The sequence below is a fragment of the Hyperolius riggenbachi genome, chromosome 3 (assembly GCF_040937935.1).
Source record: "Hyperolius riggenbachi isolate aHypRig1 chromosome 3, aHypRig1.pri, whole genome shotgun sequence".
Lineage (NCBI taxonomy): Eukaryota > Metazoa > Chordata > Amphibia > Anura > Hyperoliidae > Hyperolius > Hyperolius riggenbachi.
In genome coordinates this window covers 127147126-127291304 of record NC_090648.1, presented here as the reverse complement: position 1 = coordinate 127291304, position 144179 = coordinate 127147126, and the positions used below count along the sequence as shown (strand labels likewise).

The following is a 144179-nucleotide window of genomic DNA, read 5'->3' as shown; positions in this document are numbered from 1 at the left end:
CTAAAGTCAGATTTTTTTGTACAACACAGTCTGCATTAATGTTTACTGTACACTCTGTACTTCCGTGTGTACAGCACTGTCCCATTCCCAAGCATTATTGAGTTCTTTACCACCATACAGGTTAGGTGACAAAGAAAAGGGGGTCCCATATTGATACTAGGGGGAACCTTGCAATAGGTGGCAAAGCACAAGACAGTTGGATCTAAAGGGTGTGTGTAACTCACCTGCACAGAAAGTACCTCATTGCTGAAAATCCAGGTGCTGATATAACAAAGCATTTGTACAATCTTGGGTCTGTTCATTTTGGCACTGGCTGGCTAATTAGGTGAGTATTTTGGCCTGTGTCATATGTTTTGAATTCATGGGGCTGAGAAGAAGTTAGATTTTGCCACTGCTGTTGTGTCTGTGTGTGTGTATGTGTGTGCGCGCGTGTGTGTGGGGGGTGTGGTGTGTGTGGTTAGGTGTGTGTATGTGTGGTGTATGTGTGTGTGTGTGTGGTGTGTGTATGTTTGGTGTGTGTGTGTGTGTGGTGTGTGTATGTTTGGTGTGTGTGTGTGTGTGGTGTGTGTATGTGTGGTGTGTGTGTATGTTTGGTGTATGTGTGGTGTGTGTGTGGTGTGCATGTATGTGTGTGGTGTGTGTGTGTATGTGTGTGGTGTGTGTAGGTGTGGTGTGGTGTGTGTGTATGTGTGGTGTGTGTGTGTGTGTATGTTTGGTGTGTGTGTATGTTTGGTGTATGTGTGTGTATGTTTGGTGTATATGTATGTGTGGTGTGTGGTGTATGTGTGTGGTGTGTGTATGTTTGGTGTGTATGTGTGTATTTTTGGTGTGTGTGTGCATGTGTGGTGTGTGTGTATGTTTGGTGTGTATGTGTGTATTTTTGGTGTGTGTGTGTGCATGTGTGGTGTGTGTGTATGTGTGGTGTGTGTGTATGTTTGGTGCGTGTGTGCATGTGTGGTGTGTGTGTATGTGTATGTTTGGTGTGTGTGTGCATGTGTGGTGTGTGTGTATGTGTGGTGTGTGTATGTTTGGTGTGTGTTTGTGTGTGTGTGTGTGTGTGTGTGTGTGTATGTGTGGTGTGTGTATGTTTGGTGTGTGTGTGTGGGTGTGTGTGTGTATGTTTGGTGTGTGTGTGTATGTTTGGTGTGTGTGTGCATGTGTGGTGTGTGTGTATGTTTGGTGTGTGTGTATGTTTGGTGTGTGTTTGTGTGTGTGTTTGGTGTGTGTGTGTGTATGTGTGGTGTGTGTATGTTTGGTATGTGTGTGTGTGTGTGTGTGTGTGTGTGTGTGTATGCGCATGTGTGGGGGGTGTGGTGTGTGTGTGTGTGTAGTGTATGTGTAGTGTGTGTGTGGTGTGTGTATGTTTGGTGTGTGTATGTGTGGTGTAGTGTGTGTGTCTATGTGTGGTGTGTGTGTGCATGTGTGTGTATGTGTGTGAAGCTAGAAGATGGTGAGTGATAGTTTCTTTGCATTATAGTATTTTGGAGGGGTCAGGTGAGGCTAATAATGGGGGGATTGCTAAAGCATAGATGAGAATATGGTGTAATTGTTTTTGGGAGGGGAGGTGTTGTTATGGCATGTGGGGTGTGTGCATGATGTCATATACGGGCCCCACATGCTTTAACACCAGCAACCATGTGGGGGCACAAATGCGGTAGTACAGACAGTAGACAGATAGAGAGGTTCATAAAACGTTAGTGGGCTGGGGGCAGCAAATATGTGCCACAAGGCTTATTCCCAAAAGATTTCATGCTGAAATTAATTGGCAATCGGCCAACAGATCTCTCTCTGATCCATAGATCAGAGATCCATCAGATCTCTTGGCTGATTGGCCGACAAAATCGTTAGATGTATGGCTAACTTTAGGAAGGGCTGGGTGCTTAGCATGCAGAAATGGGAGGTAGATCACCATGCCTGGGAATCAGGGTGGTAATTGGTAAAGACAGTGATGGGGGATGGGGTGTAAGTTGTGTGGCGGGTCATGAAAATGGTGGTGTTAGAATAAGAATTTAGATCACATTGTTGGTACAAGGGCTCTAGTTTCTTCTTTCACTTTTTGTGGTGCTTCAATCACACTCAACACACTCAAGCGGCACATAATTAAATATACATCAGCGATGCTACAGAAGCAATTTGTGATGAATGAAGAGACAAAGAAACAATTGAGACCAAGGTGAGTGTAATGTGATAGTAAAAGTAGCGTCTCCTGGAAGCCTTTAATTAGGAGTCTGGGAAGCTCGTGCAACGCATCACGTTTCTACATCTCCGGAGAAAGTGTTCTGTAATGCAGCAAACAAGGGCTGAGCCTGGGTACAAAGCCTTTATTATATCCACTGACTTTTATTAAGTTGCTAAATTCAAGATTACAAAGTGTCTTCCTGGTTATATCCCACAAAACTGCGCCTCATGTTGCAATCATCACATCTTAAAGAAAACCTGAACTGAAAATTAAAAGTCAAAATAAGCATACACAAGTCATACTTTCCTTCCATGTAGTCTACTCCTCAGTGTCTTTCTCCTGTCCCGTGTCCTGTTTGTTCACTGTGATCAAGGGAATTTTCCGTCCTCCATTTTGAAAATGGCCATTACCCATAACAGCTTTCTGGTCAGCACACAGTTAAACTGTAACATTGCCCACTTAAGCCATAGGGAAACATGGACATTACCTGGTACATCAGTTTTCCTCTCAGCTATAACTGGCAGCAACTGATATTTTACTGACAGCAACTGATATATTTCAGATCTGACAAAATGTTGTCAGAACTGGAAGGGATTATTGTCAGAAGAAAATGGTGAGTTTCTGAGAGGAACTGATGGCAAGGTAACTATGTAATGTTCATTTGAGGTTACCTCATGTGTTTATTTTAAATATTTTTACTCAGTACAGGTTCTCTTTAACCACTTGAGGACCACAGTCTTTTCGCCCCTTAAGGACCAGAGCCTTTTTTTCCATTCAGATCACTGCAGCTTTCACGGTTTATTGCTCGGTCATACAACCTACCACCTAAATGAATTTTACCTCCTTTTCTTGTCACTAATACAGCTTTCTTTTGGTGCTATTTGATTGCTGCTGCGAGTTTTACTTTTTATTATATTCATCAAAAAAGACATGAATTTTGTCAAAAAAATGACTTTTTTAACTTTCTGTGCTGACATTTTTCAAATAAAGTAAAATTTCCTATACATTTGAGCACGAAAGTTATTCTGCTACATGTCTTTGATGAAAAAAAAAAACCATTCCGTGTATATTTATTGGATTGGGTAAAAGTTATAGCGTTTACAAACTATGGTGCCAAAAGTGAATTTTCCCATTTTGAAGCATTTCTGCCTTTTCTAACCACCTGTCATGTTTCATGAGGTGCTAAAATTCCAGGATAGTATAAATACCCCCCAAATGACCCCATTTTGGAAAGAAGACATCCCAAAGTATTCAGTGAGAGGCATGGTGAGTTCATAGAAGATTTTATTTTTTGTCACAAGTTAGCGGAAAATTACACTTTGTGACAAAAAAAAAAAAAGTTTCCATTTCTTCTAACTTGCGACAAAAAAAAATGAAATCTGCCACGGACTCACTATGCTCCTCTCTGAATACCTTGAAGTGTCTACTTTCCAAAATGGGGTCATTTGTGGGGTGTGTTCACTGTCCTGGCATTTTGGGGGGGCCTAATTGTAAGCACCCCTGTAAAGCCTAAAGATGCTCATTGGACTTTGGGCCCCTTAGCGCAGTTAGGCTGCAAAAAAGTGCCACACATGTGGTATTGCCGTACTCAGGAGAAGTAGTATAATGTGTTTTGGGGTGTATTTTTACACATATCCATGCTGGGTGGGAGAAATATCTCCGTAAATGACATTTTTTTATTTTTTTTACACACAATTGTCTATTTACAGAGATATTTCTCCCACTCAGCATGGGTATGTGTAAAAATACACCCCAAAACATATTATACTACTTCTCCTGAGTACGGCGATACCACATGTGTGGCACTTTTTTGCACCCTAACTGCGCTAAGGGGCCCAAAGTCCAATGAGTACCTTTAGGATTTCCCAGGTCATTTTGCGACATTTGGTTTCAAGACTACTCCTCACGGTTTAGGGCCACTAAAATGCCAGGGCAGTATTGGAACCACACAAATGACCCCATTTTAGAAAGAAGACACCTCAAGGTATTCCGTTAGGAGTATGGTAAGTTCATAGAAGATTTTTTTTTGTCACAAGTTAGCGGAAATTGATTTTAATTGTTTTTTCACAAAGTGTCATTTTCCGCTAACTTGTGACAAAAAATAAAATCTTCTATGAACTCACCATACTCCTAACGGAATACCTTTGGGTGTCTTCTTTCTAAAATGGGGTAATTTGTGGGGTTCCTATACTGCCCTGGCATTTTAGAGGCCCTAAACCGTGAGGAGTAGTCTTGAAACCAAATGTCGCAAAATGACCTGTGAAATCCTAAAGGTACTCATTGGACTTTGGGCCCCTTAGCGCAAAAAAGTGCCACACATGTGGTACCGCCGTACTCAGAAAAAGTAGTATAATGTGTTTTGTGGTGTATTTTTACACATACAGATGCTGGGTGGGAGAAATATCTCTGTAAATGACAATTGTTTGATTTTTTTTACACGCAATTGTCCATTTACAGAGAGATTTCTCCCACCCAGCATTGGTATGTATAAAAATACACCCCAAAACACATTATACTACTTCTTCTGAGTACGGCGATACCACATGTGTGACACTTTTTTGCAACCTAGGTGCGCTAAGGGGCCTAACGTCCTATTCACAGGTCATTTTGAGGCATTTGGATTCTAGACTACTCCTCACGGTTTAGGGCCCCTAAAATGCCAGGGCAGTATAGGAACCCTACAAGTGACCCCATTTTAGAAAGAAGACACCCCAAGGTATTCTGTTAGGAGTATGGTGAGTTCATAGAAGATTTTTTTTTTGTCACAAGTTAGCGGAAAATGACACTTTGTGAAAAAGAAAAACAATACAAATCAATTTCCGCTAACTTGTGACAAAAAATAAAATCTTCTATGAACTCATCATACACCTAACAGAATACCTTGGGGTGTCTTCTTTCTAAAATGGGGTCACTTGTGGGGTTCCTATACTGCCCTGGCATTTTAGGGGCCCTAAACCGTGAGGAGTAGTCTGGAAACCAAATGCCGCAAAATGACCCTTGAAATCCTAAAGGTACTCATTGGACTTTGGGCCCCTTAGCGCAGTTAGGGTGCAAAAAAGTGTCACACATGTGGTATCACCGTACTCAGGAGAAGTAGTATAATGTGTTTTGGGGTGTATTTTTACATATAACCATGCTGGGTGGGAGAAATATCTCTGTAAATGACACATTTTTGATTTTTTTAAAACACAATTGTCCATTTACAGAGCGTTTTCTCCCACCCAGCATGGGTATGTGTAAAAATACACCACAAATCTCTCTGTAAATGGAAAATTGCGTGTAAAAAAAATCAAACAATTGTCATTTACAGAGATATTTCTCCCACCCAGCATCTGTATGTGTAAAAATACACCACAAAACACATTATACTACTTTTCCTGAGTACGGCGATACCACATGTGTGACACTTTTTTGCAGCCTAGGTGTGCTAAGGGGCCCAACGTCCTATTCACAGGTCATTTTGAGGCATTTGTTTTCTAGACTACTCCTCACGGTTTAGGGCCCCTAAAATGCCAGGGCAGTATAGGAACCCCACAAGTGACCCCATTTTAGAAAGAAGACACCCCAAGGTGTTCCGTTAGGTGTATGGTGAGTTCATAGAAGATTTTATTTTTTGTCACAAGTTAGTGAAAAATGACACTTTGTGAAAAAAAACAATAAAAATCAATTTCCACTAACTGTTGACAAAAAATAAAATCTTCTATGAACTTGTCATACACCAAACAGAATACCTTGGGGTGTCTTTTTTCTAAAATGGGGTCACTTGTGGGGTTCCTATACTGCCCTGGCATTTTAAGGGCCCAAAACCGTGAGTAGTCTGGAAACCAAATTTCTCAAAATGACTGTTCAGGAGTATAAGCATCTGCAAATTTTGATGACAGGTGGTCTATGAGGGGGCAAATTTTGTGGAACCGGTCATAAGCAGGGTGGCCTCTTAGATGACAGGTTGTATTAGGCCTGATCTGATGGATAGGAGTGCTGGGGGGTGACAGGAGGTGATTGATGGGTGTATCAGGGGGTGGTTAGATAGGAAAATAGATATAATCAATGCACTGGGGAGGTGATCGGAAGGGGGTCTGAGGGTTTGGCCGAGTGATCAAGAGCCCACACGGGGTAAATTAGGGCCTGATCTGATGGGTAAGTGTGCTAGGGGGTGACAGGTGGTGACAGGAGGTGATTGATGGGTGTCTCAAGGTGTGATTAGAGGGGGGAAATAGATGCAAGCAATGCACCGGCGAGGTGATCAGGGCTGGGGTCTGAGGGCGTTCTGAGGGTGTGGGCGGGTGATTGGGTGCCCTAGGGGCAGATAGGGGTCTAATCTGATGGGTATCAGTGACAGGGGCTGATTGATGGGTGATCAGTGGGTGATTAGATGGCAGAACAGATGTAAACAATGCACTTTGGAGGTGATCTGAGGGTAGGTCTGGGGCAATCTGATGGTGTGGGTGGGTGATCAGATTGCCCACAAGGGGCAGGTTAGGAGCTGATTGATGGGTGGCAGTGACAGGGGCTGATTGATGGGTGGCAGTGACAGGGGGTGATTGATGGGTGATTGATAGGTGATTGACAGGTGATTGATAGGTGATCAGTGGGTTATTACAGGGAAGAAGAGATGTAAATAATCCACTGGCGTATTGATAAGGGGGGGTCTGAGGGCAATCTGAGCGTGTGGGCGGGTGATTGGGTCCCCGCAAGGGGCAGATTAGGGTCTAATCTGATGGGTAACAGTGACAGGTGGTGATAGGGGGTGATTGATGGGTAATTAGTGGGTGTTTAGGGTAGAGAACAGATGTAAACACTGCACTTGGGAGGTGATCTGACGTCAGATCTGCGGGCGATCTATTGGTGTGGGTGGGTGATCAGATTGCCCGCAAGGGGCAGGTTAGGGGCTGATTGATGGGTGGCAGTGACAGGGGGTGATTGATGGGTGGCAGTGACAGGGGGTGATTGACAGGTGTTCAGTGGGTTATTACAGGGAAGAACAGAGTTAAATAATGCACTGGCGAATTGATAAGGGGGGGGGGGGTCTGAGGGCAATATGAGCGTGTGGGCGGGTGATTGGGTGCCCGCAAGGGGCAGATTAGGGTCTAATCTGATGGGTAACAGTGACAGGTGGTGATAGGGGGTGATTGATGGGTGATTGATGGGTAATTAGTGGGTGTTTAGAGTAGAGAACAGATGTAAACACTGCACTTGGGAAGTGATCTGATGCCGGATCTGCGGGCAATCTATTGGTGTGGGTGGGTGATCAGATTGCCCGCAAGGGGCAGGTTAGGGGCTGATTGATGGGTGGCAGTGACAGGGGGTGATTGACGGGTGATTGACAGGTGATCAGTGGGTTATTACAGGGGGGGTAGAGGCATACAGTACACAGGGGGGGGGGGGGGGTCTGGGGAGAATCTGAGGGGTGGGGGGGTGATCAGGAGGGAGCAGGGGGCAGTTTAGGGCTAAAAAAAAATAGCGTTGACAGAAAGTGACACGGAGTGATTGATGGGTGATTGGGTGCTAACAGTGGTCTGGGGGACGGGCAGGGGGGGGGGGTCTGAGGGGTGCTGTGTGCGATCAGGGGCAGGGGGGGGAAATCAGTGTGCTTGGGTGCAGACTAGGGTGGCTGCAGCCTGCCCTGGTGGTCCCTCGGACACTGGGACCACCAGGGCAGGAGGCAGCCTGTATAATAGGCTTTGTATACATTACAAAGCCTATTATAAATTGTGTCAGCAGCGATCCTGGTGCTAGTAACCCGCCGGCGCTTCTGAACGGCCGGCGGGTTACAGTGCGAGGGGGGCGGAGCCAGTCGCCGGCGGCTGATCGCGTCCCGAATGACGCGATCGCCGCATAACCACGCCTGCCGCCGCCTCCGCCGATGGGCGTATTGCGGTCGTTTAGGCCCAGTCTTTGCCGCCGCCCATCGGCTGGAGGCGGTCGGCAAGTGGTTAAATGCAGAGGTTTAATCATATCTGATGAAGCCGTATGCTGTGTGATACTGTGTGCCAGAGATGCCAACTTGCACAAGAGCTTGCATTCAGTTTATTTACTCACATCCACACATGGTGATTTGTGATTATGCATGATAGAGCACATTTTTCAATATGTCAGTTTTTGTTGGTGTCACCCTCATCATATACAGTGGGATGCGAAAGTTTGGGCAACCTTGTTAGTCGTCATGATTTTCCTGTATAAATCGTTGGTTGTTACGATAAAAAAATGTCAGTTAAATATATCATATAGGAAACACACACAGTGATATTTGAGAAGTGAAATGAAGTTTATTGGATTTACAGAAAGTGTGCAATAATTGTTTAAACACAATTAGGCAGGTGCATAAATTTGGGCACCACAAAAAAGAAATTAAATCAATATTTAGTAAATCCTCCTTCTGCAGAAATTACAGCCTCTAAACGCTTCCTATAGGTTCCAAAGAGACTCTGGATTCTGGTTGAAGGTATTTTGGACCATTCCTCGTTACAAAACATCTCTAGTTCATTCAGGTTTGATGACTTACGAGCACTGACAGTTCTCTTTAACTCACACCACATATTTTTAATTATATTCAGGTCTAGGGACTGAGATGGTCATTCCAGAACTTTGTACTTGTTCCTCTGCATGAATGCCTTAGTGGATTTTGAGTAGTGTTTAGGGTCAGTGTCTTGTTGAAAGATCCAGCCTCAACGCAGCTTCAGCTTTGTCACTGATTCCTGGACATTGTTCTCCAGAATCTGCTGATACTGAGTGGAATCCATGCGTCCCTCAACTTTGACAAGATTCCCAGTCCCTACACTGGCCACACAGCGCCACAGCATGATGGGACCACAACCATATTTTACTGTAGGTAGCAGGTGTTTTTCTTGGAATGCTGTGTTGTTTTTCCTGTATGCATAATGCCCCTTCTTATGCCCAAATAACTAAATTTTAGTTTCAACAGTCCACAGCACCTTATTCCGAAATGAAGCTGGATTGTCCAAATGTGCTTTAGCATAGAGGCTCTGTTTGTGCTGTGGGCAAAAAAAAGGCTTCCTCTGCATCACTCTCACATACAGCATCTCCTTGTGTAAAGTGCGCCGAATGGTCAAACAATGCACAGTGACTCCATCTGCAGCAAGATGATGTTGTAGGTCTTTGGTGCTGGTATGTGGGTTGACCATTTGTTCTCACCATTTGTTGCTTCTGTTAATTCGAGATTTTTCTTGGTGTGCTACTTCGAGCCTTAACTTGAACTGAGCCTGTGGTCTTCCATTGCCTCATTATATTCCTTACTGTGGAAAAAGACAGCTGAAATCTCTGAGACAGCTTTCTGTATCCTTCCGCTAAACCATGACGGTGAACAATCTTTGTCTTCAGGTCATTTGAGAGTTGTTTTGGGACCCCCATGTTGCTACTCTTTAGAAAAAAAAATAAAAGAGGAGGGAAACTTACAATTGATCCCCTTAAATACTCTTTATTATATTTGGCTTCACCTGTGTGTGTAGGTCAGTGGTCACTTACAATTGACCCCCTTAAATACTCTTTCTCATATTTGGATTCATCTGTGTGTGTAGGTCAGTGGTCACTGACCTTACCAAGCCAATTTGTGTTCCAATAATTAGGTCTAAAGGTTTTGGAATCAATAAAATGACAACAGTGCCCAAATTTATGAACCTGCCTAATTTTGTTTAAACAATTATTGCGCACTTTCTGTAAATCCAATAAACTTCATTTCACTTCTCAAATATCACTGTGTGTGTCTCCCATATGATATCTTTAACTGACATTTTTTATCGTAACAACCAAAGATTTATACAGGAAAATCCTGAAACTTAACAATGTTGTGCAAACTTGCATTCCACCGTAGCTCCATTATAATGGCTCTGTTGTGCCTCTCTCATTATGGTTCCCACATCCATAGTTCATCCAAGATGCTTAATCGTTCTAGAGGCAGAGCCTGGGTACACTTGCTGAGGCTTTAATGCACTCACTCTGCTTTTCCAAGATTTCAGTTTCCAAATCAGGCATCAAGCCATTGATCTCAGACACAGGGTCTGACACACTGTTAGTCCTAATTCTCCAGTGTCTGTTATCTACTACTGGTCCATAAATTCTTCACAATATCTTCTCCCTTCCTTAGGAGCTCTTTATCCTCATCCTCATCTGCTAATGTCCATGTTTCAACCCTCGAGGTCACTACTGGCCATATACCGTCAGTTTTAGATGTCTAGTGGAGAAACGTGATTTAAATACTTTATGCAGCGCAAAACAACTTGTCTTGTCAACTGCTATCTTCATATTAATCTAATCTTTCATATTATTACCTGCTATACTTTATATCATATTCAACTCCATTTAGAAGAACAACTGTTTATTGTATTCTGTCCTTTCTTGAATAACATATTCTTGCCACTTCTCTTTAAAGGGACTCCGAGCTCACAATAAAAAAGAAAGTTGAACTCACCTGGGGCTTTCTCCAGCCCAGTGCTGGTCGGGAGGTCCCACGACGGCGTCCTGGCTCCTCTCCAACACCCCGATCCGGAATGGCTGACAGGCCGCAGCCCGGGCGACACTCTCCCGAGTGTCGGGCTGCTCCTTCCGCGTATGACGCGGATGACGTCACACGCCGGCCGCCTCGCGTCATCACGGCGGCTGGCGTGAAAGTACTGCGCATGCGCGATTAAAGCGCGCATGCGCAGTACTTTCACGCCGGCCGCCGTGATGACGCGAGGCGGCCGGCGTGTGACGTCATCCGCGTCATACGCGGAAGGAGCAGCCCGACACTCGGGAGAGTGTCGCCCGGGCTGCGGCCTGTCAGCCATTCCGGATCGGGGTGTTGGAGAGGAGCCAGGACGCCGTCGTGGGACCTCCCGACCAGCACTGGGCTGGAGAAAGCCCCAGGTGAGTTCAACTTTCTTTTTTATTGTGAGCTCGGAGTCCCTTTAACCTTAGGATATTTTCTTCAAGTTCCTTCTACCTTCAGGATAGCATTACTAAGCCATCACCACTAGATTTTATTTTATTCAGTTGAATAAAGTTCCTCCAGGGCTGCTCCTCCTAACAGCATTTCTCACAACTTTCTGTTGGGCGATGCTAAACAGAGTTGACAATCACCTTGCCTCAGTCAGGTTAGCTTCAAAACTGTTTGCCATTTCTCCCTCCCCTTTTGTCTTTCAAAGGGTAAACTGAACCATTTTTACGAGTTTCCATGTTATTCCTAGCTCTTTTATTGCTGTGAAGAGATTCTGTCTTATAACACTGCCATTCCCTTGTTTAAAACCAATAAAGCGTTGGTGTAAATTAGTGTCATATTCACAGCACTTTTCCAGTATCTGCCGTTCTTCAAGCATAGCCCATGGTGTGCTGCCTGCTTCCTCTTTCTTTGGTTTTCGAGACTCTAAAAGCAGGATGCAGTGTGTCACTGAGGAGATCAGTATTTCCCTCTCACCTACATGTATAATTGATGACCAGGCTCCATAGTGATATAATTGAATGCTGTCATAAAGAAGTCACAATATAGTGAACACACATGCTTGTTAGCTGAATTTGAAGCTCTGGTACTGCCATTAGCTAATTTACACCTTGTCTATGCAACCTAATTTGCAAAGCAGGCACTTTGGGATTTGTACTGAAAGCGTAAAGCTTTGGTGAAAAAGGAATGATTGCTTCAGAAGCCAGTGCATTCTCTGTTAGAATATTACAGAGAAGATGTTAAAGGGTTGTAGCTGTAAGGGCTCTTTCACACTTATGTGAGGTGCTGTCAGTAAAGTACTGCACATTTTATGCGACAGCAGCGACACGCATGGTAACGTGAAAGTCCATTGACTTTCATGTTTCTGTTCACAGTACAGAAAGTGTTCTTATGTGTTGTAGTGTAACACGCTCGGAAACACTTTATCACACAATGCTCGTGATTTCATGTCTGGTCAATTGTGTTGGAGCCTCAGTTTCTCACATAAACAGACCCCACCACACAGTCCGGGCTTGGGAACTCATTGGCTAGTGTGAGAGTCCAATGCTGGAACGCTGAGAGCAGGCGAGTGAAGCGGCGCCACGCATCTAGGGAGGGGGAGACGAGGAGTGCGAGGAGGAGACATTTGGGGAGGGGAGCCGCCTCTTGTCAGCCTCTAATAGTTGCTGCCCTGAAGTACGTAATTCACGTTGCTTCATGGAAGGGCCCAGATGCACTGTAAAATCACTCATAGACCTGACAGCAAGGGCTTCTGGGAAATGTATGTAACACACATTTTTGTCTAATAAAAATGCACCAAATGTTTGCCTGACTGAGGGCCCATCCACACTTTCGTTTTTGCGATTTTTGCTGGCGTTTTGCAGTAGTGATTTTTCTGCGATTTCACGCGGAAAAATCACTGAACACTGCGGCGATTTTGCCACGATCGCGTTTAGCGCTTCTATAGCACTAAAATGTGATTGCCGGTAAATCGCCTGAAAATGGTGCAGGCGACACGTTTGCATTTCGCGTTTTTGGGAAACCGTTTAACTGCACGCGAAAATGCGTGATCGCGCACAAACGCGAACATTCACGTGAAAACGGCCGTGCTAACAGTTAGCACTCTTTTGTGAATCAAGCCCTTTGTGTCCTGTCTCCTACCTCATATTGTCAAAAGGACCATCAGGATGAGCCAAAGCTACTACCTTGCCTAGGGCCCCATTTAAAGTGAAGTGACATATGACATGATGAGATAGACATGTGTATGTACAGTGCCTAGCACATAAATTTCTTATCAGTGAGCGTCACACTGTAGTCACTTCCTGTCTGAGTCAGGACTAAAGGTGCCCATACACTCGTCAGATTGGCAGCAGATAGATAAGAAATGCATCTGATGATCTATCTGATGCGTTTTTAGAACATTTTTTACCAGGATAGAATTCCAATAGATTTCAGTTTGAAATCTATTGAAATTCGATCTGATGGCATTTTTTTGCCATCAGATTTCCATTAAGGCCAATGCAAACTGATAAGCAATCTCATCAGATCGACCTAAATTTTCCACCCTGCAAGTTCGATGGAAATCCATCGAAATCGATCGAAATCGGCCGTCGATCGGTCGATTGGCCAACCGATTTGCAATCGATCTATCGATCGATCGATCGGGATCGATCGGTCGGCCAGAAAATCGGCTGAGTGTATGGGCTGCTTAAGTCAGCCACTTACATACCTGATATTTAAAGGGAACCTAAACTGAGAAGGATATGGATGTTTCCTGTTAAACAATACCAGTTGCCTGACTCTCCTGCTGATTTGCTGCAACAGTGGATGAATCACACACCTGAAACAAGCATGCAGCTAATCCAGTCTGACTTCAGTCAGAGCGCCTGATCTGCATACTTGTTGAGGGGCTGTGGCTGAAAGTATTAGAGACACAGGATCAGCAGGAGAGTCAGGCAACTGGTATTATTTTAAAAGGAAAAATACATGTCCTTCTCAGTTTAGGTTCCCTTTAACTCTTTCAGGCAGAGAAAGAAAAATAAGGAACACAGCATAGTTATTTGTGTGCTTGGCACTATACATACCCGTGTCTATCTCATCATGTCACATGTCACTTCAGGTATCGTTTAATCTTAAAGCGGACCCAACCCAAACATTTTTTTAAATTAAAAATATTTAGTTGCACCACTCTGACACATACAAATATAAATAAACACTCCTTCAAGCCTATGAGCATTTTAGTGCATGCTTTTCACCCTTCTCTTTTCAGAACTAGGGTTATACTGGGGGCAGCCATTAGCAATTCCTCCATTGCCGGACACCACCTATTCCACCACTTTGCCAGGTTTTTTCGCGGCAATTTGAACGGAAGGGAGGGGTTCCTCCAATAAATCTAAAATATTTTATATTTGTCATCATGCAGCTGAAAAAAGGCTGCTATTTATTATTATAATTTAGAAAATAGATTTTATTTATGAAATCTTGTATTTTTAATTTGGGTCCACTTTAATCCCTCACTGCTCCCCACTATGGCACCATGCTGACTGAAGGTGTCCACACACCATACAAAAAAAATTTGATTTTCTATTTTTTCGGATGTTCCAACATTTTATTTAAACTTAACTGAGAAATCTATTTTTCAATATAAGTTGATCGGGGAGTGGTGAAAATTTCTGCATCTTTTTTTTTCTTTTTTACATTGAATGGTGTAGAATATAATGTCAATTTCTCGATTTAAAGACCACAGCAATTGTATTGTTTTTAATTTTTTTTTTTCCTAATCAGGTGAAAATTAAACGGGTGTGTTAAGTTGGTTAGTTTTTTCAAATGTTACAATCAATCTAAAAAATTGATTATAATTCCTAAATTCTCAAATAAAAAAAAAAAATATATATATAAAAAATGTATGGTGTTAGGACACCTCAATACACACTAATACATTCAGTTCCCATCATTCCCATCCTATGAGGGATTGCGGTCCTTCCAGGAAAAAGCAGGCTGGCAATATAGCAGTAATATAGCGCAGTTCAGGCATCAATAATGCTTATGGCGTCTTTTTATATACAACAAAGGTCTTCCACATCTATAAAGATCAGTGATAATAAGTCAGCAGGAATATCACTGATGTATTACCGCTACTTTATAAATAGCCATAATAATAATAATAATAAAAAAAACCCCACAAAATCATTCAGCAGTTAATACATATCGCTACATAATGGTTGTATCAGAAATCTGCCACATAGCATCACAGGGAAAATCAAGGAGCTTTATTCCTTGGGTTAGCATGGAAGCTATGGTGCTATCTGCTTGCAGATCATCATTTTCCTTGGTGTATACCCCATTCCGAGATGTAAATGACCCTGAGAAGGTGTCCCGGGAGATGTGTGTGTGCAGCTGCATGACAATCTGCAGCCAGTAATTCTCCTGAGCTCTCATCTCTCCCGCACTGATTAAGTCACAGGTTGGCGTGGGGAGGGGAGACCACTTCAAAAACGTACATGCCTTTCCTCACGTACCAACACAGGCTCTCATGTAAAGCAGAGGGTCGCCATGGCAACTCCTCTGGTAACACTGAAGGCTTGCTAGGCGAATTCTGAACACATCCTGGTAATTCCTGAAAATCAGAGGCACCCTGGTTGCTTGCTGTGATGATAAATATAGTCTGCTAAAAAGGCAAGTTATAAATATACAGAACAAATGAGATTACATCATTTATTCACCTCCAGCAATGAAATCTTCCTTGTAGAAAATTACATTTCATGATGCACCATCAATAAATTTCAACATTTTATTTTTTGATGAACCAGCAATAAAATTCAGCGTCTCAAATGAGATTCAGAGCATCAGTTGACGTGTTTTATTGTATCTCCATTGATCAGTGTCCAGTGTGATAAATATTAACAATTGTATAGCAGTATAATTGCTCTGGAGATGTGCTGCAGAAAATTATTGCATAAACAGTAACATGGTAAAACATTGCTAAATTATTCAGTAATTTAATTGTGTAAATTCCTTTGAAAAATTGTTCATTTTTGCAAAGGTGAATTTTCAGCCAAACTATGAGGGCCCGTTCTCACTTGTAGTCGCAAAACGCTAGCAATTAGCGCTAGTGTTTTGCGTTGGTTATTTAACCGGTGATTAGCGTGATGAAACCACTGTACACTCTGACAATCATCTGCCCCATATGTTTTTGAGACCTCATTACAGTCCTGTAAGTTGGTAATTTTACAAAATTGTAGAAGATGCAAGTGGCTTACCACTTCAGATTACCACTTCTTTGTAAACAGGCCTCACGGTCTACATTACATCCATATCACACTGACGTGACTTTCCTGTAGGGGAAAGCTTCCAAAGCACACAAAGGTGTGTATTCCAATACATACAAGAACAATCACACATTTGTGCTTCATGAGCATGTTCTTCTTGCTTTGGATTAGTAGAGAAGTATAATTATTATTATTACAGTAGTATTATTATTATTATTTAGTATTCATGACAGCTTACCTACAGAATTTGTTCATAGTGTTCAAAATCTGTTGGACCTTATATTATATGGAGGCGGTAAATTTGGCCAATCAAAATTGGATATGTGTATGCTCCCTTAAAGAATACACGATGTGACATGATGGGATAGACGTGTATGTACAGTACAGTGCCAAGCAAACAAATAACTATGCCGCGTTACTTTTTTACTTTCTCTGTCTGAAAGAGGTAAACATCAGGTATACAAGTAAAAGTTTTTGTCTGGGTCGGGACTGGATCGGACTATAGTGTAACCCTCACTGATAAGGAATTATAGCCATAAACACTTTCCTGGCAGAAAATGGCTTCTTAGAACAGGAAAGAGGTAACAAGTGTCAATAGTTCATAGATTTTAGCTCTGGCATACTTCAATGCATGTGTCATTGAGCAGAGACAACGAAACTGTAAAAAAGTCAATTTAAAAATAAAATAAAACTGTAGGATATCAAAAAAGTCATTTTTAGAAGTAGGAGGATAAATACAATTATTTATCTCATACTTTATTTTCACCTCGTGTTTCCTTTAACCTCCCTGGCGGTATGCAGTTTCTGAGGCTGCGTCCGCGGAGGGATTTTTTGAATTAAAGTTGTTGTATCCTTTGTAGCTAGCACTAGGCTAGCTACCATTGTCCCCCAAGTTCCCCCGCACCTGTCTAACCCCCCCTCCGATCGCCACCACTATACGTTACCTAGCCGCGATCCCCTGAGAACCGCAGCCTCCCCAATGAGCTTTAGTCGTCGCTATGGCGACGATCGGACATGACGTCTGACGTCATCGACGTCAAGATGTCATGCGCAATCCCGATCCTCCCCATAGCAAAGCCTTGAGCTGATTGGAGAGGTTGTGCCATCGCGGGACCCGAGAGGGGTACGTATAACAGCAGTGATGGGGGCGATCAAAAAAGAGCGGAGGGACTTGGGGGACAGTGGTAGCTAGCGAAGTGCTAGCTACAAAGGATACAACAAGTTTTATTCAAAAAATCCATCCTGGGGCAGAGAAATCCTCTGCGTCGGCTAACCCAAGTGTAGGTCGGGGTTACCGCCAGGAGGGTTAAGACTGGTACACACCTTCAATTATGATTGGCCAATCACTGACCAATTTTACCACCTCCATGTAGGCTGAGAGTTTACCTACACAATCTGCTCATAGTTTTCAATAGCTGTTGATCCTCATACTACATGAAGGTGGTAATTGGTCAGTGATTGGCCAATCACAATTGAAAGTGTGTACCAGGCTTAGTCCACCACTTGGGTAGTATCTACTCCAGTTATCTGTTGTGGTACGGTTAGAGTCCGGAGCAGATGCATTTCATAGACTTTTATGGGAAAAACATTCCCTTGCCTGGAATTATCATACAGGTCGGGACTTTGCATTTTGTGGACTATAACGGTGTCAATGCAAAATTAATAAAACAGGATTTGTTGACATGTCTATTATGTAGTCTATAAAACTGCCAAAAAGTATCTTTTGTTCGGCTCTAGTGTTAAAAATGTACATATTAGGTAGAACCGTTCATGTGTTCCTACAGGAGCTGATTGAAGCTGGTGACTTGTAATGGATTCCTGTCTTGAGCATTCCTCCCCCAGCTCAGTGTAGTGCACCTGTCAGTAAAGCACTCACATGCTGTGACATCACAAATCTCCAGGGAGTTCTGCTTCACAGAGCTCAGCTTCCTGCAGAGATGCAGCGCTGCCTTCCCTTATAGCACAAACGGTAACCAGGCTGGGAGCACACTGGGTACTGCAGAAAACCATGCATTTTCTACGCTGTGCATTTTTCATTGCATTTTTGTATTGCATTTCGCGTGTGCGGTTTTCATGCATTTTTTTATGCATTTTTGGTGCGTTTCACGTCTGCCTTTTATATTATTTTCAATAATCAATGAAGTAAAAAAAAAAAGGAGCATATTTTAAATAAATGCAGCAAAAATGCATGTAAAAACACATTCCCCTGCATCTCCATTGAGATACATTTTGTGTTTTTTAAATGCACTTTTGAAAATCATGCAAGTTTTGCGTTTTCAAAAACGCACAATGTAAAATGCACATACCTGTATTTTTTCGGACTATAAGATGCTCCTGACTATAAGACGCACCTCGGTTTAGAGGACAAAAACCAGGAGAATATATATATATACTAAATATACTAAATATATACTAAACCTGGTGCATCCATGGTGAAGGGGCATCTTGTGGATTATGCCCTCTTTCTACCTCATGTTCCCTTTTACCTCTTGTCCCTCCCTGTGTCCTCCTCTGTCCCCGTTGTGTCCTCCTGTTTCCCCATGTGCCCCCCTCTATCCTCCATGTTTCCCCCTCTATGCCCCTATGTGTCCTCCGTTTGTGTCCCGCTGTGCCCTCCTCTGCATGGGCACAGTATAGGGTGTCCCCGACATTGCGGCGGGTTGGACGTTCGTATTGGCAGCGTTCACAAGTCAGGAACTCCATACATTTGGACTATCAGACGCAGTGACTTTTTTCCCCCACTTTGGGGGAAGAAAATGTAAGTCTTATAATCCCTAAAATACAGTATATGCATTTTTACTTTTGGCCCATAGACTTGCATTAGCAGCAGAAACACTTGTGTTTTCCGCAACGTTAGCATTTCTGCCTAGTGTGTTCCCTGCCTCAGGGTCTGTGTCCTGTCAGCACTGGCTAACATCTCCACAAATCTGCACATAAAAGTCATTTACAGCAATTGGTTTATGCCTTGTAATTAACTGTATAATATACCTTACTACAATTAAAGAGACACTGAAGCGAAAAAAAATATATATGATATAATGAATTGGTTGTGTACTATGAATAATTACTAGAAGATTAGCAGCAAAGAAAATATTCTCATACTTTTATTTTCAGGTATATAGTGTTTTTTCTAACATTGCATTCTATCATATGTGCAGATTACACAACACTCAGCATTCAAAATGATTCTTTCAGAGCAGTCTGTGAAGTAATGACCTCTCCTCTAGCAGAGAAAAAGTAAACAGTTCACTTACAGTTGAGATAATAAAAGTCAGATAACAGCCCTCTCCACGACTAACTTAGTCGGAGAGCTTAATGGCTTGTTTGCATAGAGATAACAACTGGAGTTTCTCAACTCTTCCTGTACTGGAAACAATTAGACTGATGTATCTGATCTTAATGTTTTATTTCTTAGCTGTACTACACATACAAATCATAATATCATCATTTTTTTTTCGCTTCAGTGTCTCTTTAACAGGAAATGAACAGGAAATAAATCCAATATATTTGTATTAAAATACCAGGGCTGCGCATGGATCATTTAGACTGAGCCTGGCATTCTGATCCTAGCTGTGGTCGAGAGATGAAAGTTAGCGTTAATAAAGAATTGATATTGAAAATTCTTCTTAGAGTGGTGCCAACATGATAAACATTTGTGATATGTAGGCACCTCCCTCCAGTGTCATGTCTGACCAAACATAGAAGGCAATTTTCACAGCCAGAGGTGGACCTCATGACTTTTGAAATATGTAATTACCAAAATCACTAGTATTGGGGCTCTCAGCAAATATTGGGGTGCATTGTTCAACAGTGTAGCAAATGGTTTGAACATTGCCAGAAAAGATGCACGGGGATGGGGACGACATTTTACATTAGGGGGGCAGCGTCAGGCCGGCGGGGCGACAGCTACGGTGTTACAAGGCCGGTTCCTGATTTCAGCATTGAATCGATCATGAATCGGCCTTAAGTGTATGGGCAGGCAATAGATCTCTCTCCGATGAGTCAGAAACACCTGATCTGCATGCTTGTTCACGGTTTATGGCTAAAAGTACCTATTAGAGGCCAAGGATTAGCAGGATAGCCAAGCTACTGGTATTGCATAAGAGGAAAAAGATATGGCAGCCTCTATATCTCTCTCACTTCAGTTGCCCTTTATCTCTCTAAATACATACAGAATATATTTCTATGTTTTCCTTCTGTCCTGTGCAAGAAATCAGGTCCGCTTTAAGGCAAAAGCTCACTGTCATCTGATCACATGCATCTGCTATGTATTGTCAATGTCCATTCTTTCTGCCCTCGTCACCTTGTGTCGTCCTTTGCAGGACAATGTATAAATAGAATGACATAGCCTGGAATGGAAGAACCATTCAGGGGTTAAGCAGCCCCGCACCCTCGCCGTGCCACAGGCAGCACCTTGTGTCTTTATCCACTGCTGCTATTCACAGGCCTGTACAGTCATGAGGTATACAGGCCAGGCTGTCAGTAATGCTGGAATTGAGGGCCTGACTTATAATGAGGTGCTTGTGTTACCCGCCACACATAAACACCAACACACATATAAGGAATCAGGTTTGAGTTATATGGTATGAAACTCTAGCTCCACTATTTTTAACCTATCTAATCCTAATAATGATTGTAATTCTCTCTCCCCGTACCCCGAAAAAAAATGACACCAATTAAACACAGAATACCTAATGTATCTAAAATGCTTAGCACTAAGGACTCAATAATGACACCATGTTTGGAATGAAAATGATTGTGGCCTTTTTATTGAGGTTTAACATATTTGTAATGGATTTTAAAGTGGATCCGAGATAAACTTTTACTCATTGCATAATTGTGCCCCTTACATATAGTTTATAGGGCATTCCTCAAGCCAAATACTTTTTTTTTATTTTAATACCATAATTCCCTAAAAACTAAACAAGCCTCGCTCACAGCTTCTCCAGTGCCCAGGCATTCTGAGTCCCATGTAGCAAGTGCTCATGGGAGCTCAGTCCTGGGAGGAGAAGGTTTTTCCCAAAGGAGGAGGCATTACCAGCCAGAGATTTCAGAGGCAAGGGTGCGGAGAGGGGAGGAGAGGGGAGTGGAGTTTTCACAGGCTGAGGGCTGGAGATGCAGAGCAGCTTGCCTGTAATGATCACAAGCAGAAAATGGCTGCTCTCATTGTATCACAGGAAGAATTAATCATATACTGTTTGCTGTGTAACCCATCTAAACTTTATCTAAAAGATATACAGACAAGTTACTTGTTATAGTTAGTTTTTCATCTCAGATCCACTTTAAAACTTTAAAGCTCAGGTAACTAACTTTATTATAAACCACCATGAATGAGCAACAATAAAGTGTATATCAATTAATCTGACTGTAATCTGACTAGCTCCAGATTGGACTAATACACTCAATCTGGGCAGAATAAGCCTGGGAGAAAACCCCCCAGCTCATTGTGAAGATATGAATGTCCTCCAATTGTTGGCAAAGAAAACAAACAATGCCCTGTTAAAGTGGACCTGAACTCTTGCACAGGAGGACAGAAGGAAAACAGAGAGAAATGTACCCTGTATGTATTTAGAGAGTTTAGCCTGTCTAATCCCCCCTCGTTTGTTTCTAATCACAGGTTGTAATTTGATCTCTCCCCTGTGTCACCTGACTGCCGCAGCAGATAAGCTCATTTCAAAGCACAGTCTGTTTACAATATGTCTGCTTCCATGAAAGCACGAAGTAGAAACAGTGCAGATTCATTGCAGGATTTGTATCAGCCGTAACCAAGCATTGTTTTCCTTTAAAGGTTATTCTGCTGTTGCGTATCTTTTAAAGCAGAAAGGAAGTTCTGAGTTCAGGTCCGCATCGAGGCTCTGTTTATTTTGACAAGACAAGACACAGAACATTTATATCATGGTTTTCTCCTGGCGGACTCAAAAACAAAAAATATATTTTTTCTTTTCTTATTTCACGCTTATTATAACTCTCAGTGAGTGGCAGCACATCGTTACTCATAATGCTTGGAACGTAATAGCCTGATATAGCCAGAGACAGAGTGGATGATTTAGTCAGGCAAACATACAGTGAAGAGAAGAAGTTACATAGTGCTCTTCTCAATGCTAATTCACACTACAAGAGCTTTTTAAGCACTAGAGATTTTAAAAGTTCTTGCTAATGCAATGCTATGGGGATTTTTACAAAATCACATCACTCAAGTGGGATCACACTCATAGGATAACATTAGCAAGAGCTTTTAAAACCACAAAGCGCTCAGAAAAGCTCTTGTAGTGTGAACAAGCCCTCATCAATCAAGTCCTTTATGCATGACTGAACGTTTGACGTAAATATTGTGTAACTTCCTTGTGTCTCTCCTTGAGTAAATCACCCACACTGGGTCTTATAGCGACTCTAAAGATTTGTTGTTTGTTGACATCAATAATTCCAATTTAAGTTGTCTGAATAGTACAGTATAATTTAAAGAAAGAAAAGTAACACAAAATTGTGTGGAGTTACATCAGCTTAACAGTGGTGCTCGGATACCCCTTTTTAAAATCCGAATTGATTCGGATCCGGATACCCAGATATCCGGATCCGAACTTTTCTGTATCCCAGTAAACTCGGATGTCCGAACCCAATATCCGGCCGGATTCGGATATCCGGATAGAAAACCGGAAGTGACCTGAAAATGGCTTAAAATGCTTCCGAAAGTCTCTTCAAATGGCAAGATTTTTGCCATTGAAGGTGATTTTGGCTTCTGCTCGGATATATGAACTAACTATCCACCCGGATTTCGGATTTTAGATGGGAAATCCGAGTTTGCTCAGATAGTCAATTCGGATTTTAAAAAATATCCGAATTGCTATTCAAAGTTGGGATAGTGGAAAAAGTTTGGATTATCTGGGTAGTTCCGATATCCGAAATCTTGCTGAGCACCACTGCAGCTCAACACACTAAGGTCTGGTTCACATTAGCAGTGAGCAGAACGGGAGCGTAATGTATACTGTACAAACGGACCAGTATGCGATTGGATCCAATGTTAAACCAATGGACCGTTGTGCCCAGTGGACCGGAAACAGAAAGTTTTGCAGCTACATAATAACAAATAGAAAACGGACATTTTACAGCACACTTGCTGCAAAAACTGACAGTTTTTACCTGATCCTGATGGCCGGATCCGTATGGCCGGGTTCGTGAAAAAACGCAAATGTGAACCGGGCCTTACTAAAACCCCTCCTCAGTCTCATTGTCAGTTAGGAATTGGGGCAAAATTGTGACTAATACCAGAATACTATTACTGTTAGCTTTATTTTTCAGAAAGCCTGTCTTTAAATGGTATGGATGTTGTTGCCAGGCCGCAATTATTTCTCTAAAAAGGCGATACCAAAACTGTACCATGAAGTTGAAAGGCAAGTGGTGTCATCTCTGGCACACAGCGTTGGATCAAGGGTCCATCTGACCACTGATGCCTGGACTGCCAAGCACGGTCAGGGCAGGTACATTACTTACACAGCCCATTGAGTCAACCTGGTGATCGCTGGCAAGCAGGGAGTACGTGGCTGTGCGGCGGACCTAGTGATACCTCCACGGCTTGCAGGCAGGCCTGCTGCCACCTCCTCTCCTCCTGCTACATCCTCTTCGCTGTCGTCGTCCTCCTCCTCCTTGGCTGAGTGGCAGGGTTACTCTACTGGTGCTGGGATCTCCTCTCCAGCTACACAGCCCCAGCTCCCCAGGGCCTATGCTGCATGCCAGGTACGACGGTGTCACACCATCTTAGACATGTCTTGCCTCAAAGCGGAGAGTCACACTGGAGCAGCTCTCCTGGCTGCTCTTCAAGGACAACTGAAGAGAGAGGTATATGGAGGCTGCCATGTTTATTTCCTTTTAAGCAATACCAGTTGCCTTGCAGCCCTGCTGATCCTCTGCCTCTAATACTATTAGCCATAGCCCCTGAACAAGCATGCAGCAGATCAGGTGTTTCAGACTTTAAAGTCAGACCTGACAAGACTAGCTGCATGCTTGTTTCTGGTGTTATTCAGATACTGCTGCGGAGAAATAGACCAGCAGGGCTGCCAGGCAACTGGTATTGATTAAAAGGAAAGAAATATTGGTATAAATAAATTTGATTATTCCAAAGCCTCATGGGACTTGTAGTTCCGCCACAGCTGGAGTGCGAAGGTTAGCCATCACTGTCCTAGGAGAAGTTTTCTCATAGGTTATATTTTAACAGCTTTCAATAAAATGACTTTTAAACCGACACTGAAGAGAAAAAAAATATGATATAATGATTTGTATGTGTAGTACAGCTAAGCAATAAAACATTAGGAGCAGAGAAATGAGTCTAATATTGTTTCCAGTACAAGAAGAGTTAAGAAACTCCAGTTATTATCTATGTAAAAGAGCCATTGAGCTCCACAACGTTCAAAGTCGCAGAGAGCTCTGTCTTCTGAAGCTTGTTATCTCAACTGTCAGTCACTGTATTTTCTTTCTCTCCAGAGGACAGGTCAATAGTTCACAAGCCTGCTCTGTAAAATCATTTAGAATGCTGAGTAGTGTGCAAACTGCAAATATTAGAGAAAGATACAATGTTATAAAAAAACAACAAAAAACACTATATAACTGAAAATAAAAATATAAGAATATTTTCTTTGCTGCTAATGTTCTAGTAATTATCCGTACTACACAACCAATTCATTATATCATATTTTTTTTTTTCACTTTAGTGTCTTGCTAAGCCACCAGCAAGCAAGAGAATACTCAGAATAATTTTTACTGAACTTTTTCACCTAATTTATGGTACTTTTTTTAATTGTCAGAACACACAGTATTGTGGGAACAGACGTTCGTGCTTCAATTATACCTCTGGGACTGGAGGGAGTAATGAGAGATTCCCTCTTTTCAGTGGCAATATCAATATCATAGATAGCTATAAGGGATGCAGAGGTTGTGACTGCACTGGGACCCCTGGAGCAGGGAGGGCCCATCCTAGGTCCTCCTTCATCTGGTGCATTAGCTCTCCATAGTGCTAGAATGGTAATATCACTTTTTTATATGCGTGGTCATTATTTTTAACAGACCCCCTTTCCTTTATTACATCTCCTTTGCAGTATATAGGTACATAGTTTGGTTTAAAAAAAGACACCTGTCCATCAAGTTCAACCAGAACAACACTGCACAACACTAGCCTGCACCCTCACATATCTCTGTTGATCCAGAGAAAGGCAAAAAATTCATACAAGACATGGACAAATTAGTCCTTAAAGGGACTCCGAGCTCAAGTAAAAAAAGAAAGTTGTACTCACCCGGGGCTTTTTCCAGCCCAGTGCTGGTCGGGAGGTCCCACAACGGCGTCCTGGCTCCTCTCCTAGTCCCCGCTCCGGAATGGCTGACCGGCCGCAGCCCGGGCGACACTCTGCTGAGTGTCGGGCTTTTCCTTCCGCGTATGACGTCACACGCCGGCCGCCTCGCGTCATCACGGCGGCCAGCGTGGCAGTATGCGCATGCGCAGTACTTTCGCGCCGGCCGCCGTGATGACGCGAGGCGGCCGGCGTGTGATGTCAGCCGCGTCATACACGGAAGGAACAGCCCGACACTCAGCAGAGTGTCGCCCGGGCTGCGGCCGGTCAGCCATTCCGAAGCGGGGACTAGGAGAGGAGCCAGGATGCCGTCGTGGGACCTCCCGGCCAGCACTGGGCTGGAAAAAGCCCCGGGTGAGTACAACTTTCTTTTTTTACTTGAGCTCGGAGTCCCTTTAAAGGGGAAAAATCCTTTCTGACTCCAAGTGGCAGTCAGATAAACTCCCTAGATCAACACCACCAGGAATTACCTGTAACGATTGGCCATACAGATCGTGGTCGTGACTGGAACCAGACTGGCAAATCCACGATCTCTGCATGGCAATCGTTTTGGTTAAACAAACTGGAAGATCACAATAGAAATACTGACGTCTGCACAACAGAATAGAATAATAAATGTGTTTATTTACAAGGATGCACATACACATACAACCAATGCATGCAATCGTACCAGGTGACCACTGTGACCCAATATCACCCTGACTAACTAACTAACTAATATATACAGTGAATATGCAAGGGCACAGGTCACACAATATATACAGTAACCCAATATATACAAACACGTCTCAACACAATCAGCACACAGAAGAATCGTCAGACTAGCAAGGATCAAATACCGGGAAATCAGAATGGATAAGAAGTACAGAATCAGGAGGCAAGAGATTGGTCGAACAGGCAGGAGTCAAAATACCAGGAGCTCAGGATACAGGAACAGAGTTTCAGGAGTACAGGAAGATTGGCCAGAGTCACAACCCTGCAAGGGAACAAGCAAAATGACCTAGCAATGTGCTGCTAGGAAGTCCGGCCTTATATATGCAGCACATTGCTCAGGTGACTGACCAGAGTCTTTCACAGTTCCATCTGCTGGTGAGCCGAGGAATTGCACTGCTCCCAGCAATACGAGAGCCATCTGCTGGTCGACAGCTGAAGTTCACCTCAAGTTCTTTAGTGCTGCCACCAGCAGGATGACACGGGCACAGATCATTACAGTACCCCCCTCTTTTAGGAGCGGACTCCGAACGCTCCACACGATCTCCAGTATTACCCCCACCTGGGTCCCAATAGAGGAGCCAAGATTGGGTGGGCAGGGAGGGAAAAAATTCAAAAGACATTAACAGATATGGGTGGTACACAAGAGTCTTTGGAGGCTGGACCCAAAGATGCTGGAGAACCTGGACATTATGTGACTGGAAAGAGTCACGCAGAAACAGATTGGGAAGCAGAGATATCAGCAGCGTGGAGATCATCAGGATCCGAAGGAGCAGGAACAGACTGGAACCCATCAGGATCAAGAAGAGCCGGAGCAGTCTTGAGATCCGCAGGAACACCGTACTTGGAAGCAACAACTGGAACCGCGGACTTGGAAGCAACAACTGGAACCGCAGACTTGGAAGCAACAACTGGAACCGCAGACTTGGAAGCAACAACTGGAACCGCAGACTTGGAAGCAACAACTGGAACCGCAGACTTGGAAGCAACAACTGGAACCGCAGACTTGGAAGCAACAACTGGAACCGCAGACTTGGAAGCAACAACTGGAACCGCAGACTTGGAAGCAACAACTGGAACCGCAGACTTGGAAGCAACAACTGGAACCGCAGACTTGGAAGCAACAACTGGAACCGCAGACTTGGAAGCAACAACTGGAACCGCAGACTTGGAAGCAACAACTGGAACCGCAGACTGGATACCCTCAGAAGCGGCAGCAGACTGGATACCCTCAGAAGCGGCAGCAGACTGGATACCCTCAGAAGCGGCAGCAGACTGGATACCCTCAGAAGCGGCAGCAGACTGGATACCCTCAGAAGCGGCAGCAGACTGGATACCCTCAGAAGCGGCAGCAGACTGGATACCCTCAGAAGCGGCAGCAGACTGGATACTAGGGATGCTCATTCGGATTCCACGGAAATGCAATTTCCGAAATTCCGATCGGAAATTGCATTTCCGCATCGGAATGCGGAAATCGGTAATGCAAGTGTGTTAGGCGGATTTCCGCCAGAAATCGCGGAAATTTCCGCCGGAAATCGCGGAAATTCCGCCCGACTTTATCATCGATTTTCTCAAAAACTATAAGGGGTTTTTGAAAACTTTTTTTTGCATCTTGTTCAGGAGATTCTGCTTAATAAACCCTGAAAATTTGGTGTTTCTAGGACTTAAGGGGGATTTGCTATTAACTGCTAAAGTCGGCGGATTTTTACTGTAATGTAAAATGCAGAAAATCCGCATCTGCCTATTTTCTGCATTTACATTACAGTAAAAATCCGCCGACTTTAGCGGTTAATAGCAAAGCCCCCGTAAGTCCTAGAAACACCAAATTTTCAGGGTTTATTATGCAGAATCTCCTGAACAAGATGCAAAAAAAAGTTTTCAAAAAGACCTTAAAGTTTTTGAGAAAATCGATGTTAAAGTCGGGCGGAATTTCCGCGATTTCCGGCGGAAATTCCGCATTGGAATGCGGAAATTGGTAGCGGAAAGCGGAATCGGTATTTGGCAATGGCGGAATGCGGATTTACCGCGGAATCGGAAATTGGCATTTCCGACCATCCCTACTGGATACCCTCAGAAGCGGCAGCAGACTGGATACCCTCAGAAGCGGCAGCAGACTGGATACCCTCAGAAGCGGCAGCAGACTGGATACCCTCAGAAGCGGCAGCAGACTGGATACCCTCAGAAGCGGCAGCAGATTCACCAACCTTGGAAGCAGCAGCAGAGTCGCCAGACTTGGAAGCAACAGCAGAGTCGCCAGACTTGGAAGCAACAGCAGAGTCGCCAGACTTGGAAGCAACAGCAGAGTCGCCAGACTTGGAAGCAACAGCAGAGTCGCCAGACTTGGAAGCAACAGCAGAGTCGCCAGACTTGGAAGCAACAGCAGAGTCGCCAGACTTGGAAGCAACAGCAGAGTCGCCAGACTTGGAAGCAACAGCAGAGTCCTGTGACATCTGAGCAGTTAACTGGAAAGCTTCAGGTAGTGCTGCAGGCAGATTAGCAACAGACTGAATAGTCTCGGGCAGGGCAGCAACAGGCTGGATGGTAAACTGGGTGCCCTCAAGTAGTCCAGCAGACCAGGCACTACCAGGAGAAGCAAGAACAGTAGCAGGCCGGGCACCATCAGGAACATCAGTCTGAGCACCATTAGGAGCAGGATCATCAACAGACTTGGCACCTACAGGAACAGCAGCAACAAAAGTCTGTGAAGGCTGGGCAACAGCTTGCATACCCTCAGGCAAAACAGAAGACGGGATAACTTTAGGCAAGTTAACAGGTTGGGATGCTTCAGACAGGACAGCAGACTCAGTGGTTTCAGACAGGACAACAGCCTGTGTAACCTCATGGATCTGGACCTTTGGTTGAGCACTTGGCTGGACCGTTGGCTGAGCGCTTGGCTGGACCGTTGGCTGAGATCCCGATACAGTTTGTGCGGACTGGCACTGAAACGGTGTGAACTGAGCCTGTGTGGACTGGGAGCAAAGTTCCGCAGGCAAAGAGCAAAGTTCCGCAGGCAAGGAGCAAAGTTCCGCAGGCAAGGAGCAAAGTTCCGCAGGCAAGGAGCAAAGTTCCGCAGGCAAGGAGCAAAGTTCCGCAGGCAAGGAGCAAAGTTCCGCAGGCAAGGAGCAAAGTTCCGCAGGCAAGGAGCAAAGTTCCGCAGGCAAGGAGCAAAGTTCCGCAGGCAAGGAGCAAAGTTCCGCGGGCTGGATGCAACACTCTGCGGGCTGGATGCAACACTCTGCGGGCTGGATGCAACACTCTGCGGGCTGGATGCAACACTCTGCGGGCTGGATGCAACACTCTGCGGGCTGGATGCAACACTCTGCGGGCTGGATGCAACACTCTGCGGGCTGGATGCAACACTCTGCGGGCTGGATTGCAGGACTGGATACTGCAGGATAAACATTCTGGAGCTCTGCAGGCCTGGCAGGTTGACCCACTGTCAGCAAACCTAGTCCATGAAAGAGTCCACAAAGAAAGGCGAAGGACTGCTCAGGACAGACTGGAGATTGCTGAGGACACAAATCACCTGGAGTCTGCATGGACATGGTTGAAGTCTGCACGGATCGGGGTGAAGTCTGCACGGATCTGGATGAAGTCTGTATGGAGCTGGATGGAGTTTGTATGGAGCTGGAAGGAGTCTGCACACGACTGGAATCGGCTGGAGGCTGCACACGACTGGAATCGGCTGGAGGCTGCACACGACTGGAATCGGCTGGAGGCTGCACACGACTGGAATCGGCTGGAGGCTGCACACGACTGGAATCGGCTGGAGGCTGCACACGACTGGAATCGGCTGGAGGCTGCACACGACTGGAATCGGCTGCAGGCTGCACACAACTGGAATCGGCTGGAGGCTGCACATGCTGAATGGAGTTGGTAGGAAAGAATTTCTTTTTCTTCTTGGGTGATGACTTGTTTTCTAATGATCTTTGCCAGGACCAAGGTGTAGTTCTGACTGCAGTTTGCAATGGAGTTTGTACAGATAACTGACTTGCAGGTTGTGAACTCTGGACATAAGGGTTATCAGAGAGAGGAGGAGATTGAAATTTAGAGGAAAGAATTTCTTGCCAGATGGCAATCAAAGCAGAGGCAGACTCATTCTCACACAAGGCATTAACCATCAGAGATCTTACTCCACAGATACAATTCCTAATAAACTCCTCATCTTGTTGCAAATAGAATGACATAAACTCTTCCCTATCATTCTTCAAATAGCCATAATAAGCATTGATCTCTTCTGCAGTAAAATCAAAACTGACTCGATTGTTGCAATCTCTCCACTCATTTGATTCCTCAATCACATGCATGCCTGCATCTGCATCAAATGACAAGATTTCCTCCCAAACTTGGATCAGGGCAGAGGCGGCTTTCTGCGGACACAATTTGTAACCACTCATCCTTTTCACAGCATGCACATATTTCAGCAGACAAGAACTTTCCATTTTAGAATAGTGGTTTAAAAAACTTTTCCTATCCTTCTTTAAATGATCAGCTAGATAGTTAATATCTGCTGCACAAAAGACAGGTTCTAAACGAGATTGGTTCCTAACTGGCAGAGAATTTATTTGTCTATTAATAGAACTTGACTGAACTACATCAGAAACAGAATCAAGACTGGACTGGATTGTAACAGACAAAGAACCAGTTTGTATTTTATTCTTTGCTGTCACAGAACAAGGTTTGCATTGGGAAATTAACATCTCTTCCCAGGCAGACATTAACAAGGAGGTTTTTTCAAATTTGCATACTCTTAAATCAATCAATGATTGAAGGGATTGGACACAAGCTTGCATGATATTTTTGTCTTTCTTGGAGTAGAACTTAAAGAAAGATTCCCTGTCGTTTTTCAAAATAGACGTCAAAACGGTAACATCAGATGGGCTAAATGGAGGATCAAGAAAATTATCCTTGGATAATTTACTTTTCAGCAACCATTGAAGGACCTGCAGCAAGTCCTGCACCTCTTCTGCAGACAAGATTTTCTGATTAACATAGTTTTGCACTAACTCCAATAACTGCTGAAGCTGCTTTCTGGAGTAAGCTGCAAAATACATGAAGGAATAACTTTTGCTATCCTCAGCGAGCAAGACATAGTAGTACACATCATCAAAATTCCAACTCATTGTACTGCTAGATGAATCTGCAGTATTTCTGTGATCAATATATGGGTGGGCTAGGTCATTCTGTAACGATTGGCCATGCAGATCGTGGTCGTGACTGGAACCAGACTGGCAAATCCACGATCTCTGCATGGCAATCGTTTTGGTTAAACAAACTGGAAGATCACAATAGAAATACTGACGTCTGCACAACAGAATAGAATAATAAATGTGTTTATTTACAAGGATGCACATACACATACAACCAATGCATGCAATCGTACCAGGTGACCACTGTGACCCAATATCACCCTGACTAACTAACTAACTAATATATACAGTGAATATGCAAGGGCACAGGTCACACAATATATACAGTAACCCAATATATACAAACACGTCTCAACACAATCAGCACACAGAAGAATCGTCAGACTAGCAAGGATCAAATACCGGGAAATCAGAATGGATAAGAAGTACAGAATCAGGAGGCAAGAGATTGGTCGAACAGGCAGGAGTCAAAATACCAGGAGCTCAGGATACAGGAACAGAGTTTCAGGAGTACAGGAAGATTGGCCAGAGTCACAACCCTGCAAGGGAACAAGCAAAATGACCTAGCAATGTGCTGCTAGGAAGTCCGGCCTTATATATGCAGCACATTGCTCAGGTGACTGACCAGAGTCTTTCACAGTTCCATCTGCTGGTGAGCCGAGGAATTGCACTGCTCCCAGCAATACGAGAGCCATCTGCTGGTCGACAGCTGAAGTTCACCTCAAGTTCTTTAGTGCTGCCACCAGCAGGATGACACGGGCACAGATCATTACATTACCTTGTAATTATAGCTGTGTGGATGTCCTTTAATTCAAGGAAAGCATCCAAACCCCTTTAAAAGAAGATATAAAGTTTGGCATAATTATTTTCTATGGTAAGATTTTCCACATTTTAACCACTCTTACTGTAAAAAACATCTTCTAAATAAATGGAAAAAACTATTTTTTTCCATACGCAGATCATGTCTTCTAGTGCCAAGTTTCTCAACGTGTGGTACGCGTACCAAATGGGGTACTTCTGATGCTTCCAGGGGGTACGCGGCCTTGATGATACTTAACCAAGAATAACAAATTTAGAGTTTTACAAAATGATAAATCTTATTTAAAGTCCAAATTAGTGTTGTAGCTAATTAAAAGCAATAATAAATGCTTGGAAATTGTTTAGAAGAAATGATCATGTACTACGATTAAATATATATTTGTCAAGGGGTACTTGTGATAATGTTTACTATGCTAGGGGGTACTTGGTGAGTACAGGGTTTTAAAAGGGGTACGTACATACCAATAAAATGTTCAGAAACACTTTTCTAGTCCATTGCACAAGCCTAGAAACTAGTACAGTAGTCTGAAGGCAGATTTTGGTGGTTCTTATCATTTGATTGTTACTTATACAGTACCTGGCAGAGGCCAGTGTAAAACTTACACTGCGGACTACAGCTCCATTGCTACACCACTGCCTTTCTTCATAAATGTCTGAATCTCTGTATTTTCAGAGGCAGATCTTTAGGGCCTATTTCCTTTGGGAGGCCGTGTCCATTTTCGGATATCGGACATGGCACCTGCCCTGTTGCGAAGCCATAATTGAATCGCTATAGCCGTGCCATGCACGGCTATAGGGATTTTCATGCAAGTTGCAGTAAACTGTAGCATGTCCTGCAGGTCGCACTGGCATGGGATTTGGACAGCAAGCCTACTGACCCGCATAGGCAGTGTTTCCCCATCCGACTTGCATGCGGGGAAACGGTGCAACTTCGGAAGTAGTGGAAATGGGCCCTCAGGCCTCAATTGTTGGAGCCACATACTCACAGACATAAAGCCAGAATAGCCAGAATACAGTCAGAACATAGGATCCACATACTTAGTTTGGGTCAGGGACTCAAAGTCAAAGACATAAAAATTGTTTTAAAAAGGAATAATCCTAAAAGCCTCCCTAACAATACAGATTTCCATCAAAATAAACAAGTCATTAGCACAAAATAAACAAGTCAATGCACTTAAGTGACAGGTAGACTGCATTGCAACCACCCAGCGGTGCCTGAAGTAATCTTTCATTTTTATTAAGCACTCTGGAAACATAGGGCCTCAGTTTACAAATCAGGTCCTTTGGGGGCCAGGATCGGCAGGCCTTTTTTTAAAAAACTTTTGGCTACTTGGTGCCCAAGTGGTCATTTGGGTGCCTGATGTGTGTATGAATTTCATGGTTGTAACCGATCATCTACAACTATCAGTAATTTGTGTAAGAGGGTAGAATTAGGCATTAGGTGGGGGGGGGGAGGTATGGTCAGGAACACACAGGAAGGGATAGGGTTAGGCATTCAGTGGGGGGTTAAGGTTAGACACCCAGAACAAGAGGGTTAAGGGTTAGGTTTAGAGTAGTATATAGTAAAATATCAGTACGGTAACTTCAATTACAGATATTTTACTATTTCCGGCTCCTCCCGGTGCCCAGCAGCGACGTTGCAATATATACTCCTCAAATTTGCCCTTTTATACAAAAGCTTATTTCAGCTGCTAAAGGTGATCTCCGTCCCCACGTCTCATTCAATACAGAACAGTTTTTAAAATCTTTAATAGAAAACAACAATGCAGTGATGGCAATCAGATATTTAGGGATTATCAAGTAAATGTGTTTCACCTGAGATTGAGAGCATTAACCTCTGTTAAGGAAGTGCCAGTGAACTTAGCTCTTGTCACCTTAATGCCAGCTTATAAACATTTAAGGCCGAGTAATCCTCCGTCACCCTGAACTGATACAGAGTGAGGAGACAATTCATGCTTAAGACTCCAGCACAGCAAACATGGTCCTCCAAAACACAGTGGCGCCTGAAGACACCGCAGGAGGTCCAGAGGAACTCTCCCTGGATCCTGAAGACACCTCTGTGGACCTTGAAGACCTTTCTAGAGAAGATGAAGGCACCGCAGTGGATACAGGACTCTGTGATGTGGCTCTCTACAAGCAGGTATTTTAGTTTTACATGCCACTATGATTTACTTACTGATAGCACTGACACTGATAGCACACCCTATTTCAGAGGATCATGCTTGTCTGGTAATTGCAGCAAGTTTGAATAGCATCACGACAATTTCCCAGAAGTAAAGATAGAGGCTACATGGAGAGTTAAATAAGTAAGTCATCGCCAATGCCACAAATGTCATACATTTCCTTGCATTCTTGGGTAGCGGAGACCACTAAATTACATAACAAGAGGAAGTGTCATTGCAGAGGAAGTTACTTATTACAGATCTGTCATTTAAAAAAATACAAAAATGTGTCAACATTGTAAACATATTATTATTATTTAATTTAGTATTTATATAGCACTAACATCTACCACAGTGCTGCACAGAGAATATACAGAGAGAATACAACAGGAGTAACGTAGAAGTGTGTATATGAACAGAGGCGCTGTGCTTTGTACACACACTTCTAAGTTACGCCTGTTGTATTTTTGCCTAAGGAAGCGAGCTTGAGACCCGTGAAACGCATTGCATATTTTTGGAGTAAGAATTAAAACTTTTGATCATATAGAATCGTTGTGTTTGTCCTGTGGAGGTAAGTCCACCCTTATCTCCCATCTTATTTTTGTTTTAAATGTATGATGTGTTATCCTGTTGGCGCCTCTGTTACTTCTGTACGCTATACAGTCAGTAGAGTTGGGACACTTGATCTGCAGTACTCATCATGTTTTACATGTAGAGAGACAGTACAAGCAGTACTTGGCAAGGCAACAATGGCCATGGCCAAGTGGCTACAATTCTTGCCTTTCATTGATAGAGTCCCAGGCTAATTTCCCAGTATGGACACTTTCTGAGTACAGTTTGTATGTTCTGATCCTACATCCCAAAAACATACTGCTAGGTCACATGGCCTTATACTATGGTCAGGATATTAGACTATAACTATGGTGGAGGCATTGCAATGTGAGCTCTATGAATCTTTCAGTCTACTCTTTAGGGTGCTGGGAAAATGCCAGTGCTATCTAAATGCACAATAATAATGAGTACAGCAGGCGTGAACATGCTGGTCCACTTTTCATGGCTTTATGTTGAACTTTATATTTTTGTAAAAGCATAATAAAAAGCTGAGATTATAATAATTAGGTACAACAACTTGAAGATTACATATTGCTGTGTTTGGCATCTACTAGAAGTTTCCTGGATCCTTAAATCCCCTCTAAATGAGTGTGCTGAAGCTGCTGTTACGTTATGTTTGCCAGCCACGCTGTATGGATCATACATGAGCTAATCCTAATGCTACTGTGGAGTCACCTGAGAACATGTCTCTAGTATATGGGATTTATAAGAACACTACTAATTATAATATCAAATGAAAGGAAACCAAGAGAGAGGAATATGGAAGGTGCCATTGCTGATGATGTGCCTGTCTGCTGTGATCCTCTGCATCTAATACTGAATGAATGCCAAGGGGATTGTTGGAAATTAGATTTTGGTTGGTTTTCTTACTCCACAAGAAGTAGAATTAGAGGAACGTTAGTTCAGCATTGAACCACATCCCAATCAGTAGCTGATACCCTCTTTCCCAGGAGAAATCTTTACCTTTTCTCAAATAGATCATGGGGGAATTTTTGTTGCTGATATTGTGATGAAACCCCTCCCACAGTGTGATGTCATGGCCAAGGCCCTGACAGTTTGCAGTCTGTGAGCCTATAGCAGTGCAGCTTAGTGAATCAAAACCATTGAGGGACATTTGAGATAAGAGCTTCAAAAGACAGTGATGTCCACCACTTTATTGGAGCTCGGATAAGCTCTTTGCCAAGATAACAACTGAAGTTTCTTAACTCTTCCTGTACTGGAATAAATATCTGTGCTGCTAATGTTTTATTTCTTAGCTGTACTACACATACAAATTATTATGTCATTTTAAGTTTATTTTCACTTCAGATTCCCTTTAAAGGAATGCCAGTTGCCTGGCAGTCATACTGATCTCTTTGGCATCATTAGTTTCTGAATCACACGCCTGAGACAAGCATGTGGTAAATCCAGTCAAACTTTAGTCAGAAACATCTGCATGCTTGTTCAGGGGCTATGGCTAAAAGTATTGGAGGCAGAGGATCAGCAGGACAGCCCTGTATTTGGAATTGTTTAAAAGGAAATTAATATGTCAGCCTCCACATCTCTCTCACTTCAGTTGTGCTTTATCTTCAAGCCAATTGATTCATCTCATGAAAATTGAAATTGAGAGATTAAAAATCACTTGAGTATGTTTAGGGTCACGCCTCCTCACTGCTGTAAAATAAATCCTCAGCCTCTATTTATGTATAATTAATAGAGAGAACTGATATGTGTAAACTACAAACAAACAATAAGGAAGGAGAGGACAACTGGGGACATCTCAGGCGAGTCCCAGTCTCAGCTTAGTTGAGTTATGCTGAATTTTGGAGTATTTTTCCCTGTATAATCTACCTCAGTTTCTCTCACTCCACATAAGGGAAATAGAGTTTCTCCCACATAAGATGAACATAATAATAATAATAATAATAATGGTTTCTGTTGCTAATTACATGGAATTTTGTGCAACAGTAACCACTATTTTAACTTTTAAAAAAAAACTTATGTGAGAGAAACTTTTACCTTTCGTGGAGTGGAGGAAACCGAGGTAGACTATACAGGTAGTCCCCGACTTACAAACACCAAACTCACTAACGACCCACCGATATGAACGACCTGTACTCCAGGGCTGGGCAGAGGCAGAGGCGAGAGAGGCTCCAGCCTCAGGGCGCAGTGTAGGAGGGGGAGCACAACTCACTCAGCTATCATTCCCTATTGTGTTTGAAGCAGAGAGAAATAAGAAAAGGGGATACATGGCAGTGGCTGCAAGCCAGATAAGTAGAGATTACAAATAAAAAATCCACTTACCTGGGGCTTCCTCCAGCCCCTGCCAGCCGTCCTGTGCCCTCACCGCAGCTCCGTTCCCCGCCGGTGGCCCGGGGTCCCCTCTGGCACAAGGTGTCCACTGTGCCTACGCAAGCGGGTCTCAGAGTCGCGCTGACGTCATCCAGTCTGTACTGTGCAGGCGCAGTAGCTCTGCGCCTGCACAGTACAGCCCGGATGATGCCAGTGTGACTCAGTGAGCCGCACGCTGGAGCGCAGGAAGATGCGGATCTGGCGAGGTCAGCATCTGCACCAGAAGGGACCGGGAGCCAACGGAGCTACGCGAGGGCACAGGTCAGCTGCCAGGGGCTAGAGGAAGCCCGAGGTAAGGGTAAGGATTTTTTTTTTTTTTTAGTTCCTCAGACCTTCCCTTTGTGGTGTTATTGGGGTTGGAGGCACTGGGAGGTTTGTCTAATAGCAATCAGTGTGTGACAGCTGGGGTAGGCGGGATGGAGGGGCGCACTCTGGTTCTCAGCCTTGGGTGCTGAAAGACCTTGTTCTGGCTCTGCTGGATTCTGAGATTCAGTGGGAACAAGTAAAAAAAAATCAAGAAAAAATGGAGACAATCAATAAAAACAAAATTCTAAGAAAAAATGGCTTTTAAACTTGTATGAGCAGGTACAGGGGGACAGAGGTGACACAAGAACAGATTCAGGTTAAGAACAAACCTACAGTCCTTATCTCATTTGTTAACCGAGGACTACCTGTACAGGGAAACTATGCATACACTTGAAATTGCAAAATACGGTTTTCTACAAACCAGGACCAGGACAAAGCTCTGCAGCACTTGAGGCAGAGATTCCAAGGTTAGATAGTCAGATGTGCATTCAGGTAGCCCCACTCCCCAGTATAGGTAGCAGGATGTGCTTCCAGTATTAGGGCTGGAACCCACAGGAGCGCTTTTGGCAGCGTTTTGGCAGCACTGCGATACGCTAGCAGTTTGCCAAAACGCTGGGCTAATGTTAATGGATGGGGCAACTTCCACAGGAGCGTTTGCGTTTCCCAGAAACGCAAACGCAGGACCTGCAGCATTTTGGGAGCGTTAGCGCTTCAATGCAAAGTATTGAAACGCTAGCAGAAACGCTCAGCAAAACCTAAACTGAGCGGTTTTGCTAGCGTTTTGCGGTTCAGCACACTGTAACAAAATGAAAAATAATTCACAGGACCAATCAGGATAAAAACGCAAAACGCAAAACGCTAGGCACCCGCTGGGGAAAAAAATACAATGTTGCAAAACACGACCAAAAACGCGCATGAATCCGCTTGCAAACCGCTCAGACAAAACGCTAGCGGTTGCGTTTAGCGTTTGCGGTTTGCAGTGGGTTCCAGGCCTGAAGGCTCATACACTCATGCAACTTTTCTGCCCACCTAATGTCCAAACTTAGTTTGTTGGAGGATAGTTGGGCATAAGTTGACTGCAGTGCATTTTATGCACTTACTCGAGACAATCCGATATATTGGGGGAGATTGGGGGCTGCCATACGCATGATAGATTCTCAGCAGAGGCGACAGGACCAGCCATCTTGGTCCAGAACTAACTAATGTGAGTACAAAAGGATTCAATATTTTTATCAAAATCAACCCTAATGTCTAATCTGTTAAACATATTACATTATGTGCACCAGGCTTTAGTTACACGTTGCTAACCATTCCAGAGTGAAGTCTCTGTTGTGTGCACAGCCAGCACTGATACATTATGGAAACGCAAATACTAACTCCCCTCAGGCACAAGTCACTGCTAGATTGTCAGGATGTAAGCAGCAACATCTACCTGTCACCCAGACACAACCATATTAAGCCTACACCTGAAGTACCCGACACAAAGTATGGAGATGCAACCCTCTCCTCCAGTGCAAATATATCCTTAAAGTTACACTGAAGTGAAAAAAAACACTTATGATGTAATGACAAAACAAAGAAAAGGACACCGAGAGCCCAATATAGTGTAGTAAGTCTTGACACCAGAATATAGGTAATCACAAAGAAGTAATACACACAAACCAGGGTTACCACAAAGGCAAACACTGTAATGGCAGGTGGCGAGATGAGACCCAGGGGAGGACTGGCCAGGGGGGAAGGGGGGAGATTTCCCCCCAGGCTGCCTCTCATTTAATGATTTAGGGCTGGCACTGTGCCTGGTGAATTCAGGTTTTTGTATAAGTCAATGTGAAACACTAGGCTGAATGAGGGAAATAAACGCCCAATTACAGAGCAATTGCAGGGCGGGCAAGCTACTAAATATACACAGCATGATACAGAGCAGAGGCTTGCCTGCAGGGTCCGTGGGAAAAAATATGTCTGGTCTCTCACCATCAGGGGCGTAACAATAGGCCCTGCAGCGCCTGCGCCAATCCGCAATAAAAGCGTGCGAATGCGCTAATTCTAACTCTAGCTAAATCCTGTAGGAAAAAGGGTTAATTTGACAACCTTTCTAGAGATAGCTCTCCCCTCTGCGCCCCCTCCAGCTAGTGAATGTGTGTGGGCAGCAGCGGCGGCGGGATACATACCTTCTTCCTTGCGTTCCATCGCCGCCTTCTCTCTCTAGCGGCTGACGTCACTTCCGGAAGCGGAAGTGACGTCAGCCGCTAGAACGAGAAGGCGGCGATGGAACGCAAGGAAGAAGGTATGTATCCCGCCGCCGCCGCTGCTGCCCACACACATTCACTAGCTGGAGGGGGGCGCAGAGGGGAGAGCCCCGAGGTGAGGGAGAGGGGGGAACTTCCCCTCTCCCCGCCGACTGTGGGCAAGGCTTTCCCCTCATGCTGCCACCCCTCCAGCACCCAAAAACCGGCCACGAGCGGGCCCCGGGGGGGAGGGGCCCGCTCTGAAATTCTGCAGGGGGATTTTCAGGTGTCTGCTGCCTACATTACGATTTTCAGGTGTCTGCTGCCCATATTATGATTTTCTGGTGTCTGCTGCCCACATTACGATTTTCAGGTGCCTGCTGCCCACATTACGATTTTCTGGTGTCTGCTGCCCACATTACGATTTTCAGGTGTCTGCTGCCCATATTATGATTTTCTGGTGTCTGCTGCCCACATTACGATTTTCAGGTGCCTGCTGCCCACATTACGATTTTCTGGTGTCTGCTGCCCACATTACGATTTTCAGGTGTCTGCTGCCCATATTATGATTTTCTGGTGTCTGCTGCCCACATTACGATTTTCAGGTGCCTGCTGCCCACATTACGATTTTCTGGTGTCTGCTGCCCACATTACGATTTTCAGGTGTCTGCTGCCCATATTATGATTTTCTGGTGTCTGCTGCCCACATTGCGATTTTCTTGTGTCTGCTGCCCACATTACGATTTTCTGGTGTCTGCTGCCCACATTGCGATTTTCAGGTGTCTGCTGCCCACATTACGATTTTCTGGTCACTGCTGCCCACATTGCGATTTTCAGGTGTCTGCTGCCCACATTACGATTTTCAGGTGTCTGCTGCCCACATTACGATTTTCAGGTGTCTGCTGCCCACATTACGATTTTCAGGTGTCTGCTGCCCACATAACGATTTTCAGGTGTCTGCTGCCCACATTGTGATTTTCAGGTGTCTGCTGCCCACATTACGATTTTCAGGTGTCTGCTGCCCACATTGCGATTTTCAGGTGTCTGCTGCCCACATTAGGATTTTCTGGTGACTGCTGCCCACATTGCGATTTTCTGGTGACTGTTGCCCACATTGCGATTTTCTGGTGACTGCTGCCCACATTGCGATTTTCTGGTGACTGCTGCCCACATAAGGATTTTCTGGTGACTGCTGCCCACATTAGGATTTTCTGGTGTGTGCTGCCCACATTATGATATTCTGGTGACTGACTGCTGCCCACATTAGGATTTTCTGGTGACTGACTGCTGCCCACATTAGGATTTTCTGGTGACTGCTGCCCACATTACGATATTCTGGTGACTGCTGCCCACATTAGGATTTTCTGGTGACTGATGCCCACATTGCGATTTTCTGGTGACTGCTGCCCACATGGCGATTTTCTGGTGACTGCTGCCCACATGGCGATTTTCTGGTGACTGCTGCCCACATTGCGATTTTCTGGTGAACTCTGCCCACATTACGATTTTCTGGCCCACATTACGATTTTCTGGTGAACACTGCCCACGTTACGATTGTCTGGTGAATGCTGTCCACGTTACGATTTTCTGGTGAACGCTGCCCACATTACGATTTTCTGGCCCACATTACGATTTTCTGGTGAACACTGCCCACGTTACGATTGTCTGGTGAATGCTGTCCATGTTACAATTTTCTGGTGAACGCTGCCCACATTACGATTTTCTGGTGAACTCTGCCCACATTACGATTTTCTGTCCCACATTACGATATTCTGGTGAACGCTGCCCACATTACGATTGTCTGGTGAATGCTGTCCATGTTACAATTTTCTGGTGACTGCTGCTCACGTTACGATTTTCTGGTGACTGGTGCCCACATTACGATTTTCTGGTGAACTCTGCCCACATTATGATTTTCTGGTGAACTCTGCCCACATTATGATTTTCTGGTGAACGCTGCCCACATTACGATTGTCTGGTGAATGCTGTCCACGTTACAATTTTCTGGTGACTGGTGCCCACATTACGATTTTCTGGTGAACTCTGCCCACATTATGATTTTCTAAAGGCCCATATTACGATTTTCTGGTGAACTCTGCCCACATTACGATTTTCTGGCCCACATAAGGATTGTCTGGTAAAATGCTGCCCACTTTACAATTAATTTACAGTGAAACGCTGCCCCATTACGATTATTTGGCATCTATGGGGGGGGGGGGCCCATCCAAATATTCGCAGGGGGGCCCAGTGATTTCTAGTTACGCCCCTGCTCACCATTGTTAACTGCATGTGCACAGCTACATAAGATATTGTCTAGGTTGAAAAGTTTTTGACAGTCCCTAGACTCCAGGGCTGCTTGCAGACAGTCCCTAGACTCCAGAAGGGCTGCTTGCAGACAGTCCCTAGACTCCAGAAGGGCTGCTTGCAGGACTTGTGTAAGAGATAGAAACCCCGACCGTTGTAACTCAAAATGTATTATGTGCCCCCCGGTGCCAGTGCATTTATACTTTACCTGTCACCCTGTCTTTAAGTGTTCTTGCTGTATTTCCCACATGACTACTGGCATATAGCATGTGCGACACGTGTGTGATGTCTGGGCTGCCGTGAAAATGGGCCTCTAGTTTGTGTTTTCCCCCCAGGCCAAAAGGTCCCAGTCCTCCCCTGATGAGACCTGACCCCACTCCGGTTAAAAAGTCGCTCTCTGTAGATAGGAAAGATGGGGCAACACCCCTCCACCAAGGGTGGACTAGACAATATACTAGTATGTATAACAGAGGTGCCAACGTAGTATAAAATTGTTTAAAGAGGAGCTGTCAGCCATACTATCTCAGAAAAAAAAGACATATGCAGTGGGTTGCAAAAGTATTCGGCCCCCTTGGAATTTTCCACATTTTGTCATATTACTGCCACAAACATGAATCAATTTTATTGGAATTCCACATGAAAGACCAACACAAAGTGGTGTACACATGAGAAGTGGAACGAAATTCATACATGATTCCAAACATTTTTTACAAATAAATAACTGCAAAGTGGTGTGTGCATAATTATTCGGTCCCCTCTGATCTGAGCGCAGTCAGTTGCCTATAGACATTGCCTGATGAGTGCTAATGACTAAATAGAGTGCACCTGTGTGTAATCTAATGTCAGTACAAATACAGCTGCTCTGTGAGGGCCTCAGAGGTTGTCTAAGAGAATATTGGGAGCAACAACACCTTGAAGTCCAAAGAACACACAAGACAGGTCAGAAATAAAGTTATTGAGAAATTTAAAGCAGGCTTAGACTACAAAAAGATTTACAAAGCCTTGAACATCCCACGGAGCACTGTTCAAGTGATCATTCAGAAATGGAAGGAGTATGGCACAACTGTAAACCTACCAAGACAAGGCAATGCACCTAAACTCACAGGCCGAACAAGGAGAGCGCTGAACAGAAATGCAGTCAAGAGGCCCATGGTGACTCTGGACGAGCTGCAGAGATCTACAGCTCAGGTGGGAGACTCTGTCCATAGGACAACTATTAGTCATGCACTGTACAAAGTTGGCCTTTATGGGAGAGGGGCAAGAAGAAAGGCATTGTTAACAGAAAGCATAAGAAGTCCCGTTTGCAGTTTGCCACAAGTCATTTGGGGGACACAGCAAACATGTGGAAGAAGGTGCTCTGGTCAGATGAGACCAAAATGGAACTTTTTGGCCAAAATGCAAAACGCTATGTGTGGCAGAAAACTAACACTGCACATCACTCTGAACACACCATCCCCACTGTCCAATATGGTGGTGGTAGCATCATGCTCAAGGGGTGCATCTCTTCAGCAGGGACAGGGAAGCTGGTCAGAGGTGTTGGGAAGATGGATGGAGCCAAATACAGGGCAAACTTGGAAGAAAACCTCTTGGAGACTGCAAAAGACTTGAGACTGGGGCGGAGGTTCACCTTCCAGCAGGACAATGACCCTAAACATAAAGCCAGGGCAACAATGGAATGGTTTAAAACAAAACACATCTATGTGTTAGAATGGCCCAGTCAAAGTCCAGATCTAAATCCAATTGAGAATCTGTGGCAAGATCTGAAAACTGCTGTTCACAAACGCTGTCCATCTAATGGGCAAGGATTTCAGTCTCTAGATGGGCAAAGCTGGTAGAGACATACCCTAAAAGACTGGCAGCTGTAATTGCAGCAAAAGGTGGTTCTACAAAGTATTGACTCAGGTGGCTGAATAATTACGCACACCCCACTTTGCAGTTATTTATTTGTAAAAAATGTTTGGAATTATGTATGAGTTTTGTTCCACTTCTCATGTGTACGCCACTTTTTGTTGGTCTTTCATGTGGAATTCCAATAAAATTGATTCATGTTTGTGGCAGTAATATGACAAAATGTGGAAAACTTCAAGGGGGCCGAATACTTTTGCAACCCACTGTATAAGTAGATAAATACTTGCTCTACTTACATAACATATGTATTGCACTGTTCACATTTTGATTTTTAGTGATTTTTCTACAGTAAAAAAAGAGAAAATCCTTCTTAGCATTTCCCATTTTAACTGTGGCTATTTTGAAGCCAATCATGTAATTTCCTCCCTTACTCTCCTCTGCCTGATTTGCCCGCCCTTCACTATAGAAAGTGCATTGTCTCAGCATGAGAAATATTGGCCAATCAGAGAGGAACAGAGGTGTGGGAGGGGAAATAGGAGGGAAAGGGGCTTCAGCCAATCAGGCTGCATTAGTTAAGTCTGAGGGGAATCAGAGAAGCAAAAAATGACAACCCAGCATGCCCTGCAACTTCCTTTTTGTGTACCAAATTTTGTGTGTACCAGATAAGAGTGAAGTAAACTGGGGAATGATCATTTATCAACAAGAAAAGTAATAGTGATTTTAACTTTTGGATTGCCTGGTTAGCAGCCTTATTACTTGTTTACCAGATAAAAATAAAGAATTGATTTTTTATTTTATGCCCGACAGTTACACTTTAAAAACAGTTTAAATAGAGGAGGTAGTGGTGGACTTACCTCCTCCAAGAAGACACCAAAGATTGTTGCTTTATAGTAAACAACAATTTATTCACAACACTCCAAAAGTGCAACGCGTTTCATAGGTTTAATCCCGCTTCATCAGGCAATAACAGAGTAATAGCATATAGGGTCAGTAGAAGAACCAGGCGCTTGGTTCTTCTACTGACCCTTTATTTTCCCTTCCCTATAAAATAGGCACGAAGCCACAAATATTTAGGCAGATGATATGTGATCTTTGTGATAAATCAGTAATGATTGCTATAATTTGGTTAAAAAAAATGAAATCTGAGCATACAATAATGTACACGTCACACTGCATTTTACAGGTGAAACTTGAAAAATTAGAATATTGTGCAAAAGACCATTTATTTCAGTTATTCAAATTAAAAGGTGAAACTAATATTTGAAATAGGAACCCTTTGCAGGTGTTCTGGATTAATTAGCTGATTAGAGTCTGACACTTTGAGCCTAGAATATGGAACATTTGTAATGCTCTGCTCTGCTGTCTGCACAGGCAGGCAGATTTTTGACCATTTTTCAGGTCTGCATGCTGCAGGTCCCTGGAAAGGAGACCTGTTTTCACTCTGCAAGTTTCAGACTTGCTGTTCTGGGGAGGGATTTGCATTCACTTATCTGGTTATTGATAGCTCTGCCTCTCTTGAAGGCTTGCAGTATAAGTGCTATTTCCTCCCAGAATTCCCTGCTGGTCATAAAGGTTTGGTTCTACTGGACTTACCTTGAGTTTCAACCCCTCTGCTAATTGTTTGCTAAATATTGTTTTAGAGTATTTATCCTTGGGAGTGCACTAGCATTCCTTCCAGTGCAGTCAGATTGTTTATTATCTGTATTGCCTAGTTCTGTCTTGTCTTATCTGTTGCGATTGCACTTTCTCTAACGGCAGCTGATAGTGAATCGCTCTGTCTGTTTGGATTGCATTCACCCTAGCGGTAGAGGCGGTGGATCCTTCTGTACTCTGTCTTGGAGTGTAAGCCAGAGCAGCGGTTGCTACGGGTTACTCCTTCTCTCTTGTCTGGTCCGTGTGATGGTACTGTCGCCAGCGGTGGCTGATAGTGAATCGTTCTGTCCTGTTCCTAGATCGCATTCGCCCTAGCGTTAGAGGCGGTGGATCTCTCTTGTCTGAACCCTGGAGTTTAACCTTAGCTGCAGTTGCTATTGGTTACTCCTTCTGTCTGTTTTGTCTGGAACGAACGCTTGCTGTTGTCTGGGTGAGGCAACCGATTAGCAAGCGTTCGCGTTCTCTGTTTATTTTCATTTTCCGTGTCTCATTTGTTAGTCAGGGTTGGTACGTTTTGTCACTGTTGCGCTTAACGTGCGGTGACCGTGACTTGAACGCGCTTTGTCGCTATTGCACTTAACGTGTGATGACCGCGTTTAGCTAGTCCTGTCTGTTCCTTCATGTTGGATAGCAGTTGCTAACTGGTTCTGTCTTTATTCATTCTATGTTCTGTCTTTACTCCGTCTTGTGTCTCTGCTAGCAATCGCCATTCTTGCGATTGCTTTCTCAATTTGGTCTTCGCTGTTGTATGTCAACCGTTGCTGGGTGGCGACTAGATTGATGGACATACATACATTCTGTCTCTGTGCTCACTATCTCTCGAGAGGCTATCTTGCCCTGTATTGCTTCACTTCGTACAATTTCTATCTGGCATCTGTGGCTGTGCAGAGGGTTTATTCCTCTGCACTCCACAGCACCATCTGCTGGTTGGAATTCCTCTCTACAGGTGCATTGCACCAAAGCTGGGTTCCCTTATCCAAACGCTTGTGGAGGGTTTCCGCAGTGTCAGCGCACATGTTGTGCACTGACCACGGAGATAATTCCACATTCGTTACAACATTTTCACACTATTCTAATGGTCAGAGATTTTGAGGTTCTCATAAACTGTAAGCCATAATCATCAAAATTATAACAAATAGAGGCTTGCAATATCTCACAATGCATGTAATGAGTCCATTTAATATATTAGTTTCACCTTTTAAGTTAAATTACTGAAATAAATGGACTTTGGACGATATTCTAATTTTCACCTGTATATTTTATCTATGGGGTATTATTTTTATTGTGGTGCTGCATAATGTACTATTTTAATGTCTAGTGATTTTACCTATTCTGCTGGCACAATCCCTGCTATCGGATCAGTGCCCAGACCTTCTCATGGAACCCTGCCATGCCCTGTTCTTCACTGGCACTCAACACAGAGAAAGCATAGTAGCATACAACAGAAATGTGTCTGTAACAAACTAATACAGATGGTGTCTAAAGCCTTCTATACACACTATACTAAACTTGGCAGAGGCCCAGTGGGGGCCTTCACTGCTGAGAATCTATTATTATTTACGTATATAGCGCTGACTTCTTCCACAGTGCTTTACAGAGTATATTGTCTTGTCACTCAGGCCTAGTGCACACCAGAGTGGTTCTGCTGCGGTTTGCGATCCGCTTGCGGCTGCGGATACGCTTGGGTAATGTATTTCAATGGGCTAGTGCACACCAGAGCGGGAGGCGTTTTGCAAAAACACATACTTCCGGGCTGCTGCAGATTTTGGATTGCGGAGGCGTTTCTGCCTCAATGTTAAGTATAGGAAAAACGCAAACCGCTCTGAAAAACGGCACTTCAGAGCGGTTTGCCAGGAGTTTTTTGTTACAGTAGCTGTTCAGTAACAGCTTTACTGTAACAATACATGAAATCTACTACACCAAAAACGCTTCACAAAACCGCAAAATGCTAGCTGAAACGCTACAGAAAAAGAGGAAAAAGCGTTTCAAAATCTGCTAGCATTTTGCGGATCTGCTAGCGGTTTTTGGTGTGCACCAGGCCTTAAAGTGTACCAGAGATGATATAAAATAAAAGTTTTATACATACCTGGGGCTTCCTCCAGCCCCATGCGCACGGATCCCTCCTACGCCACCGTCCTCAGCCTTCTGTATCGCCAGTACCAGGTCCCGTAACTTCGGCCAGACATCCTCCTCCAGTGGTAGACAGGTCATGTGTATGCTCGGTGTGTATTATATCCTACAAGTGAGGCTTGCACTCTTTTGCAGGTAGGCACTTGCCTGTTTTTAAGTAGCGCTGTTCATTTCCTTGCTATGTACTAATTTATTTCGTTTTTGGTCAGCTGCTCCCACTTAACAGCCATGCTTTTGGTGTATATGCAGAGCTTCTGTTTGGGTTCAAGGTGCGTTTGTAGTTTTTGGGGGGGCTCAGCGCACCTCTGATTGGAGGCCATTCGGAGGTGGCCTGGTGTTGCGCTTATCCACCTTTTGCGCAATTTTCAATTTTATTTGATTAGCCGCACCCAGGCTATGCATATACATAGGTTAGGATTTAGTTAGTGTTAAGCCCCTCCCATGGAGGATCGACTTCTTCGCAGTGGGAGGGACGAGTACTTAAAGAGACACTGAAGCGAGACTAAATCTCGCTTCAGCTCTCATATATAGCAGGTGTGCACCTGCTAAAACGCCGCTATCCCGCGGCTAAACGGGGGTCCCTTCACCCCCAACCCACCCCCCGCAAAAGTTGGTCAGAAAATGGTCGCTGGTAATATTCTTCCTGGAGGCAGGGCTAATGGCTGCAGCCCTGCCTCCAGTCGCGTCTATCAGACGCGCATCGCCGCCTCTCCCCCGCCCCTCTCAGTGAAGGAAGACTGAGAGGGGCGGGGGAGAGGCGGAGATACGCGCTGACAGACGCACGTGGGGCAGGGCTGCGGCGGTTAGCCCTGCCCCAACCAGGAAGCGCTCCCCCGCATTACGGAGGGGGTTTGGGGGGACAGGGACCCCGTTAAGCCGCGGGATAGCGGCGTTTTAGCAGGGGCACGCGTGCCCCTGCTATATATGAGGTCTGAAGCGAGATCTATTCTCGCTTCAGACTCTCTTTAATAGGTTGCATGCAAGCTGTTACAGGAAACTAACATCCTCCTCCAGTGGAAGACAGGTCATGTGTATGCTCGGTGTGTATTATATCCCACAAGTGGGGCTTGCACTCTTTTGCAGGTAGGCACTTGCCTGTTTTTAAGTAGCGCTGTTCATTTCCTTGCTATGTACTAATTTATTTCATTTTTGGTCAGCTGCTCCCACTTAACAGCCATGCTTTTGGTGTATATGCATAGCTTCTGTTTGGGTTCAAGGTGCGTTTGTAGTTTCTGGGGGGCTCAGCGCACCTCTGATTGGAGGCCATTCGGAGGTGGCCTGGTGTTGCGCTGATCCACCTTTTGCGCAATTTTCAATTTTATTTGATTAGCCGCACCCAGGCTATGCATATACATAGGTTAGGATTTAGTTAGTGTTAGGCCCCTCCCATGGAGGATCGACTTCTTCGCAGTGGGAGGGACGAGTACTTAATAGGTTGCATGCAAGCTGTTACAGGAAACTAACATCCTCCTCCAGTGGTAGACAGGTCATGTGCATGCTCGGTGTGTATTATATCCCACAAGTGGGGCTTGCACTCTTTTGCAGGTAGGCACTTGCCTGTTTTTAAGTAGCGCTGTTCATTTCCTTGCTATGTACTAATTTATTTTGTTTTTGGTTAGCTGCTCCCAATTAACAGCTATGCTTTCGGTGTATATGCAGAGCGTCTGTTTGGGTTCAAGGTGCATTTGTAGTTTCTGGGGGGGCTCAGCGCACCTCTGATTGGAGGCCATTCGGAGGCGGCCTGGTGTTGCGCTGATCCACCTTTTGCGCAATTTTCAGTTTATAAAGTGTCCCAGAGTTAAAATACATGAAAGAAATTGTATTCGGCCAGGAAAACTTTTATGGCTGTAATTTGCTTATCAGTGAGGTTTACTAAATTCCCGACAAGACAGAAGCTGCCACTTGCATGCCTCAAAATTAACTCTTTCAGGAAGCAAAATAAAACAAAAAACTGCCTGTTCTTTTAATGTTTTACACTGTACATACACATGTTTATATCATCATGTAACACGTCCCCTCAGGTACACTTTAATATCCCTTGTTACTGTCACAGGTCCACCCTGCTACACCATTTCCTGGTTATGTGTGACAGACTGCATCTCCTCATTGTCACACTCACTAGGTATGTTGTGTGGGAAATTACTTCTATGCTCATACCAAAAGCCTTCACAAATCATATCAGAACTGAGATCCGCAGCAAGACAGAGAGCAGCAGCTCCTGACATTTCTGAGCTTCTGCTCCTGCAACTGTGTACGTGGTGAGAGGGTGGATGTGATCACATGCTAGATGTGTGATTTAAGGTGTGGTATATTTCATATCCAAGTTTAAGGAGCTGTGTTTTGTGTGCTTTTGGCTCCATACACTTGACCTCAACCCTGGCCACATACGGTACATTATACAGTGGAACTTTGGTTTGCGAGCATAATTTGTTCCAGAAACATGCTTGTAATCCAAAGTACTCTTATATTCAAGCAAATTTTTCCATGAATGGGAATGCAGAGGATTTGTTTTACAATCTAAACACATTGATAGAAATGTTTAATACAAAGTACTGTACTGTATAAAGCAAACATAAAGCAAAAAAGACTTTCACTATAACGGAGTCATTGCTGTCTGCTGTCTCACGCCAACTCTTTTACATTTTTTTTGTGTGGCTTTAAGAAGGAGCTTATCGAATAACAGCTGCTTTTTGCCTACTTTTGAGGATTTTACAGAAATTTGGCATTGTCTAGTCTCTATGCTCAGATTAAGTACAATAAACTACAATACGGAAATGTGGCATTGTATAGTCGAGGCCTGGATTTACATCACAGGAGCCTATAGGCACAGATGTCCTGGACTTCACGAACCTACAAATCTCAGACCAACCGCACTGCAAGTGTGCAGACTGGCCCAGCTGTCACTTGCCCTTACTTCAATTGCCGTGATAGGTAGCTACAGGTGTCTCTTAGCATTAGATAGCCAGAGGTACCCTCAGTATTAAGTAGCTAGTGGTGCCCCTGACAGAAGGGAGAACTCATCAGTGCCAAGAACTGGGTGTGTAACCTCTTTTATGCTCTGCCCTGGACTCTGCATAGGAAAGGAGGGAGGAAAGCACTAGGGGAAGGGTGTGAGTCGCCATTCCTTCATCAGGCGCCTGTAGGCATGTGCCTACAGTGCCTTATGGTTAATCCGGCCCCGGTATAGTCTCTACACTCAGATTAAGTACAATAAATTACAATCTGGCAATGTCATAGGGAGAAGTTTTCATGACATGACGCGCGTATATGTACTGTGCTTGTATATCAAAAACATTTATGAAATTTTGACTTGATAAGCAAGCAATGTTTTGATATACAAGATGTTGCTTGCTTATCAAGTCTAAATTTCATAAATGTGTTTGCTTGTCTTGCAAAACACTCTTAAACCAAGTTACCTGTAATCCAAGGCTTTACTGTGACGTATACAGGTACTCCCTGTTTACCAGATATCCACCCATACCATAACAATCATGTCGGCGTGAGAGATATTTTCTGGGTTCAGAAAATCGTTCTGAACGCACGGCTGTCTGCGTTTGCTAATGTGAACAAAGCCTAAAGAAAGAAAACAGCCCAAAGTCACAATGCTAACGGTGTTTACAGTGCTTATTGCAATAACACCATTTTGAACATAAAGATGACCAACTTATGTCCTCAAGGGCCGAGGTCCACATTTTCAGCACAGCTCAAATTAATTCATGGGACTGAATAAGGAAGGATGTGATTCATCAAGTAGATCACACTTATCTGTCCATGCTATACACTGGCATGGATAAGGCCCTCAAGGACTGTAGATGGACACCCTACGGTCCTTGGAAACCTGCTGTCTGTGGGAGTAATAGCCCTTTTCTGAATAACCTTGGTATTATGTCCTAGTATTGTTGTCTTTACTGATGAACCACAATGGTGAATATTTGTTTGCACACAGATTATTACTGTAAAGGTGCCCATACAGTACATGGTACAATTTAATTTTTTTTTTTTCTATTAGATAATTTAGTTAAATTATTTCGTTAGATCGAATATAAAGATTTTTCCATCATATCTGATTGGATTTTTATAGAAAAAACGGGATAATCGTCCGTTTTTCTTAATCGAAAAAAAGGATTATTTTCAACTTTCATTCAATTCGATTGTTTTGGTTGAACAAAATGGGAAAATCGAACATTTTTATTGTACCGTGTATGGGTACCATGAGATTTAAAGGGACTCCGAGCTCACGTAAAAAAGAAAAGTTGTACTCACCAGGGGCTTTCTCCAGCCCAGTGCTGGTCGGGAGGTCCCACGCCGGCGTCCTGGCTCCTCTCCTTCTCCCCGCTCCGGTATAGCTGACAGGCCGCAGCCCGGGCGACACTCGGTGGAGTGTCGGGCTGCAGCTTCCGCGTATGACGCGGATTACGTCACACGCCGGCCGCCTCGCGTCATCACGGCGGCCGGCGTGAAAGTACTGCGCATGCGCGATTAAAGCGCGCATGCGCAGTACTTTCACGCCGGCCGCCGTGATGACGCGAGGCGGCCGGCGTGTGACGTAATCCGCGTCATACGCGGAAGCTGCAGCCCGACACTCCACCGAGTGTCGCCCGGGCTGCGGCCTGTCAGCTATACCGGAGCGGGGAGAAGGAGAGGAGCCAGGACGCCGGCGTGGGACCTCCCGACCAGCACTGGGCTGGAGAAAGCCCCTGGTGAGTACAACTTTTCTTTTTTACGTGAGCTCGGAGTCCCTTTAAACCCCTCTGATTATTAAGCTACTGGATGACATCTTTAGATCTGTGCCCAGATATTGGCGGACCCTTTTATCGGATGTTACACAAACCACGTAACACACGTTTTTTACTTTGCGCAACTTGCACTATATTCACGATGTGTACATTGATTGTGTAATGTATGATTCACAATCAGAGTATGCGTCGGGTATATGATGCGAGTTATGCAAGTCTGTGTAATGACCAGTAAAATGATTACACACTGTCTGCGCAAGTCAATTCTACAGAACTTTGGTGAAAATGCCCTAATGTGCCTAATGCTATGGCTGAAAGCATTTTCTCATTACCCATTTTCACTATAAGTATCCAGTCAGATTTAAAGCAAACCTGAAGTGAAACTAAACGTATGAAATAAATAATTGTGTCTGTAGCAATAATCCTAAATAAAACTTTTCTGGTGTCCTTGATACATATTTTAAACGCTACAAATGTGGAATTGAAGTTTAATAGCAGCCATGTCAGTGTATGATTACGTCTGGTATATTTAACTCCCAAACTCCCTATTAATCTTTTCATCGCTAACCTGTTATCACACAGACATTTTATTGCCTCTAATTAGTTTTCAGGAGAGTTGCCACTGCTGTCCAACTGCAGAAATAAAGCACTGAATTATCAAATCTTGCAATGAAATGAAGTCAATAAATGTTAACACAGACAAGTTCTAAGTAGTATTGGTACTAGCGTATATTTATGTATATATTTATACTATTGTTACAATAATTTATTAATAAAATAGAATGTTTTCATGAATCTTTGAGTATTTTAAGTGAAAATAGATAAAGTTAATGTTCTTATGTTTCTAGCATCCAACACTTTCAGTGCACCCGTGCCTACATAGTTATTCCTCCCACTTTTGTTCTAAAAGGCTTATTACAGATATGGGCGTGGTCATAAATGTCACTCCTTCCCCCATAAACTAGGTGTGGTAAAGTGTGTTGTGTGTATGAAATCCCAAATGTTGTGGAATGTTATAGTGAGCAATGTTAGGCCCGGTTCACACTTGCGTTGAAGTGGCAAATGGATCCGTGAAAACAGATCTGATCACCGGCCAATCAAATCTGTTTTCACTCCATTGCCACTCTGTTTCCATTCAGCTGCTTCCATTCCATTTCCCAACATCTCCCCCCTCCCCCCCCAGACCCCACCCCAAAGTGTATTTTTCTATTTAGAACTTCACTAGTGTGAAGAAAGGTTCCGTTCTCTCATTGCCCCCAATGCAGTGCTTCAGCTTCCATTTCCATTCTGCTGGGCTTAGCCGTCCAGAAAAATTGCTGCAGTACCAAAGTTGTGGCCCATTCAGTGGATCGTATGGAACTTATCTGTTTGAACAGACGGATGTGAATAGATCCATACTTTAAATTGGATCCATTCCCATCGTTACGATCCGTTCCCTTCCAATCCGAGAACGGACTGTTTTTTTTTCATGTGAATCGGGCCTCATTCAATTGTTGCACTACTTGCACAGTGCTTTACAGATTGGTGTACCTCTCCTCACCTTTCCTTGTGAAAGACTGCCCAGGATGCTGGTTTTTTTTTTTTACTACATATTACTGACCTGTACTTTCAGCATTATAAAGCTTTTCCAGACTTTTGTTGCTAAGTTCCAACAAACATGTTGCTGCCTTTGAATTCAGAATCACATAGATTTTCATAAATCAATAACATTTCTCAATTTCAACTTTTGATGTGGTGTTTTTGTACTACCGTATGTTCAACTAAATGCAGTTGTACATGCTCACATTTTGCTTCATCTACATTTGGCACAGGGTGCAACCTTTGTAGGTAATAGGATTGTAAATAGCAGTTCCTCCGTGCCACTACCTATTCCCCAACATAGAGTTTAGCATCCTAAATAAGTATGTCTACCTCTTCCAGTAAGTCCTCCACAGCCGCTGGGCTTACTTGGGCCCTCTGTATAAATGAGTCCTGCAACATTCATATGGCTGATACAAGTGAATAGGACAGGAGTGTCAAACTTAATCACGGAAGGGGCCAAAAACGAAAACATAGTCTATGTCGCGGGACAAATAGTTTATAAAGATTTAACATTTATTGAACAGTCTCAAATGAAGTGGCTAAGTATAGAGACCATGGGGTGTGAGCTCCTCCTCTTCTGCAGAGTAGCGCAGTGGAGCAATTTAATATTTTCCTGCCCCAGTACTGCTTTGGCAGAAAAGGAGCAAGATGAAATATGGCCCAAGATAAGTTGTTAACCATCACTTCCCCACTTTTTGGTAAGCTGAGTTGGTGGGGAAGGGGTGTGGGGGAGTTTACCAGGCATCGGGGGGTCCCATGGGTTGTTGCTGCACCTCTCCTCAAACTGACAATGTTTCAACCAGAAACATTGTCACCCGTGTGTCCCTCTGGATGGGAAGTCAGTGTGCTGTTTTTTCTGCTTAAAGGTAACATCAGGCTAAAAAAAGTAAAAATCAGCTTTACTCACCTGGGGCTTTCTCCAGCCCCTTTCAGCCGACTGTCCCACGCTGATCGCTCCGCTCTCCGCTGCCATCCGGGCTCCCCGCACGCTGTTCATGGCCACGTTGTCCGCGGCACATTGCGCAGGTGCAGAACCACTGCACCTGCGCAGTAAGCCGCGTAAAACCTGGCCATGATTGACAGCGGCGCTTCATGCAGGCACAGTAAGGATGACCTCGAGGTCAGCCTGAACAGCGTGTGGGGAGCCTCGAGGTCAGCCTGAACAGCGTGTGAGGTGCCTCGAGGTCAGCCTGAACAGCGTGTGGGGAGCCTGGGACAGCGGCAGAGAGAGCGGAGCGATCAGCGTGGGACAGTCGGCTGCAAGGGGCTGGAGAAAGCCCCAGGTGAGGAAAGCTAATTTTACATTTTTAGCCTGATGCTTCCTTTAAAATGATACACATTTGAAGCTCTAGAGGGCCAAATAAAATGGCAAGGAAGGCCGCATTTAGCTCGCGGGCCTTGTGTTTGACACCTATAGTATAAGAGGTTGAACAAGAACTCAGTGGCTGTGGAGAACTCACCAGGGGTGGTGAATATATGCTTATGCAGCATGCTCTCCTGCTGAACTCTACCAGGCTGGAGAATCTGGAAGTGTGTCTTATATCCAGGTAGGATGTCAAATTCTACACATGTCTAGTACAATGATCTGCAAACTTGGCTCTCCAGCTGTTAACCTCCTTAGCGGTAACCCCGTGTGTGACACGGGGTAAGCCGCCGGAGGGTGCAACTCAGGCCCTGCTGGGCCGATTTACATATTTTTTTTTTTGCTGGACGCAGCTAGCACCCCGATCGCCGCCGCCGCGCGCCCGATCGCCACTATCCGGTGCGGCGCGCGGCCCCCCCCCCCCCCCAGACCCCTGCGCTGCCTGGCCAATCAGTGCCAGGCAGCGCCAAGGGGTGGATCGGGTCTCCCAATGACGTCCCGACGTCGCTGACGTCGGTGACGTCATTCCGCCCCGTCGCCATGGCGACGGGGGAAGCCCTCCAGGAAATCCCGTTCTTTGAACGGGATTTCCTGATCGCCTATCGCCGGAGGCGATCGGCGGGGCTGGGGGGATGCCGCTGAGCAGCGGCTATCATGTAGCGAGCCCTCGGCTCGCTACATGATTTTAAAAAAAAAATTAAAAAAAAACTGCTGCGCTGCCCCCTGGCGGTATTTTTCATACCGCCAAGGGGGTTAAGGAACTACAAGTCACACAATGCATTGCGGGAGTCTGACAGTCACAGTCATGATTAATAAATGCAAATGCATTGTGGGACTTGTAGTTCCTTAACAGCTGGAGAGCCAAGTTTGCAGATCACTGGTCTAGTACAACACCATATAAGTGGCATTTCTATACCTGCCTGCTGAGTTCTTACATACTCTGAGTCTGCAGCATCATTAGCCTAATAGATTTGGAGCATGTGCCCCAAATAGTTACCAAGGCGTTCTGAATGCCAGAGGCATGGAATATAAGAAACACTGAACTGGTATCATGAGAACCCCACATAATGCCGATGAAGAAACTTGGTTGGCTGCATAGATACAGAGATCTCACGGTTCTGGTCTCTGGGAGGAGCCCGCAGGTAATTCAACCTACCAGCATTTTTATGTAACTGAAAAATAACATTTCTGATAGCCGCTCATCTTGTGCCTGCAGTGGAGGTTTCAGAATGGATCTTTGTTCAAGTAAATAAAGTGATCTCTAGAAATCTGTTCTCGGAACGTAAATGCAAGGCCAAACTACAATCTATTGTCCATTCAAAAACCTCGGGGACAGTTTGGGGACAACCTATCCCTTTTCCATCAGGCTAATAGATACATTTACAGCATTATCATCACACACTGATAACACTGTACTGATTTAGCACCAGACACTGATAACACTGTACCCATATGTATTTTCTTAGCAGTCTATCTGAATGAACACCTATCAGTCTTGTCATTCATCTTGGTCATCAGATAAGCGTATAACTAGCATGTACTTCATAGGAAGGAGGTCAGCAGTAGACAGTGATGTGTGTAACGAAGAACAAGTTAAACAGGTGCTAAAGATTGTGGAGCCTCAGGTCTCCTGTCTTGTATATCACCTAAAACTTTCCAAGATAGCCGTCTGTATAGACAAGCAGACTAAGCTGGGGGAGAGGCGTGGAAATGAAAGATTGTCCATACATCTAGTGACGAAGGGCAGATTTAACCAAGATAAAAATCTCTCTCTAATCGAATCTGATCAGAGTGAGATCTGCCTGCTGCCCATACACTACAGGCCGATTCCCATTCGATTTAAGCATAATGTCTCTCAAGAATTGTCCACATCCGTCGCCTTGCCACTGTCACCCGAGTGCATAAATGTTCCCCCTCGGTGTGAGCATTTATACATTACGCATCCTGTGTCGCCCACCGCAGGGTGCCCATGCGTCTCCGGAATCCCCTGCTCTTTTGTTAGCACTACATACACCACACCGGCAGCGTGTATACCCCTAACGGAAGAGCGGGGGATTCTGAAGACAGATAGCGCCGGGTGGTGGGCGACACAGGACAGGTAATGTATAAATGCACACACCGGGGGGCACATTTATACACTAGGTTCGTTGCTCGTACTGATATCTCTCACTGTTACCATGGCGTACCCGATCAACCACGACGGCCTGGGCATGCTCTTGGCGGCACCGATTTTCATCTAGGTAACCAATAATAATAATAATCAAATGGTCGATCGGCTGCCAAGTCAAGAGATGTAAGGCCACCTTTAGGGTGCCCATACATCACTCCATTTTGTTTTATCTGATTAGAATCAGTACCCCAACATGGCCATCTGTAGATCGATTTCTGTCTGAAATCGGAATGCTGGAAAATCAAAGTGGCAAGGGCTTGATCGGGTGCACAGCAGTAACGGGCTGCCCTCCTGGTGTCCCCCCAAGTATGTATGTGTCCCCCTGTGCAGTGCTGAAAGCTCACCTGTCAAGCCATAATGAATCCTGGCCTCCTTCGGTGTCCGGCGTCACCGCAAGCGGCTATACCACGTGACACCCGTGCATGTAGCAAAGTCACTATCTGCACCAGTGTCACATGGTACTGCGCTCTCGTGGAGATGCCAGACACCAAAGGATGCCAGGATTCGCACTGGCTTGACAGGTAAACCTTCAACACGGCATGGGGGGCACATACACTTGGGGGGACAACAGCAGGACAGTCTCCAATGCTGAAATCTATTGGAAATTGGTGTGCAGTGTATAGGCAGGCTATAGATCCCCCTCTGAATGTATCTGATCAGGACTTTGCATAGTGCAGAGTACTCTTGTAGTGGAATATTCTCACACAAGGAATGAGCAGTGGCTGGCTGTACATGCATGGTTCATTCTTTCGAAAACCACACATACACCGAACGCTCATGGCGATGGGCGTGCGGATGGGCCGCACATGCGCATGATTCCCGGACAAGTTGCACAACCACCAGCAGGGAACTGGAGGGAGCCCAGAAGACACCACGTGACCCCATGGACTTGGGGGGAAGGGGGGGGGGGGGGTTGTGCTGGAGGAAGCCTTGTATGATGATCATAAATGGTACAATTTTTTCATTTTTTTTTTATTAGATAATTTTGTTCGATTATTCCGTTAGATCGAATATAAAGATTTTTCCAACATGTCCGATTAGATTTTTATTGGAAAAACGGGATAATGGATTCTTTTTTCTTAATCGAATAAAAGTTTCTTTTAAACTTTCATTTGATTCGATCATTTTCATCAAAAAAACTGGAAAATCGAAATTTTTTTATTGTATCATGTATGGCTACCAATAGGTAGTTTAGTATGGATTTTTTTTGTTGTGTTCAGTCGCTTTAAAGAGATTTGAACAAATTCTTTTAGAAAAAAATATAAAATGAACCTCCCCTAAGGGCGGTTCATAAATTTAGTGGGCCATGTGATCCAGAGCTGGGACCCCCAAAACCTGCTTGACAAAGCCTTTGTTGAGTGGTGCGCACCTCCGTGCTCCTGTCCGTGGTGTCTCGCACCTGTACAGTAGCATGGAAAAAGCAGCGCTACTACTCTACTTGCGGGAGCGCGGATGTCAATTGTCAACTTCCAGGGGGTCTCAGCATCCAGCGTTGGTTGGGAAGAGGTGTACGGAGATAAGTAACGTTTTGTCCTAACAATCGCACAGGTTTGAGACGCCCCCCACACTATACTCCGACATCTCCAATCGCTGCCGACCTTGTGAAGCAGATTGAATCAAGGCACACACTGGTCAGTTGGTTCTTTGCCTGTAATACATGGCATGCCACTGTAAATGTTGTCTGTGATTGTGTTATATAAACATTATAACACAATGGGCTTGATTCACTAAAGCGTGCTAACAGGTAGCACGCTGGTGAAAAAAGCCAGTTTAGGCGTGATAAAATAAACTTGCGCGCAAAGTCCCATGCGCAAAGTTTTGCGTGCGCAATCGCGCAGCGTGCGCCCATTAAACCCTATGCGACTTTCCGCACGCACCGGACTTTGCGTGCGCAAAATGTATTCCCCAAAACGGTGCTAACCTACTTAGTGCAATGGTTATCACGCCCAAAAGTCTTTAGGCGTGCTAAGTAGGTTAGCACCGCTTTGTGAATCAAGCCCAATGCAACACCCAAATGTGAAACTATTAAAAGGGGTTGTAAAGTGAAAAAATACCAAAACATACACAGCGTGCACATAACGTGCATGCCAGCAGGTCACAGGGTATCACATTACGAACAAAGAGGGATGTAATGGTTGAATCTTTGGGCCAGTGTATTGTAATTCTAGTGCAATAGCCTCCAGGAACTGCTCTGTATATTGAGTCTCTTCCTCTGGCCACCTGCAATACTAGTGAAATAACCTCCAGAAATAATGACACTGCTCTGTAGAATGAGCCTCTCCCTCTCCTTGTCACACACAGGGCCATTGCATTGCGTGAGGTGGGTGTGTCGCACATGTCACACTGCCAGCATCTTCCACCCAACCCGGATTAGAAAGAGGCTCCAGCCCGCTTGCCGAGACCGGACCACCAGGGGATACAGGACACGCCCAGAAGCTCTTTGATTGGCCATTTGCGGCTTGCCTGTCACACACCCATTTCTGAGCCAATAGCATCCTTTGCCGGTTACTGCACATTTTAACCCGTCTGGATTAGCGCACGTTTCGCCGGTACTACACAGTCCAGACCACGTACTCTATGGGGAACCCCAGCTGTGCTATGAATCATATCATTCTACTTTGTAGAGGAATGAAAACAACTTTGAATGTGTTCATATTGTTAGAATCAGCATTAGAATGTATAATAAAGTGTGATTTTCTAGCAGCCAATCCGCTCAGATTGCCTCATTCTTACACGTTGCCTAAAGTGAAAAAGTTAAGAATATAAAAGTTCCCGAAACATTGGAGTTTCCGCATGCGTCGTATCACTTCCCGCGCCCCCTATGCCCCCCATCACGCCTCATACATCATATATGCATGGCGAGAGGGTGACTCACAGCAAGAGACGTGTAACAGGGATGGTTTGTCCGCCAGCCGCGAATTGGTTAAGGCGCCGTGACGTCACCGGGGGCTTGGCAGAGAGGCATCCCTGAATGGACCACATTGTGATAGAGAGCATTAGTGAAGGGGGAAGCCGGGCATACATAGGGAGCAGAGGCGCGGGGAGGACATACCGTATATACCTCTAATTTCATTACAGGAGATCTTTTCCATCACAGAGACAGAGACATGATAGCTTCTCACCTGCTTGCATATTTCTTCACAGAACTCAACCATGACCAAGTACAGAAGGTAAGATTACAATAAAAAATAATATGTGTGTGTGTGTATGTATATATATGTATATATATATATATATATATATATATATATATATATATATATATATATTAATCCTTATAGTTTACTACTGTACTGAAACCATAGTTTTTTTTTGCCAGATTAAACGTTTGATCTGCCAAGTGTCCGATTGATCGAAAATTGATGTGGATGTGATGTGTATTTACAATCGTAATTATGATCGATTTTACGGTCAAAATACTGAACCGCAATGTTGGGTTTTGCTCGGTCGATTGTAATTACAATCGATATTATGATCAACTGACCAAAACCCAACATTGCCTTTCTGTATTTTGACCATAAAATCGATCATAAATACTTAAATCCACTTAATTTACGATCGATCAAACCCTTTTGATCATAATATTGATCATAATTACCATCCATTGTATAATGTATGGCTAGAAAAACTGTACAGTCAGTGTATAGCTAGCTTAGATGTCTAATGCTGGATTGGCGCTTTGAGTCCGCCAGGAGAAAAGCGCGATATAAATGTTCTGTGTTTGTTTGTTTGTTGGATCCACAACATACAATATTTTGGCAGATTTACCTGCCAGATCGATTATTTCCAGCGTGTCTTATCTGAGAATCGATCGCTTTTCTGACCTTTTTCTGTTAGTTTCTACATAAATCGCTCAAAAAAATCGATCGATTCTCAGATCGGATATGCTGGAAATAATAGTTCTGGCAGGTAAATCTGCCAAAAACTGTATGGTGTAGTGTTGTCCGGATCATGAACGATTCGGATCTTTGATCCAAATGTATTTTGTGAGTCGAATCATCCGAATCATCAAAATGAGTGATTCGGATCACAAAAGGGGCGGGGCCAGGAGCGACACGCCCCCTCTCAGCGGGCAGGGGTGTCCTGGAAGCAGAGCTGAGATGGATCGCTCTGTTGGAGGGGAGCCAGCCTTGCAGGGAGACAGGTAGATGAGAGAGAGGGGACATCGGTGCCACTGCCAGATATATGTAGAGCACACATACTGGCTATAATGTGCTGCTCATTATAGGCTGTCTGTTCCGGAGTTGTGCACAGTGAACACATTGGAAGCTTTTGGCTCAGCTCAGCACAGCTCAGTAACTTTGCAGGCACTGTGATTGCTGGGCAATATGATCCTCCTGCACTCGCTCTAAACAGCTGCACTTCACTTGTTGGAATGCTTTCTTTCACTGTGCGACGTTTGCATTCAGAGTACACAGATGAGCATATAGGTGAAATACATGTAAAGCATATGATAGCAGCATGTGGGTATTGTGTGCAAACAAACATTTCTGCTTCCTGCTCGTCCCTCCTCCCTTCTCTGTCCACTCCCTGCCCTCTGTCCATCTTCTCCCCTTCTGTGTGTCCACCCCCCTCCCCTTCTCCTGTCCACAGCAGGGAAAGACCTGTCCTGCTATTCATTTTACCCCCGAATGCTTCGGTAGTAAAATGATCCGAGATTCGGATCAAAGATCCGGATCTTTTCAATGATCCGATTCGAATCATCCGGATCATTGAAAAGATCCGAACTTCCCATCTCTAGTATGGTGTGGATCCAGCATTACATTTATATTGTATGTCTTATATGGGCAGCATAGAAATGATTGGGATTATTGGTATACATGTCACACCCCCTCCTCAGACACCTTGCCTCCATGCAGTCTTGTTACAGTAAGGGATGTGCCTTCATCCTCAGAGCTTCTAGTGGGTAGGATGTCACTGAATGGTAAAATCCAGATGTGTCATTTGATCACTGAGACTGAACTTCCAGTAACTGAGTTTCCTAAGAAGACGAGCTGTCTGTTGCCAGCACATTTCTCTGCTCTCTGTGCGTGACAGAAATCATGTACTCATCCCTTTGATATTGACTTTATAAGGACCCCTCTGTATCTCTTACCAGAGGGCATTGCATCCATGGCTATCTGCTGCACTGTGTGAGAACACATTTATAAGGGATGAGGGGAACATCGCTGAGCTGGCTTACATCGTGTGAATTCAGTGGTTGTGACCTCTGATATATGAATGAATTCTGTGCTATGAGGTATAGCCACAGCGACTTGCAGTATCGTAGCGTTTTGCACTCCGCCTGGGACTCCCCCAGTGGGCTGCAGCCCGGAATCGAGTCACATGTCTGCTTTCATCATCGATAACCTATCTTCACAATGGAACGGAAAATAGAAATTCCATTTGAAACAGGAAGTTTCTGTTGAAATATTTTCTCCCTCAGCTCATGCTTGGGATCTTTGCCATGGTCACTAAATATGCTTCTGGAGCTAAAGACCAGCGTGGCTTCTGAAGTTGGCCATAAATCGGTTGATTTTTCTATTAAGGTGCCCTTTAATGGTACAATATTTTCATCAGATGTGATCATTGGTTAAGATTTGTGGGATCAAAAGTGATTGGAAGCTAATTATCGATTATTCATATATACCGTATGATTATGGCACTTTCTCTCTTCAGATACGATCACAAAGTCCAACATTATGAGCGACAAAATGTTTTATTCCAATTGACCGTAAAATCGTGTTATGTGGATTTTCTCCACATGCTGCATGGTTTTCGGTACAGTTAAACGTAAAAATCGTATCGAAAGAACACATCTGAGGAAAATGTTGCACCTTAAAGAAACTGAAAGATGAGTCAAGTGGCCATTTTTTTACTTACCCGAGGCTTCCTCCAGCCCCATAAGCACGAATGTGTCCCTCGCCGTCCTCCCGAGTGCCTCCGTTAAGCCGCAATCTTCTCTGGTGTATGGCTCAGTGACGTCAGCGGGGGGGGGGGGGGGGGGCTTCTGCAATGCACGGATCTTCTGTGCACGCACAGAAAAACCCGGCTGACGTCACTCAGTCAGACTTAGCCTGACTGAGCCGAGTATCGGGGGTTGGTTGTGGCTGAACGGAGGATTCCGTGTGGACTGTGGGAGGACAGCGAGGGACGCATCCATGCTTATGCGGCTGGAGGAAGCACCGGGTAACTAAAGAAGCCACAAGGCTAATGGGCACCCTACAGCACTGACTCCAGTCAGCTGAAGCGGCCGACAACAACCACCTCAGCCGATAATCAGGTGTATCTAAAGTGGCCCCCAACCAGCGATGTGCAAGGAAATTTGTCCGGCAGATCTACTCACCCCAGCAGCGGACGATTCTATTTTTCACGCCACTCCCCCACCCGCCACCTGACATCACGTATGCACCACATTACATCATCTACGCGCCAGTGTGTGGAGCGATTTGATCAGATAGATCCCTCTCAGATTAGATTATAATCTGAGATGGATCCATTGTTTGGCCACATTGACCAGTCTATGGCTAACCTTAGTCAGAGAACTGTTTAGGCCAGTGTATGGGTGTGATTTACTGATGAATGACTGCAGTGGAGAGCATTGAGTTGAAGCTGAGATCAGTTTCAACAGCCAATCGTGTGAAGGGAAATTTCTATTGATGTTTTAAAGGACAACTGTAGTAAGAAGAATGTGGAGGATGACCTATTTATTTCCTTTTAAACAATACCAGTTCCCTGGCAGCCCTGCTGATATATCTGGCTGCAATAGTGTCTGAATAATACCAGAAACAAGCATGCTGCTAAATTTGTCAGATCTGACAATAAATAATGTCAGAAACACCTGATCTGCATGCTTGTTCAGGGGCTATGGATGAAAGTATTAGAGGCAGAGGATCAACAGGACAGCCAGGTAACTGGTATTGCATAAAAGGAAATTAATATGGCAGCTACCATATGCCTCTCACTTCAGTTGTCCTTTAAGGGATCACAGCTTCACTACCAATCTTTTCCATTGTCCTCAGTGTAGCATGTTATATATAGCAGGCAGTAGTCCCCAGACAGTGCATGATGGGCCAAGTGAGGCTCTAGGCTGGCTTTGATGTTTCTCCTGTGAGCCTGATACAAGCATACTCTACCTATCTGCCAGATCAGCACAATTTAATTTTTATTCTTCCACTCAATGTATAGAGTGAATGCGCAGTTAACAAACTTGGTCTTTTTCGTCTTCCCTCCTCCCAGCACTTTATAAGAGAAGAGCATGAGTGGAGCATATTTCAGAAATAAAATTACCGTAATATCAAATATTTTTGTGGTTGTGCAAATGCTGTGTTCTGGCCTCAACAAAGCTTCTGTCTGGGAGGGTCCTCAGTCTTTCCAGTGCTCCAGAAATGACTTTCCTCCTCCCCAGTCCCTCATAGATTGGTGTCACTTTCCCTCAGCATTAAGATGGCTAATTAAATAGGAATCATTCCAATCAAGTGTACTCCCTGTGGATTTTAATTCGTCTATTTGCTAGCTGTGTACAATTTCATGAGCTTTTCTTTCAAAGGTGCCCATACATTTGCTTGATTTTCCCAGCAGATTTGATCATTGTGATCAAATCTGCCTGAGATCGCAGGGCTGTGGTGTCGGTGTAATAATCATCCTACTCCTCAGTTTATGAAACCTCCGACTCAGACTTCAGGTACCCAAAATTGCTCTGACTCCAACTCCTTAGTGTAATTTTTACAAAGGCTATGGATTTGGTAAAAAAATCATCAGACTCTGACTCCTCAGTTTATTGAAACCACCGACTCCGACTCCAGGTACCCAAAATCGCTCTGTCTCCACAGCCCTGCGAGATCGATGTAAAGTCTTTGCCCGATTGTAATCTGTCATGCAGGCTGGAAAGATCTCACTCGAAAAGGGGTAGACAAGTGAGGGGCAGTAGTGGCGGTAGATTGTGGAATAACCGAAGGACTCCCCCCCTCCCCCAAGTCTCCCATTCATCTAAAATGTGCTCTCCGGACCTATGGAAAGTGTTGCAGGAGAGCTCACACTCACCTGTCAGCTGGTGCGGACCTCCTGTGTCGCCTCTCCATCTCCACCGGGGGGCTTGTGTCTCCTAACACAATAGCATGTACGTGGTCACGTAACAAACATGCTACCTTGTCACGGGGTACAGGCATCTGGTGACGATTGAGAGAGGTCACAGGAGGAGCGCACCAGCGGATAGATGAGCGAACACTCCGCTGCCAACACTCTGCACGGCATCCATCTGAAAATGGTGCCTGCGAATAATGGCGCATGGTGTTGCCGCTAATCCATTTGCCGCTTATCGCTATTTAACGTTAAAGCCTTATTGTTATTTAACGTTAAAGCCTTATTGTTATTTAACGTTAAAGCCTTATTGTTATTTAGTGTTAAAGCCTTATCGTTATTTAGCATTAACACACAGAACCCTCCATTCACCGTTTTGCAGTTAAATAACGTCTGCAGTTTGGCTTTTGTAGGGCGCTATTGATAAATAAGGTTACTGTGGGCAATAACGTCTGCTGTTCGGTAAATGAACGGCACTATTGATAAATAACGTTAGTGTGTGCTACTATTGATAAATAACATTAGTGTGTGCCGTTTTTCTTCTTTTTTCCCCGTGTGCCATTATTATGCAGTACTAACGATAAATAACAATAAGCGTATCTTTTTAATGCGACGCCATTTTTATGCATAGGCGCTGTGCGCCATTATTCACTGATCCGCTCTGCACGGCCCAGGGGAGAACATAGATGGGGAGACATGTGGGGCCTGGCAGGTGGTGGGGCCTCCACAGATTTTCAATACATTTCCTGCTGAAATCTATTGAAATTCACAATTCAGATGTACAGTGTGTGGCAGTTATAGATCCCTCTCTGATCACATTTCAATTAAAGAGGGATCTAACTGATGGTTCAATCTAGTGGCCATCTAAAAGTGTATGGACACTTTAAGGGCCCTTTTACACTGTCCCGGTTTCCAGTTGCGTTTTTGAATCGGCACATGGACGCCTTACATTGTAATAAAGATGACTATAGGATTAATGGGCCCGGGGGCCATTCTGTGATTTTAAGTGTTTTTATTATTAACTTAGTTTTTGGCTGATCACAAAAATGTTGCATGCTGCATTTGTGATTGGGCTATAAACTCTCACCGTGTATTACGGTAGAAAACGCACTTGATGTAAATAGTGAATATCATGGTTGCCAGCATACATGCGGGCGCGTGTGTTGTGTTGTCACACACATGCCCATGTTACTCCGGCAACTATGTGCGTGTATGGACGGAGCCTGGAGCCAGCTGTGGACAGGTAATGTACAGTATACTACACTGTGGGGGGGGACACATTGGGCATTAGGGGGGACAGCGAATGTGGCGTCACAAGGCCGGTTCCAGATTGATTTCAGCATGAAAGTGATCGGGAATCGGCCTGCGATGTATGGGCAGCCGAGAGATCTCTCTATAATCAGATTCGATTAGAGAGAGATTTGCCTCTTGGTGGAATCTGCTCATCACGTTAGATGTATGGATACTTTTACTCATTTGTGACTAATTTTAAAGCAAGCCAGAAGCCAATCTTAATAAAAAAAATAGATCAATCTACATATTCAGCCGTTACATACAGTGAAAAGTACAGTAGTTCCAAATCTTGAAACAGAATTAAGGGAAAGCACAGCTAAAAAGAAAGCTAGCTCCACTGACAAGGTTTCCTATTGGTCAGCAATTCAATCTGTCACATTGAAATGGGATGCTTGACGGGTCAGAGGTCAGAGACTTCATCCTGACACTAAGGACTTCTTCCTGACATAGCAGCAATACTAATTTGCATCTTTTTCTTGTGGAACAAAAATTCCTTTGTCAAGTGGCCGTCACTGAAGTGACCTTTGGTGATGTGCTTTATCATCATATAGGGCCACTTTAACCTAAACTCATACATTTGTTATATTTGGAAGAGGCTAGTCCAGGGCCAAAAGAAGAAAGTATCAGAAGAGAATACATGAGGCCACCTTGTAGAGCTGCACAGATCACAGGACATTTTTCTTTATTTAGTACAATACCCTATTACTTTCTTTATTTGGGAAGAGAAAGGGCAGCAGGCAATAGGAAGTAACATGCTTTCATATTTTACTTCCTCTCTGTAGTTATGTGCTATGCTTCGAGTACGCCTGAACCATAAATCAAATTTAAACTGAAATCGCGATCACCAAGATCACAATTTCAGAATCGTCAAAGCAGCGATTTCTGCCATGTCATAATTTCCGCATGGAGGAAGTTTGAAGAAGTGGCTTCAAACTTCCCCCAAGTCCTGGAGCATGTGGCCTGCAGTATTGGACATACCTTCCTCACGAGTCCAGCAAAAATCGCAGTTTCGGACAAAAATCGCTCAATTCAGTATTTTCCTAAAATGGTTCAGGCCTAGCCTCGAGTGTTTAGGTATGTGTTAGGAACGAGTGTAGAGCTTTTAACTGCATCTGTATTTGCACAGTGCAGACATCCACAACCTCCAAGGTCTGCGATAATGGTTCTCTGCTGTTTTAATGATTGGTTGCCATGCATTGATTCTGTTTATGGAATGGCCGTGTGTTCAAGGCTGATAGAGAAGGTTGCTAGGATGGTGTCTAGGTGGATTTTCACAGGATGGTATGTCAGGGATGAGAATGCTGTTTGACCTTCAACGCTGAATGATGACCTTCAAGGATAAGAAAGCCTATAGAAGCAGAATGATGTATGAGCACATTAGAGGCATGTGGAATGATTGGAGGAGTCGCACAGACTGTCCAATGCATGAGGGGAAGAAATTATGGTAAGGATGAAGGTTTGTCATTGGGAGGTTATCCAAATATACGTAATGGTGTGCTTCCACATCCAGAGACATGCTGGGAGTTGTAGTTTCCTTGCAGTTTAAAACATAGCTGATAGGTGAAGGATTTACAGGCAAAGCATTAACAAACAGCTAGCTTCTTATCTGTCAGAGAACCTTCAGACATCCTCATCAATGTAAACTCACTTAAAGTGAACCCGAGGTGAGAGTGATATGGAGGCTGCCATATTTGTTTCCGTTTAAACATTACCCGATTCCTGGCTGCCCTGCTGATCTATTTGGCTCCAGTAGTGTCAGAATAAAAAATAATCTTGTGAGATCTGACAATAATGTCAGAAACACCTGATATGCTGCATGCTTGTTTAGGGTCCACGGCTAAAAGTATTAGAGGCAACGGATCAGCATGATAGCCAGACAATTAATATTGCTTAAAATATATATGGCAGCCTCCACATACCTCTCTCCTTAGGTTCACTTTAAAGGGGAACTCAACTGTATATTTTATGCTTTTTATTTTTGGTGCAGAAGAGAAGAAAAGAGTCCACCTATTGCAAATGTCACTAGGACAGAAGCAGCATTTAGAGATTTATCACTAACTTCTGTACTAGGGACAACTGTATCATTTGGTTTTGACTTTTCAATAGTGAGAAGAAAAAAAAAGAGAAAACTGGCATGTGACTGGAGTGTATCACTGATTTATCCCATTGGCATGCACTCAACCTTGACTGACCTTGAAGTGACCCTGTAATGCCTGCTGGGGCTGCTTTGTTATGACAAGCGCGGAGAAAACGTGAGCAAGTGAAGCAGTGCCCGTCATAATCTTAGTTCCAGTCAAAGCCCATTTCCAGGATTTATAAGCACTGTACCCCATCCATATTCATCTTAGGGTTCCTCGATTTCAGTGTCATATCACTGTGAGACTGGAGAGCCATTTTCCTCATAACCACACGGCACCACTTCTCCAATCAGTGTAGGCTCTTCCCGCTCCCACAACCCCCTGTGCCACATCACAGGAGCCCCCATGCTGCTCCCACAGTACCGTGCCCTCCATTATGCCTCCCATGAAGCCACATCACCTGTCAGTCAGTCATGCTTTGTTCACATCTAAAATCAAAATCGCTGATGGCTGCGCTTTTGCGATTTTTAGTGTGACTTTAAGTGCCTCCTGGCGTTTCCCTGCGCGCTATGATTTTTTTGTAAATCGCTTTTCTAAGCGATTCATCCGGAAATGAATACATACAATGTATTTATTCATGAAAGCACAAACGCAGTCGCTGCACAAAGCGATTTTGTGAGCGTTTTGCGCTTTTCCTATACCTTCTATTATAGCACAATAGCCCCAAAAATGGTACAGGCAGCGCTTGGGTCAGTGGAAAGCAGACGAAAAGCTCAGATGTGAACAGTCCCATAAGGAATCATTGCACAAGCGCTTTTAGGGCTATTTTGAAAATCGACGGCGCTGAAAAAATAGCGGAAACGCCCTAGTTGTGAACAAGGCCTCAGTGGGTGGAACAAATAATCATTCTCCTATTGGCAATGAAGAGAGAGGGTGCGAGTACTATTTCCCCTTTCAGGAGTGACTACAGGAAGTTGGGATGCTGCAGTGACACTGTGTCCAGACGCCAAATAATGACCGAGACTCATTCATAAGCTCCATTATGATGAACTGGGTAAGAGGTCCTTTTAGTGTAAGCCAGGGCTGTGGAGTCGGAGCCATTTTGGGTACCTGGAGTCGGAGTCGGTGGTTTCATAAACTGTAGAGTCAGAGTTGGATGATTTTTGTACCAAATCCACAGCCCTGGTGAGAGATGGACAGAAACCCTAGAAAGTACTGTTTTAAATGCACATTTGTATTGGAAGATACCCAAGGTAACTCATGAGTCCAGTACTGGTCACATCCAAATGGGTAGAACCAGAATATTTTGCGTAAAAACACGTCGGGGAACACTGGTCAGGAAACACTGCTCAGCAAAGAGATGGAGAGTTTAGTTATGGAGATCAGAGTTGGCTTTCCCAGCCCTCTTCCTCTGAAATCCCTGCCATGAAGAGTGACTGGAGGAATGAATGTACCTATAGCATAAAATGTTTGGCTGATGGGTTGCTGTGATTAGAATGGGACAGGTCTATTACTTCATGGTAAGTTCCAGTCTTGTATTCCGGACTAGTAGAGTGTGTGCTTTAAATAGGCAGTTAAGCAATTCCTACTGTAAACATTCCACCATTACTCCTGCTAATGTATGAATGGTGGGACATCTCCTTTCCCCAGACATCATGCACTTTGTTCCTCGGAAGCGGAATTTCCTTGCCGGGAACTGACTTTGACTCACTGGTGACTCACTGCAACTGTGCAAACAAAGTGATTGCTATTTCAAAGAAGGCAGTCAAATTTGCATTGACTAAAGGCTAGAGATGCTCATGTACAGCAGATGGAGAAACATGTGATCACTTTGGTCAGGTAATAGATTTGTAAGGCCCTTATTTTCTGTGACCACTTCCTGCTTTAGCCAACAGAAGAACCAGAAGTAACACATGATTGTGACCCGCAAACCAGAGCCTGGGGATCTACCTAATTAAAGTGTACCTGAGATGGGGGAAGAGGATTTTTACTCACCTGCCCCCTGTAGTCTGTCAGCTCCCTCAGGTGTCCTCCAGGTCCGATCTGCTAAACTGCTGTCAGCCAGATTAAATTCCGCGATCTAACTGAGTCGCAGGCTACTGCATCAGCCGCACACTTCCTTGATCTCGCTCCTGAAGCTGGGAACATTCTGCGCATACGCAGTTCATAGAGACTTGTAAATGCGTATGTGTAGAAGGCTCCTGTCCACTGGAGCATGATCAGGAGGCGGGCATGCTAGAACAGCGCATGCGCACTATCCCCTGGGATGTGGACTTTAATGTGGCTGCAGCAGCTCAACAGATCGGAACACAGAGAGAGCTGACAGACTACAGGAGGCTGAAAGAAGCCCCAGGTAATGAAAAATCCTACAGTCACCCCTCTTGGAGGCTGCCTTAGTTATTTCCTTTTCAGCCCCTGCTGATCTCTTTGGCTACAGTAGTGTCTGAATTACACACATGAAACTATCATGTGGCTTACCCAGTAAAATATCTTGTTGAACATGCTTGTTCAGAGTCTTTGGCTAAACGTATTAGAGGCAGAGGATCAGCAGGTCAGCCAGGCAATTTGCATTCCTTAAAAGGAAATAAATATGACAGCTTCCATATCCCTCTCACTTCAGGTGCCCTTTAAGCTTAGTACACACAGATATGGGGACTGGTGCACGCAGGGATCGGGATTCATGCCCTTGGACAGCAGTTTGGGATCAAGTGCTGTACAGACATGTCACTTGCCCATAAGCTAGCGCTGCATTTGCTGCTATGGAGGGGGGAGGAGTAACAACATGCAGCACATGAGTGGTGAGTAGTGCACCTGGGGTCCAGACGGAAATCGGTAAAGATCCAGATTTTTTTATACAATGCTTAGTGCTCATACTCCTTTTTGGACAAGGTATACTGTATATTAGCAGTATCATTCCACACTGGCAACATAATTTAATACATTCCATTAAACTGAGCTGTTATGTCAAGAAATGAATTTAACAAAGCAAATAATCATCAGTAGAGGGCATTGTGAGCACAAGCTGCTGAACAGAACTACGGCATAAAAGTAACCTCAGAATTCTCATAACTAGAAAGAACCGGTTAAGGATGGCCAGTATTATGTTATGGCACTAAGACCAGACTGAACTGCTTTATTCTTCTGCAGTGTGAGGCTGATGTAAGGAGCTCTTAATGATGTAGTCAGCATAGTGTGGAGGAGTCCAGCACAGCCTCGGATTGGCTGACAGATTAAATATTCCTGCCTCCTCATCTAGCATTGTACATCCACATCTCTTGGCTGATGCTTGCCGCCTTCTGAGAATAAATGTAAAACACATGTGCAGCATCCATGGGGCCCCTCTCAGCCTCTTTCCTGCCGCTCAGGTCATTTGTTAGTTTTCTTGCATCAGTAAATAATTCATTGCAGGGGTTTTTTTTATGCTTTTTATTAGGTGTATTATTATTATTATTATTATGCTTTTCTGCATCAGTTTAGTACTGAGATATTTTCTGCAGCACTTTCCAGCCCTACATTAAACTCATCATTCACATCACTAAACCTTCACTGAGGCTTACATCCTAATGGTGTTGCACCCACGCCAACACTATATATGTTGCCCAGAGCTGCATCCAAAGCAGGCTGCCCCCCAAATACTTTCCTGGTTACATTGCTAGATGGTGTGGTCCATTTCAGAATAACTGAAGGCTTCGCTCTGGGGCACCAGGCAGAACCTTTTTTTGTTGCACCACACTGCAGTGGTGCTACTAGGTCCATAGACTGCAGTGGTGCTACTAGGTCCATAGACTGCAGTGGTGCTACTAGGTCCATAGACTGCAGTGGTGCTACTAGGTCCATGGACTGCAGTGGTGCTACTAGGTCCATAGACTGCAGTGGTGCTACTAGGTCCATAGACTGCAGTGGTGCTTCTAGGTCTGCAGTGGTGCTACTAGGTCCATAGACTGCAATGTTGCTACTAGGTCCATAGACGACATTGGTGCTACTAGCACCATAGACTGCAGTGGTGCTACTAGGTCCACTCCATAGACTGCAGTGGTGCTACTAGGTCCATAGACTGCAGTGGTACTACTAGGTCCATAGACTGCAGTGGTACTACTAGGTCCATAGACTGCAGTGGTACTACTAGGTCCATAGACTGCAGTGGTACTACTAGGTCCATAGACTGCAGTGGTACTACTACGTCCATAGACTACAGTAGTGCTACTAGGTCCATAGACTGCAGTGGTACTACTAGGTCCATAGACTGCAGTGGTGCTATAAGGTCTGGACATTTTCCGGCGGACAGTTCATGGCGAACAACGAGTGTTTGCGTTGGCAGGCGAATACATGGTGTGTTCGACCCGCCCCCCTATACACCATCATGGAGCCAAATTTTGACCCGTCACCTCAGAGTCAGCAGACACATGGCAGCCAATCAGCTAGCACTCCCTCCTGAACCCCCCGATAAAAATGCCAGCCATTTTACACTCTGCCTGTGGCTGCTGTGAAGGAGTGCAGGAAGTGAGCTGTTGCTATTAGGGAAAACGTTAGTTAGGTCTGTGTTCTGTGTCCCCAGTGGAGTTTCTTGCTGCTACAGCACCAGTTCGCCATCTACATAACCCCAAGAGCCCTTCCAAGGGCTGTGTTTTGTAGTTTTGATATTGCTGTTCAGTGTGTCCACACAGTGCACTTTAGCTGTCTCAGACAGGTGCAGTCAGTGCTTAGTGCTACGTTAGTTCACTGTTTTTCTTTTTCTTGCTATTGTTATGTACAGTACACACGTTAGCTGTTGGAGACAGGTCTGCTGATACTAGTAGTGCACTGACCATAACTCAATTGTCCTTCTAAAGGGTGTTTTTCATTTCCTTGCTATTGTTATATTGCAGTTTTGTGTTTCCAGTGCACGTTAGCTGTTTGAGTCAGGTTTGCTGCTCCTAGTAGTGCACCGACCATAACCCAATAATCCTTTACCACCACTACTGGCATCTAGTATTCACTACTGCCCACTGTATAAGACCTCAGTGCAGAATCAGTGTTTTTTTGGTCACTTAACTGTCATTGAACCACCTCAGCCCGACCGTAGGGGCTGGAAAACTGCGATCGCCTGCTGTCCCGCGATCATGCGCACAAGCACGGTGGCCGCTAAAGATTGCCACAGAGAGGACTAACATTTATGTCCTGGAGGTGTCAACTAGTAAAAACAATGATTTGCTCACCTAACGTTATCACTAAAGCTCTTTGCGGTTGTTTGCGGTGCATTTAATGCGGCGTTTCGTCAGTGTGAACCGTCCTAACTCTTACACTACCTTATCGCTGTGTACGCACACTGGACTTTTAAAACGTTTAATTCCACAAATTTAGGAATGTAATGTGATTTCTGCCCTTTAGAGATTAAAACACGTCTACATAAACTACGTAATTTTTGGTGCGATTTTTGCCATGGATCCATCTCCGGTATGCCACAGTCCAGGTGTTAGGCCCCTTTAAACAACTTTTCCATCACTTTTGTGGCCAGAAACAGTACCTATAGGTTTTAAAATTCACCTGCCCATTGAAGTTTATGGTGGTTCACCTGTTCGCATACTTTCGTGGAAAATTTGCATTTGCGTACCGAAAATGTGATTTTCGCTACATCACTAGCTACTAGATCCATAGACTGCAGTAGTGCTACCAGGTCCATAGACTGCAGTGGTGCTACCAGGTCCATGGACTGCAGTGGTGCTACCAGGTCCATAGACTGCAGTGGTGCTACCAGGTCCATAGACTGCAGTGGTGCTACTAGGTCCATAGACTGCAGTGGTGCTACTAGGTCCATAGACTGCAGTGGTGCTACTAGGTCCATAGACTGCAGTGGTACTACTAGATCCATAGACTGCAGTGGTGCTACTAGGTCCATAGACTGCAGTGGTGCTACCAGGTCCATAGACTGCAGTGGTGCTACTAGGTCCATAGACTGCAGTGGTGCTACCAGGTCCATAGACTGCAGTGGTACTACTAGGTCCATAGACTGCAGTGGTGCTACTAGGTCCATAGACTGCAGTGGTGCTACTAGGTCCATAGACTGCAGTGGTGCTACTAGGTCCATAGACTGCAGTGGTGCTGCTAGGTCCATAGACTGCAGTGGTGCTGCCAGGTCCATAGACTGCAGTGGTGCTACCAGGTCCATAGACTGCAGTGGTGCTGCCAGGTCCATAGACTGCAGTGGTGCTACTAGGTCCATAGACTGCAGTGGTGCTACTAGGTCCATAGACTGCAGTGGTGCTACCAGGTCCATAGACTGCAGTGGTGCTACCAGGTCCATAGACTGCAGTGGTGCTACTAGGTCCATAGACTGCAGTGGTGCTACTAGGTCCATAGACTGCAGTGGTACTACTAGGTCCATAGACTGCAGTGGTGCTACTAGGTCCATAGACTGCAGTGGTGCTACTAGGTCCATAGACTGCAGTGGTGCTGCTAGGTCCGTAGACGGCAACGGTAGACACACTGCAGATTTTTTGTAGGATTTGTACCATCTGTAACAAAGAAATGTTTTTCTTTAAAGGTTATTATGCTGTTGCGTATCTTTTAGAGCAGAGAGAAGGCTCTGAGTTCAGGCCGGCTTTAAAGTGCTAACATGATCATTGGTAGTAATAATAATTTAATACACAAAATGTAGGCAAGTACAATTGTAACAAGAGGACACAGACAATGACAACGTAGTAGATAAGCATTCACAGTTCTTTAAACCCTTATTTGATCTCTGTGCTGCTGGGGACTGGGGCTGTAGCTGTTATTTTGAGCTAAAACTGCATCATATCAGGATATCTCACACACTCATTTTAGGAACTTTCAGTCTGATGGGTGAATTCCAGGCACTTGAGATCATTGTGAAACATCTTTGTGAGTCAAAGTGAAGAGATATCACAGCCCAGTACGTGATGCAGTCTCCGTATACTACAGGAAGAGGAACTGGCAGGGTAGCGCCATAGCAACTCTTCATTTACCCATATAACCCCTCGTGCTGCTGCAGACTGAATGACTTATAAGTATGTGTGGTGCTGTATCCTGAATACTACACTGCTGTGTATTATTATGTATTTCTCATAATCCCTGACTGGAAAGTGGTTCTTCAGGCAGGAATATAAAGACAATCTTCAAGCCTCCTTCTGCAACCACCCAGCTAAAATGGGTATTAAAATACATAGCTCAGGCTAATGTTATTTAGACATATGTGTGGAACTTATAAATTGCAATGTACTTTGGATGCACTGCATGTAAACCCTTTTTTTAATTATTATTATTAGATTGGGTTTTGCAGTGCTGTCTTTCCATGCAAATGCCAGTTGCTGCTTTGCTGATAGAACAGCAATCATTACCAGTAATCAGTGAGATAGTCAAAGAAAAGATGAGAGAAAACACCAGTTAATTATGCTGGGCATACACGGGTCGATCCGATTGACCCCTGCCGCGTCCCCGCTCGTGCGCGCGGACCGATTCGCGCTCGTCCCCGCTGGCGCTTCTTATCTCCCGCTCGATTTGCTGCTATTGTCCGCCCGCGAGGATCCAGTGTGGAATCGATCCCCGCAGTGATCGGACACGACGGATATTATCAATCGAGCCATCAATTCTCCCCTCAACGCCGTGTATGCCCAGCATTAGGCCTTGTTCACATTATAAATCGCCAGTGCTATCGCAAGTGCTGAGTGATTTATTGAGTGATTTTGAAAGCGCTTTTCTAAGCTCTTTCAGAGCGATTTTCGCTTAGAAAAAGCAAGCGCTTTTGTGTAGCGTGTTTTCTTTTCACTTCCTGACTTCAGTTAGGAAGTGAACTCTTTGCCCCGGAAATGAATAAATACAATGTATTTATTCATTAAAAGCGCTCTGGAAATCGCTTTTCAAAGCGCCTTCAAGCGCTTAGCGATTTTCCTATCCTTTCTGTTGAATCACAAATACTCTGAAAATGGTGCAGGAGCCGCATTTGCAATTGGATAGAAAGCTCATCGCTCATGTGAGAACACTAACATAGAGCAACATTGCAGAAGCGCTTTTAAGGCGATTTTTAAAATCGCCAGCGCTAAAAAAAAAAAACCCAAATCATCCCTAATGTGGACAAGCCCTTAGTCTTTCCTTACGAAAGCAGAGCTGACCATGCCCATCCCCTCCCTGTACACCATCACCCCACGTGTTGCAGGCGCAACTCCCACTCTACTTCCCAGTCCATACCAGAACGCCGGAAAAAGCGAGCGGAAACGGAAAGTCAAGTGTGCCTTATTGTTTAAGTGCTGATTCACACTGGCGATTGTGGGATGTTTATCGCTGGCTGAGGTGCTCATCGTTAAAGTGCTGCGTATTCAAGTGACTGAGCAGCGCCCGCACCATCATTTACCGCCATTTACTGTTGTTTGCGCAAATGCTGTGTTCTGATCCCGATTGTTCCCATCATTTCAGCTGAACCCTGGAAGCAATATGCTGCTTCCAGGGTTGCTTTTCGCCACGTCTCCGTGTCCCCCTGCAGGAGTTAAAAACGCAGAAAGCTGTTGGAAGCTGTAAATTATTTTCTGTACACTTGCAGAAAAGCCGCCTGAAGCCTGTGAGAACCGGCCGTAAATGTCAATAGATGAAAAGTAATGGTTGGGATAAATTGTGTCACTAGCCTTTAGAAACAGTTCATAATGGAATTCAGCAGTGACACTCTCTGTACAGTATCTGTCTCTGTCTGACTCCCTGTCTGTCTTCTGTCTCTCTTATTATCTATGTAGCTACATTGTTCTGCTATCTGCACTGACCAGTGACCTGGAGCTATCTATACACTTTAGATAGATGTCTTCTGAAACAATCTTTTTGGGTCACTTTGGGTGACAGTAACCTATCAGTGTACAGATGAGCTGAGGGAGGGCAAGCTTTTCTGCTTCATGTCACCGCAGGATCTACAGTGGTGGTGGGCCAAGTATCACCTGACATCAGGCACGTCGCTACCTGTCACCCGAAACGATCACAATTAGTGGTTTTGGGAGTAGAATACCTAGCTTGTATATAGAGCGCAGACCCAAACTCTTGCACAGCACACACGGAAAAGTCTTTATTCCACATATAATCGCAGAAGAATGTGTTCTGCGTTTCAAAGATTACATCAAAGTGTCTAATTAGCTCTTTTCAGCAACTGTGAATAGACTGCAGGAGAGCTCTGCCAAGGCAGCTCTGACATACAGTAAACACTGAAGCTTAACCCTTCCAGTACCCCCATAAAAAGTGAAACTTCAGGGTTTTATTAGGATTTACAAAAACTGTAATGAAGATTTTTTTTCCATAAAGGTTATCATGCTGTAGCTAATTTTTTAGAGCAGAGAGGAAATTCGTAGTTTAGTTTGCCAACTGCATTTTTTTTTTTTTTTTTGTAAAAACCGCATTCATTCTCTGTGAAAAAGCACATGCGGTGTATATGATTACCATGCATGTAACTTTTGTGCAGACACCGAATAATATAGAAAGGAGATAAAAGCCACACCTTGTTCTTATAGAAAGGAGATAGAGGCCACACCTTGTAGTGAGCTGTCTGGGCTGGAGGCTGGAAAACACACAGCATGGCATCTACTGAACCCCACGTGTATTACAGCAGGGAAAGCACATTACTTTATTTTCGGTTTAAAGTATACCCGAGACAACATCAACAGTTAATCTGTAGCATTATTAAAAATAAAGAGATAAGAGATAATAAGAGATACTCACCTAAGGAGAGGGAAGGCTCTGGGTCTTATAGAGACTTCCCGTTCTCCTGCTGGTCTCCTAATTCCCCCGCAGGCGGCTCCATTTCAATATCCCACCACAGGACACTTTGGCAGTCTTTGGACGTGCTTGGACTTTCAAAGGCTGGCGGCTCTGTACTGCGCACGCGCAAGTGCGCGAGAGAGGGGGCTTGCGTGGCACAGTATGGAGCGGCCCATCTTCGGAAGACCCAGTGCTTCCGAACACTGCAGAAGTCTCCCCAACCCGAAAAAGAGCAGTCCATGACCAAACGAGGGAGCCTGCAGGGAAACCCAAAGACCAAGAGAATGGGAAGGCTCATTAGGACCCAGAGCCTTCCTTCTCCTTAGGTGAGTATTTGTTTTTTATTTTTCAAACGCTTCAGACTCCCTTCATGAACCAGGCTGTTTATCTATTTTTATTTTGTTCCCTGAAAGAGTTACATTTCAGGCATGCACGTGACAGCTTCTGTCTTGTTGGTACCTTCTAGTAAACCTCACTGATAAAGAAAATCACAACCATGAAAGTTTTCCAGGCAGAATACAACTTCTGAGGGCAAGAAGAGATAGGACAAGGTCAATAGTTCATGTATTTTAAAGGGACTCCGAGCAGTGCAGAAACTATGGAAAGATGCATATCATTTTAAAGCTCTCTTTCTCCTCTTTCCAATGATATATAAACCTCTGCCCTACGCCTTTTAGTTTTCGCTATTTTCGCGATTGAAATTGCCGCACCCGCGATTTCAATCGTGAAAATAGCGAAAACTAAAAGGCGTAGGGCGGCAGTTTGTATATCATTGGAAAGAGGAGAAAGAGAGCTTTAAAATGATATGCATCTTTCCATAGTTTCTGCACTGCTCGGAGTCCCTTTAACTCTGGAACACTTAATAGACTGCCGCTGAGCAAAGACAATAAAACATTCAATTTACTTAGTAAATGTTTAAATATAAAATAAAACCATGGGATATTTAAAATAATAATTTTTAGGAGTAGGAGGATAAATACAACTGTTTATCTCATCGATTTATTTTCACCTCGAGTTTACTTTAAAGCACAAAAGTTTCCAAGTAGGAGCTAAATGGCAAAGCTTGTTTCGATTTGTGTATAAGCACCCTGACTAGCTAATGTCAAAAACTACACTTATAAAGGACAATGAAAGCGAGAGGTCTATGGAGGCTGCCATATTTATATAACTTTAAACCATGCCAGTTGCCTGAAAGTCCTGCTGTCCCTCTGCTTCTAATAGTTTTAGCCATAGACCCTGAACAAGCATGCAGGTCAGATGTTTCTGACATAAATCTGGCAAGAGTAGCCGCATGCTTTGTCAGGTGTGTGACAATCACTCTCATCACCCTCCTCCAATAGCAGTACAATAAACACTCCAAATTAGGGATTCACCACCAGGACAGCCGTCGAGGAAAGAAGTCACCCAGTTGTAGAGAAAAAGAGAAAGATTTCTCATGGGAAAGGGGATATCCGCTGATTGGAATAAAAATCTGCTCAGGAGCCCTTGTACCAGCCACTCAGTGTAGCCCAGACTTCCACTGATAGTCTTCTCAGAGAGTTTTTATGTATGCCCCTCCTCTACTTTCATGATACTAGCCAGTCAGCAGCCCCCTCCCGGTGCAGGACATTAAAAAAAATAAACTATTCTACACCTGTGTGGTTTCAGAATCACATACGTTTGTTTAATGAAGATATCTCTTATTAAGAACTTTTTGTTAAGCAAGTTTTCCTTCAAATGAAATAGATGCAGAACATGAAACCTGATACTAGTAAAGTCTGCAAAGAGCTCTTTGGCCTAGTGCACACCAGAGCGGTTCGGCTGCAGTTTGCGATCCGCTTGCGGGTGCGGATCTGCTACGGTAATGTATTTCAATGGGCTGGTGCACACCAGAGCGGGAGGCGTTTTGCAGAAACGCATACTCCCGGGCTGCTGCAGATTTTGGATTGCGGATGCGTTTCTGCCTCAATGTTAAGTATAGGAAAAACGCAAACCGCTCTGAAAAACGGCACTTCAGAGCGGTTTGCCAGGCGTTTTTTGTTACAGAAGCTGTTCAGTAACAGCTTTACTGTAACAATACATGAAATCTGCTACACCAAAACCGCTAGACAAAACCGCAAAACGCTAGCTGAAACGCTGCAGAAAAAGAAGAAAAAGCGTTTCAAAATCTGCTAGCATTTTGCGGATCTGCTAGCGGTTTTTGGTGTGCACCAGGCCTTTGAGTGTAAAACGTCTGCAGTTTCTCAATTCCGAGAAATCTCTCTTCAGTTAGTTCCCAGATTGCCCCTTCTTACTAAAGCCTCGGATGTGTAACAGACACCCAGGGTGGAGGGAAGTGAGTCACTCTCCTCCACACACAGCAACACCACAGCGCTGCAGCCCTAGCGAGCAGGACATGATGAAATCAGGGCATGTGACAGAGCAAGTCACATATATCTTCTATAGAGCATGTGACAGAGCAAGGCACACACGGTATATGTTCTGTGCAACTGACCACTTTCCAGCAAGGCGTGACGCTCAACAAGTCCTTTCACGTCAGCTAGTTAATCCGGTGTAATTTTATGTTATCTGCTCTATTTTTACTCACAGAGATGTAGGGCTGATACTTGTAGACAAAGCGACAAAGTTATAAACTCTCTCTAACAACAAAAGCTTTGATGTGAGGTCAGGATGCCTCGCTGTTTCCTGAGATGAGAGGGAGCACGATCCACTTGTCTGTGTGGCATTTTCTGTCACATGCAGAAGCAGCGTCCACACACAAAGCAATGAGTCGAAAATCCCTCTGCAACTAATTTCTTGTTGCCAGTGTTTTTATGGGAGCAGAAACCCCATCCCCCCCCCCCCCCCCCCCCCCTAAACATAAAATAATGGAATGCCTTTGGGGACACGTAACTAAAAGTACTAATGACTAATGATTATTTCACCTGTTAAAATTTTAATTTCAGTATCTGTCTTTAACCATAGACAAGTTAGTTGTGGCCTACAAATGACGGATTCTAGACCATCGAAAAAAAAGCAATCTGTAGACCAGCAGCATTCGATTGTTCAGATTTCTGCTAAAATTTTCACACACATTAAGGGCTAGTTCACACTTAATTTAAAAACGTATCCGTAGCTACGTTTTTTGTCCCGGAGAAAAACGTAGCCACGGATACCAATGTTAAAAATAGGAACAGTACACACTCAAGTTAAAAACGTATCCGCGTGCGATCCGCGGAATACGTTTTTAAACCCGGAACGCTGAGTCCGGACTTGCAGCATTTTTCACGGACCCGTATACACGTACGGGTAGTGAAAATCAATGGGGAAACGGGCCTCCCTCTTCACTGACATTTTCGGACACTGGAAACGGATCAGTTTCCAGTGTCCCATGGTGAAGGAGGGGGCCGCCATGCTGAAGGGGGTAGCAGCCAGGACGGGGGGCTGCGGGCAAAGCGGCGGCCAGGGGGGGTCACATCCACCCCCCCCCTTGCTCACCTGGGTGCCCCCCGTCCCCGCTCCCCCTCCAGCTCGCATATAATGTAATAATTTGTACCTAAGGAAGTTCGGCGAGCCGGGCACTTCCGCCCACACCGCTCGCCGTCACTTCCTGCGATGCCGCCCACTGAAATACAGAGGGCGACATTGCAGGAAGTGACGGCGAGCGGTGTGGGCGGAAGTGCCCGGCTCGCCGAACTTCATTAGGTACAAATTATTACATTATATGCGAGCTGGAGGGGGAGCGGGGACGGGGGGCACCCAGGTGAGCAAGGGGGGGGGATGTGACCCCCCCTGGCCGCCGCTTTGCCCGCAGCCCCCTGTCCTGGCTGCTACCCCCTCTAGCAAAAAAAAAAAAAAAAAACGCAAGCGGATCCAAAACGTGTGCTGCAAAAAAGGCAGCACGGATCCGTTTGCGTTCCGGGTTTTGAAAATCGGAGCCCGGACCGCGGATGCGTCCCGCACCCGGAGCTAGTGTGGCCCAGGCCTAACTGAATTAACAACAATAACTAAACATTTGTAAAGTGCTTTTCTCCCGTAGAACTCAAAGTGCATACATTTTTCTCAGATCAGTACATGGTGCGAACAGGGGAAAAAGTTATGTGGTCATAAATGCCAAACTAAACAGGTGGCTTTTCAGTTTTGATTTAAACGGGTCCAGGGTTGGAGCTGCCTTAATTAAGTTTGGCGTGGCATTCCACAGGGTAGGGGCAGCATGACAGAAAGCTCTGGCTCCAAAGGTTTTTAGTTGAACGCTGGTGGTGGTCAAGGTTTTTGATCCTTTTGATCTAAGCTTGTGGGAGGTGGGATGCAGTTGCAACAAATCCTTCAGGTATTTCTCTCTGGTCAGATTCGATCGATCAGAGAGAGAGGTCCATCTCTTGTTTGATCGCTAGATGTTCGGGCACATTTACGGATGGCCACCAGATTTGACCATCAGATAGATCCCTGACAGATCAAATCTAATGCGTGTCGCACACTGGGTAAAGATTTTCAATAGATTTCAGTTTGAAACTGCAGAGTTGAACTGTTTGATGCACAGCTATGGGCTGTCGATCTGCTGCTGCTCTCGACCCATCAATATCTTCAATTCTGAGTTTGCGGTCGAAAATTGGTTGAACGATCAATCAGGTCATCCGCTGCTTTGAAATGTATGGCCACCTTAACAATCACATTAGAGCTTATCGGTTTCATTAAATAATAACTTTTCAAGCTGTAGAGGTGGTTGTGAGAACAGAACATCTTCATTATAAGTGGATTACACTGATCCCTCTTATTTGGCTGCACAACATCCTGGAAAAAAATGATAAAATATGACTAGCAGACACTCGGATGCTGCAGCGTTTAGTAATTAGAAGTCATTATAGGATATCTTTAATATTACGCAATGGGATACTTAAATCCTTTTGAAAGACACTTTGTAAGGCATGGAATAAATGAGCCTGCTATACATTGTATTATGAATAGATATAAAACTGTTATCAATAGAGTAACATTTACACCTTTGTCAGGCCCCAAATAGAAATAAAATGTGAGGGAGTATATTTTGATTTTGCCATGGTGTTCTATTACCTGTAATCAGTGTCCCATCAATAGGGTAAATGAGATCCTAAAGCATCCATTTAAATATAATGCAGATTGGAATTGGTACAATCAGATGGACTTCCTGTTGATTTTTGATTGGCCCAATTCCTAGTTACAGTTGTGAGTGAACCAGAATCATTGACCTAAATAAAGAACTGAGACTCCACCTGGGTAAGTTGCAATTTGCTTTTCTTCTACTGTATATCAAATCACAGCAGCAGCATGTACAACGTTTCGGTCGTGAAGACCTTCATCAAGAGTACTTGACTGAAACATTGTGCATGCTGTTATGTATTATAAAGTAAAAGCAACTTGCAACTTCTCCAGGTTTAGTTCCAGTTCTTTCATCATGCGGATTTGTACTTTGGTTCATCAGTAATCTGGACCTTAACGGTTTGACTCCCTGGAACATATTACGTGGTGATTGAGTGGTTTGCACACTATTACAAAGACAGAATCATTATCATTTCATTGAGCATCCTCACCAATCAGCAACTAGCAAAAAAGATGAAAGGTTGAAGGGCCATATGGGGTAAGTGCTCTATAATGGTACATGCTGTGGGCTCTAACATCTCTTCTGTCATCTGTGCAGGTGGACAAGTACCTCTACCACATGCGGCTGTCTGATGAGACACTCCTGGAGATATCCAACAGATTTTCCAAACAGATGGCAAAGGGACTTGGAGCAGAAACCAACCCCACCGCCACGGTGAAGATGCTGCCAACATTTGTGCGATCTACTCCAGATGGAACAGGTAGGGATATACATACATATGTACAGTTTATCTGTGTTGATGAGGAAATATACAAGTCCATTTACAATCACTGAGCACTCACTGGGATGGACTGCTTCATGTAGTCCTCATCCGCTGTGTTGAGACTTGGGACATGTTTCTGTCTATCTTCCAAGCAGTGATCCCAAGCAAAAGATACCTGATTTACCAGTACTAAGATTCTGCAGGGTTGAATGACACTAGAGAACCTAGCCTGACCCGTTTCTACTAGTGCCAAATTCGGCACACATCCGCAGTGTTTCTCGCAGGCAGGAGGGGAAACACTGCCTATCTTTTGGCTTTGTTGGCATCCAGATCACACTGCTGTGCAAATCTGGATGGCATGCTGCAGACTTCTGCAGCACACAGACACACTATAGCCAGGCACAGGGCAGCAGAATGAGAGCAGCATCCAAATCGGAAATGGCTGCAGCTCCTGGTGGAAACCAGCACTCAAGCATTTGTCTGTGGTTAGGTGGAAAAAAATTGTAACCTGCTACTGGGACATAACAGATCACAGAAATATTGTTGCCAAGTTAGTGACCCATTAAATTGCAGTCATGTACAGCACCACACTGGATAACTGGAAGTCATTACAGAATTTACCACTACAGGTGAGTACATGTGAAGAAGTAAAATCCACTGCACCTGTCTCCAACCAACTCAGTTCTTCTGTTTAGAAAAGTGCTACATTGGGAGGAGGGGGTCACATTACAATGGATGTTGTTAGAACATGGGGATGGGGGGGGGGGGGGGGAACTAGAATTTAGCAACGTTACTTGCTGTGGTCTGTTTGACCCAGACAAAAAGTTGCAGCTTTTTTCATACCCAGTAGACAAGTATCTAAAAAATTTAGACCAGGTTTGTTGAATTAAACATGACTCTCAGTGTTCTGGCCTGTAGAACCTTAAAGAGACTCTGTAACAAAATTTTAATCCGTATTTCTTCTATGCTATAAGTTCTTATGCCTGTTCTAACGTGGTCTGGCTTACTGCAGCCTTTCCTACTTGCACAGTGACTGTATTATCTCTGTTATATGATCTAATCTTCTCTCCTCTGTCACCTCTGTTGGGCTGAGGCACTGAGACTGGAATGTGCAGGGCTGCTTGTGATTGGATAGAAGCTGTACACACCCTCTTCAGGCCCTCTGCAGACTCTGTATGACTCACACACTCTGTTTATGTGAGCCTATCACAAGCTGGTTAGTTTGTTTGTAAACACTGCCTAAAACTGGCAATTACAAGCCAGGTTTGCAGCAGAGAGTGGCAGAAACAGCACAGAGGGGCCCAGGAGAACATAATGAATAGAATGGTATGCTTTTTGTTGTAAGAATTCAAGAGTACAGATTCTCTTTAAAGAGAAGGTCCAAGAAAAATAAAAAAATGAGTTTCACTTACCTGGGGCTTCTACCAGCCCCATACAGCCATCCTGTGCCCTCGTAGTCACTCACTGCTGCTCGAGTCCCCCGCTGGCAGAGGTCGGTGGGCCGCATTGCGTACATTTTTACGCATTCCCGCTAGTGCAGGAACATTAACACATACATTTTTACGCATTACTGGTTCAATGCGTACATTTTTAAGCATTGAACCGGTAACGCGTAAAAATGTATGTGTTAATGTTCCTGCACTAGCGGGAATGCGTAAAAATGTACGCAATGCGGCCCGCCGACCTCCGAGGTCGGCATACTGCCAGGGGGGGACTTGAGCAGCAGTGAGTGACTACGAGGGCACAGGATGGCTGCATGGGGCTGGTAGAAGCCCCAGGTAAGTGAAACTCATTTTTTATTTTGCTTGGACCTTCCCTTTAAAAAAAAACAGTTTTTCTTGTATTTTTATTTTTAAGTTAAGTGTCATCCACCCACGGTCTAAACAGCATTGAACACTACTTGGTCTGTAAAGGTGCCTATTATTGATCCAGTTTCCCGAACGATCAACTTAATGATCTGTTCGTTGCGTTCAACGGAGGTGAAAATAATAAGCGATCTGATCAGACAAAAGAAATACGGTAATTCAGAAATTCAGAACGATCGATAGAACAATTGTTCGTTGTGGATTAGCACAATTAATGGCACCAATCCGATCAATCACACACAGGGTTCATCGTTCTGGAGATTGTACAGTTGACACCACCTTAAGGAGCCTACCCTAAACCTTAGTAAACCAAGTCCACTGGCAATAGCTATCCTTAGATCTTGTGAGCCTCTTTTGGAACCTCATTTGTGATTAGTTTATGTTCATAGTATTAACTCAGATCCATGTACTGAACAGAATTGGTGGTAATACTTAAATAAATATAGTAAACATCCATTATGAATATTTGTCCAGAGATATTGGGCTGGTGGTCTGCTTTATCAGCAGAACCCACTGCAATAGCTAGCATCCAGCAGAGTAATCGGGCAGTAAGTAATGTGGATGCTGGACCTGCACAACCTATAGGCTACAACTGAGACTGTATGAAATATGCATAGAGAGGTGAAAATAATGGCATTTCAAGGAGGCTGTGTTTTCAGTCTTTAGAAAACTGCCTCCTTGTAATAGCTATTTATAGAACACCAACATATAAGGAGCAATGCTACAAAGAGCATGTGTTCGGCAGTTCCATCATTCTCTCCCTGCAGCCATGGAGCTTACAGTACAGCTTACATGCAGCACATTCAGTGACAGCCAATTGCTGACCAGGTCCCAGTCCACCTGTTATTAGGGGAATATGGAGGCTGCCATTGCTGGCCATCACGTGACAATGCTGGCTGGTTGTGTAGGTAGTACTGATCCTCTGGTTACAAGATGGTGGATTAGAGATGTTGGGGGTTCCAGAGAAGTAACTTAGTGAGTTTGTACACTAAAAAGAACAGCAATATGGTCATGTGACTCACATTTTGTGAAGGAGGTCACTGGTGAAAAATACTGCTGTAGCTAAGAGTGTCAGGAAGTCCCTCCTCTGCGGCGTCACAAGGACGATTCCTGATAGATTTCATGCTGAAATCAAGTGGGAATCGGTCAGCGGTCTATGGGCAGCCAACAGATCTCTCTGTGATCAGATTCGATCAGAGAGAGATCAGTCTCTTGGTCGATCTGCCCAAACATCGCTCAGAGTTCCCAACAGAATTACATGTATACACTATGTGCACCACTTACTGTGCCCACCATCTATGAGGAACTTGTGTGGACATAAGGAGGAGGAGCTACAGTCAAAACTCAGAATTGACAGGTAGGCACTTTGTAGGGGAGGAGGCTGCACACCCACCACTCTACACAAAAGAACAGGTAAGATATGAAAGGGTGTTGCTGAACTTGTCAGCTCTTTCACTTCCATCAGTCTTTACAAGCAACGACGGGTCCGTCAGACCCTCCCGCTGGGTGGACGTTCAGCCAACAGTAGCACGTGTGTACACGCTGTTGGCAGACTGATAAGGCTGTTTCTGAACAATTCGCTGAGCGGTTAGCATTTAGTTGGGATTTAAGCACATTTTTAATGTAACCGTAAAGTGGAAGTCTGCAGAAAGTATAAGACATGCAAAACCCATGAACAGCCTTAGTCTTTAAATTCAGGGCCTGGCTCTGGGAAACAACCATGGTAACCACTGCATTTGCATGGACATACTCTCCAACAGGAACTGACATATGGTAGTGTGGAGATCTGATTTATTTTCTTTACATAACAGAGGTTCAGACAAGTTGTAACCAGCATGCGTTAGAGCCTGCATGAACATTTATTTAAATGCTAAACAAGAAACACTTGATTAATAAGTTTCTAGTTGAAACTGGGGTGTTTTCAGGCCCTCAAGCACAACCAATAAAATGTTGACACGCTGTAATGAGCAGATGAGGAGCCGGCCTGTTCCACCCTGGCATCTTCCTGGCATCTCTCACAGTTATGCAAGAACTGGAATGTCTTTGGGCAGCTATTGCTCTGAGCAAGTCTTTGTGCTGAGACAGGGAACTGACTGTGCTGAGGAGAACCTCTGCCACCCTGTGCCCCTTGTGCATGGCAGAGGAAGATGGGTATCAGAGGCTGACAGACTGGAATCTGCCACTGTAAACTTCAACAATGCAGAACACTATTAGTAGCACAACTACTGCAGCACCAGCTAGCCAGCTTCTCCCCCTGCCTCTCCTCTGAACCTGCACATTCTGTTTAAACCATTCCTTACAAAATACCAGAAGACTGCTGGCAAAGGAGAAGGGAAAGCCAAGGAAACAGTATTTATAATGTAATTACAGCCCCAACTACGTACAAAATTCTTATCCTGGTCCTGTTGGCACTCAGTGCAAGAGCTTTTTTGTCATGCAACTGGCTATAATCAGCTTAGATGCAGCCTACGTGCGTTTGTGTGTGTGCGCATGCGCACGTGTGTGTGTATGTGCACGTGTGTATGTCTGCATGTATGTGCCTTAGGCCTGGAACCCATTAGGAGAGCTTTTCTGAGCGCTTTGTGATATGAAAAGCTCTTGCTAATGTAATGCTATTGGTGTGATCCCACTTGAGCGATATGATTTTATAAAAAAAAAACATAGCATTGCAATAGCAAGAGCTTTTTCAAATCACTAGCGCTTAGAAAAGCACTGCTAGTGGGTTTGAGCACTTAGTGTGTTTGTATGTGTGTGTACACTGCGTGTTCTTGTATGTTCATGTGTATGTACACGTATGTATGTATGTATTTTTTGTATGTATTTGTTCAGTGTCTATGGCTATCATTCATAAAGCATTTCCGCATGCAGAAATGCTTAAAACAGCTGACTTTACCGACCACTCGGCAAAGTCAGCATTCATAAAGCCTCTTTCCGCATGGAAAAATGACACTACCGAGCAGAGTGATAAATCACCGCCTTGTGCGGTGATTATCGGTACAAATGTAGCAAAATGTTCATTCATAAAGATCACCGCAAGCGGTGTGAGGTCGGGAAGTACCGCTCCCTCTGATGTGGCGATACCAATGTAAGTGAATGGAGACACACAGACCTCCCAGGCAGCTGGAGCAGAGCGGAACACGGAGAAATGTATCAACTCGGCAGCTTCCGTGTCTCCGCAAGCCTACCGCCTGCCTACCGCCAGCTTAGCTCGGGGAATCTCCGCACTGCTTCCGCACATGGATACATCTTTATGAATGCCCACCCAGAAGTCTAAAAATTCGCCAGCGGTGTTTTCCCGCACTAATTCTCTTTACCGACAGCCTGTTCATGAATGATAGCCTATGTGTGTGTTTGTATGTGTGCATGCATGTCTGGGTGGTGTGTTTATATTTCTGTACGATCCATGTGTACGTTATCCATGTACAATCCATGTGTATGTTTTGGTGATTCTTGCTTTATGGGTTCCATAATCTTCACAGTTTTAGTTTTTTTGGTGGGAAGGTGGCAGTTCTGTTTTTTGTCATTTATATTTAAATGTAGGCCTTATAGGAAGCCTGAATTGAGAGGGGATTAATCATTCCCCTGGTTCCAATAAAAATGTCTGGAGTTCAGCTAACAACACACATGTGATTATTGTTGCTCGTCAAGGGAGCAGAAACAATCCCTCGGACTACAGTTTTGGGCCGGATGCTGTATAGATGGATCGCTAGCCTCAGGCTTAGGGTTGGTGCACACCAGAGCAGTTCTGAAGATTTTTTTTAAATGCTTGCAGGGGGAAAACCGCTTGGCTAATGAAAGTGAATGGGATGGTGCACACCAGAGCGATTCGTTTTTTGCACAAACACAAACTCCTGTCCTGCAGCATTTTTTTGATTTCTGAGGCATTTCTGCCTCAATGTTAAAGTATAGGAAAGTGAAAAACAGCTCTGAAAAACGCTAGATCAGAGCGGTTTTCCAGGTGTTTTTGTTACAGAAGCTGTTCAGTAACAGGTTTTACTGTAACAATATTTGTAATCTGCTACACAAAAAAACGCTAGGCATGTTTAGAAAACGTCTCTAAACAATCGCTCTGAAATCTGGTTCAAAAACCTCTAGCAATTTGTAGATCTGGGGGGTGGGGGGTTGGAGGGGGACAATCGGCACAATAATGAGCAGTTTCCAGCAGATAGGAAAGCAAGAACAACAATGCAGTCAGTGCTGCCTAGGCGTCCTCAGGTATCCAGCATGTTGGATCCATAAGTGATGTCTGCGGGCACTGTACACACACTAGATAGGCAAATGATTGTCAGCCGACGTGGTCGTGATCAGCCATTTCAGCCGACTTATGTCTAATATGCATACCTTGACTGCAAACCGCCACAGTATGCATAAGGGCTTTAGTATCTTTTCTCAATGCATCCACTGGTAAGAATGGCTCAACGCACTCCACAGAGCTCTACTATCTCGTGGTTATATAAATACAATACAGGAAGCAGAAGTAAAAAGTTCTACTAAGTTTCCTCCAGTTTAAATAAATTAGACATGTTGGTCACTATTATAATGCAAGCAGGCTGATGCAGATTTTTCCCATAGTACATCTTTGTGCTTTGGAAGAGAAGACACAGGCAGCCTGGAAAGCAGCACAGCTGTGTATAGTTGTCAGGTAATTGTGATATGACAGTGTGCTTAGGGATGGCCTCTATCTGCAGCTGTGTGTGTAGAAGTAGAACGCACACTGTGTTGACCCAGGTTGCAGCAGACGCCTACTCTCCAAACACATGTTCTGTTGTAATGTAGCAGCAACCGCAGAGAGAGGGGTGTGGCCCTATTGTGGCAACTGTGACATCAGCACAAGGTCAGCAGGTTCAGCGATACTGATCTATGTAACGTGCATCACATCTTTATATAGCAGGAAGAGAATGGGGAAATGCTTCATATATGAAACACCTGACACACCTTAAAGTGCTCTCTTCTGTTTTATAAACACTGATGAAAGAAGTGATCCATTCTTTTACTTTCTGCATTGACTATAAAGGCTTTTTGTATTGCTTTAGCTGTATTTTATTGATGGCAATGACCTACCTGCTGCCTCTACCTGCCATTCTGCTCATTGTATTTTCCATTTACATTGAGGAGAATGCAGGCGCTGCAGTGAGGCATTTTTTTATGCGGAAGAAGTGCAGCTGCAGCCAAAAACGTTGGACCGACTGTCATTTGTGTCTATATTCACTGCCTGTTCCATAGTCCAGAGTACTGTGTTGTTCTATTGTATATATTTAGGTAGGCCCCTTGCAATGGTGACTGGGCTGGATTTAGAAGCTTGTAGGTTAAAAACAAATCAACACCTTAAACTCCACCCATTAAAACACACCACACCCTAGGCCACTCCCCTGGTATGCAGATAAGGATAAGTGTGTAGTTCATCAGTATAAGTGCATTGTGACACAGTAAAACAGCTGTGCTTTTTCTGCACACATACTGTATACAGGGCCGGATTTGTACTTTTTACCGCCCAAGGCCAACTATACCGTCTTTATGGTTGCTATCTCTGTGTGCCCCAATGAGAATTCTCCTTACTTTCCATCATTGGATGTCACAGACAATAACTATTTTAGTAATACCTGTGTAGATTATTAGTTATGTTTTCCTTAAGAACTTTTATGTTATGTTTGCCATCTCATTAATGATGGACCCATTGTGTCACCATGAGAGTTAGACTGATGTGGACCTGCAGGATAGAGCTTACAGGTCTTGCAGGGACGACACAAGTACAGGACAGAGAGTTCAAAGGATAAAGCTGTCTTTGTAGATAGAGATGGCTACATAAAACAGCTTTACTTTCCACTAAGACAAGGCTGTACCCCGCACACAATGAGTCTCCACTGGGACAACAAAAATTATATACACTCTGGGGTAGCTTCTATTACTGTGCCTCCACATAAACAGGTCAATACATTGATTCAATTAGAAAAAAAGGCAGTGGGCACCAGACCATTGGAGCTTAATTAAATCCAGATGTATTACAGTACAAAAGATGATGGAACTTAGCAATACATCACCGTTCCAGGGCAGCAGCAGATGTTAACAGAGAAGATGGTAGGTGGTCGACAATTGTTTCGCGCTCTCAAGCGCTTTTTCCTAGACACGCTCCATGGCGGGGAGAAGCTCACCGCCATGTAGATCTGCCCGGCATTAAGAAGACGCCAGGCCATCCTCCACTCTTCCGGCACGCCCCCTCCTCCTCCGGCAGCGCAGGCGGAAGCATGTCCGCGCTCCAGAGTGGAGCGCATCTACGCCTATGTCACATCCAGGACTCAATGTCTCAAGGCGCACACACCGCGCGTCATCTCGCGGTGGTGCGTTACCTAGGAGACGTTCCGTGGTTACGGAAATGCCCACATACCTGCTTGCCCTAACACAGAGCACCCGGTTTTGGCAATAAAGGAGTCAAGGATTACGTCACAGGAGGTGAGGGAGCGAACCAGTACGACTGGAGCATAGGCTGTAATTAAAGGCAAAGGTACATAATTAAGCAATACATTCAGAAATATACAGCAGACTGTAAATACAAAGATGGAAAGGAAAATATTATGGAAACGTTGAAAGAGATAAAACGAAGAACACCAAGAAGGGGTGACCCATATATCCAGAAGGAGGTGAAGGAGATCAATAATTATCTAGAAAAACAGCAAATTCGTTTTTATCGTTAAATCCAGAAGGGCCCAGAGCATCAGTCCTAGAGATTAGTAAGGATTCTCTTTGTGAGAGTAGTCTTTTCTTATCTCCCCCACGTCGGGGGGTTCTTACCACTTCAAGGCCAACCATTTTAAGGACATTAGCATCAGCGTCATGGACTTCTCTAACATGATTAATCATTCTTAAAGCTCCCTCACCCTTTTTGATAGATCTGCGATGTTCTACCAATCTTTCACGCATTGGTCTGGTTGTCATTCCTATATAATAAAAGGAGCAGGGACAGAGAATGGCATAGACAACAAAGGCTGTCCTACAGGTGATGAAATCTTTAATTTGGTGAATGTACCCTCCCAAGCATATATTGTCTGTCCTAATCATATATTCACATGTGGGACAGTTTTTACACGGAAACGATCCTTTGATCGACATTTCACTTAACCAAGTTGTTGAACGTCTGGGGATAAACTCACTTCTTGTAAGATGGGATCCAATTGTGGAGCCCCTCCGAAAAGTAATTAGGGGTCCCCCCACAACACGTGGGGAGATGTCTTCATCCCTCTCTACCATTTGCCAGTTACGGGAAATTATTTCTTTAATTTTACTCGACATTGGGGAATGGTCAAAGGTAAAGACAAACTTATCTAAATCTTTTGGTTGGTTGTCTATTTTGTTAATGAGACTAGACCTATCTAGTTTGCGTACCCTTTCTAGGGACTGATCTACTTGTACTTGATTGTACCCTCTATTAAGAAACCTTTTTCGCATCTCAGATGATTGGGATTCAAAGTCCTCATTTTTTGTATTATTTCTTTTTAAGCGCAAAAATTGGCTGTAAGGAATAGAATTTTTTACATGGGCGGGATGGTAGCTATTGTTATGTAGGACAGAGTTTGTTGCCGTTGCTTTACGGAAACCCTTCGTGATTATCCTATCACCCTCCACCACTAAAGTAAGATCAAGAAAGGAGACACTGTTATCCCCCCATTCTCCAGTAAACTGCATATTCATATAAAACAGCTTTACTGCACCTCACTGAGCCGCCCCTACATTTCTGGTGCCCTAGGCCATGGCCTATGTGGCCTTGCCAGAAATCCGGCCCTGTGTGACATTTGCAAGTACACAACAGTAATTAAGACACTGCATAAAGGGCTTGATTCACTAAACCGTGATAACTGATATCATGATAACGCTAGCGTTTTGCACCAAAATTGCTAATTTTCCACACGCAAATGCAAAATTCACAAATGCGCACGAAAATTGTTACGTGCATTATAACGCGCGCAAAACGCTAGCGATAGCAATTATCATGGTTTAGTGAATCAAGGCCAAAAATGTATTAAATAAGTTATAAAATATCACACCGACCTCAGTAGTTTTCCAGTGGTGAGGACTAGGCATCTGCCCCTTGTGGTAGGGACTAGGCAGGCACCCCTAGTGGTAGAGACTAGGCGTATGCCCCTAGTGGTAGGGACTAGGCATGTGCCCCTAGTGGTAGGGACTAGGCATGTGCCCCTTGTGGTAGGGACTAGGCATGTGCCCCTTGTGGTAGGGACTAGGCAGGCACCCCTAGTGGTAGAGACTAGGCGTATGCCCCTAGTGGTAGGGACTAGGCATGTGCCCCTAGTGGTAGGGACTCGGCATGTGCCCCTTGTGGTAGGGACTAGGCATGTGCCCCTAGTGGTAGGGACTAGGCAGGTGCCCCTTGTGGTAGGGACTAGGCAGGCATCCCTAGTGGTAGGGGCTAGGCATGTGCCCCTAGTGGTAGGGGCTAGGCATGTTCCCCTAGTGGTAGGGGCTAGGCATGTGCCCCTAGTGGTGAGGACTAGGCATGTGCCCCTTTTGGTAGGGACTAGGCAGGCACCCCTACTGGTAGGGACTAGGCATGTGCCCCTAGTGGTAGGGACTAGGCATGTGCTCCCTGTGGTAGGGGCTAGGCAGGCACCCCTAGTGGTAGGGACTAGGTATGTGCTCCCTGTGGTAGGGACTAGGCAGGCACCCCTAGTGGTAGGGACTAGGCATGTGCTCCCTGTGGTAGGGGCTAGGCAGGCACCCCTAGTGGTAGGGACTAGGCATGTGCCCCTAGTGGTAGGGACTAGGCATGCACCTCTAGTGGTAGGGACTATGCATGTGCCCCTAGTGGTAGGGACTAGGCATGTTCCCCTAGTGGTAGGGACTAGGCATGTGCCTCTAGTGGTAGGAACTAGGCATGCACCTCTAGTGGTAGGGACTAGGCATGTTCCCCTAGTGGTAGGGACTAGGCATGTTCCCCTAGTGGTAGGGACTAGGCATGTTCCCCTAGTGGTAGGGACTAGGCATGTGCCTCTAGTGGTAGGAACTAGGCATGCACCTCTAGTGGTAGGGACTAGGCATGTTCCCCTAGTGGTAGGGACTAGGCATGTTCCCCTAGTGGTAGGGACTAGGCATGTGCCTCTAGTGGTAGGGACTAGGCATGTTCCCCTAGTGGTAGGGACTAGGCATGTTCCCCTAGTGGTAGGGACTAGGCATGTGCCTCTAGTGGTAGGGACTAGGCATGTGTCCCCTAGTGGTAGGGACTAGGCATGTTCCCCTAGTGGTAGGGACTAGGCATGTGCCTCTAGTGGTAGGGACTAGGCATGTTCCCCTAGTGGTAGGGACTAGGCATGTTCCCCTAGTGGTAGGGACTAGGCATGTGCCTCTAGTGGTAGGGACTAGGCATGTTCCCCTAGTGGTAGGGACTAGGCATGTTCCCCTAGTGGTAGGGACTAGGCATGTGCCCCTAGTGGTAGGGACTAAGCATGTTCCCCTAGTGGTAGGAACTAGGCATGCTCCCCTAGTGGTAGGGACTAGGCATGCACCCCTAGTGGTAGGGACTAGGCATGTTCCCCTAGTGGTAGGGACTAGGCATGTGCCTCTAGTGGTAGGGACTAGGCATGTTCCCCTAGTGGTAGGGACTAGGCATGTTCCCCTAGTGGTAGGGACTAAGCATGTTCCCCTAGTGGTAGGGACTAGGCATGTTCCCCTAGTGGTAGGGACTAAGCATGTTCCCCTAGTGGTAGGGACTAGGCATGTGCCTCTAGTGGTAGGGACTAGGCATGTGCCTCTAGTGGTAGGGACTAGGCATGTGCCCCTAGTGGTAGGGACTAGGCATGTGCCTCTAGTGGTAGGGACTAGGCATGTTCCCCTAGTGGTAGGGACTAGGCATGTTCCCCTAGTGGTAGGGACTAAGCATGTTCCCCTAGTGGTAGGGACTAGGCATGTTCCCCTAGTGGTAGGGACTAGGCATGTTCCCCTAGTGGTAGGGACTAGGCATGTGCCTACTTTGTCGAATGGGCCATGCCTGTTGAGCCTGAAATAGATGCCCTGTCCATATTCCACACCCTTTCTAGTTGTAGTATGAATAAACTATTGATTTTCCTTCCAACTGACCAACACAGATCTGAACTCCCAAACATGCCCTAACACTAACCTAGTGAGCTGTCACTACTGTAACCGTCCTGCATACCTGTGCCCCTGTGCCTACCACTAATCATATCCGATAATCTATTATAGCAGATCTTTAGTTAAACGACAGTGACCGCTGAGCACATTGTTCCTATTCTTACCCCGCCACTGGAAGCCTGTCTATCATCCACCATCCTGACATCCCCCCTATAGCAACCATACGGGTTACTCTTGTGTTCTCAGTACTGGCTCCCTACAGTATCACCCGCAGGATCAAGGTTGACCCTGACGGGCTACACTAATAGCAAGTGTGGAGGCTCCATTACTTTTTAAACAGTCAAGTCCCTGCAGTCTCATTATTGCACCACAGTCAGCAAGTGACATCAAGCAACACACACACACACACACACACACACACACACACACACACACACACACACACACACACACACACACACACACACACACACACACACACACACACACACACACACATAGACACACACACACACCACACCACACACACACACACACACACACACATACACCACACACACACACACACACACATAGACACACACACACATAGACACACACACACACATAGACACACACACACACACACACACACACACACACACACACACACAAATATATATAGACACACACACATATATATAGACACACACACACACACATATATATAGACACACACACACACACACACACACACACACACATATATAGACACACACACACACACATATAGACACACACACACACACACACACATAGACACACACACACACACACATAGACACACACACACACACACACACACACACACAAATATATATAGACACACACACATATATATAGACACACACACACACACATATATATAGACACACACACACACACACATATATATAGACACACATATATATAGACACACACACACACACACACATATAGACACACACACACACACACACACATAGACACACACACACACACACACACACACACACACACACACACACACATAGACACACACACACACACACACACACACACACACACACACACACACACACACACACACACACACACACACACACATAGACACACACACACACACACACACACATATAGACACACACACACACACACATATAGACACACACACACACACACACACACACACACACACACACACACATAGACACACACACACACACATAGACACACACACACACTTCCCCATTTTGGGCTTTTATGTGTTTTTTTTCTTTCCTCTCAAACTGTTCTTTGAGCCGTGTTGTGGAAGCAACTTTAGGAAGTAAAATATCTGAGAATTTGCTCACAGGAAACTGTAGCCTCCTTGCAATGCTAAGCACAAGTATGTTTTGTAATCAACAAAACAAAGAAAACAAAGAGGCAATACTGGGGAACAGGTCTCACTGAGTGGACTGAATTATAACAAGAAAATAACAATTTAGTTTAAAACAACACGTGTGTAACTAACATAGCCATACACAGAATTACACCATACACATTGTATGCTCAGGAAATTGTAGTTAGGTTGACTGAACTTGGTCAGTCAGTCTTAAAGAACAACTGTAGTGAGGGGTACTGTATATGGAGGCTGCCACATTTATTTCCTTCAAGCAATAGCAGCTAACCTTGTCAGATCTAATAATAATGTCAGAAACACCTGATCTGCATATGCTTGTTCAGGGGTTATGGCTAAACGTATTAGCAGCAGAGGATCAGCAGGACAGCCAGGCAACTGGTATTGCTTAAAAGGCAATAAATATGGCAGCCTCAATATACCTCAGTACACTTGTCCTTTAAGAATGGACATGACTGGGCAAACGCTATCTTTCTCCTAAACGTAAGCCTGGTAGACACATCCAATTATGACTTTCCAATAACTGACCAGTTTGACCTCCTCCATGTAGTAAGAGAGCTCATCTACACAGTTTTCTCATAGTATTCAAATCTGTAGGCCCTCATACTACATGGACATGGTAAAATTGGCCAATGATTGGGCAATGAAAATTGAATAAGCGTATACACCATAAGTCAGATACAGAATATGCTGGACTTGTGCAATTGTGCATGTTGACGGTACAGTAATTTGCCAGAACGACGTCGTTGTTGCTACATATTGTTCCCTTAAAGGAATTGCTCATTGATTTGCCAGCAAAAGTACCAAATGTTCTTATATAATTTGGAGGTCATTTCACTCATTTTTAGGATAATAAGGATAATATGTAAAGGGGCTTCAACCGGTTCTGAGTTGTTATAGCTGTCTGTGTCACCATTGGGGGAGATTTTCTCTCATTTCCTGTTCCTAGGACCTTTATGGTCTTTAAACAAACCTTGGTGGTCCCGGGGGCAGGAAATGAGGGACAGCACCGGTGCAGACACATGGCGCATTTGCTGCTGCCTCTGTCCATGCACATAAACTTCTCCCAGACACATACAGCAGTACATACCTGCTCCTTTTACATTTCCACACAATGGCTATCATTCATGAATTGGCTGTCGGTAAAGAGAATCAGTGCGGGAAAACACAGCTGGCGGTGTTTTAGACTTCTGTGTGGGCATTCATAAAAAAGTATCCATGTGCGGTAGCAGTGCGGAGATCCCCCGAACTAGGCTGGCGGTAGGCAGGCGGTAGGCTTGCAGAGACACGGAAGCTGCCGAGTTCATACATTTCTCCGTGTTCCGCTCTGCTGCAGCTGCCTGGGAGGTCTGTGTGTCTCCATTCACTTACATTGGTATCGCCGCATCAGAGGGAGCGGTACTTCCCGACCTCACACCGCTTGCGGTGATCTTTATGAATTAACATTTTGCTACATTTATATCGATAATCACCGCACAAGACGGTGATTTATCACTCTGCTCGGTAGTGTCATTTTTCCATGCGGAAAGAGGCTTTATGAATGCTGACTTTGCTAAGTGGTCGGTAAAGTCAGCTGTTTTAAGCATTTCCGCATGCGGAAATGCTTTATGAATGATAGCCAATATCAGAATTTTTCCTGCCATTTTGCTTTAAAGCGGACCTCAACTCAGAACTTCCTCTCTGCTCTAAAAGATAACCAACAGAATAATAACCTTTAAAGAAAAACATTTCTTTGTTACAGCTGATACAAATCCTGCAATAAATCTGCAGTTTGTCTACTTCCTGCTTTCATGGAAGCAGACATATTGTTAACATCCTGTGTTTACCTATTATCTCTCTGCCGTGGCAGTCAGCTGACACAATAAGGGATCAGTTTATTTTGTGTTTAGTCACAGATGAGGGGTAATTAGACAGGCTAAACTCTCTAAGTACATACAGGGTGCATTTCTCAATTTTCCTTTTCTCCTGTGAAAGAGTTCAGGGCCACTTTAAGGCTTCTTGCACACCAAGACGTTGCATTAGGTGCCACGTTAAGGTCGCATAACGTGCACCTAACACAACGTATGGTGCTGCAAGAGCCGACGGTAGAGTGAGCCGCGTTAGGCGGCTCGAGTCCTATAATGTCTCCCAGAGTGGCGCTGATTGGCCAGCGGGACCACGTGATGCGGAGCGAGACACTCTGCATCACGTGGTCCCGCCGGCCAATCAGCGCCCGCCAGTGCAGTGAATATTAAGTAGCCATGTGCGCGGCTACTGTAGCTGGCTCTCCCCGCCTCCTCTCCGCCCCCCACTGCGCATGTGCAAACAGTCTAACGCGGCTATAGCCGCTCCAACGCCGTAGCATGCTGCACTTTGCACAGAACGTGCAGCGTTACATGTAACGCAACGTGGGCTGTGTGAACAGCCCACTTGTGTTACATTGCTGTGCGTTGGGGGAGCGTTACAGGCGCACTAACATGCGCCTGTAACGTCTTGGTGTGTAAGCAGCCTAAAACTATTACAGTATTAATAGCCAGATTTTTTTTCTGTTTTTGAAAGAAGTGATTTGTAAAGGTCACAGTTACACCTCAGCCTTATATAAACAGTGCATGCCTTTCCTACATTTTACCTTTAACCTACTTACCAATAATCGCCTTCTGTATATTGCATTGTAAATTATAGTCCATTATTCATTACGTTATAATCACTTTTATCTACAGAGCAGCACAACTTCCTGCAAATAGTGTGAGTCTGTCAGCCAGCTACGTGGAGTATTCACAGGGTAGTTATATTAGTTTTACAGCCGTCATAACTTGATGTGACAAGAGACTAGAGCAGCTAGATAGAGAGGATCATCAGTCACCAATTAGGCTCCAATAGGAAGTGCAGTAAACCTGTCAGGCCTGTAATATATTGCCTGGTTACATGACACCCGCCCGACACCTGCCTTTTCCCCCCTGGTCTTGCAGATGACATTACAGGACACCTGCAATGTACTGTCAGGAAACTGCATAGCACCAAATCAGATGCATGCTGTCATGTGAAATTACAGAGCTGTAATCTGATTGGTTGCTATAGGGTCAGCTTGTAGTGGAGCATTCCGGTCCCTAGCATGTGGTATAGATAGGATGGATATTTTCCTTCAGATTCAGTGTGCAAGTATGGATTTCACAACAGTAAATGTTATATAGTGAAGAGGGGTGTGGTGCACATTCCAAAGCTATTGGATAAACTTGTTCTGTCTGCCCCATTAATTGTAATTACTTAGCTTCTGCTGAGGTCAAGCGACAGTGACTCTTCAAGCAATGATCATAGAGAGATGTTAAACTCCTATAAATTCACGCTTTCTATAAAAAAAAAATAAAAAAAATGTTTGCTGCATCTTTTGTTAGACTTCCTTCCTCAAGTTCCTTGACCTCCCTCGGAACACACCTGGTTTGTGCCCTAAAAGCATTGTTTTTCCAGGTTTGGTCGGTGCTGGAGGGACAGTGGGTGCCAGGAGTGGGAGCCTGGTTACCATTTCATGTTGTAAAGCCCTTTGTCCTCTGAGGAAGTGCTTTATGGTGCAAAACGGCTCCACCACCTGGCACCCACTGTCCCCCCGGCACCGATCCCCCTCGGAACACCCGGTAAGCGACCATCTATGTACCACTAAACAGATGGACCACACTCTTCTTTTGAACAATAGTTCTGTGGTTAAATGGCATGCATGTTGCCTTCCTTCAGTCAACATGGGAACATGGTATTATTATGTACCCCATGTTTGTTTCTTACTTTGTACAGCGCCACGGAATATGCTGGTGCTTTGTAAATGAATAATAATTTGTAAGGCTAGTTTCACACTGACACATTGCGTTACAACAAACACTGTTGTGCCCACTGCAACTCATTGCAATGGTAAAGTCCCAAGGTGTTCGCACTGTATCAATGGCAGTGTGATGCAGTGAAATCCTTTAAATCAGCACGCAAACTACAGTGCGTTGTTACCAGCGCACACATTGACGTGCGTATAACATGTACACTTCAACATGACAGTTCTACAATTGCTGTACGTTTTACGCATGTTATAAAGCAACACAATAAAATGCTCCAGTGTGAAACTAGTCTAAAATAGCATTCATTATTTATTGTACAATGATGTGGCTGAGTATATGGGTGTATAGCAGAAGTATAACAGAAACAGGGTAACAGAAACCGAGTTCAGGAATATTATTTGTATCCAGCTTGCGCTGTGTATTGCTAGCGTATGAACAAATAGGGGAATGTTTGGACAAAGAGCAGACACAGAGAGGTGGCGTGTGCCTGGCCATATTCCTAGAAAACATCTGTTTTTCATCATTCCTGCAGGGACACTATTCAGTGCAACAAAGACAGGGAATTTCACACTGACAAAAGTCTAATGGACACACGCAACACAATAATATTGTTATTTGCAGTTTCCTGGTTTAAAAAGAGTTAAACATGCTGGCTGTCTTTGATTTGTGTGGTCACCTCATTGTATAAGCACAATGGTTCCGGGGCACTGTAATCCCTCATACTGTAGCCAACACAGCAAAATCCCTGCCTGGAATAGAATGCTGGGAGAGGTCATTCTAGGTCTCCAATACCGATCAGTATCAAGCGCGAGTGCAGCTATGCAGGGCTCCAGCAGTGCTGCAGTGGGAGAGCTGGCATAAACAAACCCATTGCATTGTAGTATTAGTATTGGGAAATAAACACCTTTAGCAGGCAGGTATAACATTGCAGGGGAAGTCTTGAATGCTGGGACTATGAGCAGCAGTACTGCAGATTACCATTTTAGTAGTTTTAAGGTGGCCGTACATCTAGTGATTTGGCTGTACGATCGACTATTCGGATCGATCATTTTATAGAATGGAGAGAGAATTGAGTATGTTGCAGAATTCCCAATCAATGAAAAGTGGCTGATTTCATGTCGATGTTGACCAGCTTAATCGATTGAGCAGGATGCAAGATATCGGTCGATCGCACAGGAATTGGCTCCTGTTCATATGTCATTTGATCGACTCTGAATCTAATTTTGCATTCAGAGCATTGAGACACAACATCGTTCAGCTCGAATATGAAGGTGAATCGCATAGGATATCGCTTGTAGTGTGTGGGCCACTAGTCGATCGACTTTCCATCAACCATACTGAAGTTGCTTCCCTAATAAAGTTGACCGCTTTGTCGATTGAATCAGAATTGCTAGATGTATGGCTACCTTAAGGCTTCTTGCACACCAAGACATTGCATTAGGTGGCACGTTAAGGTCGCATAACGTGCACCTAACACAACGTATGGTGCTGCAAGAGCCGACGGTAGAGTGAGCCGCGTTAGGCAGCTCGAGTCCTATAATGTCTCCCAGAGTGGCGCTGATTGGCCAGCGGGACCACGTGATGCGGAGCGAGACACTCCGCATCACGTGGTCCCGCCGGCCAATCAGCGCCCGCCAGTGCAGTGAATATTAAGTAGCCATGTGCGCGGCTACTGTAGCTGGCTCTCCCCGCCTCCTCTCCGCCCCCCACTGCGCATGTGCAAACAGTCTAACGCGGCTATAGCCGCTCCAACGCCGTAGCATGCTGCACTTTGCACAGAACGTGCAGCGTTACATGTAACGCAACGTGGGCTGTGTGAACAGCCCACTTGTGTTACATTGCTGTGCGTTGGGGGAGCGTTACAGGCGCACTAACGTGCGCCTGTAACGTCTTGGTGTGTAAGCAGCCTTAGAGTAAATTGATGTTTTTGATAGCATTTGGGAGCAGGCAAGGGTGCCGTTTTGGCCTCCCGCAATTCTGACGTAATTAGATTGCAGTTAATTGGCTTCCCCCTATAATTAGTAGCTGGATAGTGTATTGGTAAAGGGTTCTTGGGCTTGACTACTGCCTACTGAGCGCGCCCTTGTGGCTGCAGCTCTGATGCTTTGAGTCCACCAGGAGAAAAGCTACAAATGTTATTTGTCTTGTCTTGTCTTTAAGGCAAATTATTGTAAGTTTTGATAAAATTAATTCATGATGTGATTGGCTAACATTAACTCATAAATGCCTTCTTTTCTACAGAAAGTGGAGATTTTCTGGCTCTGGACTTGGGAGGCACCAACTTTCGAGTTTTACGGGTTAAAGTTTCAGATAACGGGGCAAAGAAAGTGGAGATGGAAAACCAGATCTATGCTATCCCCGAGGATCTGATGAGAAGCAGCGGATTAGAGGTGAGGTCATTTGCCAGGTAACAGATATCCCAGGAGAAGCAGCGCATTTGGGCACTGCACATTACGGCTATAGCGGCTCTCACTGAGTAATCTGGGGGGCTGCAAAAGACCGAGCCCAAATTACGATAAAAACAGTGCAGATCGGTCACCAGCAATAGCTCGAAGCCAAATTGTGTCTTATCCCTACTGTATAATGTCTTGGAGGGGGAATAATAATTCATGCCGCCGGGAAATTTGCCACAGCAGGGCAAACTGTTTTACGGCTTCACCCTCGGCCCAAATTTCCCAGTGCCCTTTTTTTTTTACAAAGTATCCATATTAAATAACCAATCAAAAGATCAGGTGAGCAGAAGGAACTACATTTTGGAGACCACTGAAGAACATTAGCGGTTGTGAAAGTGTGGCCTGAACTTACTAAACCAAGCTCTTGCTACGGGTGTACAATATGTATGGCTGCAATTGCAGAAATCTTCAACAACCCTTGTTGTGGTCCAGTATAGCCAAGGTGAGAGTAACAAAGTTTTGCCACCCAGTAGCAGCATTATCCAGGCCAGGTTTGCTGGATCACTTATGTTCTCCAGAGATCCACAGCTCTGGACAACCTTGTTCAATCAGGTCTCTGGAGGTGCTATTCATGAAGAAAGTAAAGCACCCTATTTATTGAATGTCCTTTGGAATGAAGAAGTCTTGGCAGCAATCCCTCAAGATTTTTTCCAAGAGCGCTCAATGCAGTAACACGTGAAATATGTTGCATTGTTTCAGAAAATGAATGATACTGAAAGAATAGTACCTCACACAGGAGCGCTACTAAAGGTACAGAGTGTCCCCAGATTGCCGGAACTACGTGACATAAGCTGTCCCTTCAAAAGATGATTGCATTATTTAGAATCTTCTGTGCTATATAGTATTTGCTTTATGCAGGAGCAGAACAAAGAGCCCCTAGGAAACGGGGGTGACAATTGCCCCCACGACCTGGCTGGTGGGGGGGAGGGGGCTCTTCTCTGTAAGGCAGAGCAGCAGTGGAGCATTATACATTACCTGCTCCTGGCAGCGTGACAGGTCATCTTCACTCCAGCTCATCCCCACTCCCTGCAGCCAATCATCTTGTGGCTCCAATCTCTGCTTGTCATTTGACATGCCTTGAGAGCCACATGGCGATTAGCTGCACAGTGCGGTGATGAGCTGGAGTGAAAAGGACCTATCCTGCTGAGGATTTCATGCTGAAATCTATTGCAAGTCTAGTGGAAATCGCTGTGCAGTGTGTGGGCAGGCAATAGATCCCACTATGACTAGATTTGATTAGAGAGGCATCTATCAGATGGTCGATCTGGCCATATGTCTAGTGATATACAGCCAACTTAACCCTAAAGGCCCATACAGACGTCGGATTTTTCCGAACGACGGGTCGTTTGAATGTCCCGTCGTTCGGAAAAATCCGACGTCTGTATGGGCCTTAACTTTTTAAACCTAATGAATAATGCCAGGGGGATGGGAAGTACCATGAAGTGAACTTGTCGGATCAAATTGAAAACAACAAAATCATATCTACACAAGAGTGGATGCTGGAAATAACCACAATGCAACAGTCTAAAGCTTAAAACAATAATAAAGACAATTTTAAATTTAACCTTGATTTCTGCAAAGTAAATTTTCAAAAATGACAGATTTCTAGCCAACATTTTCTGAGTGTCTTTAGAAGGGAACAGTTGATGCAGTGAATACTGCCAGTGGGTCACATTTCTTGTAAAGTCTTGTGTAATGTGTGGGGTGGCACTGACACAGTGGGCTGGAAGTCATGGACAATGTGCCCGGCTTGTAAAATGTGCCCTCCTCAGCATTTCCTGCAGCTCCTGCACGCTGCCCACAGCTTCTCTGTAGCACACAAGGGTAATAGTTCTGCCAGCGAGTGATTTCAGGAACACAAACATGACCTCTCGATGACAATAACTTGCACAATCCCGGCTCCACGCTGCTCAGCTCCTGCCATCTTTAATGCCCTGACTGGCTTTGACATGTTTTGTCCGGAGCTTGGCAAAGACAACAGTGGCATAAAAAAAGCCACCGGCCTGAAACCACAGAGCCAGCCTTGCAAAGTCCAGATATTGAACCCTGACAGAGACACAATTTGAAAAGCCTGGTGTACTTTAATATTTATGCTGCATTGTCCTTTTTAAAACCGATGATAATATGATGTTATGGATAAATCCCTACTTAGAATCTTGGACACAGTCCTAAGGCTGTACACTATATGGCAGTGACTGGCTACAGCTGACGGCTGGACATTCTGTAACATTATAAAGCCAAGCAATTGCACTGAGCTGAGGTCAGGATCCCTGCATAGGGCCAACACCCTAATGGTACTATCCCTGCCTGATGCAGGGTCAGAACACGTCTTAGCACAGGGCAGAAGGAATATGCCTCAGCAGAGGCAGGAACACATGAGAGCACAGTGACCACTTAGCAACACTGCAGCTCGTAGCTAGCATAGCAACAGTCCAGAGTCTTGCTTTTGGACCAGGAATGGATTATTATAAAAATGGGGCCCTAGGCAAGATAGCAATTTTTGCACACACCTTATGGTCACCTGGCTTTTTTGGTAAGATGTGGTGGGGGCTAGCATCCACTGGGCCCTAAGACTCTCCCCTGGACCTAAGCAATTGATTTGTGGATGATCCATCTCTGATTTGGACATGTACAGAACAGAAACTTTGACTTGCTGGGGTTGGCAGGAAGCTTAGCACCTAGATCAAGTCTCCACTCTTTATGCCATGAGCAGTGATTGCGTGGTGATTTGAAAGGACAGTGTTTGTACAGGTATCCTCAATAAGAGCCACATGCTCCTCAACAAACTTCTACTCTATTCTATTCAGCCAACAGCAATTACTCATGAGCACCTCATGCTTGGCATAGAAATGACTGGGTAGTGTAATAGTTAAGGGCTCCGCCTCTGACATTGGGGACATGGGTTCAAATCTCTTCACTTCCTATTCAGTGAGCCAGTACCTATTCAGTAAGAAGTTCTTGGGCATGACTCCCTAACACTGCTACTGTCTAAGGATCAGGGCTAGTGGCAGCCTATCAAGCTCTTGGAGGCCAAGAGGAGAAAAACACAAGTGTTGGAACTATATTATAGAAATGAGCAGAAAAGTCACTGCAGTCATTGTTGGTAAACTGCCAACTGAAATGATCATCAAAGATCATTTCAAGTGACAATGATATGTATATACAGTATATTGCTTTACACCGCATCTCCCAAGTCATGAAGCAGGTTAATGATACTGTATATATTCTTATCCCATGAATGACCTCCTTCTGAGGACTTGGCCTTTCTGGGAGACGCAGCTAAAACTTTCCACACCTTAAGCATAAAATCTTATCCTCAGGCCACAGGAGTATAACATGTTTGGGAGCCTGGGTACCCTCCACCCTCAGAGACACAGCCGTCCAGTATAATCTCAATTATTTGTTCTATTAGCAGCAGAATGCTCAGACTACGCTTGTTTGGTTTTTAGTTAGAGGTTCGGGTCCCTTCCCGGGAGGTGGCCTCATTGCGGTGGAAGGGTCCAGTACGGAACACTCTGCATGCAAACTGTTGTGGAAGCTAACATCCTCCAATAATGTTTATTTGGTGCATCTATTTTGAAAACAAGGTGTGTATTTGCCTCTGGGGGGCTCTGCACGCCTCTGTTGGTAGTCATTTCAGATGTGGCCTGGTTTAGGATGCGCTGCCAATTTTTCCCTGTTGTCTAAAAAAACTCTGTAAAACAAAAAAATAATGCTGGTTTGCAAGCTCAGCATCATGGGAACCCAGGGTGAGTCCCGGGTCTACTTTGAGTGTGTGGTAATCTTGTTTGCATGGACATTACAATACCTTGCATGTGATTCCAATGAGTGTCATATAGCCTCAGTACATCACAGGAACATCATATGGGGCTGACGGAACTAAGAAGAATTATTTGGATGTTATGTTTTGTGCAATTAGAGACACTTTCATCGCAAGACTTGTCAAATGTATTCATGTTTGTTATTGCTGAAATATGTTTTAGGACACCACAATATAAACTTTAGTTATTACAACATTTTAAATGAGGTCAAATCCTCCTTGACTTACATAAACTTGTGTGTTTTCCCAGCTGTTTGACCACATTGCTGAGTGTCTGGCCAATTTCATGGAGAAACTGCACATTAAGGATAAGACGCTTCCTCTAGGATTCACATTCTCATTTCCATGCCATCAGACCAAACTAGACGAGGTAAGTGCTGTGTAACCTTGTAGTACTGTATTGTGACACATTAAAGTGGACCTGAACTATTGCACAGGAGAGGAGAACACAGAGAAATCTACCCTGTGTCCACCCTGCATGTGCTTATAGAGCCTAAAGCTGGCCAGACACTGCCCCGATTTGCCGCCGTTTCAACAGCAGATTTGATCACTGGGATCGAATCTGCTGCCAATCGTTCGAGCTACACGCCGAATTTCGATCCATTCCGTCCGATCCCGTCGATCGCGCCGTGCGGAAAATAACCATCGATCGCCTGCGGGTAAAGAGCGCATCGCGAGCGGCGTTCGAGTGCCCGACGACCGACGCAATAGAGCTGCAATACATTACCTGCTCCACCGGCGCGAGTCCCGGGTCTCCGCTCTTCTTCTCCGCTCTGGTCTGGTCTCCGGCATGCTTTTCTTCTTCCTGTCCCGGCAGGAAGTTTAAACAGTAGAGGGCGCTCTACTGTTTAAACTTCCCCCAGACAGGAAGAAGGGAAGCATGCCGGAGACCAGACCAGAGCGGAGAAGAAGAGCAGAGACCCGGGACTCGCACCGGCGGAGCAGGTAATGTATGCGGGATGGGGGGAAGCGGCGGCAGCACCACCACCACCACAGATTGTGATCGGTTTCAGGCTGAAATCGGTTCACAATCTGTTTGCAGTAAAGGTAGCCAAACGATCCCTCTCTGATCAGATTCGATCAGATAGGGATCTGTCTGTTGGTCGAATCTGATGGCAAATCGACCAGTGTATGGCTACCTTAATTCCCCCTTCTCAGCAAACAATGAGCTAGTGTAATTTGAGCTCCTAAAAATGCAGCAGTGCAAAATAAAAGCAATGCAAGTGACTTGAATCGTGGCAATTGCAGATCAAACGTTACTTCAGTGCATAATACAGCCCATGCTATACCTGGGTGATGAGGAGGCACACCAGCCTTGGATGAAGCTTGGCATACACCCTGCGAATCGGTCGTAAGGCCCCCTGGCACCCACAGCTGCCTCCTCATCACCCAGGTATAGCATATATAGCATGGACTGTATTATGCACTGAAGTCACTTTTGATCTGCAATTGCCACGATTCAAATCAATTGCATTGCTTTTATTTTGCACTGTTGCTTTTTTGTGCCTCCTGGATCTTTTGCGTCCCACATTGAGATTAATGGAATGTTCATCTTAATGCATTTACCGCCATTTGTGCAAGTGCCACACGCTGAAAATGCGATACAACAACAGGAACTGATGCCAAACACTGCTTGGTAGCAGAAAAGCGTTTAGCAGAGGCTAAATGAGACACGAGACACACCCCTTAGCCAGCTAATTGTTATTAATTCATCTACTAAGATGTCATTCCAGGCAATCCCTGTATTTTACATTACACAACAGGATAGAGTAAATGTTGTGTGTTTAGGTATGAGAAGGGAATGACCTGACTGTGATCGCCCCCTGCTGGCTGAGTGTTGTCATCTGTCCTGTCACCTATAGTCAGTGTGTCTGGAATAATGTGATGACAGACACCAGCTCATTTCGTTAATCTCTATATGCTGATTGATTGTCTTTCCCGGCATGGGTGGCTGGTAATGTATCCCAAGTATAAATTTCCAGCTCATATTACCATACCTACATGGAAACATCTGCATATTTCCATTTGCTCCATACAATCTTTTGATTGATAGTCAACTGCTTGTGTGCTTCTTTTTTTGGAACATGTCCTTTGACATGGATTCCTTTTCCTGTTCCTGAACCAGCTCAGGCACAGTAGTCTTTTTGGCTAAAGCCTCGTACATGCGCCTGACTTAAAGGAATACTATCGATGTTTGCATTTATTTTTAAATGCTGTATGTTGTAGCACACATTAGGACAAGTACTAGGAGCAATTTGATTCCTCACACAGCTGTGCCTCTCAGCTGTAAAATCCTCAGTCAGTTTTGGCATCAGTGTTGGATACAAATGTGTCTAAACACTGAGGGCTCCCAGAGGGCTAGACCATGTCTGCACAGGGGAGTTGCTATCAACTCCTCGGTTTATAGTTTATCACCTTGCTGAAAGAATCTTATTGATATGGTGGTAAGGGGTTAAAGATTCTAGCAATGTGTGTTTATTATCTTTGCTTCTCTTGACTGATAAAGATACTAATAATGCTAATTGTAAACAGTGGTCTGCTCCTCTCAGCAGCTTGTAAAGTGGATGCAGCCTGGAGTGAATCTCCTCAAGCACGCAGCCAGTCTGAGTATAAACACAGACTATTGTTATAGCTAGTTATATTCCAGCAATATTACAGCTCATTTAGCTACCTGTTACCACCTCAGATCAGCCTATTTCTCCTCATGTCTGCTGCATGCTGTGAGTGACACAGTGAAATATATTTGTGAGCTGTGTGACAGAGTGACCAAGCAGCTCAGGGTGACCCAAACTACTATGAGCTGTGTGAGAAATTAATTTTTAAGCAGGGATAGCAAGAGAGAGACCTGGGTGAATAAATAAAGTGCCCCTAGCACTAGTGGTAATGTGTACACTAATATAGAGTATTAAAAAAAAGTCGTTTCAATCGATAGTATTCCTTTAAGTCGCTGAGACAGCTGATAACGACTCCCTCAGCTGATAATCAGGTGCGTGTACGGCAGTCGACGACCCCTGACCCTCAACCTGCAAGCGAGCCGCCGGATGGATCTACTCACCCCCAGTGACGACGATCCCATTGTTCACGCCGCGTGATGTCACGCATGCGCCGTTTGTTATCCCTATGTCGTCCACCCGCATAGCTACACAGCTCGCCAGCAGCTTCATAGCTGACACGCGTGTGTGCAGCCCAGCAATGTCATCCAAGGAGATCAGATCCTGATCCCTGATGAGCGACATCCATCAAAGGTGTGTACGCACCTTAAGATTACAGGAACGTTTTTTAGGACATATGAAAACCTGCATATAGTGGTTCTTCAGATAACTGCAAGCCAGCTGTCATTGGCGACTTAGGGCTGTTCACACGGAAGCCTGCCCCGTGTTTAGTGCCAGCATTTGGGACTCGGCGTTAAATGCTCCTATTCAAGGGAATGGGAGCGTTTGTACCGGGCTTTTACCGGCGTTTGTCAAACGTAGTGTTCCAATCCTGATTTTCCCTGGCGTTCGAGGCGACCCTGGTTGCTACAGGTAGCATTGTGGGACTGTTAACCGCCACGGCTAATGTCCCCCTGTGGAGACGAAAAATGCCGATTGAAAGACCGAACGTGACGCCGCCCGCTGAAAGCCGGGCAGACGTCCGTGTGAACCAGCCCTAAACCAAGCGTTCCGTTGCTGTCAAAAGCACCTCCGACTTGATCTGCATGTCATGGTTTTTTAAACTGCCCTCAACTGCACCATCCCCTAACCGCCTATGTGTAATTGTTCTGTCTCCCTGTATAGAGTATACTGGTGAAACATTAAGTGATTTATGAGTTAAGGTTTGGCAGTTAGTACATAACATGTCATTGTTGTTTCTCCTTGTATAGAGTATACTGGTGAACTGGACTAAAGGATTCAAGGCCAGTGGTGTGGAGGGAAGAGATGTGGTGACCCTCTTACGGAAAGCGATTAAGAAACGTGGGGTAAGATCACTCCTGAAGTACTTCACCTGTAATATGGATCTCTGTTCTCCTCATAAATGCTAAGCTGAACCCAGAATTGACCAAGGCATGTTTTCAGAGCAGTGTAACCATTGGAAATGAATAAGCATTACCATTGGAAATGAATGGTTCAATTTGAAAAACCCATGATGCAGCTGTGCTTTCTGCAGCTGTGCATGTGTCCATGAAAACCTAGGACATCTGCTGTCTCTACCTTTCGGTCACCAAACTGAGGCCTTACAGTTTCTCACACCTCCTTCCTGTAAACGTCAAAATCTCAACTCCGACATGTAAACAATGTCAAATGTTATCAGCACTGAAAAGTGGGGGTCAAAGTGGACCAACATTGCGAGTTTATGACTGCCTGGCTGGCATATTCATATTTTGGCTTCTGAGTTGGAGTCACACACCTACAACATACATGGAGCCAGTTTAGGCAGAGTTAGTGTCAGAATGCCTTGTTTGCCGTCTTGTTTTATTATAAGTATTTTTATAGACTGAGATCAACAATAGCTGCTTTCAAAATATCTTAGTTTCGGTGCAGTTTATGACAATCAGTGGTTCCATACAATACAGGCATACAGAGATATTTTGTGGCAGGTGGCCTCAGGGCTACTACAGTCTGCTTCTGCCACCTCCTCTGTCACATATGAAAAAAAACAGAACTCTGATCCCTGCAGATCCCATTTGGTCCTGTGAATTGATCATTCAGCCTCTGAGCAGCACACAGGGGAGGGCAGTCATGTGCAATCGAGCAGGGACGGATCTAGGGGGGGGGGGGGGGGGGGCAGGCGGGTCTCTTGCCCCAGGCGCAGTATGTTGAATTCATAAAAAGGCAGCAAAATGAATGGCAGTTTAGGCGCCAGAACCTGACCTTGCCCCAGGCACAACTTGGTCTAGATCCATCCATGGCAGTTTAGGCGCCAAAACCTGACCTTGCCCCAGGCGCAACTTGGTCTAGATCCGTCCCTGCAATCGAGAACATTTTTGGTTTGGTAAATAAGTGTTCAGAGTTGACGTTCAGGCAGTGTGGTCAGCCGTAGTGGTAACTATTATTATTATTTTGCACTTATTCATTAAATCGTGTGCCTTACTTTTGCACAGGACTTTGACATTGATATTGTGGCAGTGGTAAATGACACAGTGGGGACAATGATGACCTGTGGATATGATGACCACAACTGTGAGATTGGACTCATTATAGGTAGTGTATTGTTAATACTATTATTATTATTAATGCTACTATAACGTGACAGCGCATTATTCTTTGCGTTAATCTATCTGTCCCAGGAGAGGAGCGATAAGGATATGTGCTCCTATTCTGTTTGATAGGTTGATGCACTGTATGCTTGCATGCTGCATTATGCATGTTATATGTGGCTACACAAGTAATGTGTTGTTTTGCAAGCTAGAACCTCTGCTTTGTAATGAGCTGTAGGGATAGTGTTTGCCTATCCTTATGTTTAAATGAGTATTTGTCTGCAAGGGTGCAAAGGGTAAATTGTCTTTGCTCATTCATACACCTCACATCACAATGAGTTACTAATCTGGATTGTAAATTCAGATTTGGAGCTTCAGGTGCAGTTTTTTTTGACACCTTTACCCAACCCTTACTTTCCTTTTCCATGTGCCTTATGCTGGCCGTACACTATACAATTTATTTTGCCCAATTAGACATTGGGTTACACTAAAACATCTAATTATGTTTTCCATCGGTACTGTGATCGACCCGCGATCGACATTTCAGTCGATATCATGAGAACAGCAGTGTTCTTGGGGATGTTGATCACTTTGCTGATCGAAAACACCGCTGCACAGTGTATGGTCATCTTAACGCTAACCTTTTCTTTGGAGATACCTAACTTTAAGGGTTTTTTACAGATTTTCTTTAAATTTCTTCTTCAGGCATGATACAGAACTGGATCAAAACCATTCCGATCCAGTTCTGTATCATACCTCAAGAAGAAACTTAAAGTTCTGTAAACTTGCAAAGAACTCTTGTACTCTTGTACAGTTAGTCATTAAAGGTATCACCTAAACAACTTTTGTTGTTATGTACTTGGGTTCTCTCCATGGCTAACACTGGACCACACACAACTGGCTTGACCAACACCAGATATTTTTACAAATAAGCATTGCATGAAATATCTTTTAGTGCTCCCCAAACCTGTGGCATTGACTAAGTCCTGCTCTGCTGACATCCACACCTGTGTCTCTTTCTACTTACTTGACCTCTAATGACCTCTGTTCTGTACAGGAACTGGTACTAATGCCTGCTACATGGAAGACATGCGTCACATTGATCTGGTGGAAGGTGACGAGGGACGCATGTGTGTGAATATGGAGTGGGGGGCCTTTGGAGATGACGGATCACTGGATGACATTAGAACGGAGTTTGACAGAGAGATTGACAGGGGATCTCTTAATCCAGGAAAACAGTTGTAAGTATCCCTCTGAGTTCATATATGTGTGTATTTACGTATTCCGTAGCTGGTGTACCATGTGTAGAACTTCAGCCTAAATGTTCATTTTTATTTTGGATGAGGTGGGTAAAAGTTACACTGTCAGGCTTGTATTGCTGTCTGGGTTCCCATAGGGGAGGTTTCCCTGCATTTCTTGCTTTTGGTGGAAGTTATCACTGCAGCTGCATATGAGCAGTTTTAAGCCTCATCTGCACGGTACAATTTTCCACCAGCTCGACCAGTGATCTGTTAAAAAAATGATATTGTGTGTAGACATCCAGATTGTTTCCAATCGATTTTGAGTTAATTACCCAAAATCGATCACAAAATCAATCGGAATCATCGGACCGGTCGGAAATTTAAACGATCTGATAGAAAATTGTAACGTGTAGATTAGGCTTTAAACTGTTACCTGAAAAATCTAATACTGTAGAAGTTCCAGCTCTTCCTGACTACTAGAAAAAAATAAGTATTTTTATTCTCCTCTGTGTCCTCCTTGAAGATATTTCCCTCACTTCCTGTTTGGGTAGAAGCAGAGGAGGGAATCTCCCAACAAGGAACCACACAGCAATAAAGAAGCTGTCAGGGGTTTCAACCCTTCCTGTCCCTAGCCAAACCCAAAAGCAATTCCTCTTCATCTGATCACATGAATTATAAAATATACGCAGTTCGTAAGCTGCCACCAAGTGGTTATTTTATGGTACTACAACATAAGGAAGTTGACTGATTTCTGTAAGGGACAAGTTGTAGATGATAAACCTTTTTTGTTGTTGATAGTAATTGTAGTATTTCAACAAATTTGTTACTTTAAATTGTGCAAACATAGTTATACCTGTACAGCTGTCTATATAAGATGACTGTTACTGAACTGCCAGTATCACATCAAAGGTGCACCAGATGCATGCAGGCAAAATCGCGCTGCGGAAATTTGAGTGCCGAAAAAAGCCACTAGTAGAAGATCGGTAAAATGATCAATAATCTACTTTTGGGCAGCGGTAATTTCCATGGTAAAATATCATTAAATGTTGCAGATATTTTCCTATTGCTTATCCTAACCCTTTTCTTACTTGACTAGTGACCAAAGCCCTTTTAAAAACACATGCTCGGCTGGCCGGCCCACCTCCTGGCCCCTGCGTCCTGTCCCAATGGCTGTGTCAGTGCAGGACATGCGCAGTAGCGCAAAAGCACTGACACACGAACATGGGATGCAGGGACACTTGTACTTTATTAGGTAGGATCCCTTCCTCTACCAATGCCTAACCCTAACCAACATTCACCCCCCTCACACACTGATGCCCAGCATTAACCGATTCCCCCCATGCCTAACCCTAACTGCCCCTCCCAACCACCACCGACGCCTAACCCTAACCTGTCCCTCACACAGATGCCTAACCCTTACCGTCCAACTACAGACCTCTACCCCAAAACCTATACATGATAAATGTTTACTGCCTCAGAAGTTTGGGTGTCTCATTTGTACAAACACCGGGTTTCTGTACCCCAGACTTGGCAGTTGCATGTATGCTGTCCCCAGTGTAGCGTGGTTAGACAGAAAGCTGATTGCTATGGGTTACTGGACATCACTGCTCTTTGTGTTGTGCCTGTGAAGATGTAGATGACCTCAGAGTTTGTACTGTGTTGATAGACTTTCTCTCTTGCAGGTTTGAGAAGATGATCAGTGGGATGTACATGGGAGAACTGGTCAGACTCATTCTAGTCAAGATGGCTAAAGAGGACCTTCTGTTTGGAGGGAGAATCACTGCTGATCTATTGACCACTGGACACTTTGAGACACGATATGTGTCAGAAATCGAAAAGTAAGATCCTTTGTGTGCCTTTTCTTATAAATAACTCTGGAAATTCCAAACTTATAATCTGCAAAAGTGATTTTTTTGTGCAATTTCTTTATTTTCTGCAGAAGAAAGCATTTAGAGGTTTGTAGTTCTGGTTCCCTTTATGTCGACTTTCTTCCAGTTTAACTGCGTAGTGCATAAAGACAATATTGTTTTAACCACGGAGCAAAAACGTATTATCATGTGACGGATCTGATGGTTGCCTGGATTTTTAACTTGGGCGATTCCTCTGTCTTCACAGAGATAAAGAAGGTGTCAAGACAGCACACACTATTCTGAGCAAACTGGGACTTGAGCCTTCACATGAAGATTGTGTGGCAACCCACCGAATCTGCCAAATTGTGTCCACCAGATCTGCCAGCTTATGTGCAGCCACCCTGTCTGCTGTTCTGAGACGTATTCGGGAGAACAAGGGCTTGGAACGGTTGAGATCAACGGTGGGAGTGGATGGATCAGTGTACAAGAATCACCCACAGTAAGTGAGCAGCACTGTTATAATTAGGAGCACACCAATGTATAGACAGGGCAGGCTTGGATTGTACAAAGCCAACACAAGACTGCTGACTATTACTGAAAGATTTCAGAGGCACTCACATAACCTCAAGCTCTGTGTACACCACTGGCCACTAATTGCCCACCTCTGGACTCATTGCTTCCCAAACAAGGCAACCCCACAGATCATGATGTGGGATGCATTATAGGAGAATTTACAGAGAAGCATGTGATCATTTTTATCAGCTTATAGATTAGCAAAATTCTGATTTGCTGGGATGACTTCCTGGTGTAACGTATAATCATGACCAGCCAATCAGAGGCTTACAAATCTATCAGTTGATCAAACTGATCACATGCTTCTCCGTGAATTCGCCTAGGCAGGGCCATCCCCTAATGCAGTCCTCATGTGATCTGCTATGTTACTGCACTACTGTAATATTTAATGGGACTTTTATTACGCTATGCTTTTTAAAGTACTTTACAACAACATTTTTTCAATTTTTATTACTCAAAAAGATAGCTGTTGACTTTAAGGTTGTACATGGTCATCTATATAAACTGCATTAAATTAAAGTATTTTTTTCACATTGCTTTTTTTTTTTAGTTCTTATTAATTGTCAGTGTGGGCATAGGTTCTTTGTCATTTTGTTTATCTTCAACAGCCAGTCCTTATACACAGGTTATAGCACCAGCCTTTGTTAGGCCTACTAGTAATGGTAGTCAGGTCTCGAGCTTTACATTTGCTGTAGGTGCCACCAGTGAAAGACTATGTTTGGCAGAATGAAGAGCTTGTGGTAGCTGTGACTACATTGCTATTATTGTGTTTTTTGCAGTTTTGCCCGTCTCCTTCAGAAGGCTGTCCGCCGACTTGTGCCAGACTGCGATGTTAGGTTCATCCGCTCAGAGGATGGCAGTGGTAAAGGAGCTGCCATGGTAACAGCCGTAGCACACCGATTGTTTGACCAGCGCCATGAACGAGAGAAGACTCTTGAAGCCTTGAATCTCTCCACCAAACAACTTCTGGAGATCAAGCGAATCCTGAGAGTTGAAATGGAAAGAGGCCTGAAGAAAGCGAGTCATGATGAAGCCACGGTGAAGATGTTGCCTACTTATGTGCGCTCCACCCCTGATGGCACAGGTGAGACATTTACATTGACATTAACATGAATAGTGTTCTGTGCTACAAGCAGCAACGAGTACGTAGCTACTCTTAATTGAAGTTTAAATTAGATAGCGCTGCCCACAGCAGAAGGGGTTTAACATACCTATGCTGCCTATAGCTGATGCGTTCCACTTGCAGTCCACATAACTCCACTACTTCCTCCTTCAAACCTGTAAGGAAGTAGTGGAGTTGTGTGTACCACGAGTGGAACGCATTGCTATAGCTGGTGACATAGGTAAGTTAACCCCCCTTGGGCAACACTTTCTAAATTAATTTAGATTACGAGTAGCTACATACTTGTGGCTACTCGCAGAGCACAACACTAAACACGAATATAGTTAAGGTAACAAAAGTTTTGTATCTGATATATGATACATTTTACAAGGTATGCAAGGTGTGTGATATGTTATTGAAAATGACATTTCCATTGTAATTTGCAGCCAGCAAGGAATTTCCAAAATTAATTGTAAGCCCAATTTACATTACATTTCTAGTCTAAAACCGTACTCTGTGTTGCTCTACTTTTCAGCACAGACAATCCAGGTTCTTTCCCTCTCCTCCAGGAGTAATTAGCTGTATGGAGCAGCACAACCTGTTGCTTATCTTCCACATCTGTGCAAACTGAGTGACTGACACTTCCAGTTGTGACGAAGTCTGTTACAATTAGTATAATAGTGTTGAACAGCTGAGACTTTGACTAAATATATAAAAAAGCCTTATGCAGGGTGCCAGTAGTTCTAACAATATATTAACTGAAGGGACTGCTTATTTTTTTAAAAGAATTTTACTTAAAGCTACAGCCAGACTTGTAGTTGAGTATGATAAACATATGTGCGTGTTCAACTAAGAGTGAAATTATGCTTAATTTTGTCCAGAGCGGGGTGATTTCCTGGCCCTGGATCTCGGAGGCACGAATTTCCGGGTACTCCTGGTGCGCGTTCGTAATGGAATGAGACGCGGAGTGGAAATGCACAACAAGATCTACACTATTCCCCAGGATATCATGCTGGGGACTGGAGAGGAGGTGAGACACCATGAACATGGCAGGAGATAATTCTGCGCTATGAGTTCAAATTAACCTAGGGACAACTTTTTTGTTCCTTTCTATGTACTTTCGAGTGGTGTTGGGAAAGTCTTCAAAACATATACGTGAATTTTATTGATGTCTTTGTGCTTCATTGGGAGACATTTCTCTTCTGCTCCTGTGGTGTCCTCAGCAACAGGTAGAGAAGAAAACTCTCCAGGATTTAGACAGCAGTAAAACATATGTTGTGGCACCACCACGTGAGTTAGGTACTAGGTGGTGACGCTAGTAAAAATATTGATAATTTAAATGATCCCTATTTTACTATGCACTTTCCCAGCACCCACTATCACACAAATCTTCCCCTCACAGTGCTTAAAACTAACCTTCCACCACCACCACCTCCTAGTGCCTAACAGTAACACCCTCCCCACTTCATGCCCAATGCTGGGAACACATGATGCAATTTTCCATCTGATTGGTGGGAATCAGGCAGTTATTTCCGACATGTCCTTTCTGTTTCTGATCACGAAGTTATCATTGTACAATCGATCTCTTTATCGATCGGGAGCAGTTTGGACATGTACACATGCTAGAACTTCCTGTACCATCACGTCGAACAGACGGGAAATTGTAGTGCCTAACACTACTAACCTTGGTGCCCAAACCAACGCTACTTGAAGCCGACTGTCTAGTTCAGATCATAGGTGACTACTACGGGCACCCAACTCATGGCCTGTTACTGATAATTAGCACAGGCATCTCCCCTGAACCCCACCCCCAATTCACTTTCCGGCAGTCAGTTTAGAATTGTGGAGATGGTTAGAGCTTATATTAGGACTGGTTTCTATTGCTTTCTGTCATCCCTCATACAGTACTTCTTGTACTGTCTCTGAGAACAGGAAGTGAAGGAAATCTCTCCAGTGTGGACATAGGCGGCACTACAAAGTTAACATTTACCAATCTTATCTAAAAAAAAAAAACTGTCTGTACTTCCACTTCAGTTGCAATTGCAATTTTACAACATTAATTTAATTTATTTTACTTGGTAATGGCTAGAGTTTGTCTGCCCTATCAGGAAAAGGCATTCACCTTATTTTCTTATTTGTGGAAGACTCCCGTTAGTAGCAGCAATACTGCAGTTATGATGGAGGAATGTGTACTTTCACACTGATAATCTTGGTTTATATTTGCAGCTCTTTGACCACATTGTACACTGCATTGCGGATTTCCTGGAGTATATGGGCATGAAAGGCGTGTCGCTGCCCATGGGATTCACCTTCTCTTTCCCCTGCCACCAGAACAGCCTGGATGAGGTAACTATCCGTGACACTGTGTCAGCTGTTCTTGTCATTGGCTCCCCCTTTACACTGCAGTGGTGTAGTGTTTGCGCTCACAGAGAATGAGATGTGTGTAAGCGCTCAGAGGTAGTGACTGTAATGTTGGGAGACTATAGCTATATTCTGTTAATCTGGGAATAGTGAAAATACAGAGTGGAAACTGCTAAGCCACCACCCACAGGACATTCTCAGCTACCAGTGTATGGAGATAATTAAATTATTCGGGAAAAGTTCTCCATGAGGAGAATTCGTGGAAAAGCATGTGATATTTTCTTTAGGGGATCCCCTACATCTTTCCATCTGGCCTAGACATGGTGGCACACCTGTGTGTTCTGGTCAATTTTAAATAGATTTACATATATATGTGTTTGTATTTTGGTCATTAATAAAATTTGTACTTTTATATATAATTTATTTCCTCCTGTTTCCTTAGTCTTACATTGGTCATATTGAGAAGTCTCAGACTTGTGGAGGATTATCTGTGATAGGAATTTTTAGGACCCATTCTTTATTTAAGAGATGGAAAATCAAGCAGTTGTTAGCTGCCAAAATGGTCATAGATGCATAACCTTATTTGGCACCATCTGGAAGGGCCACAGAGGCCCAAACCTTGGGTGGCTGCAGCCCCAGGGGGGACCTGGATATGATATAGGGGTTGCTACATATGAAATAATAGGCATAAAATGAACAGGGAAGCTGATGTCCAAGGGAGCTGTATATGAAAGAAAGGGGTACATGTACTGTATGTTACACATAGAAGCTTGGGCTACACATAAAATGGGAGGGGCACCTGCTGCACTTGGGAGGGAAACCCCCAACACACTTGGCCTAGGGGCTTAAAATATACATTACACATCTCTGAGTTCACATCCTCTTCATTTTCATGGGTTTCCAGGCTTATATCCGCAGAATGCTGAACCAGGCCCGGCAGCTTCCCGCCTTCCCACAGAGCCGCTTTTTACCTCAGAGAGAACAAGTGATCAGCGGGACTCAGAGGAAGGCGGCGGCCCATGCAGAGCGTTTATTAGTCTACACACAATACAGCGGTTATCTGCAAGATGCCATTTATAAAGCCTGAATCTTTGTCTCCACAGGGCATCCTCCTAAAATGGACAAAGGGCTTCAGGGCGTCTGGCTGTGAAGGAGAAGATGTGGTGAATCTCCTGAAGGAAGCTATCCACAGGCGAGAGGCGAGTACAAAAGCGGTCACCTGCGGGAGACGTGTTTCATTTTCTCTCAGTATTTATCAAATATTAATAGAGTTATTTAATAAGGGAATATAGGATATTTGAAGGCAGTTGCCTCCAGCCACCAATCAGGAACTATTGTTTACTGTTTTAAGTGCTCTGTACTGAAATCAAATTGGCTACTTTTGAGTCCACCAATTTGTAATAATCATTATTCTTCTCTTTGCGTTATTTCATAAGTATGAATGCAACACCATAGTGACATATAGTAGAATGCAGTAAATTATTCAGGATACTCTTTTTTATGATAATTTTCCTGGTTTCAGCATCAGAAACACTTCCTTTATATTGCTGTATATTGGTTTGTAACCCCGCCCTCCCAATGATGCTTAGCCTATGCTGTTTAGCTATGCAGAATTCTCCCAGAACTCTCAGTAACCAAACATTCCACAGAGCTGCACCTGCCAGGACTAAAGATGTTGCCTCCTGGGATACATTTCAGAATGAAAATCAGGATGAGGAAAGATTTTACAATGGGCAAACACTGACTAAATAATAACAATAATTTATAAATAAATAGCGTAAAAAAATTAGCTGATACTGCACCCAGTGTAGCTGGGAACTATTCCTGAGATCTTATATATATATGCTCATACAAGCTTTGATGTTAACCTGAAAAGATAGTGATCATTATAAAGCTGTGATTCCTTTACAATATAGAACATTATTCTCAGTGCATGAATCGCTCACTTTTCTTTGGGAAAACTGATAAAAACTAGTGTGAGTTCAGCACTTCCCTGCCCATCTCACCAGTCACAAGAGCTGTAGTGTGTGTGGCCTACTCCCCTCTCCAGTGTCTGTCATTCTGCCATTTACTTGAAAGATGTTGCTTATGCCTAGATTAAGCTGGTCCTAGATTCCATAGTCCAACTTTAGATGTGAACGGCAGCCGCACATGGGACCGAACATTACTCTATATGGGACCTAGGATAGCTAGAGCTAGGCAGCAGTAGCAGTCTGGCCCTAGCTTCCAGCAGAATGACAACCCCCAGGGCAGGCCACACAGAACTACACTATGGAAAATAGAAGTCCTGACAGGTAAGATACACAGACAAGTTATGCAGGGCAGTGCTGTACTCAAAGCACTAGCCCTACTTTGTATAGATGAGCCTTGATATGAAATATTGCAGAAAGCTGCAAAAATATCATATTACGCGTCCTGTTAATGCTCCAGATGCACATTTACTATATTCATTGAATCTGCATTATACCGCTAATCAAGTCTGTAACTGACTGGAAGAACCGTGTGTCAGTTCGGAAATGTATAAATCATTGAGTCATAAGATCTTTTTTTACTGTTACAGCCAAATTTTCTTAGTTTTTTGTTGATCAGTCGTGTGAAGATGGGATTATTTTTTTCTTGCTGGAGGTTGAGGTTATCACAGGACCTCCCCACCTTCTGAGAGCAAATTTGGCGAGTGTTGTCGTCTCATCCCTTTAATTACGTACTCATATGAATTATACAGGTCTTGTGGCTAGTTGGAGGCTGTTTAGGCACTGATTATGTGTAAATATCTCCCAGACCTGTATGATTTAGATGCACCCATTTTTAAAGCGATGATTTGGCAACCCTGAGCTTGGCCCATGTTGACCCTCTTGTAAATGGGAGGGTCCATGGACCAGGATGGGTTACCAATTGGACAAGGCATGTGGCAAGGTAGAGCCGTCAGCCACCCTTTTTCCCATAACAGCTTATGGTTCAGGGGTGATCTGGACAGACAGACTCCCAGAGGTGGCAGGACACTCCGCGGCATGGCATAGCTTACAATATACTGGAAAAATCAGTAAAGCTACAATCTATCTTCTTTGTGGAAGGTGGTAGGAGGCAGCCTGTCATTTCTTTTCTCCTGCAATACCATAAAATGACTAGTAATTTATACTTGCCAGGGGCGTAGCAATAGGGGTTGCAGAGGTTGCGACCGCATCAGGGCCCTTGGGCCAGAGGGGCCCCGAAGGGCCCTACCTCAACTACAGTATTAGCTCTCTATTGGTCCTGTGTTAATGATTACCACTTTTCAAAGTATCTATAGAAGTGATTAATATGAGCAAACTGTTCCCCATCCCCTTCTTGCACCTCTAACACTGTAGTTGCCATTGGCAGGTTTTGGTGCGCCGCATCAATTGTTATGTATAGAGTGCTTGGGGGGCCCCATTGTAAAACCTGCATCAGGGCCCACAGCTCCTTAGCTACGCCACTGATACTTGACGTCTTTTTTAAGATGAAAAGAAATGTCAGACTAGAATCCCTGACTGCTCCAGCGACTCATTCTCATGCTGGTCATGTTCTTCTCTCCACAGGAGTTTGACTTGGAGGTAGTAGCTGTTGTGAATGATACTGTCGGCACCATGATGACTTGTGGCTATGAAGACCCATACTGTGAGATGGGATTGATTGTCGGTAAGTTTTCATAACTGTTCATCACAATAAACACAACCGTAAACACCACTGGAGGAGGAAAAGAGAGACTGAGGAGAATAAACAGAGCTGGGGCTGCCTAAGGCCACCATGTAAGGAACTTGTGATAAAGGAATAGGAAGGATTTATACACACAGCAGCTGCTTGCTTCATTGTGAAGTGTAAAATGTAAAAACAAAAACTAGAGAAGAGAATCAGACCGCAGCCAAGTCTGACTGTGTTGCCTCGTCTGTGATTTTGTAAAAAGATACATTCTCAGATGTTCATCCAATTAGCGATGTGTACACTGAGGCACAGGCCTTGTTAAACAGACTTGCATGTAAATTTGTAAGAGATCAAGGGTCCTCTACTGCCTAACCGAGGGTGGTTGCATTTGACCAGAGGAAACGTAAATCTCTGTGAACAGTCTAGAGGAGCTAATTAAAGGAACAATTTCCCAAAAGATCAACCGTATGATTGATCAGATCTTTCTATCGATTAATCCGTTGATCCAAATTCCAGAATGATTCTTTGAGGCTTCTTGCACACTGCAAGCGATTCCGATTCAGATTCCGCTTTTTAATCAGTTTTTACCTCCGATTCCGATTTGCAGTGTGCAAGGAGCAAACTGCAAATCGGAATCGGAAGTAAAAACAGATTAAAAAGCGGAATCTGAATCTGAATCGCTTGCAGTGTGCAAGAGGCCTTAGTCTGATTGGATTGCTTATGATTTTCCTCTCCTTTGGTGGGACCACACAGAGTGTCTCCACTCCCAACATAATAAGTAGCTAGTGACTGGAGGCGCCCAATAAAAGTATAAAAAACAGAAAAACTGCTAAAAAGGAAAGCAACTATAAGCTTACCTTCAATAATGAAAAGTTCAAAGTTTAAACTTTTATTAATAAGGACAAAAACAACACGTTTCGTTGTCTGATGCCACTTCCTCAGGTAAATGGACGTTGTACAAAGCTGTATGTAGCTCAGAGCGCCTTTGGGAGGGAGTGAGGCCGGAGAAATAGTTGTAGTGAATGTATCCCTTATGTTATTCTGGAAAACTCTGACATTGCTGGCTGTGCTCTCTTGTATCACTACTCGTACACTCGGGGTACAAAAATCACGTGAATGAGGAACAACGCAGAACTTTTTTGAAGCAAACTACGGGTTTGAAGGAACAATCTAAGACAATTCTTGTGTTTTTGAACAACCATCATGAGTGATCATATCGGCAGATAATCGTCCATTGTCTGCAGCGTCTACAGAGCTATGAATGATTATTAAGCGAAGTGTCCACAAAGTCTACGGCACTTGTTGCACGCATTGTTTAACGATCAGATGGTTTACCGTATTGCCTGTCAACACATCATGTCATTGACATCACGCTGCTTAGTTATCATGATGAAAGATAGATGGTGGAACGATCGTTCATCTGTGGATTTCTATGATCTATCTTTCAGTGTGTATATAGCTTTGTTACGTAGCATTATTTACATTATCTTCTGTTGTGTTTCCAGGCACTGGCAGTAATGCGTGTTACATGGAGGAGATGAGGAACGTGGAGCTGGTGGAGGGAGAGGAAGGCAGAATGTGCATCAATATGGAGTGGGGAGCATTTGGTGATAATGATTGCCTGGAAGAATTCCGCACAGAGTTTGACAGGGCTGTGGATGAGCTGTCGCTTAATCCTGGGAAACAGAGGTATGTCAGCATCATGATACACCTACCCTCAGCTCAGCAGTACACAATGCTCATCCCATCTACCTGCCGCAGCAACACACAAGGCTTCAGCAGAAGGGCTGGTTCAGAACCAGCCACCTGGCATCTCGTTATAATGCTTTTCTGGCGGGCTTGCAGAAAAGCATTTGACGACCTTCGGCGGTACTTCCTGTCGTTTACTCTGCAGGGAGACACGGAAGCGCCTTAAACAAGACTACAGGAAAATCGGGATCAAGCGTGACATTTGCGAGAATGACAGTAGACAACGGAACTAAGCCCTGCCCGTTCATTTGAATGGGCAGCACTTATAACATAGAGCGCCACAGCTATCGTTTATCGTTGTCCAGACGTCCAACCGGCCCAGAAATACCTGGAACAGTGGTGTTATCAATAGTTTTTCTGATTTACTGCAAATCGCATAGTGTATGGTCAGCTTTAATTACTGCTGACTAATTGTTAACCACTAGATAACATTTGAATGAAAAGTTTACTGAATACAGTAGAGTCCCAGTTATTCAGAACTCAACTAACCAACAGTCTCAACTAACCAGCACAAATCACCTGCAGCACTTACAGTGGTAAAGCCAGGCTCCTTAGGCTGTTTGTGGGCTCTGCTGTGCTTAAAGAGAACCCGAGGTGGGATTTAATTATGCTAGTGGGGCACAGAGGCTGGTTGTGCACACTAACACCAGCCTCTGTTGCCCCATGGTGTGCCTCCAGGCCCCCCCTGCGCGCCGCTATACCCCCCACAGTGCTGGCGACACACAGCGTGTCGCCAGCACAATGTTTACCTAAGCGCTGTCTGTCAGCGCCGCTCCCCCGCCTCCTCCATATCGGCGCTACCCGCCCGCGTCACTTCCCTCCAATCAGCAGGTAGCGCCAATACAGAGGAGGCGGGGGAGCGGCGCTAACAGACTGGCATAGGTAAACATTGTGCTGGCGACACGCTGTGTGTCGCCAGCACTGCGGGGGGTATAGTGGCGCGCAGGGGGGTCCTGGAGGCACACCATGGGGCAACAGAGGCTGGTGTTAGTGTGCAAACCCAGCCTCTGTGCCCCACTAGCATAATTAAATCCCACCTCGGGTTCTCTTTAACACAGCGGTTCAGATACTTAATTACTGTATTTTGTCATTTAATACAGAGTTCATGGTATGTCGATAGAGCGGGGTATAGTACTGTATTAGTGAGGCCTTTTTTTAACATGGAGTCTCAAGCACTGCTGAGGATGGGGGAGGGCAGCTCTGGAGTGGTGGTTATTGATAGACAAGTTCACCAGTATTTTCATTTTGAAGAATTGACCTTTTTTATACAAATGTAAATAGTTGTCAGCAGTGGACTTGAAGTGGGTATATTTCTGTCTCATATTCACCAAGCTATAGTACTGCAGAGCATGCTATGTCAAAGGCGTACCTCCCCCATTATTGATATTACAGCCAGTATCTTTCATCTGGCTTCTCTGGGCTGTTGGTGCTTAGTGTTTTGTACACTCAGTATTCTTTTCTGAAGAAGAACATGCCGATAAATATCATACACCACCATCAGGAAAATGCAGCTTGCTTAGAACTTAGAGAGAATACAGAGTGAATACCGGAAATAGCAATCCCATTCAGATACCATTGCATTTTACACACAGTGACATCTTGTGGTTGTTTTGCTACACTGCAGCTTAAGGCAAATATGTTGTTAACTATCTAATATGGGCATTATAAGCATCTTTTAGTAAAGTGTACAGTTATTCATATGTAATGAGCTATAGTGGTCTGAATTCAGTTCTCTCTGTTTTTTTAGGTATGAAAAGATGATTAGCGGTATGTACCTTGGGGAGATCGTCAGGAATGTTTTGATAGATTTTACCAAGCGTGGACTTCTCTTCCGAGGAAAGATCTCCGAGAGGCTGAAGACTCGCGGCATTTTCGAAACAAAATTTTTGTCTCAGATTGAGAGGTGAGTACACATCCCGAAGTAATGCAGAACGGCCCACAAAGAAGGTTCTATTGTCTTCCTTGCTGCATTTACCCTCATAAATATGATGTTGTTTGGAAAGTACCAGCTGTAAAAATTGTAAAATTCCTCTGCAGCTAGTTGTCTGTCTGAAACAAATGACTTGGTTAATAACGCCAAACAGAAAAGCGTTACATTTAAAGACAATGGAATGGCTGGATTTTATCTGGATGTAATGTCTTATCATTGTTAACACAGCAGGAAGTGTGAAACACATTCCAGAAGTTAACTTAAGGACAGCTGAAGCAGGAGGGATATGGAGGCTGCCATATTTATTTCCTTTTAAGCAATACCCATTGCCTGGCTGTCCTGCTGATCCCCTGCCTCTAATCCTTCCTGAATAAGCATGCAGCAGATCAAGTGTTTCTGACATTATTAGTTTCATGCTTGTTTCTGGTGATATTCAGACACTTCTGCAGCCAAATACATCAGCAGGGCTGCCAGACAACTGGGATTCTTTAAAAGAAAATAAATATGGCAGCCCTCATAACCCTTTAACTTCAGGTGTCCTTTAACCACTTACGTACCAGCGGTCTCTGGTCCTTAAAGAGGAACTGTTGCCAAAAACTTAAAATTTAAAACACATACATACATATAAGAATTACATTTTTTTCCCAGAGTAATATGAGCCATAAATTACTTTTCTCCTATGTTGTTGTCACTTCCAGTAAGTAGTAGAAATCTGACATTACCAACAGGTTTTGGGCCAGTCCATCTCTCCATAGTGGGGTTCTCAGGGTTTTCTTTATTTTAAAAAGCACTTAGTGAATGGCAGTTGCTCCGTTCAGCTGCCAAAATAGTGTGCAGCGAGCAGGGAGTCTGGCCAGCATCTTTGTATTAATAATTTTCAGGGAATGTCTTTATAAAGAATAAGGGCCATGCTGAGAATCCCCCATGAAGAAATGGACTAGCCCAAAACCTGTTGTCGGTAATGTCAGATTTCTACTACCTACTGTAAGTGACAGCAACAATATAGGAGAAAAGTAATTTATGGCTCATTTTACTCTGGGAGAAATGTACTTCTTATTTGTATGTGTTTTAAATTTTCAAGATTTTCGCGACAGTTCCTCTTTAAGGACCCACTGGTACAATACCGACAGAATCCCGACGAATCGCCGCTCATACCCGCCTCAACTGCCGCACGCCGGGATCTTTCTGACATCCACTCTGCTGTCTCTATGACGGCAGAGTCATGTGAGCCGGTCAGGAGCCGCTTTCATTGGCTCCTGACGGTGTCTATCAATGTAAGCCTATGGGAGCGGCTTACACTGATAGATACGTCCAGGAGCCAATGAAAGCGGCTCCTAACCGGCTCACATGACTCTGCCGTCATAGAAACAGGCAGAGCTAGTGAGCTGCGGCGAGAGACGTCGGGTTTTAGCAGCGAGATAATCAGGGAGCGCCGGAAATGGCAGATGGGCGCAGCGGTGGCTGATTTAAATCTATGCCCTGCCAGCCAGGTAACCACCAAAACGGCGTAGATTTCAATCACCGTGGTCCTAAAGTGGTTACACTCTCATCATGACTCACACTTTCAGCAGTTGTGGAACGCATGACATAGATAGGCAAGAGAAAATTGATATTCAACAGGTAGTTACAACAACCATTGTAAATTGGTAAATAGTTTAATTTCATGTATCATAAAGTTTTCTTTAAACTTAATTACAGTACTAAAGGTGTACCAAAGAAACATTCCTTTCCCCTTCAGAAGCTCCATGCATTGGTCAACTACAGGGACACTTTAAAGTGTGCTTCTTCTAATGCAGTGCACAGGCATGGGGAAATGACAAGACCCCCTGATAAGGTGTAGAGCAGACCTGAACTCAGAACTTCCTCTCTGCTCTAAAAGATAAGCAGCAGCATAATAACTTTTACAGAAAAACATTTATTTGTTACAACTGATACAAATCCTGCAATACATCTGCAGTGTGTCTACTTCTTGCTTTCATGGAAGCAGACAAAGGGTTAACACCCTGTGTTTACAAATTATCTGCTCTGCTGAGGCAGCCAGCTGACAACTCAGAGATCAAATCACAGGTGTGATTAGCCACAGGTCCGGGAGAATAAGACAGGCTAAACTCTCTAAATATACACAGGGTGCGTTTCTCTGTTCTCCTTTTGTCATGTGCAAGAGTTCAGGCTTACTTTAAGGTCATATTGGATTTCCCTTACAAATATAGCTTCTCTTCTTTTCTTGCCAGTGACCGCTTGGCATTGCTGCAGGTGCGCTCCATCCTCCAGCACCTTGGTTTGAACAGCACATGTGATGACAGTATCATTGTGAAAGAAGTCTGCACAGTGGTGGCTCGGAGAGCGGCTCAGCTATGTGGAGCTGGAGTGGCTGCTGTCGTTGACAAGATTAGGGAAAACCGAGGACTGGACTCCCTGAGAGTCACAGTGGGAGTGGATGGAACTCTGTACAAGCTGCACCCGCAGTAAGTCACTTTTTGTTTCCTACTTTGGCTTCAATTCACTAAGTTGCAGCATTTTACCGAACATTTTATGAACTGTCTATTTGCAAATGCTGTTAACTCATGAAAAACTGAAATGACTGCCTAGTGAGGTAAATTAAGGTCTTGTGAGGTAAATACTTTGTACAGGTAAGTCCCTTGACAGAATGATGCTGGTTAATGCTATAGGTGCTGCTCCAAGTGCTGGGTGGAGCCAGTAGTCCTGTGTAAAAATGAAAGAGAAAGGAGCGCTCCTCTGGTGCATTAACTTCTTTAATGGGTAAAATCACGCTTAAAATTGCACTTACAATGTATGGGTAGAAATCAAGCGCATCTTAGGCCTGCCAGCGAGTCTTTTCCCCTTTTTTATGCTTGGCCAGAGCAGCAGGAGTGATGTTCAGCGTGGAGTGAGGTGCGGGGGGTGGGGACTGGTCACGCCGGAGCCATCTGATGTTACTACGCGTCTTGGTGCTAAGGCACACCTGAAGAAGGCATGGCTTAGCGGCGAAACACCTAGTGACGTCATCTGCGTGTGCGATCTCCTGCTAGCCCCATAGAAGGCCGTTCGCGGCATGGAGCGGTCCTGGGGCTGCTGCCGCGTTCACGCCAATTGTTGTGGAGCGGTTGGCAAGTAATTAAATCCAGGTGTTCTCCAGAGAGTGTACTGATCCTGTCACTGACATTTCTTTGTGCTTACAGCATATGGTGCATCAATATTGGTGTATTCAGGATAACTTGATTGTGCAAATACCAATGATGCTCATCATCCAACATTGTGATCTGAATTCGTGATCGCCTCTCGATCACGTATTCAGTTCCGAATGCACTCGTGATCGTGGTCCAAATCCGGCTTGTGATCATGGATTTAGCTGTGATCACAGCCTTGATTAAAATTGCCAAAACACGCCAACTTAAGTGGTTAATAGCAAAGCTCCCTTACATGATATAAACACCAAATGTGCAGGATATGGTAAGTAGCACAGTGGGAACAAGGGGAAACTTTTTTTTTCAAATTAGCACCAATGGCTACCAATTAGCACTCACATGGCACCCACTATTGTTTATCACCATCTGCTACTCATTCAACACCCAATACTGCATAGCACCCACTGAAAATAAACGCCCAATACAAACTGGACCTTGGTACCCAAAGCAGCTTGACACAGACTTTACTTTGGCATCTCGGCACTTACTGCAACTTACCACAAAGTGAACCTTTGCGTCTTACCATCTACTGCATCTGGGCACCCACTGCACCTTGGCACTTACTGCAGTTTTGCTTCTACTAATGCTTAGCAACCACTGCATATTGATAACCACTTCTTTGCCTGAAAAGAGTGGGTGCTGATCAAGAGGGACAGAGGTCCCAGTAATGAAAGGTGAGTCTGTGCCTCCACAGTGGGCTCCACTGTGCCCACTCTAACCCACTAACAGTGGGCACCTATCACCTATCACTGCTGATTTGAGCACCAAAAGAGTTGGAAGGAGACACAAAGTCTGCCTGATGCTTTCTGGAGAGGGGGTATTACATACACAATTAAGCACAATTTATCGATTTCAAATTTGAGCACCACACCCTTGAGGATCCTCTGCATGGCCCTGCCCCTTCCTGCAGCACCCACACTGACCTCTACATTTCCCATCAGCCACCCCTTCCTCTCATAGCTGGCACCCAGATCTCACACTCACATGACACCAAGTATCTGCACCTAGGCCTAAAATTGCACCTAGTACTCACACCTGCACACAGCTTCCACATGGCACCCACTATCTGCACCAAGTATCCACTTAACCCGTACCCGCACCCAAAGTACCTGCATTCAAAACCCATGTGATGCCCAAAGCCCACCCATAGCCAGCACCCAGTACAGGCATGGCGCCAAGTATTCGCACCCATGTCACACCCAGTACCTGCACCCAGCACCCACATGACATCCAGTACATGCACCCAGATCTTACATGGCACTAAGTTCTTGCAATCAACACCCGCATGACACTCGATACCCAACCATAGCCAGAACCCACATGACACCCATCATCTGCATTCAGCAGCATGACAATCAATACCCCCTAGCCAGAAACGAGGAAAGGGGGGGGGGGGGCATGCGGGGGAAGGCATTGCCAGGTCCCTTTTTTAATTTTGAGCACCCCCCACTTAAGGACCCTCTGCACGGCCCTGTTCCTAATAGTTTGGGTCACCCTGAGCTGCTTGGTTACTCTGTTGGTCTTCAGTGATGTAACACTGTCTTGCCTTTCTTTGCAGTTTCTCCACCATCATGCACCAGACTGTGGAGGAACTGTCCCCGAAGTGTCAGGTGACCTTTCTGCAGTCTGAAGATGGCAGCGGGAAAGGAGCGGCGCTCATCACCGCGGTGGCATGCCGGATAAGGGAAGCTGGACAACGCTAGAGCAGAAGAGCCAGAGGATTTGTATGAGTGCATTCCTGTACAGAGACTCGTTACAGACTCCTTCTACCACCACCTACCATACACTCCGCTGGACTGGATGAACTGGAAGCTTCATGCACACAGCCAGTGCCACCAGGCATTTGGCATTTGTTTTGGCCACACCCGTACCAGGGAATTATGTACATAGGTTATATATTTTTTTCATTTTTGTAGGATAGATTTTTGTTGAGATAGCATTGGCCATCAGGTGTTATGGAACACAGCGTTTCATGCTTTGCTGCTCATAGTGGCCTTTCTAAACCCAAATCCCTTCCCTACTTAACAAGAGTTGACATGGCAATAATGAGTCCCTTTAGTCCTAAGACTGGCAATGCACTATGGGATTGTTTGCTTGAGATATGAAAGAACTTGCATGGTTAAGAAATGATGGTCAAAGAATGTTCACCATTGATGGAAACCTAGTACGAGGTGTGAACTTGTGGCTCCAGCAAGTGTATCAAGATAAGAAAAAAGTTGGATCTTTAACGTCATTGGAAGGCAGGTCTGCCTAGGCATGGCTAATCTAGCTAAAAGCCAACCATCATCTTTACAGTGGACCTGAACTCAAAACGTTCCCTCTGCTCTAGAGGTCAAGCAACAGCATAATAACCTTAAAGAAAAACATTTATTTGTTTCAGCTGATACAAATCCTGCAATCAGTCTGCAGTGTGTCTACTTCCTGCTTTCATGGAAGCAGACAAATTGTTAACATCCTGTGTTTACCAATTAGCTCTCTGCTGTGGCAGCCAGCTGACACAGCTGAGGGATCAAATTACAATTTGTGATTAGACACAAATGAGAGGGAATTAGACAGCATTAACTCTTTTAGTACATACTGGGTACATTTCTATACGTTTTCCTTCTGTCCTGTGCAAGAGTTCAGGTCCACTTTAAGGTGAACAGATTTTTTATCACAAACAGCAGGCATAGATATAGTATATTGCTGTGCTTTCATGTACTTAAAACCGATATCAGTTCCGTGCACCTGGACAATGGCTATCTTGTCTGAAATTACACAAAAAAGGACAGCATGATTTATCAGGATGGAGTATATGTGATCACATGATCACACAGGCTGTCACTCACCACAGCTGACAAGCTGCACTATTCACTACTGTAATAGTTTGATTTCACTGCAGATATCCTATAGCTGCATCAGAGGCACAGAAAGGTTATTGTGATAAAAACAGTAACTAAGGTTCCATTACATACGGTACTCCTGTTGCAGGATGCAATAGAGGTTATATCTACTTGGATCTACTACAGGTACTGTTTAAGCCTCACCCTGACTTTTGAACAGCCCAGTGTGAGAGCCAAGTATCATACACAAGGGGGGAGGGTCCTGCCAAAGGCTTACAATATAAAGGGTGGGAGTGGTGACCAGATAGGAGGGGGGCTGCATCGAGAGGCTCTAGGCTAAGAGAGTTAGGGCATCGGTGAGGTGGTATATTACAGTGTACAGCTATACTACCCTTACTATCACACTGTGTACCACAAGTTACAATATTAGTTTGGTACTTGCCTAGTGTGACCATTGCTATGGTATCGGATGCTACTAACAACATTAGTAGACATCAAACAAATGACAGCGCTCATAGGCTGCAGCTGTACCTGTTTTGAATGCAAGTTGTGTATTTTAGTCTACATTGTGGAGCTCTGCACATCTATTGCAGGTAGTCAATTCGGGTGCAGCCTCTGTTTGGAAGCGCTGCCAATGTCTCCTGCTGTACATAACAACATTAGTAGCAGCGTTACTGTAGCAGTAGCTGGTACTGGTCGCGCTTATAGTGTAACTTGCAGTAGACAATGCGGATAGTAAGGTTATATTGCCATGCGCTGCCTGTGCACTGCAATGTTACCATGATTTTGTGCATCAGACCCATAGCGTGCACCAGTACTGCACAGAGACTGATATGAGAATTATCACACATCTTATATGGAGTCATCACCAATGGTCTGTCCACTAGCAGTATTTTCACACTTAACAGCCGAGTAAACTCTCTTTAACATTTATGGGCCGCCTAATACATGTATGGGCCGCTTCTAACATTGGCTGCACAGAACGATGGTTACAGGTCAAGTTGACCAGTTTCAGCAAAAAAGACAAAAAGGAGGGTTATTCCTTTGTAATTGCCTGAATGGGATATAACTGATTGACCTTTAAGCACCGGCAAATATTTGTGGTTTCTGTTAACTGTGTGATTTCTCAGTGTCAGATTGGGGCCACAACGATAGTGCAGATTTTAGCATCGTAGATTGCTTTTCCTCCTACTTAATTGCTTCTCGTGAGATGGGTCAGCAGTGTTAATTTACTCAAACAAAATCCACAAAGCTAAATAACATCGTCAGGCTCTTCATGAGTATCCAGTGAGATATTCATGAAAAAACATGCTCAGTTATTGCTTGGTGTTAATTGAAACGGAGCAGGAAATGGGCTTTTAATGAATTTGCCCTTGCAGAGACAGGTCTCATTTCCTGCAAGCAATATTGCAGCATCCAGATTAGAGTAAGCGATATGGAAAGCGTGGCGTTGTGTTTCCTAAAAAGCTACAGATTTCTGCTTACCGCATTGTGTCAGCGTTTAATTTCCTTCAGAACGCAACAAACAGGCTGAACAAGGCAAATGCTATTAGCAATCAGGTTGATAAGTGGATATAAATAATATAAAAAATAAATAAAAGCACACGAGCAAAGTGCTGCACAAAATACTTGTTTCATGGGCCAAATGTGCTTGCATGTGCTTGAAACTTTAGTGCGACTTGCTTCCTTTCTTGTCTGGATTTTGCTGCTGGGCAGGTCAATCACATGCGATCATGTGACACCATAAGTAGAAAGAACAATAAATGTACATTTTCCAGAATTCCAGTATTACAGTAGAATCCATTTGTCCACATGAGGAGGCAAGACTCAGTACAATAGAGTCCCGGTTATCTGGAACTCAACTAACCAGCAATCTCAGGCAACCAGCACAAATCACAGTGCTCACAGTGTTGAAGGCCAACGTTTTGGGTTTGTGGGCTCTGCTGAGCTTAAAGCGGATCTGAGATGAAAAACTAACTATAACTTGTCTATATATCTTACCTAAAGTTTAGTTCAAATCTTGTTGCAAACAGCTTCAACGGTAGATGAGTATTTCTACCTGTGATACAATGAGAGCAGCCATATTCTGCTTGTCATCATTACACACAGGCAAAGCTGCTCTGCATCTCCATCCTTCAGCCTGTTAAAACTCCACTCCCCTCTACTCCTGAAATCTCTGGCTAGTAACACCTCCTCCTCCTGCCCAGACTGAGCTCCCATAAGCCCTTGTTACATGGGTCTCAGAGTGCCTAGGCACTGGAGGAGCTGTGGGAGAGGCCTGTTTAGTTTATAGGGAATTAGGGTATTAAAACCATAAAAAAAGTATTTGGCTTGAGGAATGCCCTATAAACTATATGTAAGGAACACAATTCTGCAATGAGTAAAGGTTTATCTCGGATCCACTTTAAAGCCTGGGTTTCATGACTCCCCTAAAGGTTAATATACTTTCAGCTACTGTATTTTAACATTTAATATAGAATTCATGGGATCTATAGAGATTGCGGTGTAGTACTATATTAGCTTTACCTAAGTTAAACGTTGAGTCTCAAGCAACCAGAAAGCACAATTATCTGGCAGACTACTGTAGTTCGCAGGAAGCTGATGTGACCGATTTTAAGACCTCAACTCTGGTAACAGGAAGCTACAGGCAGGTGAGGTCTTAAGCCTGTATGAACAACTGCACACAGGCACAGTAAGATAAATGTTTTCAAGTTCCAAAGGTAATACCTATAATATCCACTAATGAATATGAAATTTGTCCTGTTCAGTTTTTAATTGAGTTGAATGCTAATGGTACATTGTTATATAACACCGTACTGTGCATTTCCCTTCCTACTGTGCTTCCTTCATACTGTATTGCTGCTGGTAGGAAGTTACACACACAGACACAAGGTGGCAGCACAGTAACATCCATTTCAATTAGAAAGTATCACAATGCTTTCAAAAGAGAATACTTCACTGCCTGTTAGTGTGTTAATTGACCATTCAAGTTAGAGAGAATTGAAAACATTGGACATTTTCACGGATGTGATTGGTTATTTGAAGTGAATGCAAAGTGTAGATTTCTGTCTTTATGGCGTCAGGGTCATTCTGTCTAGTCGTGCTTGTCTGTATTCATGTGATCTCTCTGCATCTCAATGCATTATGGTGTATCAAAAGCAGATCTGCCATCTGTACAAATATGGACGAGTAGGAACAGGCCCTAAAAGCAGAAAATCTATAACTAATACCACTGGATTTGAGTTAAAGTGATATTTTAGGTCACAGCCATCTAAAGTATATAAATATTTTTTTATAGAAAAACAAGCAATGTATTACTTTCTGTATTTTGTAGCATAACGTGTTTAGGGATAAAAATATACAGTACAGTACAGATTTTAAATGGTCAGTCCATTCAAACAGATATTACATTTTTTTGTGGTAGACACTGAGAATTTTAATCATACATGAAGCGGTCCTGTGTGTTGCAGAGTGATGGCAATACTGTGATGTACTTTCTGTCCAGCAGGAAGCACGTGACTGAACGGGGCGGAGCTATGCATATTACCCTGTCACCACATTCTGCAGCAGGGTAATAGTGTAGATTGTGGACAAATGCACCTCACCATGTGTAAAACTTGTCATGACAATTTCTAGGTAGCCATGGTTTCAGTGGAATTTTAAGTTTGAGTGGCTTGATCTTTTAATGTCTTTATTGAACTATGGAAAATCCATGGTCAAATATGGAAAAAGGAAGTATAGGAGAAGAACTTTGTCTAATTTTTTTTTAACCTGAAGAAAAAGAAAGTTAAAGGGCAACTGACCTGAGAGGGGTACGGAGGCTTCCACATTTATCTCCTGTTAAACAATACCAGTTGCTGGCATCCTGCTGATCTTTCATGCATTAGTACCACACACCTAAAACAAGCATAACCTCTGGTGTGCATGCTTGTTCAGGATCTGCGACTAAAAGTATAAGAGGCAACTCATTAGCAGGGTAGCCAGGCAATAGTTTAACAATAAGTAAATATGGCAGCCTCCATATCTTATCAGGTCAGCTGTGCCCACTAGTCACACTTCCCACGTCAGCTCTGTGTTGGCCGTGCCTCCACTTTGCTATTCCGTCGCCTTGTTTTTAAAAACCAAGGTCCACTTGTATATCCTGCAACACTTGAATTTGAAGCAAACCTGAGGACTGTACAGTGTAGGAATGGGAACAAGGGTCAGTGCTGTCCCAGAATCAAACCATAGGCAATACATGAAGCAATATGGCATCTCTCCGGGCGTGCAGGGTCTAGAGCAGTCGAGGACTAGGTTATGTTTTACATATTTGTTTCTTGTAGAATAGGCATAGATAATTATTGCTATTGTTATTATTTTTTTATGTTAATTTATGTTAAGCTTATGTATTTGTAAAGCGTTACAAGTGCAGAGCACTGTGTAACCCTTCTTGTTACACTCTCCCAAAGGATAACACTGTATAAGATGTTACATTGCTGTCAGATACTAAGTGTTCCGCGTATATATATATATATATATCCTGTGTATATAGAATGGATACACATTTGTACATGCAGGAGACTGTAAAGCATGTAGAGTTATTATTATTTTTGTTTTTGCTAAATATACAACTCTGTAGATTTATTTTATTCGATAAATATGTTTGTATAAATAATCTACGTGTTGCTCTCCCTTATTGATGTCATCCAGAACAACAGGCAACATCGCTCTTTATAAAGATGTGTCTTGGCAGTAGGGATGACGATGCCAACGAGAACTCATAGAGAAGCATGTGATCAGTCTGATCAGCTGATAGATTGGTAAGGCTCTGATTTGCTGGTCATGATCATGTTTTAAACCAAGAGGTCATCACAGCAAATCAGAACCTTACAAATCTACCAGCTGATCAGACTGATCACATGCTTCTCTATGAGTTCTCCTAGGCATCACCATCCCTACTTGACAGTTAGTTAGGTATCAGTGCCATCAGCCTGTACTTAGAGATCATACATACCTACAACTTAAGGCTTGTACACATGGGGATCAAAAATTTCCTGAAATGAATGACACATCGTTCAGATATTGGGCAGTCCATAAGGAATCAAACGATAGGTGAAATAAACGATCCACAACAATTCTCAAGCGTTTTGACCTCCCGCCATGTAAACATTCACAGTGCAGGTGGAAAAAGTATGTGAACCCCTAGACCAGTGTTTTTCAAACCTGTCCTCGTGACTCCCCAACGGTGCATGTTTTGCAGACAACCTCACCTATGCACAGGTGGGGTAATCAGTGTCTCAGCTAGGTGGATTCCATGTAGCTGAGACACTAATTACCCCACCTGTGCATAGGTGAGGTTGCCAGCAAAACATTCACCGATGGGGAGTCACGAGGACAGGTTTGAGAAACACTGCCCTAGACTAATGACATCTCCAAGAGCTAATTGGAGTGAGGTGTCAGCCAACTGGAGTCCAGTCAATGAGATAAAATTGGAGGTGTTGGTTACAGCTGCCTTGTCCAATAAAAAAACACACCTGTTTTGGGCTTGCTTTTCGTAATGGCCCATACTCACGGGCTACAATTGTCGCCGCAACCACGTGGCACGCGCGTGTTGCGGCGACAGGTCGCCCGTGAGTATGGCGCGCGCACCCCGAACGGTCACTCGTCGCTGCTGTCGCCAGGCGATTGGCGCGGTCAATCGCCTGGCGACAGTTGCCGCCGCAACTGTCGCTAGTCCGCGTGTGTATGCGGACTAGCGACAGCAACCTATATGCATCACACGGAGCTTTCGGCGGGGGGGGGCGGGGGGGAGGAACGTCGGCGACAGCTTCCGTTGCACCACTAATCCTTCTTCCGCAGTGTGTATGCGGAGGGACCTGGCGACTAGCTGTTGCCGGTCTGTCGCGCACACGCTCCCGTGTGCTAGCGACTAGCGGCAATTGTAGCCCGTGAGTATGGGCCATAAGAAGCATTGCCAGATGTGAATGAAGACCTGCGATTAAGAATGGTTGACTTGCATAAAGCTGAGAAGGGTTATAAAAGTATTTCCAAAAGCCTTGCAGCTCATTAGGCCACAGTATATATGAACGATTATTAAACTATATGTCTGCGAACCCTACGGTGCTTATTGCACATTCTATGATCCAATTGTGTAGCGTATCGTCCATAGCCATTTTACATCAGATCTCGTGAATATCTTGAAAGATAGATTGCGTAACGACCATTTATCGTCCCAGTCACACAAGCCATCTTTCAGTATGTCTGTAGCTTTTGACCGTTCAAAACAGTATTTTGTGATTGTGTTGGGCACCTTCCCAGTCTGTGATAAACAGAAGAAAAAAGCTTGAGGCACTCCTAATGATTGTTTGCTAAGCCAAATCGGTTCCAATACAGCAGACAGTGCAACTTCCAGAAAGAAACCAAGTATAGTATAACATTGTAGTAGAAAAAATCCAGGAGCTCTCGTCAATAAAACTGTCTCTTTAATCACTTTTCTCTTAAAAAACTGCTCTCAGCCATCAGACAATGACGAATGTAAAATAAACACATGTACAGTACTTCTCAGGCACATGACAGCACTATTGAGGTGCGGAGTGTCACTTGACATCCGTAGGCTGGTCACAACTGGACATGTGGGAAAACCTCACCCAACCGCCAATAATTCATGCAACAGTTTTTATTTTACTTGTCTTTTCTCGCCATAGTTTGTCTTCCCCTCTCCATGGGGCAGAACAGGCTGATTAGCAAAGAGCCGACAAGTTTGTATGAAGGCCGATCACACAAAATAATAATGAACAATTGTTTTAGGGTGGCCAAATTTGCAGGTGTGACTATACGGCCTGGCAGAGTAGTTGCACTGCAAGAGTACTGGTGGAGATAAGTGAGGCCTCACCTTTCAAACAAATTTAAAGTGAAGTGAGAGTTATATGGAGACTGCCATATTTATTTCTTTTTAAAGAGGAGCTGTTAGGTATAAGGTCTCAGAGAAAATAAACACATATATCAGTAGCTAAAGATTGGCTGTACTTACATTACATATGCATTTCACTGTCCACGTTTGGATTTCACAGAATTTGTATATAGTATATGCAGAGAATGATGCTCCTGACAGCTCATGGCAGGCTCCATGTTTTTCTGTCAAATGTGTCGTCATGTCCTGCCTGCTTCCTGATCACAGATAAGCTTGTACTTGAACAACACAGTGTGCAGTGAATATTAATGAGCCATGTGGCTAGGAACAATAGCTGACTCTTGCAGTGTACTCTGCCCGAGATTTATCAGTGCTACGCGATTACAAGCTGCTGTAACGTCTCATTAGCAGCCGAGGGGAGAGCCCCAGAATGCTTTGCAGTATGGTATGCGGCTTGCGTCTTCTTAAGAATAACAGACTTGCTGATAAGCACACATCAAAGGTAACTGAGATTTTTATCTTCACTAATTGCTTTTGGGCTTCCTTCTAAACTGTTTAACACAGGAGAATAGAGGTTTAAATTAGCTTCTGCAGCCTGACAGTTACTCTTTAAGCAATGCCAGTTGCCTGGCTATCCTGCTGATTCTCCGCCGCGAATACTTTTAGCCATAGACCCTGAACAAGCATGCAGCGGATCAGTTGTTTCTGACAATATTGTCAGATCTGACAAGATTTCCTGCATGCTGGTTTCTGGAGTACTTCAGACACTACTGCAGCCAAATAGATCAGCAGGGCTGCAACTGGTATTGTTTAAAAGGTAACCAATATGGCAGCCTCCAAATCACTTTCACCTCTGGTTCACTTTGAAAAGGAATGGCACAGAGGGCGACATCACAATCTGGGCAGTAGAAGCTTGATTTCTTTCAGACTTTATTCCCTTTGCTATCAGTCTTAGGCAGCAGGCAGAGAGTAGTCAAAACCCAGGCAGAGGTCGGTGCAGGCAGCCGGCAGAGAGTAGTCAAAATGAAATCAGAGGTCGATGCAGGTGACCGGCAGAGAATAGTCACAATCCAGGCAGAGGTCGGTGCAGGCGGAGAGTAGTCAAATCCAAGCAGACATCAATGCAGGTGGCAGGCAGAGAGTAGTCAAAATGCAGGTAAATATCGGTAGCAGTAAGGCTCGGTTCACATTAGGCTGTTTTCAGCCTACGTTCCGCTCCGATGAGCGGAACGCAGCAGTCGCAGCAATGCTTTCCCTAAGGGGAAAGTTCACATTGCTACGTTCCGTTCTCTGCGTTCCGCTCATCGGAGCGGACATTTCCGACATGTCGGGACCTTGCATTCCCACTCACGGAGCGTAACGCAAGCGTACGGGCGGATGCGTCCTAATGTTAACCCGGCCTAAAGCTGAAGCACTTAACTCAGAAGCAGTTGGGAACCAAATGGCTATATTGTTAACATCCTGTGCTTTCAAATAAGCTTATCTGTCATCTCTGCCATTGCAGTCAGATGACACAGGAAATATCAAATTACAACTTGTGATTAGAGACAAATGAGGAGGAATTGTACAGGCTAAACTCTCTATGCACATGCAGGCAGCAATTCTCTTTGTTTACCTTCTGTCCTGTGCAAGAGAGATCAGGGTCCAGATTGGGAGATCAGACAGGCTAAACTCTCACATACAGGATGGATTTTTCCATGTTTCCTTCTGTCCTTTGCAGATCAGGGTCCAGATGTGGGATCAGACAGGCTAAACTCTCTATATACATTGAGGGCGCATTTCTCTGTTTTCCTTTACCCTGTGCAAAAGTTCAGGTCCACTTTAAATTTTTGTGCCACCCATCGCCCCCGATGACGTCACGCCACCACCGCCGCTCCATTGGTCTGATTGGCCGCTGGGACTCCAGAAGAAGAGCAGGGACATGGGGAGCCCGGCGGCTGGGAGACAGAAGCTGACAGCCGAGGGAGAGGCTGGAGTCCAGCTGCACAGCACTGATCATGTGCGGGACTCCACAACACTACAGAAAGCAGGTATTTTCCTATCCCGAGCTGAGCTCAGGATTACTGCTTTGGGCTATTTTTTCCTACCCTGAGCACAGCTCGGGGTTACCGCCATGGAGGTTAAATAGAATAATACAAATAACTAAATCTTGTATATAATCTGCACTTGGGCTCTACATTAGTAAAGAGTTCTTAGTGGTACCCATACTTAAAGTGAACCTGAACTGAGTAAAATTATTTAACACATGATGTACCTGCAAATGCATATTACATACTTATCTCTAGCAAGCAACAACATACTCCAAATAATTTTAAGGCCTCTGTCACAGTGGGACGTTAAAGTCGCACGTTAAAACAACATTTAACGCAGAATAACTCACTGCAATGAAAAATCATTGCCCCATTCACGGTGCACACGTTGTGCTGGTGACTAAAGCTGCAGTTAAGTGAAGTGTTAAGTGAAAGTGCTGCATGCAGTGCGTTATACACGTTATTAGCTGGGTTAGACTGTTTGCACATGCTCAGTAATGACTTGAAGCATACTTTTCATTGCCTGTATGCTCTACTGTATGTGAGGATAACGAGGCATTAAAGGGACTCCAAAAAGTGCAGAAACTATGGAAAGATGCATATCATTTTAAAGCTCTCTTTCTCCTCTTTCCAATGATATATAAACCGCCACCCTACGTATTTTAGTTTTCGCTATTTTTACAATTGAAATTGCCGCGGCCGCAATTTCAATCGCGAAAATAGAGAAAACTAAAAGGAGTAGGGTGACGATTTAGGTGTCGCCAGAAAGAGGAGAAAGAGAGCTTTAAAATGATATCCATCTTTTGATAGTTACTTGTATTACACAGAGCGACACTTTCTTCAGTGTCGGCAGCTCTATTCAGCAGAATGGAGCTGCTGACTTTAGGAAAAAGTCGCCCTGTGTAATACAATATAACTATGGAAAGATGGATATCATTTTAAAGCTCTCTTTCTCCTCTTTCTGGCGACACCTAAATCGTCGCCCTACGCCTTTTAATTTTCTCTATTTTCGCGATTGAAATTGCGGCCGCGGCAATTTCAATCGCGAAAATAGCAAAAACTAAAATGTGTAGGGTGGCGGTTTATATATCAATGGAAAGAGGAGAAAGAGAGCTTTAAAATGATATGCATCTTTCCATAGTTTCTGCACTGCTCGGAGTCCCTTTAAGTTGCGTTGCAACTTTTTTGGGGTGTTGCGTTGTAATTTGTGTTGCGACTTTAACGTTGCATCAAAACGCAACGTCCTACTGAGAAAGAGGCCTGAGAGTACATTTTTACCTTCTTTTTGATACATTTTCAATGCTAAAGTACTGAAAATGATTTTAAAGAGAAGATGAAAATTTATATTCTAGGAGAAAACCCAGGAGAAAAAGTTACATGAATCGAAAAAAAACCTTATGATATAATGTATTGTATGAGTAGTATGGATAATTAATAGAACATTAGTAGCAAATAAAAGAATCTTATATTTTTATTTTCAGTAATATAGCTTTTTTTTTATAACATTGCATCATTCGCTAATATTTGCAATTTACAAACTACACTCTTAATTTTAAACTATGATACAGAGCAGAGCTAATGCTAGGTACACACTATGAGAGATTTTCTTTCAGATCGATTATTTCCAACATGTCCAATCTGATGTCGGAAATCTATCGGAAAAATCTTCGGAAATCCATCGGACATCATACCAGACATGTTGGAAATAAGTAAATCTGACAATAAATCTCATAGTGTGTACCTAGCATTATGACCCTTTTTAAATTCTCTGCAGTAAAATCTTATCTGAAGTTGTTTTTCACTATTTCTTTGATGTATAAGTGCTTCAGGAAATAGCACTGCTCTCTGACTAAATTAGTCATACAGCTCAGAGAAGCTCTTTTGCATAGATAACAACTGACATTTTTTAACTTGTACCGGAAACAATA

General features: G+C 44.3%; 1 protein-coding gene across 3 annotated transcripts; it reads left to right on the top strand.

Annotated features, from left to right (window-relative positions):
- Window positions 1–33828: 33828 nt before the first annotated feature.
- Window positions 33829–137938, top strand: LOC137563001 (hexokinase-2). 3 transcript variants are annotated; one of them, XM_068274905.1, is made up of 18 exons: window positions 33829–34014; window positions 84080–84242; window positions 103655–103803; window positions 107937–108056; window positions 111549–111644; window positions 112767–112866; window positions 113920–114103; window positions 115786–115941; window positions 116219–116452; window positions 117306–117610; window positions 118510–118658; window positions 119855–119974; window positions 121093–121188; window positions 123544–123643; window positions 125152–125335; window positions 127143–127298; window positions 129557–129790; window positions 132069–137938. In XM_068274905.1, the coding sequence occupies exons 1-18, from the start codon at window positions 33853–33855 to the stop codon at window positions 132211–132213; spliced, it is 2853 nt and encodes a 950-aa protein (XP_068131006.1). In that variant the 5' UTR covers window positions 33829–33852; the 3' UTR covers window positions 132214–137938. The 3 variants fall into 3 exon arrangements, with proteins under 3 accessions (XP_068131006.1, XP_068131007.1, XP_068131008.1); XM_068274906.1 differs by lacking the exon at window positions 33829–34014 and adding an exon at window positions 60227–60465; XM_068274907.1 differs by lacking the exon at window positions 33829–34014 and adding an exon at window positions 75641–75728.
- The last annotated feature ends 6241 nt before the right edge of the window (window positions 137939–144179 follow it).

Bases quoted from the DNA above. Each gene is read 5' to 3' on its own strand.
- LOC137563001 (XM_068274905.1), top strand. From the start codon at position 33,853: ATGGTCCTCCAAAACACAGTGGCGCCTGAAGACACCGCAGGAGGTCCA. The intron at 34,015-84,079 runs GTATTTTAGTTT...TCATCTGTGCAG, and splicing joins ATGTGGCTCTCTACAAGCAG to GTGGACAAGTACCTCTACCA. The intron at 119,975-121,092 runs GTAACTATCCGT...TTGTCTCCACAG, and splicing joins ACCAGAACAGCCTGGATGAG to GGCATCCTCCTAAAATGGAC.